Here is a 144,179-nt window from a genome sequence, read left to right as displayed (position 1 = left end):
ACCGACCTTTACCCACCTGATAAAGCAGTTTTCCTTGGCCCCTGGACTGCTACGTGTCGATTCCTGAAGTAGATCATGTGACCCCTCCTCAATATCACCTCCTCCACAAAAGCGGTGCAATGGCCTGGAAAGCCGCCTCCCCGATCAACCCGATAAACCGCCCACTATTCATTCATAAATTGCCCGACAAAAAATGACCATTTCTCCATAAAAAGGCCGAGAAGCCCTTTTTCGTCTTTTTTGCTCGTTTTCTTTGTAAACCTCTGCAAACAAATGTGACACCTGCCAACCTAAAAACTACCAATTAACCCCATTTCAGTCCTCAAAGAAGCTGCGGAGACCACCTTCAAAGATATCAGAGCCCTTTCAACCTTCTGCCATTGTCCAGAACACCAGTTTGAAGACAATTCACCTAAATTCCAGGTATTTGTGAAACGAATTACCAAAAACCCTTCAAATTTGAAAACGTTATGTATTTAAAAGTATTTTAATTAAGTAAAATTAATTGGAATTACGTTAAATTCAAATCACATACCCAAGCCCTTCTCAAAGTTTCCAAATTGCCTTCTAACCCTATGATACAACCCTTCCCTACCAAATTCAAATCCACAAGAACTGAATAATGACTGCCCCTATCTCCATGGACATTAGACCTATTACAACTCCCCATCTAGACCTAGACCACCTTCCCCTGGCAGATAGGGATTTCCAAATCTAAGATACACGTACATATGTGGTCCTACTCAAACTTCATTGTTTGAGTAGGGGCAAATATATGAACCATTCTAATGACATTGGTCTTTAGGAATCTAATCTGCCCGAATACCAATTTCCCCAGGTACATGTTTTTCCAAAAATTGTCCATATGTGCCATGCCCATTACATTCCCAGCCAAAGAGCAATAATGTCCCCTGACCAGAAAGTCTTGTTTACCATCACAACTGAATCAATCAATGAGATGTTACAAGTCCAACCAGTTCCAAACCTGACCCCAATCTCAATTGGAGATTTGTTAGACCAGTACAGCAAGTTAAGTCCATCAAAACTAGCCCAATTATTCCAAACATTCGTTGTTGAAGACAAACACATTCCTAAAGATGCCCCTCCATATGTTTCTGCCATTTTCTTTGAAAGAGGCAAGCATATTACACTATGATATCATGTGTTTTGGGCTACACCACTGATGAATTTGTTGATGAGCTTATCCTGGCCTTTGTTCATTTTCACCCCAGGAAAGCCTCCTGCTACTATATACAATTATGCCCAGTTCATAGCTGAGAGGATGTATGAATAGTTTACTAGAATCCATAATGAGAGAGTGTTCAAGTACTCATTTGTACTTTACCATATGTTTTTATATTATCAGTCAAACAGGTTCCCTTTCACCCTTCAAAAGCTTGATACTAGAGCCCAGGTATGTCATATTTTGGACTCCATTATGCCACATGTATTCATCACCATGCACTTATATAGACTTCATTGATTTGTTTGTCCATCCGGACATGACCATGCTGACAGGAATTCCTCCACCTAGAATAAGCCAAGATATCAAAAGGGTCCTCCAATTGTCTAAGCAAAGTAAAGTGGGAGATTGGTACCTTTACCAAAACCACACAGAAATAAGAATTTATGGGTGCCAGCTTGCCCCATACAAACTCCCCAAATACCTCCCCATGAGGTTATTTGATCTAGATTACTATAGGCAAATAATGAATTCTGATGAAGTCAATTTTGTATCAGCCAAGAAAAGAACACAGTTCAGAGTCAAAAACCAGTTAGGCCCTTTCATTTTCAACTCTAAAGTAGGGTAGGAGGCAGATTTGATTTTGCAACAGATGAAGTTTCAAAATAGTTTTATGTGGAGATATGACCCTTAAGGGTTTTTGACCAGACTTAAACCAAAGGTCAAATTAGGGCCTTACATTCATCATCCCATAACAGGGATTGAAAGATATGCAAATCAATCTAAGTGGTTGGAGAAAACTCTTGTAGACAGGGGTAGTGCAAAGGTAAATGTTGAGAATGCCTTCATTGATTTAGAAAGACAGCTTGATGAAAGCTCATTTTTGCAGGTACCTAAACAACAAGAGAGAACCATGAGCATCCTTCCTATTGTGTACACTCCTCATAATGAGGAAAGGAATCCCAAGAGGAACAGAGAGGGAGCCTCCAATTCAGCCATGGGTACCTCCAATGTGCAATGTGAAGGTAGCCAAAGAAAAAGGTCAAGGCTCAATCCTATTTCAGAACAGGAAGACACAGAAGGCTCAACAAAGGTAACTAATACTAAGTTTGACATGATCAAGCGTATAGCTACATCTGGAGAAACTCAAGAACCATCTGCATCACAGACTCAAATGTTGGAAAGGCAACTAAGTGTAGAAGTCTCCTCATTCAGTAGGCGTGATGATAAAGACAAAGACATTAAAGACAGGTATAAAGAAATCAAGATGAGAATTGAAAAACTAAAGGCCCAATCTTATGCACAATATTTAAAGAGTTTACCTACCAATCAAGCCAAGTTGATGTCAGATTTTGACATCAAGGAGGGAAAGATGAAAATTTCCTTTGTAAAACCAACTGTGCAACCACCAAGGACATCAGCAAATCATAAAAAGATTGATTTTGAGGTATTGGAGAGGGATATCCATCCCATATACCAAATTGAATTCCACAAATAGGCTGGAGAAATGATTTACTCCACCCTGACTGGAAAAGCCATAGTTGCCCATCAATTGTAGAATTCTTTAACCAATATCTTAGCTCAATATTAGTTGGAGATGGCCTCCTCGCAGGCCAAGGATACTAGAATTAAGTCTTTGGAAGACTTAGTGATTTAACTCGGACATGATCCCAAAGACATAAAAGCCATTGAGCAACTAATTAAGAAGAATAATGATGACATTGCAACACTTAAAAAACAATTGAAGATACCTCAATTGAAGCATCCCTAGACACAGGAATCCTTGGAGGCACAGGCTAACCATGAAGAATTGATGGACTTAGTTGTCAAACTCAATGATTAGTTAAGGGAACCAGAGAAGGAATTGGACACTTTAATCCAATTAAAATAGGCTGATATTGCCACTACCTCAGTGAATTCCATCCCAACAGTCTCAACAACTGTTCCTTCTACATTGGCAGCCTCATTGGCTCCCACAGCTCCTATGGCCACAGCAGAACATATTTCAACACAGTCTACATCAACAGCAGGTACATCAGATGAAGCAACAAAATTGGTTAGAGCTATGGAGGAAATGTCCATACAGGCTACAAAAATGAATAAGCTGAAAGAAAAGGTGTTAAGCTTGGAAACTTATTACAAGCTTGCCAAAATCATGCACAAGGAAGAAGTGCAAAAGGCTGCCAGAATGAATGAGAGAATAAAAGCCATAGAAAAGGACCTAACACTGAAATAACCTCTTGGGAAAGCTAAGGTACTATTATGGGCCAATATCATTGACTCTATCAATGATATTTGCCCATCTATTCAGGTAATTTTTGAGTAGATAGATCTGATAAATATGGCTACAAAAGCCATCCAAAAGGTGAAATAGGAATTGGGAGAAATGTCTGAAGATGCCACTAGAATCATCCAATTCTTTAACAATAAAAATAGATATGAGCTTCAAGAATTGGATATTGAGGACATAACTGAAACAATTTTGGAAGTGAGGAAGGTCCTTTCCAAGAGAAACTTAATGTTAAACTTGGAGGACAAATGTCAGAATATGGAGGTATCCGTTGATAGATTTATGACTAAGTTTCAAATTTTGAGAGAGAAAGGGTTACCCAGTCCCCTAGTCATAAATGACAAGCTCATGACACAATAGGATTACAACAGCAAACTCAGAGAGCTAGCAAAAGAATAGGTTGGTACATCTTCAGTGAAGGCATTGCCAACAGGCAAAGTACTATACCAGACCTTTGAAAGCTTATTTTACCTCTAGCATGAGGTAAAACACTTGTTTGTAAATAAGCCTACTTTTTCTAAGTACACTGAGGTAGAAGAGATATATAGAAGGATGTTAAAAATCCAATTGCCTAATGCTGAAATGTGGGAGAAATTGACTGATTTACTGTAAGAAAAATGCAGTAAAAATGTAAAAGTAAAACAACCGGGTGAAAAGAGTCAAAGAGTATCAGTGTCAAAGAGTATCAGATGAAAGCCAAAAATAAATGAAGCTTCAAGCGTGAAAGATCAAACAGCAAGGCAACACAAAGGGCTAAAATCAAACCATAAAAGGCCAGCAGTACCAAAATAAATGGGACAACATGAAGCAGTTCAATAGCTGTCTCTATCTTCTTGCAAGAAGATATTTTTATTTCCTAGATTAAATCTCAAGTTAGTTTGAGATATTTTGTAATAATTTTTGTATAAATACTTCTCAATTCGAAGTATGTAGTGTGGATTCTTAGACATTTCTATAGAATTTTGATCAAAACGACTGTAAAGCTATTGTATCATTGACTGAGCCAGCAAGCTGGATTGATGAATAAAGACAAGATATTTCACAGGATTCATGTGTTGAGCAAAGTGCAGACAAGTATTCTCTTCAAACAAGTATTCTCTTATGTTTTTGTTATCTTTCTTAAAGTTTTTCCACAATATTTAATGTATTTCTGAATCTGAATGCTATAAATAGAACAATATCTCAAAATTTGTTTAATTACACTCTGTTTTAACAGTTAAGCATATAAATGTTTTCTATTGATATCTAAGTTAAGGAATTCTTAATTGATCCTTAGTTTAGGTTGTTTTCTTGCTAATCCAAATCAAACGATTCTTAATTTCCCTTTGCTTTCGATTACGCTTTATTCCTTGTTTATATCCTAGTCTGAGAATTATTAATTGCTCTCTCACCCTGATTAAAACCATTTCACCCCCCCCCCCCTGTCCCAAAGACTTGCGCTTTACTCTGCTAGCTTGCCCTTTGAACATTTCCTTTAGTGATTTGATTCAGTTCTACTACCCTTCTATTGACTCCATAGCCCAATTGTCTAAAGACATCATTCTATCCATCTATTTCAAGGATTCCACCATCCAATCTTGAATACAAATAAAAAACACCCAGAACATTCATAACTAGCCTAAAAGCACAACAAACAAAGCTAAATCATATAGAGAGAGCCCTCTCTGAGCCTAGGTTGGCTAGAGCCTACACTCCAAAGTTGGTTTGTGGTTACCTTGGTCATTTTCTTTCTTCTAATAACTTCGAGAGAAAATTTAGAGTGATAACATAGTGGTGACCATACTGGGGACAACGAATCCTTAGTCCTAATAAATCTTTAAGAAAATTCTAAATCTACATTTTGAGCCTCTTAAAGTCATTTGTTAGAAGTTATTTTGAAAAAATCTCACAAAAACAATTAAAAAATTTGAAATTTTGGCTTCTAGGAAGACTCATTTTACTAGGGCTAATCCAGATCCAAACCCTGCCCCAGTAGTTGATAATCCCAACCTAATTTCAAGAAAATCTAAAAAAGAAGAAAGTTCTGTTAGCCAAATACCATTAGTTAAAGCTAATTCACGTCCTGATGTGTGGTTATTTCTAGAAGAACTTCCCTTTGATGTGCCATTTGATCTTTCATTATTTAGAAGAAAATCTCAAAATGCAATCGATGAAACTGTCCTAGATCCTAACTTTATTGCAGACCTTGAAATTCAATGGGCCAACAAATCAATTGATGAATACATTCTGAAATATCCACAATCATCCATTAATACTGCCACGACCCCTGAGATTTCTGAACAATTTTCCACTACCTTGAGTTCACCATTGTTCCCTTCAAATTCAACAATAATACCTACTAAAGTCCATTCTTCACCACCATTTATACCTACACTCCCTCACCAACCTATCATTACTCATTCATCATCTACTAATCCCGGTTCTTCATCCACTGCTGCATCATCTCCAAGTACCTCAACCCCACATCTCAGACACTCCCAACTTACAACAATGGCAAATAGATATGCTCCTCTTGTTTTACTTGCCTAACTACATGCTATGCCTACATATTATTAGAGTAATATTTTCCTGTTTGATGCTATTGGTCACTACATTGCCCAGCAGCATGTAAACAAGATGTCTGACTTTTTTGAATTACATGAAATAGATGAAGCAGATGTCCAAATGAGACTCTTTGCCCAAACTTTGACTGGTGATGTCAAGAAGTGGTTCAAAGCCTTTCCTGCCAACCACATTGCAGACCTAGAAAATTTTCAAAGATTATTTATTGATAGGTGGGAAAAGAAAAATAATCCCTTACAAATCCTTTCATAATATGAGAATATTAGAAGAGGACCTAATGAAATTGTTCAAGATTACTGCACTAGATTCAATAATATATATAATGCAATCCTAGTTAACCTTAGACCCCCACTTGACTTAGCATTAATAAAGTTCCCTGATGGTTTTGACACAGATATGGCATACCAACTTAGGGAAAGAAACCCCCCAACATTAGAAGAAATGCGAAGTGTAGTTGTTAGTTTAGAAGCTAATTTATTAGCTCAAAGGGCTAGAGTTAGAAATGAAAGGAGAGGAACTGCAAAGGATGAAACTTCACCATCTGACATTAAAATAGATATTTTAGCCAAAAGTATGGAAAGAATAATCGATAGAATAGAATACATGGAGAGGAAACCTCAATGGGATAACCAACAAGCACCTCCAGTTAGAAACCCAAAGTTTAGAAAAAAGAAAAACATTGGGAAAAATGGACCGGATCAGAACATTAGGCCTCCTTTTCAAGAAAATTATGCAGAGACATCCCATCCAGAAGATCCAGAACAAGATACACAAATTAACCTAATGGGAATAAATGATGAGGACACTATTTTTCTAACCCAAGATGAGAAGGAATTGTATATGCTGTAGCAATTACAAATACAGTCTAGGGAATCATTTGATTACAAACAGGGATATGATTATGCCATCTTTGAATTTCATAAATAGTATAATCTAAGAAGAAAAAAGAATGTTGATGTCCCTGACCAAAACAAGAAAATACTACAAATTCAACCCAAGAAAATAAAAGGAGCCCCTATTTCAAAATCCTCCAAATTTTGCCTAGGGAAAACACAAAACCTTCTAGCTCCACAATGGTAGACATAACCTTTGGTCAACCTTCTGTTGATCAACCATCCACTTCAATCCCACCTAAGGAACCAGTGGACAAAGCCCAAAACATCAGATTTGAAAATCCACATAAGGAGGTCCCCAATAAAGGAAAAGAAGACAAGCCTACTCAAATCCCTACTGCAAAAATTCAAAACCTTCAAATAGAAAAAGTCTCTTTGCCATTCAATTTCGGAGCAGAGATAGCAAAGCTAAAGATTTCAGTTGCTTTAACAAAACTAATCAAGAATGAAACTTATAAATCACAGATAACCCAAACCTTAAACATTGCTGAAAATGAGGATTCAGTCAACTTGTTTGATGACCAACCAGAACTCATATTTGCTCCAGATGTTAATGGCAAACCATTAGAAGGAGGAGTTCCTCCCTTTTACATTAGCCTTTGTATCCATGAAAAAATTCTACACAATGCAATGTTGGATTCTAGGGCCTCTCACAACTTAACACCCAAATCAGTGATGGAGAAATTAAACCTAGACATTACAAGGCCTTAGAAAGACTTATTCTCATTTGAATCCAGTCAGGTAAAGTGTCTAGGATTGATTAAAGACCTCTATGTCACTTTAGTCCAATATCCCGCCAAAAGCATCCTTATGGATATTGTAGTTGCTGACATCCCACTAAAGTATGGCATGCTATTATCAAGATCATGGGGAGCCAAACTTCATGGATCCTTACAACTAGATATGTCATATGCAACAATCTCTATTTTTCGACAACCTAAGAAACTATGCCGAGAAACCTTAATGAAATATATGGTAAATAGCCAGGATCGGCCTCAAAACTTTCCCATCTACTCCATACACTCAGATATTGATTCTTTTATCCTATATAATGCTGATCAAACACAGGAAGAAATTTCAGATAGTACTAATACAGAACCAAAATAAACTGCAGTTTCTACACAAAATGAAACAGATCAGACTACAGAACTATTCAATGAACAAGATGGTCAAATTGCTATAAATGATGAAAAGTTTGTTGCACCAGATAGTGTAAATATAGATCATGAGATATTGTGGCATTTAGAATTTGATGGATCAGTTAATAAGTTAGGAGTCAGAGCAGGAGTGTGAATATATAATTTGGAAAATAATTACTTAGAAGGCCATGCATATAGATTGAATTTTAAATGTACCAATAATATGGTCGAGTATGAAGTGTTAATTTTTGGTCTTAAGTTAGTTAGGAATCTAGGGGCTAAAAGAGTTTCTGTCATGGGAGACTCTGAACTAATTGTAAAATAGATTGATGGTGTATATATGCAAAGCACCCTAGATTGAGTTGTTATAGGGCAACTATCGTAGAAATACTTAACACCTTCCTAGAAACAAAGCTTACAGTAATTCCTAGAAAACATAACATGCAAGCCCATAGTTTAGCAATGTTTTCTAGCACCTGCAAATTACCCTTCCAGCCCAACCATCAATACACTAGTGAAGTTAGGCACAAACCTGCAATTCTAGATAATTTGAAGAATTGGCAAATATTTTCTGATGATAAACAGATAAATAACTTTTTAATTTTAGAAGAAGAGTTTACCAATAACAATATAGATACTGATACATCAATAGATCCTGACACTAAGGATGAGATAGAAATAAATGAGATAGAAGGTGATGAAATAGATAGACTCAACCCAACTAAATTTACCAAAGTAGATGTAGATAACTTAGAGAAAATTGATATTGATGAAATAATCAGTGAAGAAACCGAAGTAATTAATCTCAAGGATAACTTCTTACCAAAGGGATTAACTCCTCTGGAAGATTTATTTGATTCAAACGATGTTCGAGGGAAACCTAAAATGGAACCTTCAAGTTCAGATATAGAGGAATGTAATATAGGAACCGATGAAAATCCTAAACTGATTAAACTTGACCCCCAACTAAAAAAGTGAAATACATTGAGTTGTTGAAAGAATTTTAGTATGTCTTTGCTTGGAGTTATGAGGACCTCAAATCCTATGACACCAACATCATCCAGCACACAATTCCTATTAAAGAAAATCAAAAGCCATTCAAGCAAAAACTTAGAAGGATTAATCCCGTCTTATTACCTTCAATCGAAAAACTAATTCAGAGGACATATGATGCCAAAATAATTGCACCAATCAGATTTTCTGATTGGGTCTCAAACTTGGTGCCAACTAGAAAGAAAACTGGTGAGATCAGACTCTGTGAGGATCTCAGAAACCTCAACAAAGTGTCACCAAAAGACAATTATCCTCTCCCCAAAATGGACCACATTTTATAGAGAGTAGTTGGATCAACCAGAATCTCATTGCTGGATGGGTTTTCTGGTTACAATCAAATCTTGGTTCATCCAAATGACCAACCCAAAACTGCCTTTACTACTCCTTGGGCACATTTATGTATGTAAAAATGCCTTTTGGGCTAATGAATGTAGGAGCCACTTTCCAATGGGCTACGGATATAGATTTCGCAAAAGAAATTCATGATTTCCTTGTGATATATCTAGATGATATTACTGTATTTTCAAAATCTGACAATCAACATTTGGATCATATAAGGCAAGTTTTTATTAAATGCAGGAAATTTGGAATCTCCTTAAACCCCAAAAAGTCCTTGTTTGGGTTATAAGAAGGAAAGTTGTTAGGTCACCTAATTTCAAAAGATGGTATAAGAATAGACCTTGTTAGAATAGAAGCCATTCTGAAAATAAACACCCTAGGAACATTAAAGAGTTACAAGCTTTCTTAGGAAAAATTAATTTTCTTAGAAGATTTATATCTAACTTGGCAGAGTTAATTAGATCACTAAATGACATGTTGAAAAAGGACTCCACCATAAAATGGATTGTTGAGGCTAAAAAATCCTTTGATGACATTAAACTAGCCTTGACTAAAACACCTGTGTTAATCTGTCCTAAATTTGACAGAGATTTCATCTTGTTTTGCTTCGCTTCTGAGCATACAATTGTTGCAGTTCTATTGCAGAAAAATGACCAGGGCTATGAACAACCCATTGCTTTCTTGAGCAAAGCCTTGAGAGATTCCCCCTTGAAATATAATATAATGGAAATACAAGCCTTGGCTTTAGTCAAAGCCATTAAGGACTTTAGGGTATACATCTTATATTCTCATATAGTAGCCTACGTTCCTAATTCAGTAGTTAAAGACATCCTAACTTAGGATGGTCATGATGGAAACAGGGGAAAGTGGATTGCTACTATTTCAGAGTATGATATAGAAATCAAACCTACTAAGTTAATAAAGGGCCAAGGTTTAGCCAAACTCATGGCTAAATCAAACTCTCAGGCCTTGGATATAAAATTTATTGCAGCAATAGATAATGAAGAGGAGATGGAAGCTCCACTAATCATCCAGGCCTTTATTGAATCACCTTGGTATGCTAATATTATTTATGTTTTACTAAATTTACAAGCTCCTCCTGAATTATCTAGAACTAAAAGTATGTTTTTAAAGATGAAATCTATGAAATTTTGTATATTAGACAATGCTCTATTTTGGAGAGATCATGAAGGTATTCTTCTCATTTTCGTATTAAAAGATGAGGCTGAAAAGATCTTGGAATAATTTCATGCAGGTGACTGTGGAGGACACCTTTACTAGAAGACCACTGCAAACAAAATCATTAGAGCTGGTTTCTACTGGCCTACCTTGTTCGCTGATGTCAAAAAATATGTGACCTCCTGTCACAAATGCCAAATCTTTGAGGGGAAGAAAAAGCTCTTGCCTTTACCCCTCAAGCCAATCTCTGTAGAAATACATTTTCAACAATGGGGTTTAGACTTCATTGGTGAAATTCACCCACCCTCCTTTGCCCAGCACAAATGGATGCTCACAGCCACAAACTACTTCACAAAATGGATAGAGGCCATACCTTCAAGGCAAGCCACAGATACTGTTATAATAACCTTCCTTGAAACCAATATTCTATCAAGATTTGGATGTGCAACTAAGCTCATTATTGATAACGCAACAACCTTTAAATCCAAAAGAATGATAGATTTCTGCAATAAATACCATATCACCCTTGGATATTCCACAGCTTATTACCCTCAAGGTAATGGAATAGCAGAATCCTCATACAAAATCCTAGTAAACATCATCAAAAAGTTACTAGAGGACAATAAGAAAACTTGGAATAAAAAGCTAGTCAATGTCTTATGGGTAGACAGATTGACTACTAAGAAATCAATTGGTACTCCTCCCTATCAACTAGTTTATGGTATGGAAGTTGTATTTCCATCCTCTTTGGGAGTACCAGTAATGAAGATACTTCAATAATTGTAGGTTGAACCAAATAGTATCCAAAGAAGAATCAACCAAACTATTCATCTACAAGAAACTAGAGAAGAGGTCTATGTCAGGTCTCAAGTTGTGCAGGAAAAGATTAAAAAGATTTTTGATAAGAGAACCAAGGCTACAGATTTCTACATTGGTGACAAAGTGCTCAAGTGGGATTCAAGGAGGGAAGACAAAGGCAAACATGGGAAATTTGATCTCCTATGGAAAGGTCCCTATGTCATTTATGCTTACAGAGGAAATAATGCCTTCTTATTGAGAGAAATTAATGGTACTGATATAGAAGGTGGGCCAGTGAATGGTCGAATGCTAAAACATTACTTTGAACAAAGTTACTAATTTTCATTTCCCATTTGTACATACTTTATTTACAAAGTCTAGTTTGGATTGGATTGTGATATTTGAAGTTGAAACCTGAAGAGAAGGCCCTGAGCTTTAAAAGATTTACTATCATAAGTATCAATAATGCAGATTCACAGAAGGACACTTTGCAAGGTAATGTCAGCAACAATTCAAAGGTGACTGATCTTCATTAGTTCTTGACATTTCTCTAGAAAATTCCATCCCCAAGTGGAGCCACTGTTAGGCTCCTATACCAATAGGAGTTATAATTTTGAATGACTAAGGTTACGCCTTGTAATATTGTACATACCTTTGCTTTCTACAAATGTTTTCCATATTAAAAAATTAAAAAATGTAAAAGAGGGTATATCCTAAAAGAAATATCAGAGGACAAAAAGAATAAGAGAAGGTCAAAAAAGAAAATATATGAACCCCAAAAACAAAAGAGACCATGAAAGTGTGCAAGTATAAATGCCACTACTATTTACTTTTATGCAAAATAATGATTGTGTGCAGCTTGTTATTCATGCCACAATCCATGGTAATCAAACTGTTTAATCTTGGTTATTTCTTGCTTTGAATTTTATGTTTATAGTTAGAGAATAAAATCTGACAGAACAGTTTAATTTTGGTAGATCATTAGATAGGTAGAGAAAATGAAAGGAGCTCATCAGTTTAATCTGAGCCCTTGGATGATGTAAGGTTAGAATTATATAGATTACTTTCCAAAAGAAAAATGGATGATAAGGGTTTGCTAGCCTAAATGCACCCACATAAAATGAAGACAAAATGGTAGGGTAAGTAATGGGTAAGTAGAAGAAAGGTTGCTGAAGTATAAAGTTGATTGGATCAAAACACATGCATCATGCTTAAACACATATTTCTATATGTATGATCAATTATGGAAGAAAAAAACAAAGGTTTGCAAGTTAAATATGATTAACTCCCCCTCATTCATTTTTCCCCTTACTTACTAATTTCCTATCCACAAGTATATTCTAGCACTTTAAATCCTTCAAGTCAAAGAGGCTCGAGCATTTCTTTGACTTTGGTGGGAATGGACCCTCGACTCAATGACTTATGGACATCAAGTGTTAGAATCCCCTTCATGAAATTCATTTTCCCCTCATTATCCTAATGAACCCCCTTTTCCTAAGGATAAACTTCATTTTCCTAGGAAAAGTGAAAACCCCCATGTTAAACTCTATTTTACTCAAACAACCCACAAAAGTACTTTATCCTAAGTATGAAATGTATGTGAATAAAATGCGCAAATTTTACATTGTGCTAAGGGTATGCTCACTCCGCTCATTTGATATTAATTTTAGCTTTATTATATAAATCCCCATATATCTTTTCCCGTATATTAATTAAATCCCCTAAATAAATATCCCAACCCTTAGTTTTAAATATAAACTATAAATTACTCCATATCCCAAAAAAACCAATTAATCCCGTCATTAAACCCTGCTCGATCATTTTAACCCATCATTAATCTATAGTTAATCCCACACTGTTATAGACATTTTTGGGCACTGCAACCCCAATCATAAATGTCCATAAACCAAGGGCTCCTAAGTCCCTAAAAGTGTTGTTCCAACCCCTAAAAGAACAAGGTCAACTGATTACGGCATCTCCCAGAAGTTCTCCATGAAAAACTACTCAGAACTGGTCAAAACTGGACCATTTCACCTGCTCCATGGTCAAAGTGCGTTGCATCCCACCTAAATACACACAGTAGCTACGATGCATGTTGAAAAGCCCTTCTATGGGGTGCGATGGGTGAGAGTGGACAAATGGCAGGGTCAATCTACAAGGTGGAGGATCATGCAATCTTCCAAAAACTTCTCCTATGCCACTTGCCTCTCTGCATTCACCTAGGGATGAGTAAGAGATCATCAATCTCCAAGTGGAATCAAGAACTATCAAAGAGAGGACACTAATCAAATCTCAAAAACTGACTCATTCCCCTTGCAAACATCTATATATGGATCCCTCATCCCAGAGATCCAGAGGCTGGAATTTTGTATCTTGTAAGGAAGTGTTGTTGGTTTCTTGGTGCAATATCATAGTGTTGGGTGATCTAAGCTTTTCATGAGGTGAAGAAGGGCTTTCTTGCTGAGAGGATGATGCTGGGTCAGAACAATTGGCTGTAATCCTCTTTGCTCTTTCTTGATTATCAATAAAGCTATTCAAGTTTTCCTCCACATTCTTGTATTTATGCATTTGTGTGGTCAATATATATCTGGTCCTATATTGTTTATGATAATAGATCTATGTTCTTGGATAGTGTTATGCTGCTTTAATTCTACAGGTGCTCTTTGAAGCTGGGTAAACAAGGAAGCAAGTGGCGGAGACCTATCAAAAGGGAGAGGAATCAAGCAAGGAACCAAGCACAAGACAGAGGTTGGTCTCCTTATTCCTCTCTTATCTATTTCTCATAAAGGAAAACGAAAGTAGTTTTTAGTTTGTTTGTTTCTAAGGTAGCTACCAGCCTTAGTGGGATTAGCAGCTCTGCATAGACACTAGTTTTCCCGATAACAAAATGGCGACTCCACTGGGGAGCGAATAGATTGTTTGTTTATCTACATTTGTTTACTTTATAAACTTACAGACAGAGCCTGAAGTCAAGCCAGCTAGCCTTTGAACAACATTTTCTATGCAAGTGCAAAGTAGATCAATGCTGCTTCAGTCTATCTCCGAGTTTTGTTTATGAATTAAACGATATATTTACAAGCTCTCTAATTGCCCTTGTGGTGGCTCTAGTAACCTCATAAGATCTACCCCTGTGATTGATTTACTGATTACCACTTGCTCGGCCTAAATCCCTAAACTGAGCTGCAAACTGTGACTCGGAACCCAGCTAAAGTCTCGTCCCTGGTCCATCGCACTGTGTCTTCTTTGAAACCTGAATGCATCGCACTTCCCGAGTGTAGTAGGTGCGTTTCATTTCAGTTTCCCTGTGCTACAGGTGCGCTGATCAGACCTCTTCTGCTCTTAGATTTTGGCTTCTGTGTTCATACTTTTCAGCTCTATTCAGGAGCTTTGTTGCCTGTAGTCAGTACACCTCTGTTGAAACCCCCTTCCTTGCCATTATTCCACCTCCATTGTGGAAAGAACTGTAAATGTTTTTATGTATTTTGAGTCATTTTTATTTCTCTTTTACAAAGAAGTAGCGTAATCGTATTGTCGTTTCTTGATTTGAAAGTGTCGCAAGTGTCGTTTTCAGTCGTAGAAGAGAATCCAATTGTTCTTTATAGTTGATTACACTGTTACTCTTGTATTTGATTTGAATTAGTAGTTTTTCAAGTGTCGAAAGCAAGTTTTCAATTCTGAATAGCAAAGTGTCGTCGTTGTCCTCATTTTGTTTTGAAAAGAAGCTTGTTAGTAATTGTCGCTTTGAAAAATAATTCGGATTTGTGCTTAGCTTTCTTTTTATCATTCACACATTAAGAAGGCTGAAAACAAATACATGCATGTGCATTTACATTTAGACTGTTTGTTGGTTTGATTTAGGAAAGTGCATATAATGTGTGCTCTCTGCTCTTTGTTGAAAGAAAATCATCTCTCTTTCCTTAGTAGCTAGGATTTTCATTGCAAAAATAAGATTAAATGACTATTTATCATCTTAGATTGCATTTTAGGAATTTTACATCTACATCACGTGGTGAACCTGAAAGGCAAATTTCTTAAGCAAGATCAACTATAAAATAAATTTAATGAATCTAAAAACGCTTTGGAACCTAATGCACAACATCTAGAAGTCTAGGCTAGAGACGTATTCCGGCGTCGTAAAGCTTGGTAACTGTTGTTTTCACTGTTGGTTGGGTGATTCCTCTACTTTGAGACGATAAGTGCCAGTACAGACTTGTGCTCCCACGTGCCATCGAGTATATTTTGGGAGACCACAATAGGCTTTATCCTTTATCCATAGGAAGCCGTGTCTTCCGCCTATCGATCGCAATGCACTGAACACAGCATTCAGGAAGATTGACTACCGTACAGTAAAAAGTATTCTGCAGTTTTGCGATTGGTTTGGTAATCCCTCTATCTAGATTTCCAGAGCAATCCCTTTCGTTCCTTTTTAGACTCCTTAAAGGAAAAGGTCCATCTGATCACTTGTCACTTCAGGCTCATTAGAAATCAAAGGCGACTAGAGTCATCTTCTTGTTTTTTCTCGACTCTTAAAAATTGAAAAAAACAAGTTATGTCAAAGCGTCTAAAATTTATTTTAAATGGAATAAACATCACCTTTCCTATGTTGGTCTTAGGTTGAGAAAAATGGAGTCCACCAACCAAGGAGTTCCCCTTGGGGGAAATCCTAGTCCCTTCTCCTCTTGGGGAGATGTTGGTGCACCCCATATGGCCACATTGTCTCTTCCAAGATTGACAATCGGCTTGGCCGTATGGCTCTTCTCAACTTCTATCGTTCAGAATACCGTGATTCCTGAACAATCAAGTCAGCAACTAAACGATACCGGAGTTACCCCCCAACCCACTACTTCGTCCAATTCTTCCTCTCCTCCTTCCTCTTCACTTGATGAAGCTGGTAAAGCCCAAAATCAAGTAACTGAGAAGAAGAAGGAGAAGAAGAAGAAAGAGAAGAAGAAGAAGGATCCAAAGGTGAAAAGGGGAAACCAAGCATCGTCTAGTGAAAATCCACACACTGCATCAACCAGGCCGAAATCGTCATGTGTCATTTGCATAGGAGACCACTATCATCAAGATTGTCCTTGCATCCCTCGGATCTTAAGGGACTGGTCTCCTCGTTTGCACAATCCGGTGTCATCAACCTCTGACGATCATGTTGAGCATACACCGTCAACTAGTGAAAGTGAAGCCCCTGGACAAAAAGGAAAATATAAATTTCCTTGTAAATTGTGTGAAGGCGATCACGCCGTCCACCATTGTCCCTTCTTAGATGAAGCTAAAAGAGTTTTGGACGACCGTCTGGTTTCACCGTTACGGCTTCCTCCTGGATATAAGAAACTCTTGCCGAGTCCGTCACTAGTTGAAAATCCGGCTGACACGCCCTTGTGGTCGACCGAAGCATCTATCATTGAAGATAAACCATCTGAATCCACACCAGACGAAAGTCAAAAGGTCGAGGCGGCAGTTGACCCGGTCTTGCCTTCAGAGGATCAATCTTCAGATGATACAGTCACTGAAGAGAACAAGAACGACACCGTTCAAATTCTCTTCGTAAGCACAGACTCTGATGAACATGGGGGTAGTCTGCCCGTTCCTTTACCGCAGGAAGGAAGTTCGTCAGATTCATATCCGGCCATCTATTCGGTCCCACCTCCAAGCAACCTAGTTGTTTCCTTTGACTGGAATCTACTAGGCAGACCCCGTTTACCGGCTAGTGTACCATTTCGAGTCATTTCTCAAATATATAGAATGGTCATGGCCAGTACCATCATATATGAAGGGGCTTCTATGAGTATCCTTTCCTCAACTGCTTGGAAAGCACTTGGTTCGCCATCGCTTTTGCCTGAGATGAGAAATCTAACAGGCTTTGACAAAGGAACCAGTCGACCGTTAGGGATCCTTCCCGATGTGACGATAACGTTGAGAAGGAAAACCGTTCACATGAATGTCATGGTAGTCCAAGGACCCCTGGATTATAATCTACTCCTTGGACGGGACTATATTTATTGCATGGGAGCCGTCGTCTCCTCACTCTTTAGAGTAATGTGTTTTCCGCACGAAGGAAGAGTGGTCAAGCTCATAGACCAGCTTTCATTTCCTGGTTCACACATAGCAAATAGTCATATACCAACCCTGAATGGTCTTTTCACGTAAGGAATGTCTCATCAATCCCCAGTCCGTCCTCATGATGAGCGTGAGTGATTCGAAGGACATGACTGAAACCCAGGGGGCATGCACCCTGGCCTGTTTCAACAGGAAAACCTTGGGTATAGGGTAGGTTTCTGCGGACGATATATGACTAGTCTGACACACCCGTCCATTTAGGAAAATGGGATTAGGCTGGAATAAGATTCCCTCGTCAAAGTTATGTGAGTGGAGGCGTCTACGCCACTCACCTTTGTCTATTTTGGTAGACATCACCGAGGAAGTGTTTTTTCTGTGACACAGATGGAACAATCTTTGGTAACCTGGAAATTTTTCACTATACCTGGGGGCATGCAAACATTTTGGCATGCAAGCGAAGATCAATCATTTATTTTTTAAATTTATAGGTCCTCTAACCCTTTAAACTCGTAGGATTGGTCGTTTCCTAACTTGCATAAAGAAAGGATCTAGAGCAAAGCTTTGTAAGGTGCAAGCTCCATAAAAATGGCATCTTAGATGAGACATCCTTATTATATGACTGGATCGAGCAGTTTTAACGCGGAATTCAAGCTCGTTAAAAAATAAACATAAGCAATGAGCAAGTGTTCCCCCGACGTTTAAGCTCATTAAAAAATGAACCATTTTCCGGTAAATAACCATCGTGAATGTATTATCATCAGCCTTTGAAGCCTTGGTCATGTTCTCATCATCACCTCCACTCTGTATTGGCCGATCATTCACCTCCACTTGATTGTTTACCCCTTTTGAGGAACAGCTACGAAGAGTGATCCTGTTAGCCATCCTTGTGGCACTGCCATGATTGGAAAATTCCAAACCTTACCTGGAATCAGCTGCTACCCGAATCTATCACTTATTCCTCAAAAATGAGTCTCCTTTAAGCTCTTTTCAACTGACTCGTAAAATATGAAAAGATTGCCGAGCCATTGGCCTCTCCAGCTCGTTAAAGTGACCGGAAGTGCTATCCCTCCTTTAGATTTTAACCTTTTTGGACTTGATGGATTATTACACAAAAAGATCGAGCGCTTGTTTTCTTCGGCTTGTTAAAAGTACCGAAAATTCAACCCTTTTGTGTTGTTTTATACTTTTTCGGACTCAAGGGATTATGTGACAAAAAAGGATTTTTGGAGTTTCCTTTACGTCCCTTTTTAGACTCTCTAAAATTGAAAAGGACCGAGTTATCTTTGTCGTTAAACTCGTTAAACCTAATAGCGACAAACTTGTCCATAACAGACAAGAACGAGTTTCACTATCGCTAGGCTCGTTAAAACATAGCGATGGGTTTGCCAGAAGGGCAAATTATAGAACAAGCATATGTTATCCTCCTCAAGCTTGACAAAAATAAAGAGGTACTGGTCAGCAATGACTGGGGAAAAATTGGGAAGAAAACTTGAAGAAACTTTGTTGGTAGCAAGTCGCTCTTGAACATGACTCTTTCACTCCGCATCCGAGTTAGGTTGGGTTGTTCCATTCACTGGTCACATCACCATGGTTCCGTCACACCATCCATATTTGGGGTTAATGCTACCAATCCATCATGTCAGTGTCGCCGATATGTTCAAGAGAAGTCGTTCAGAGAATTCACCTGTGTCTCATCCACTGCAATACATTCACGCTCCATTCTTTCATGACCGCCACCCTGAACCTTATATCACTAGATCGTTTTCACCTCCATTAGAATCATTTGCTCCGTTCTGTGTCATTGATGTGGGATTCACTAAGGCCCTCCTGTGACGGATCACTTCTTGTCGACATCAGCTCATTATCGAAGAAGTCGATCTAGGAACAACCCCTTCAGTACTTTGAAGCTTGCATGCCTCAATGGCAAGTTTCTCACTTCCGGAGACAGGTTTACATCAATGGCCTTCAACTGAAAGATTTTGCGTGGTGTTTGAAGCCAAGTCCCTTATTCACACCACGTGAATTGTACTGTAGTACCTTGAGGGTCATCATCATTATTGGTGATTCCTCTCGCACCTATTAACAGCTTACATCATTGGCTGGTAATCAGGTGATGTCTTTCCATGTTCGACTCCAAAACATCTCTCACATGGATCGACTTGTACTTTGAGTGAAGATCGAATGAGATTGAAGACCGGGATCTAGTTTCATCCATCCGGGCTGTGATATATATTCAGGAAAATAAAGACATCCAATGTACATCATTGCTGCACAGATAATCATCCAATCTAAGGGATGATGACTCTACCAGAATCATCAGTCTACACTCAGACGATTGTCTGTCCTATGTACATGAAAATGAATTTATAAAGTTGAGCATGGGAAATTCCCGCCTCGGCTAGATCATGAAAATATTATGAAGATAATGTATTGTATTGTATCTTATTACAGGTCGCCTTCCAGCTTGAAAAAACTTCGGATCCTCATGATAAAGCATTTCACCCGACATCAAAAGATTAACGACCTCATGCTTTAGGGTGCAACTGTTATAGACATTTTTGGGCACTGCAACCCCAATCATAAATGTCCATAAACCAAGGGCTCCTAAGTCCCTAAAAGTGTTGTTCCAACCCCTAAAAGAACAAGGTCAACTGATTACGGCATCTCCCAGAAGTTCTCCATGAAAAACTACTCATAACTGGTCAAAACTGGACCATTTCACCTGCTCCATGGTCAAAGTGCGTTGCATCCCACCTAAATACACACAGTAGGTGTGATGTATGTTGAAAAGCCCTTCTATGGGGTGCGATGAGCGAGAGTGGACAAATGGCAGGGTCAATCTGCAAGGTGGAGGATCATGGAATCTTCCAGAAACTTCTCCTGGGACACTTGCTTCTCTGCATTCACCCAGGGATGAGTAAGAGATCATCAATCTCCAAGTGGAATCAAGAACTATCAGAGAGAGGACACTAATAAAATCTCAAAAGCTGACTCATTCCCCTTGCAAACATCTATATATGGATCCCTCATCCCAGAGATCCAGAGGCTGGAATTTTGTATCTTGTAAGGAAGTGTTGTTGGTTTCTTGGTGCAATATCATAGTGTTGGGTGATCTAAGATTTTCATGAGGTGAAGAAGGGCTTTCTTGCTGAGAGGATGATGTTGGGTCAGAACAACTGGTTGTAATCCTCTTTGCTCTTTCTTGATTATCAATAAAGCTATTCAAGTTTTCCTCCACATTCTTGTATTTATGCATTTGTGTGGTCAATATATATCTGGTCCTATATTGTTTATGATAATAGATCTATGTTCTTGGATAGTGTTATGCTGCTTTGATTCTACAGGTGCTCTTTGAAGCTGGGTAGACGAGGAAGCAAGTGGCGGAGACCTATCAGAAGGGAGAGGAATCAAGCAAGGAACCAAGCGCAAGACAGAGGTTGGTCTCCTTATTCCTCTCTTATCTATTTCTCATAAAGGAAAATGAAAGTAGTTTTTAGTTTGTTTGTTTCTAAGGTAGCTACCAACCTTAGTGGGACTAGCAGCTCTGCATAGACACTAGTTTTCCCGATAACACATACCTCCAAAGTTAAAAGCACTGGGCAATGTAGGAATTTACAGGGTAAGTTCCTCAAACAGAACACCAAAGGACACTGCTCACAAACATATCGCAGATCAATACTCCAGTACTTTTGACATGGTTAGAACCCTCAAAGAGGGAAACAGTCCACGGCCTGAGCCAACGCGGCCACTTCAGGCAATTTATTAATAAAAGAATGAAAATTTACATAAGCTTCTCTCATGAACGGTTAACCTACAAATGACCCTCCATGCTCTTTAAATAGAGATCATGGACCAATCGGGTGTTAAGCCATGGATCAAGTGTCGTTAATATCGAGGAGAGAATGAAACATCGAATCACTACATATCGTGACCGTCGGATTGTAAGTTACAAAATGTACATAGTAAAGAAACACACTTTACCTAACTCTATACCTAACTCTATACTAGACCAAGTTGTACTTAACTATTTCCTATGTGTCGGAATATCCTAACATCCCCCCTTAAGAACAACTTGGGATATGATTGAAGGATTTACAAATATGACACAATAGGAGAAGGAAGGAGGAACTAGAGCCTATCCCCCCTTAGTGACAACTTCCTGAACTCCAACCATAAATCGAAGTTTAGTGAACTTCGCCTCTGTGAGAGCCTTTGTAAAGATGTCTGCAACTTGATCATCTGTTGAACAATATTGCACTTCAAGAACATGGTCATGAATGAGCTTTCTGATGAAGTGCATGTGCAGTTCAATGTGTTTGTTGCGCTGATGTTGGACTGGATCTTTGCATAGTTGAATGGCACTTTGATTATCACACCAAAGTGTAGTCGGATGCTGCTGCTGAAAGCCAAACTCTGACAGGATCTGACGAAGCCACACGGCTTCCTTACTGGCTTCTACGGCACCACGATACTCTGCTTCTACTGAAGAAAGAGAAATGGCACCTTGTTTCTTGCAAGCCCATGTAATAGGTCCTGAACCAAGAGTGAACACATAACCTGCAGTAGACTTCCGATCATCAGGGTCACCAGCCCAATCGGAATCAGTGAAACCAACCAATAGAGGAGATGCTTCAGCACTGTAATGAATCCCAAACTGAACTATACCTCGAACATAACAAAGTATTCTTTTAGCTGCTTTCAATGACTTTCACATGGGTTTTGCATAAATCGAGCAACAAGGCCAACAACAAAGGAAAGGTCAGGACGAGTATGGGTTAGATACAAAAGTTTTCCTACAAGTTGACGGTATAAGGTAGCATCAACTCCATGGAGAAGTACAAGTGACTGAAAGTTTGACTCCAGACTGAAAGGGAGAAGGGGTTGGCTTACAGTCTTCCATGTGAAAATGGCGTAGAATATCACAGGCATACTTGGATTGGGAAAGGGAAATACCTTCCTTGGATTGCAAGACTTGAAGACCAAGAAAATAATGTAAGTGTCCTAAGTCTGTCATTTCAAACTTCCTTTTAAGGCTAGACTTCACATGGTTTATAAGGTTGGGATCACTACCAGTCAGGATAAGATCATCAACATAAAGAACAAGAATGATAAGAGACTTGCCCACTTTCTTGGTGTAGACAGTATTGTCAGAATGACACCTAGAAAAGCCATTTTCTAAAAGAAAGTTATCCATTTTGGCATACCAAGCTCGAGGAGCTTGCTTGAGACCATAAAGGGATTTCTTAAGCTGACATAAAAGGCTGGAGTCTGTTTGTATAAAGCCAATAGGTTGTTCCATATAGATTTCTTCATGCAAGTCCCCATGCAAGAAGGCGGATTTAACATCCATCTGATGGACTTCCCATTTGAAAGAGGCAGCAAGGGAAAGAACAAGGCGGATAGAGTTCATTTTGGCAACAGGGGAGAAGGTTTCAGTATAGTCAATGCCTTCAACTTGTGAAAAACCCTTAGCAACAAGACGAGCTTTATGTTTATCAACTTTCCCATCTGGTCCATACTTGGTTTTGTAAACCCATTTGCATCTAACAAGTTTTCGTCCCTTTGGTAGAGGAACAAGATCCCATGTATCATTTGCTAATAATGAATGATATTCTTCATTCATAGCTGCTTCCCAATCTGGATGGCCTGAAGCTTCTGCAAAGGCATCCGGATCATAATTCACTGAAGCTTGAGCTAGTAAAGAAGAGGCTCTCTCGAACTGAGAACGTGTACGTCGCTGATCTATAGGATCACCGGCAAGATCACCTGCTGCATCCCGAGTAGCATGGACCCATTTTGGAAGCTAAGGAGCTGAAGGAGGATCCTGAGAAGGTGGGGGAGGATTTTCATCCTCGCTTTCATCATCTGAAGAAGAAATATTTTCAAAAGTAGAAGAGATAGGGAGAGGTGGCACATCCGCCGAACTAGGCTCGCAGGCCGATATATTTTTAGCAAACTTTACATCTCTTCTAATGATAACATTTTTGGACTTAAGTGGAATAAGTCTATATCCTTTGACATCTTCATAATATCCAACAAAAATACATTTTTCACTCTTAGGTTCTAAAGCTTTATGTTTCTCATCTGGAATATGGGCCCATGCTTCACTTCCAAAAACACAAAAGTGACTTACATCTGGTTTGATTGAGCTCCATGCTTCTTCTGGAGTGATATTCTTTAAAACCTTAGTAGGAGTGTGATTTATTATGTAATTTGCACAGTTAATTGCTTCTGCCCAATAATTAAGACTAAGTCCTTTAGATTGAAGCATACAATTAGCCATTTCCTTTAAGGTGCGATTCTTCCTTTCACCTACACCATTTTGTTGTGGAGTATATGGAACAGTATGTTGCATTTGAATTCCATTCTCAGTGCAAAAGTTGATGAATGTGTTTTTAACATATTCTCCGCCATTATCAGATCTTAGCTTAAGAATTTGATGTCCAGATTGTTTTTCAACAAAGGCCTTAAAAGGCCAAGAACATGTTAAATACTTCACTCTTGAGTTTTAAGAAGTATACCCAAGTGCGTCTAGAGAAATCATCAATGAAAGTTAAGAAATACTTGTAGCCAGAGAATGAAGCAACTGGAAGTGGACCACATAAATCACTATGCACGAGCTGTAAAGGGGCTGAGGCGTGCCAAGAGGCATGTTTTTCAAAACTGTCCATATGATGTTTTCTGAGTACACATCCGGAACAAACACCATCTTTGCAGGATACCATTGGAAGACTTGTCACCATATTTTCTTTACATAGATTCTGAAGAGAGCGATAGTTTAAGTGACCAAATCACTCATGCCAAAGTTTGCTCACTTCATCATTATGAGCAACAAATACTGAGGGAAGATTTGATGACCCAAAGTTGTGAAACTTATACAACCTTGTAGAATCATCAGCAATGCCAGTAGCTAAAATCTGTCTAGGATCTCTTAGGTCCTTAATTACAACATCGTGAGGTGAAAATTCAATGATTTTACCTTCACCTGAATGGGTTATCTGATATACAAATAGAAGGTTGCAGGATAAGGTTGGAACACATAATACATCATTAAACTGACCATTGTCTAGATGAACAGTTCCAGTCCCTACAACACTAAGAGATCTATCATCACCAACATATATATTTTTGGTGTTACAATCATTTAAAGAAGAAAACATGGCTTTGTTTTTGGCCATGTGATAAGAAGCTCCAGAATCAATGAGCGACTCATGAGAATGAGAAGAAGAAGATACATTTAGTGCATAGCCAGACCGAGATGCTTGACAACCACATGCAGAAAGTGCCATTCCTGAAGATGAAGTTGAAGTTGAAGATTGCTCCAAATGGATGTTATGCTTCTTCATTGCTGCTTCCAAGGCTTCCATCTTCTTAAAGCATTTGGATTCTAAGTGGCCATCTCGATTACAAAAGTTGCAATGTCTATCAGTCTTCTTCCATTTGTTTTTATTTGTCTTATCATTTTGTTGAAATGATTTTTCATTTTGAGGTGGAAATTGCTTAGGACCCTTGTTTGGTTTAGAACCATTCCTTTTAGGATATGACTTCTTAGGATTCTTTGAATTTGGTTGCTGCTGGGCGGCTAACGCTTTCTTAGAAGAGTTTCCAAGATGAAGAAGACCAAGGTGTAAGAGTTTTTCTTGTTCTCTTATTAAAGAATCACAAAAGGAATCAAAGGAAGGGGACTTGTAGGCTTGTCCTTGAGAAATGAAGGCTTCTCTTGTAGAATGGAAGGTGGAAACAAACATAGAATAGGCTGGTCCCAACTTAGTAAGAATGGAGTAGATAAGGCTACTAGCTTCTTTCTTAACCTTAACACCTTCCAAGAGAAGTCTAAGGGTCTTGAAATTGGGCAAAAAATCTTCAATGCAAGAAAAACTATTGGGGTCCAATGTAAGCAATTCATTTTCAAGTTGATGGGCTTTAAGTTCATTTTTAATTCCAAAGACTTTAGTAATCTGTTTCATTACTTCATCAGGAGTATCAAGTTCTGCAATATGGAATCTAAGATCTGGAGAAATAGACATCCCTATCAACCCACGTGCTTGGTCTTGCCTATTTTCCCATTTAGCTGCCTTGTCTTCATCTTTCGGTTTGGACTCTTGGCCTGTGGCTATTCTGTAAAGACCTTTACTTCTAAGTAAATCCACAATGTAGGACCACCATTGGAAGTAGTTTGTGCTGTCAAGAATAACTTGGCATGGACTTTCCATTTAAAAAAAACTGAAGCTATAGATGCTGAAACTAAGTGTTTCAATGGAAAGATCTCGAAAAATTAGGCTGTTTCAAAAAAAACGGTTCTGAAAATGGCTTCTGGATAAAGAAGTTATGGCTTTTTGAAGAAAATTTGATGAAGTCACTGACGAAGTGCGGGAATGTGCGGAAATGAAAAATCCGCCCCCACAAAATGGAGACTTGAACCCAAGACCTCTACTCTCATAAATTAGCTTTTCACCAAGTGAGCTATACAAAAAGTTTGAGAGAGAGAGGGGGGGGGTTGATGCTTTGGGTTGCGTGCTTGCTTTGAGAAAGCTCTTTTTCCCTACAAAACAAAAAACAAAAAACCCAACACGGACATACAAAAAAAAAAAAATGAACCTTGTGGCTCGAAGTTAGCTTTAGCCAGAAACTAAATATTTTTAAAAACGAACGTTGCGGCTCGAAGTTAGCTTTAGCCGGAAACTAAATATTTTCCTCAATGTTTCTGATTTTCCGAGATCACACTAAGGCGCAACGGAAAATAGCATACACATGAGAAAAATCCTTCCTTTCTGTTTCTGATTTGCCCAGATCGCACAGAGTCACAGGGCAAAGAGCATATGCAGAAATGAAAGGTATAGATCCGGTAATAAAAAAAAGCTAAATAAACCGAAAATCGAAATAAACAGAGAGAAAATAACTGTACACTGCAAATAAGCACTGTATACCTCTAGATCTTAAAAATGACGCAGCTAGGGCTACCGGAAACCTTTTCGCGTGAAACGAAAGGGGTTCCTCACTGGCACAGATGCTCCCAACACAACAGAGTAGTCCTCTCGGCCCGAAAGCAATCAAAAACAGTAGATCTAGGAAACAGTAGTCGGATGCAGTTCTACCGCCTTCAGATTTGGATCACCAATGGACGCGGCCCTCAAATAGCTCTGATACCATGTAGGAATTTACAGGGTAAGTTCCTCAGACAGAACACCAAAGGACACCGCTCACAAACAGATCGCAGATCAATACACCAGTACTTTTGACGTGGTTAAAACCCTCAAAGAGGGAAATAGTCCACGACTTGAGCCAACGTGGCCACTTCAGGCAATTTATTAATAAAAGAATGAAAATTTACATAAGCTTCTCTCATGAACGGTTAACCTACAAATGACCCTCCATGCTCTTTAAATAGAGATCATGGACCAATCGGGTGTTAAGCCACGGATCAAGTGTCAGTAATACCGAGGAGAGAATGAACCGTCAGATCACTACATATCGTGACCGTCGGATTGTAAGTTACAAAATGTACATAGTAAAGAAACACACTTTACCTAACTCTATACCTAACTCTATACTAGACCAAGTTGTACTTAATTATTTCCTATGTGTCGGAATATCCTAACAGGCCCCCACCAAAACCCGTGCTCTTATCACCCGCGCACTTCCCTCGCCCGATTGCTATCTGATCACCATCACCCTCATCTGACAGTCCACAGCCATATCGGGTGCACCTGACGGACGACCTTTACCGGCTCGATAAAGTGGTTTTCCTGGCCCCCTGACTGCTATGTGTCAATCACTGAAGTAGATCGGGTGACCCCTACTCAATAACGCCTCCTCCACAAAAGCAGTGTGATGGCCTAGAAAACCGTCTCCACCCCAACCCGATAAACCACCCACTGTTCATTCATAAGTTACCCACAAAAAAATGAACATTTCTCCATAAAAAGGCAAAGAAGCCCATTTTTGTCTTTTTTGCTCATTTTCTTTGTAAATCTCTACAAACAAATGCGACACTTGCCAACCTAAAAACTACCAATTAACCCCATTTCAGTCCTCAAAGAAGCTGCGGAGAGCACTTTCAAAACTCTCAGAGCCCTTTCAACCTTCCGCCGTCGTCCAGAACACCAGTTTGAAGACAATTCACCTAAATTCTAGGTATTTGTGAAACGAATTACTAGCCACCCTTCGAATTTGAAAACGTTATGTATTTAAAAGTATTTTAATTAAGTAAAATTAATTGGAATTAATTTAAATTCAAATCACATATCCAAGGCCTTCTCAAAGTTTCCAAATTTCCTTCCAACCCTCTGATACAACCCTACCCTGCCAAATTCAAATCCACAAGAACTGAATTATTGGTACCCCTGTCTCCATGGACGTTAGACCTATTACAATTCCCCATCTAGACCTAGACCACCTTCCCCTGGCAGACAGGGATTTCCAAATCAGAGATACAAGTGCATATGAGGTCCTGCTCAAACTTAATTGTTTGAGTAGAGATAGATATATGAACCATTTTGATGACATTGGTCTTTGAGAATCTAATCTGCCCAAATACCAATTTCCCCAAGTACATTTTTTTCTAGAAATTGTCCATATGTGCCATGCCCATTACATTCCCAGCCAAAGAGCAATAATGTCCCCCGACCAGAAAGTCTTGTTTACCATCACAACTGAATCAATCAATGAGATGTTACAAGTCCAACCAGGTCCAAACCTGACCCCACTCTCAATTGGATATTTGTTAGACCAGTACACCAAGTTGAGTCCATTAAAGCTGGCCCAATTATTCCAAAATTTCATTGTTGAAGACAAAAACATTCCTAAAGATGCTCCTACATATGTTTCTACCATTTTCTTTGAAAGAGGCAAGCATATTATCACTATGATATCATGTGTTTTGGGATGCACAATTGATGAATTTGTTGATGAGCTTATCCTAGCCTTCATGTCCATTTTCACCCTAGGAAAGCCTTCTGCTACTATATACAATTATGCACAGTTCATAGCTGAGAGGATGCATGAATATTTTACTAGAATGCATAATGAGAGAGTGTTAAAGTACTCATCTGTACTTTACCATATGTTTTTATATTATCAGTCAGACAGGAAACCTTTCACCCTTGAGAAGCTTGATACTAGAGGTTAGCCCAAGTCTGTCATATTTTTGACTCCATTATGCCACAAGTATTCATCACCATACACTTATACAGACTTCATTGATTTGTTTGTCCATCCAGTCATGACCATGTTGACAAGAAGTCCTCCACCTAGAATAATCCAAGATATCAAAAGGGTCCTCCAATTTTCTAAGTAAAGTAAAGTGGGAGATTGGTACATTTACCAAAACCACACAAAAATAAGAATCTATGGATGCCAACTTGCCCCATACAAACTCCCCAAATACCTCCCCATGAGGTTATTTTCTCTAGAGTACTATAGGCAAATAATGAATTCTGATGAAGTCAAATTTGTGTTAGCCAAGAAAAGAACACATTTCAGAGTCAAAAACCAGTTAAGCCCTTTCATTTGCAACTCTAGAGAAGCAGGGCAGGAGGCAGATCTGATTCTATAACAGATGAAGTTTCAAAACAGTTTTATGTGGAGATATGACCCTCAAGGGTTTTTTACTAGACTTAGACAAAAGGTCAAATTAGGGCCTTACATTCATCATCCCATACCAGAGATTGAAAGATATGCAAATCAATCTGAGTGGTTGGAGAACACTCTTGTAGACAGGGATAGCACAAAGGTAAATTTTGAGAATGCATTCATTGATTTAGAAAGACATCTTGATGAAAGCTCGTTTCTGCAGGTACCTGAACAACAAGAGAGAACCATGACAACCCCTCCTATTATGTAGACTCCTCAGAATGAGGAAAGGAATCCCAAGAGGAACAGAGAGGGAGCCTCCACTTCAGCCATGGACACCTCCAATGTGTAATATGAAGGCAACCAATGCAGAAGGCCAAGGCTCAATCCTGTTTCAGAACAAGAAGATAAAGAAAGCTCAGCAGAGGTAACTAATACTCAGTTTGACATGAGCAAGTGCACAGCTCCATCTAGAGAAACTCAAGAACCATCCACATCACAGACTCAAATGTTGGAAAGGCAGCTCAATGTAGAAGTCTCCTCAGTCAGTAGGCCTGGTGATAAAGACAAAGACATTGAAAACAGGTATAAAAAAATCAAGACAAGAAATGAAAAACTGAGGGCCCAATCTTATGCACAGTATTTAAGGATTACACCTACCAATGAAACTAGGTTGATGTCAGTTTTTGACATCAAGGAGGGAAATATGCAAGTGTCCTTTGTAAAACCAATTGTGCAACCACCAAGGACATCAACAAATTATAAAAAGATTGATTTTGAGGTATTGGCGAGGGTATCTATCCCATAGACCAAATTGAATTCCACAAACAGGATGGAGAAATGATTTACTCCACCCTGACTCGAAAAGCCATAGCTGCCCATCAACTGCAAAATTATTTGACCAATATCTCAGCTCAATATCAGTTGGAGAAGGCCTCCTCATAGGCCAAGGATACTAGAATTAAGTCTTTGGAAGACTTAGTGATTGAATTGGAACATGATCCCAAAGACATCAAAGCCACCGAGCAAATAATTAAGAAGAAGAATTATGACATTGTAGCACTTAAAAAACAATTGAAGATACCTCAGTTGTAGCATCCCCAGACACAGGAAGTCTTGGAGAGCCAAGCTAAGCATCAAGAATTAATGGACTTAGTCATCAAACTCAATGATCAGTTCAAGGAAACAGAGAAGGAATTGGACACTTTAATCCAATTAAAACATACTGATATTGCCACTACCTTAGTGAATGCCATCCCAACAGTCTCAACAGCCATTCCATCTACATTGGCAGCCTCATTGGCTCCCACAGCTCCTATGGCCACAACAAAACAAATTTCAACACAGTCTACATCAACAGCAGGTACATCAGATGAAGCAGCAAAATTGGTTAGAGCTATGGAGGAAATGTCCATACAGGCTACAGAAATGAATAAGCTGAAAGAAAAGGTGTCAAGCTTGGAAACTGATTACAAGCTTGCCAAAATCATGCACAAGGAAGAAGTGCAAAAGGCTGCCAGAATGAATGAGAGAATAAAAGCCATGGAAAAGGACCTAACACTGAAAGAACCTCTTGGGCAAGCTAAGGAACTATTATGGGCCAATATCATTGACTCTGTCAATGATATTTGGCCATCTATTCAGGTAATTTTTGAGCATATAGATCTAATAAATATGGCTACAGAATCCATCTAAAAGGTAAAAGAGGAATTGGGAGAAATGCTCGAAGATGCTACTAGAATCATCCAATTCCTTAACAGTAAAAATAGATATGAGCTTCAAGAATTGGATATTGTGGACAAAACTGAAACAATTTTGGAAGTGAGGAAGGTCCTTTCCAAGAGAAACTTAATGTTAAACTTGGAGGACAAATATCAGAATATGCAGGTATACGTTTATAGATTTATGACTATGTTTCAAATTTTGAGAGAGAAAGGGTTACCCAGTCCCTTAGTCATAAGTGACAAGCTCATGACACAATAGGATTACAACAACAAGCTCAGAGAGCTATCAAAAGAATAGGTTAGTAAATCTTCAATGAAGGCATTGCCAATAGGAAAAGTACTATACCAGACCTTTGAAAACTTATTTTACCCCTATCATGAGGTAGAACACTTGTTTGTCAATAAGCCTACTTTTTCCAAGTACATCGAGGTAGATGAGATATACAGAAGGATGTTAAAAATCCAATTGTCTAATGTTGAAATGTGGGAGGAATTGACTGATTACTGTAAGAAAAATTCAGTAAATAGGTAAAAGTAAAATAGGCAGGTGAAAAGAGTCAAAGAGTATCAGTGTCAAAGAGTGTCAGATGAAAGCCAGAAGTAAATGAAGCTTCCAGTGTGAAATATCAAACAACAAGGCAGCACAAAGGGCTAAAATCAAACCATAAAAGGCAAGCAATACCAAAATAAATGGGACAACATGAAGCAGTTCAATAGCTGTCTCTATCTTCTTGCAAGAAGATATTTTTGTTTCCTAAATTAAATATCAAGTTAGTTTGAGATATTTTGTAATAATTTTTGTATAAATACTTCTCAATTCGAAGTATGTAGTGTGGATTCTTAGAAATTTCTATAGAATTTTGATCAAAAGGACTATAAAGCTATTGTATCATTCACTGAGCCAGCAAGATGGATTGATGAATAAAGACAAGATATTTCACAGGATTCATGTGATGATCGAAGTGCAAACAAGTATTCTCTTATGTTATCATTATCTTTCTTAAAGTTTTTCCACAATCTTTAATGTATTTTTGAATCTGAATGCTATAACTGGAACAATATCTTAGAATTTGTTTAATTACACTCTGTTTTAATAGCTAAGCATATAAATGCTTTCTACTGATATCTAAGTTTGGTAATTCTGAATTTCTCCTTAGTTTAGGTTGTTTTCTTACTAATCCAGATCAAAGAATTCTTAATTGCCCTTTCCTTTTGATTACCCTTTATTCCTCGTTTATATCCTGGTCTGAGAATTATTAATTTCTCTCTCACCCTGATTAAAACCATTTCACCCCCCCGTCCCAAAGACCTGCACTTTACTCTGCTAGCTTGCCCTTTGCACATTCCCTTTAGTGATTTGATCCATTTTTGTTGCCCTTCTGTTGACTCCATAGCCCAATGGTATATAGACATCATTTTATCCATCTGTTTCAAGGATTCCACCATCCAATCTTGAATACAAATAAAAAACACCTAGAACATTCATAACTAGCCAAAAGTCACAGCAAACAAAGCTAAATCATATAGAGAGAGCCCTCTCTGAGCCTAGGTTGGCTAAAGCGTACGCTCCAAAGTTGATTTGTGGTTACCTTGGTCATTTTCTTTCTTCTAATAACTTCTAGAGAAATTTTTAAGTGATAACAAAACCCTAAGCCTATGAAGAAGACTTGCACATACATGAAAAAAGCCCTAATCCTAATGAAGAATACCTTGCCCTAATGAAACCCCAACTAAATGATGTCCTTGATCTTGATGAAGAAGCACTAATCCATTATACCTTGACTCATGATGACAGAAGCCTAATCCTAAGAGGTCTATTAATGTCAAGCCTTGAAAGAGCTTTAACCTTAGATGCCATAATCCTAAAAATTTGAAGGCCTTATGTCTATGAAGAAGGAGCCCTAGACATAAAATATTAAGAGCTCCCATGAATATATAATTATGACAGTCCACAAAAACAATTTTTATGAATGAAAAATGACTTCATTCAAAAATAAAATTGGCATAGGCTTGTAGAGGATTTCTTCCTATTTCCAATGAGCCCTCACTCATCTTCTAACTCCTTCTAGATTGGGAGAAATTGAATTTTTAAGATGATATATCATATTATTTCCCCTAGTTGACCTAAGCCTACCTGTCTAAGTTGTCTTGACCACCATGAGATGTGTCCCTTCATTTCTAGTCGAAAATCACTATAAATACAAGTATTAACACTTCATTCTCATTATAATTCAGTGAAGAATATACACAAGAGTTCAAAAAAGAGGATAATAATAGCAAGGATGTCAAGGAAAAAAAATGTGGGAAGAATTCTTCTGTTAAGGGTCTTTCAAACTCAGTGTTTGTTTGATATTAAGAGATTAGAAATTCTCTTGTAGGATCTTAAGAAAGAGAGTAGTCTTTTAAGAGAAGTCGGATTACAAACTCTTGGAAAACCACCTGTGACAAGACATATACCTCACCTAAACTTAGATTGCAACATTGTCTATGATATTTCAAATTTGTGGTCAATAGACTAGTGTAGATCTCAGAATAGTTACTTCGTGGAGAAATGGTTGGACAACATTTTGTGAAGACTAGGATCTGAAAGTTCGTTTTAAGTGCTCAGAATGCAAGAACAATCTCTTAAAGGAGCTTGGTCCTCAATTGTAGAAGATTGTTACTAGTGCAACAAGTTGTGGGAGCCACCTGTGATTATTATCACCTTGGAACAACTTTTTGCATAACTAAAGAGAAAACCTTAACACCCTGAAGCCGTGTTTCTCAAACTTAAAAGTTAGTTTGGGACAGATATTTATAGTAGTTTATTGAAGGTATTTTTGAAGCATTTTTTAAGGGCGTTAGAATCCAATTTTGGACTAGCTTTAAAAATTTTCGTGTACCATCAACTTTTTCAAACAATCCTAAGATACCCTTTTGTAGCACAATGAAGACCTTTTGAAGGTGTAGTTATAGCAGGTTTGAAGAATTAGTTTGGGAAATTATTTGAATCATTTGAAGACCTAGAGAAACCTCCTTCGAGAAACTATTGAAGGGTCTTTGAAGAAGAATTTGATGATAGTATGAACAAATTTTGAAGGTTTTCTAGATCAGATCTTGGAGCTTGTGTGAAGCAAACTTGAGGCTTGATTAAAGGTTGATCCTATATTGAAGCATAATTGAAGGAAACTTCAAGTTCTGATAGCTTGTTAAATAACACTCTAAAAGTTGTGTGAAAGCATGTTGGAGAAGCCTTTGTAGATTTTTCTTGGAGTTGTTTGAAGACCCCTTGAAGGTTGGTGTGCAGATCTATTAAAGAAGATTTTTGAAGAAGGATTAGTGCAGCCATTTGAAGACATCTTGTTGAGATGATTTAGATGATATTGGAGAAATTATTGGAGACCATGATGCGTTGAAGCCATCATGAGGTGACCTTGAATAATTTTGTTTGGGTAACATGAAGAGTTTTGGAGACACCTTCATGAAACAAAGTTGTTATTGATGAATTAGTGCCTTGGAGATCATTTAAGGGCAGTGCTGAAGGTGAAGATATTGTCAAGGCTTGTTGCAGAAGCTATTGGGAGCCATGAAGAATCATTAAACTTATATTGATCAATTGAAGATGTGGGTTGGAGCCCTAGACGATAGGAGTCCTAAAAAAGGCCAGGTTGGAGTCTATACTAGAGATAGGGTTGAAGCCCTATTTGTTGGTGCCTCAAAATGACAAGGTTGGAGCTTTGGAAAGATAGGGTTGGAGCCCTAGACTTTGGAACTTCATGAATTCCAAGTCACTACTTGGGAAAATACAGGTTGGATCTTGGTGGATTGAAGATTGGTATCTTCATCTAGGGTTGTAACCCCAATTATTATTGTACTCGATTTATTGTAAAGAGGATTCAAGTCCTCGTCATTGATTAATAAAATTATTATTCCATCATTGTTCATTTTGTGTTCTAATTATAAGTGATATTAACTGGTAACAATAACAATTGAAAATAAAAAATGATTCACCCCCCTCTCAGTATTTCCAATAATGAATAGGTGTTTGTTAAGGAAACAATCATTAACAGGGGACCCTTGAGATTCCAAGGGGAGATCTACGATGAATTTTGCAAGGATCAGAGATTTTTTGCTTTTGGGAGAAGCAAATTAGAGATCAAATGATTGCAAACCAACAACCCATTAGGCATATTTGTGGCTCATCATATGTCCCATAAGTAAATGTTGCATAAGGTTGATACTTGTGATGACGATGGTGCCCCACAAGATAATGTAGTGTCAAAGCTTCTATATAGAGAGTATGAGGGCTAAGAAAGTTTTTTCTGTTGAATCATAATGTAAAGGAGGTATTCAGAGGTTTTTTCTAATATAATAGATGACATGCTCTCTATTATCAATACCTTCTTGGACTAAAACCCTTGTGATGGATACTTCTAATGATAGGAGGTAGAGGGTGTAGTCCCGATTGTGGTCAATCAGGATTATTAACAGTGCGTGTGACAATGTGTCTTTCAGAGACTCGAATAATAGTTAGGCCTGCTCATCCCATTGGAATTAGATGTCTTGGCGAAGAAGGTGAAAAAAAGCATGTGCGAAAGTGGAAAAATTGAGAACAAAGCATCATAAGAAGTTGGTCTTACCCTGTAAGATTTGTAATCGCTTCAAAGTATTAGGTGTTGGGATCTCACGAATGGCTTGGACTTTTAGTGCGTTGACTCAAATACCTTACTAGGACACTATGAATCCCAAAAACCTTCTTGCATTTACATAGAACACACACTTGAGAGGGTTCAAGCATGGGTTATACTGCTCACATCATCGAAAAACAAGGTGAAAATCCTCTAAATGATATGAATGCTTCTTGGACTGGACCGAGAGGTTGTCCAAATAGGCAAGGATAAGATGATCTAGATCATGAAAAATATATTTCATGGCCAACTGAAAAGTGGCTCCAGCGTTTTTAAGGCTAAAAGGAATAATGTGGGAGGAAAAAGTGCCCCATGGGGTGGTCAAAGTTGTTTTGTATTGATCCATATGGTGGATCTAAATCTAATTATAACCTGAGAATTCATCCATGAAAGACAAAGCTTCATGCCCCATGCAAGCATCAAGGACTTGATCAATGAATGGTGTGGTCTAGTTTTCCTTAGCTAGGTCTTTTTAAAATCCCATAAGTTAGTTCAAACTCCTATAATGCCTTGGTTTTTCACTATGGGTATAGGATTGGAAACCCACAATGTGTAGGTGATCGGATAGATGAAATTGACTTTATGTAGCTTGTTTATTTCCTGTCTAATTGCCTCTACCTTTGATGGGTGGAGTTGGTGCTACTTTTCCTAACTAGATAGGAATTAGGTCATGTGTCAATATGATGCTCCACAACTATAGGACTAATGCTAGGGATTTCTAAGTATGACCATGCAAAAATGCCCCTAAATTCCTGGAATAGGGCTTTATAGGATGCACCTTCTTTAGGAGAGCAAGTTTCCCCAAACAATTTTTCTTCAATGGTGCCTAACTTGATTGATATGTATACCTTGATTATGGGTGAAATGTTGGACATAATCCCTTCTCCAAATGCATCGAGTGCTGGAATAGGGTTTTTGAACCAATCTATGTGACCTATCAATAAAAAATCATAGGTTTCTACTATGAAAATGGTGTTACCAGGGGCATTAGTAGGTGAAAATTATTTTTCTAGTAGGAATAAAGAACAATGATGAATGGAATCCCACAGACATTTGGGTTCTGCAATGGCCTCCAAAATGTGCTCATTATAATGAAAGAGGTTTTCAAATGGCGATGGAGGTAATGATAGGTCATGAAGGTGGGGCTGGCAACTAGAAGTGTTGGTTGACAAGCATGAAAACAATTCCATTGTTGTTGCAGTATAACCAAGTGATGTTTACAATGGATAGACAAGATGGGTCCATAATAATTGTTGGTGTAACCTTCACAATGGGTGAAGTGATCTTGACACCATGGAATGATGAGCAGATGAGTTTAATCATTTTTCATAAAGAGGAAGAAATGAATTGAATGTGATGTTGTGTGTGAATAGCACCAGGGGGTGGGAGTATCTCTCTGATGGTTTCCTGATGGTGTTTGGGAGAGGGATCTCAAGAAGGTAATGGTCTCCTGGGCGCCAAAGAGTTTTCCTCTCTGGGAGGAATCTCTACTTGATTTTCATGCCAGCGGGTGTCATGCTATACTAAGTTGTCCAAATATGTGAAGACGTGGACATGTGGATGAGACGTGGGACTTGTTGGTATAGATATCACATGGATGGAAATTTGGTAATGCAACATCTGAGGATATGTAGTAGATACTCTACATGGCAGCGTCTCTCATAGCTCTCGATAATGAGTTGGGAGTAACATCTTGAGGTGGTGTGCTTGTAGTGGGTGTGAACCACCTATCAATCTTAGATTTAGTAGTAGTGGGAAGAAGTATCAAGTGGCTGATGTCAATTTTTCATAAGGGCGTCCATGCTTCTTGGAATCTAGGGAGATGTGGGTAATGTTGTGTGTGGTGCACTTGTGTGCAAATTCAATAATTGTTGCGATTGCGCCTTGAATTATTTTTGTGCTTAATTTGAGGAGTCATAACAAAAGCGAGAAAAAAACTCCTAAAGCCTTTCAAATGTGTACAACTGTTGATGAAATGTCCTTGCTCATTGCATATTGCACATGAAGGGGCTTGTCTTGGAGGATTTGCTTTCGTCTTCTTTTTCTCGATGGAGACTAAAGTAAGATGGGAGGAATTATTGTAGAAATCACATGGGTGAGATACTCATGGGGCTTCTTCCTTAAAGACACAGTAAATGGTTTGATGTGCATCATTCGTTGTTTGAGTAACAATAAGTAATGGTACAACAGTACTAGTTTAATTAAGGGCCACCAATTCATCCTGATACCTAGGGAGATCAGGGATATAGTGTTTATAATGACCATGTTGTGGACAAATAGCACATGAGTGGTTGGTGTGTAATCCCTTGTTGCACAATGAGGTGGCCTTTTCTCTTAGAGGGGAGGGTGTAGGCATGGGTTCCTTTAGGGAATGACTAAGGGATTTCAAGTCTTGCAATGTTGGGAATTGGTTGGTAGGGTGCCCCAATACAATACATAATGCACATGAGAGAGGTTACTACCCTATGAGAAGAGTTAGTTGGGATATCGTTCTTCTTGGATTTTCCTTTTATCTTATTTTGTGGCACTCTTTTTTGTGGATGTAGGTGTTATTATCAGGGGTAAGGTCTCCTGGGAGTTTGTGGTAACCAATCTCATAGAAATAATGCCCAAGCATGCCAACATGGATTTAGGGGAAAAATACCAAACATGTATCACTGGATCCATGTTTGGTAAAGTGAGGGTTGTCATGACTTGGTGTAAAACAAAACTAGGTGGACGATAGAGAAAAGTGGTCAGAGTAATCGCGTAAGGATATAGGGAGGTTTTTTTATCACAACGTTTGATGTTTCTAGATTTTTTGGTTGAATCCTATGTCTGATTACCATATGATTTTGTCATCATACATACAAGAGCTACATAAACTGTTGTGACAACTGGTCTGTCTCTTGAGTATGTGCCAAAGAGAGAGGAAGTTTTGAAAATTCGCCTGACCAAATTCAGTCAAGGAAGGGAACAATTCATCTTAGGACCCAACAAAGGTTAACACACCATCCATCAAGGAATACGTCATTGTATCATAGTATGTTAATTGGTTGATGGTGATGATTTTTTCATTATGGAGGAAATTCGTGGTGCAAAGAATTAATGATTCCAATGCCTTCATGGCGTACATTTAACTGTGTCTAAAGGAGATGTCGTAATGAAGGGGGGGCATTGAGGACTTCAATATCTATGAGAATTGTCTTTCCAACGAGTTCAATCAAGATGTTCTAAGAGATTCCTACTGGTGATGATGGGAATCTATCATACTTACTCAATGTGACAGAGGAAATAGTGAGTTTGGGGGATCCTAGTATTTTCCAAACTGTCTTTGACATAATATAGGTGGATTCCCCCTCATCAACAATGTAGCTATGAATAGTGACATTTCAATTGGTAACCATAATTTAAAAGGAAAATATAGATGGTAGTCGTGGTTCTCAATTGTCCAAATCAAAGGTGATTAATTGCAAATATGAATGATGAATTGCACTAAGTTTGGAAGACATGTTTGAAGGACCTCCAATTCCAAAATGGCTTATGGATATTGTGTAAGGTCATCAAAGATATTATAGCTATAAGCCACGTTTGAATTATGGTAAGTATGATGTAATGGTCCCTTGACCATCTTGGGAATGGGTTCAATGGGGGGTCATTGTATAGTCAAAGGTGGTGTAGCTATATTAGTGATGGGTGTTGTTGAAGGATTAGGTTCTAAAGGGGTTCAATAGTTGTGACTACAGGTTTTGATCGGGACATTTCTTCCTTGCATATAGATGCCAGAACTTTGAGTGTCATTAAAATTTCCCCCTACTTGGTTTTGATTTTGGGGATGGACAACCTCATGCTAAGTAGTTACAACTCCTTAATGGGGAGATGTATTTTTCATTACTACAGGATGTTGGTTCTCTCCCCCCTACCCCCTAGCCTCCCTCATGCATTTCAACCCTAGGAGTTGAGGGAAATGATGGATGTAGTGACCATCTTCTCTGTAAATAGTGCAAGAATGGTTAGTCTGAAGACCAGGATTCTTGTTTTGCTTTTGGGGGTTATTTTTACCTCAGCTTTGGTTTGGGTTTCGATTTGCGGGATTGCCCCGAGTTGGTTATTGCATTTGTTGCTATTGGCTTCTCCCCTATCCTTGGTCTCGTTTCAGTCTATTCTTCCCTTTCTTTTTTTTAGCATTTTTTGGGTTTGCAATGTTGAGTTTCTCAAACAACTATCGTTGATAAGGGAATGGAGGTTGAAAAGAATTAACCCTCACATTTTTTTGAGGTGGAGGGTTATTCTGTTGTGGTGTTGAGAAAGGAAGATAAGGATTACATTGAATATGGATTTCATAGGTAGGATATGAGGATGAAACTTCTTTCGAAGCACATGTTGGGTACTAATTCCCTTGCATGCAAGGGGTTTGAGTAGGCGCAGGTTGGTTGGGGTAGTATCCAACATTTGATGGTGCTGGTGTTACAGTTCACCCACCAAATGGTTGAAAATGTGGTTATCTACCATACATATTTATGGGATATTCGAAGGTATTCCCTATTCCCTAGTTAATTCTCGGTGATGTTCCTAATCAAACCATATGGAACATTTGATGGTCCAGGTTCATCTTAAACAAAAGACTGTAAGCAAGGAGAATTTAGGATTACAGAGTGAAGGTACCTTGATTGTGTGGAGATAAACTCAAATTGTTGAGATTTACTGATGTCCTCTTCATATAATTGTGGCAACGTATTTTTCAATTGTAGGTAAAAGAGATTTCAAGAATAAAACAAGAATAAGAGGTGTTGTTATGTCCACTTTGCATAGACTACAATTCTTTCTCCACTCATGAACATGGTTAGAAATGTGGTTGGAGGTAGTTTGCTAAAAGTGGGTAAACAATGCCAGTCCTGTGTCATGATGAAATGGGAGTTGGAAGAAGGTGAGGAAAGATCTTGGTAAAGAATCAAAGGTTCAATGGGAACCTACGGTCTCACTTACATACCTTTTCACAGCAGGACTAGTGAGGGTGCATTGAAACAACCTCATATGAATTAGTTACTCAATGATATTTTTGGAGGAATACCATAAATGGAAGGTCTGGCTAAATATTCCCCTTGTCTTCCTTTGGATTTAGGGATATTCAAGGGTAACTTAGTTGGCATAGGGGGCTATTGTTGATTATTGGCAATGGGATCATTTGTAATTTTCGTAAGACCTAGGATATTTAATGAATATACAAATGAGATTCTATTGGTATTTTCCATGTAAGGATGACCTTGAAATAGGGTGTCAAAATGGGACCCTTACGGATGAGTAGACCCCAACAAGGTTTCTCCAAGAATGAATGGACTAATCGAGGTATATGGATGTTGTCTTCTATGTCAAAATGGTGAGAGACTAGGCATACCTTCCGCTAATGGTGGGAGGTGTTGAAGGCATCTAGAGCGATGGGTAACCCTTTGGTCCTCTATGGGGCCCTAGTAAGTGTGTGGAAATATATGGTGGGGGGGAGGGGCATGGGGGGATTTTTCTAGCAAACCAAATGAATCACATACATAAGACAAATAAAAAAATAAATGGTTAATTTTACCTTCAACTGTCTAATGTGTGAAACATTCAACAAAGAGGTTTGTGACTTTTTGTGTATGATAAAAATCCCAAAACAATATAACATCCTTCCACTCAAATAGTAATTGGGCATTGAGGAGATTTTATAGTTGAGTATTGGGTCACTTTCCTGAATGTATTGGAGATGCTTCCAGTAGCCAAAAACCAACCAAGGTATGGAGAGTGTTATAGTGGGGTGTACTAGGGTTGTGTCCCGAAATATATGGACATTCTTCCAGTAGCCTAATGAAAATCAGCTTAGGTGGAGTTCTCCCAAACCTGCTACCTACAGGGAAAGATTCCCTAGGATGTGGCTACTAATTTACCTACGTCCAGTAGGAATAAGTGAATCTTAGCTTCTGGTTGTTAACTTTGAGCCCATAACCCCTACCAAGTGTTGAGAGACAAAAAGGAGGTTTGTGATCATTTATCGTCTAATATTTTCCCATTCATGGGTTTCAAATCATTACCTGTTTTTGAACTAGATGATGTAGGATTTTAATATCCATAAAATACAAATTATATGCTTCAAGATGAAAAGCTACCACGACAGCTTTTGTGTTGCCTACCCCCATGGTCATAACCTGAACTATAAATTATTTTGTGTCCCCTGTGTGGAATTTAGTGTGTTCAAGTTAAGGTTGTTTTTAGAAAGTATTTTCTTTGGTTAGGGTGTGCCAAAATGTAAATTCACAATAAACTAAGTACAAAGATTCCAAAATAGGATACCCTTTGAACAAAGTTTAAGTGAATTTAGTGTGTGGGGTGATCATGTGTGCAAGTGAAATGGTGACCATACAAAGTGTGAATTGCAATGATGTTGATATCTGATGATCCTTTACAGCCCCCGTAATTACACTATGTTGTGGTTGTTCCTTGCAATAAAAATAAAAAGACTTGTGTATAATGGGCCACTTAGTTTTCCTAATAATGATATCTGAACATATATGGAGATGGAAAAAACATTCTTTGAGAAACATTTGGGATCCCCCCACAAGTTGGCCACAAGGGTGCAAGGGAGGGAGGTCCTACCTCTATTTCTTTACTAACACCAACTCCTAGTCCCAAAAATTAAATGAATAAAGACTTTGGTTAGAAAAAAAAGTAAGAGGTATGTGTGGATTGCGGAAAATAGCAACAAGAAATGTTAAAAATAGAATCAAGAAAATCCTAATTTAGATTGTCCTTGAATAAATTAGGAATTAAATCGAAATTCTATACTCATAGCAATTTGTAGCAGTTAACTAAGTTAAGTTGTCTTAGTTGGCTCAGTAAATTCAAGTTGGGAATTTATCTAGAGTCATATAGAGTGATCCCTAAAGTTTAGGGGCCCAGGTTGAGTTCTTATTGAGTTGTAATTATTTAATTTAGTTTAACTAAGTGAAATCTAGTTAAACTAGTTCTAACTATTGGAGAAACTAGTGAGAGGTCAAGTGAATTAAATTGGATTTAATTCACATGGAGTGATGAATAATATAACTCATAATTTGATCAAAAGTAACTCATGCATGTCAATTGAGAGGAACACCCAGTTGAGATTAGAGTTCAGAGACAATGTACTATCAGTTGTATAATTTTCCGAGTTGTACGGATGCTGCATGAAATGAGTAGAATTCCTATGGATAGATTGCATAGTTATGGATGGGGAATTTCCCAATGAAATATGGGCTAATTTCCTTAGGTATTTTGCAAGGAAGTAGGGAATTGGCAGACATCAAAATTGACTAAGTGTTGGCTTGACTTGACTTATGTGGTAAAGAGTTAGATTGCACTAGTGCAGGAATTGTTCGGGTTGAACAAGAATTGTATTTTCTTCTGAGATATTCTGGTTAATGCAATATATATAGTAAGGGTTTTTAGTAGTTTCTTTCCCCGGAGAAATATTTCGTTATGTGTTATTGATATTCATCATTTTCTGCTTATTGTTTTCATTGATCAATTTTGGTTTCCACTGAAGAGTAGAGTAGATTCTTGTCTTATTTTTTAGCATATCACATAAGCTATAGAATCTAGAGTAAAAATTTACATGGTATCAGAGCCGAAGATAGTAGAGAAGGGGATAATTTGAGTTTGTTGTGTAGGTGAAATTGAATTTGCAAGTTCATACTTCAGAGTTAGCAATATGTCATTCTAGAGTTTGAGACTTGAGTATGTTGTATAGGGTAGCTCAGATTACATAGCTTGGAAGGACAGGATGGAGGCAGTGCTGGAAGATAATGGACTCAATAAATTCATAGATCATGGAATTCCTAAGCCTCCATCATCTGATGCTAAAGATCTGGGTGAATGGATAAAGTGTGTGGAAAAGGAGAGAAGGATTATCCTAGGAGTTTGAGATCACATTATCTCGAATCTCCATGGTAAGGACACTCCATTTGCAATGTAGAAGGAATTGATGAAACTGTTTCAAAATCGAAGTGACCATAGGAAGTTGGAACTGAAGGAAAAACTTAGAATGATCAAGATGGAGAAGGGCGACTCTATTCTGAAGTACTTAACCAAGTTCACCCATTGTCGAGATGAGCTTGGATGTGTTGGGATTACTATTTCCAAAGATGATCTAGTGACCCTAGCACTTCTCGGACTTCCCAAGCGCTGGCACAGTTACCAGGACTCTATTAATGGGAGGGCAAAGCTACCAGAGTGGCAGCGGTTGTGGTTTGACTTGGTATAAGAAGAGTTTTTGACGGAACACCGGAGATGGGACCTCTTCCAAAGAAGTGGAAGAGGACTTTACATTAGTCGGAAAATAAAAAAAATCCAAGGGAAACAAGTCCCAAGGTAAGGAGGGTGGCAAGAAGGAGGACTTGTCAAACATCAAGTGGTTTCACTATCACGAGTATGGGCATTATGCCATAGATTTCTCATAAAAGAAAGCAAGCAAGAAGGAGCCTGCATTAGCAGCAATAGGTAAAGCTCTAGCTTCACAATATAAACTTGATTTCACTCTCATTGCATGCATGCCTAACACTACAATGGGAAGAATGTGGTATCTTGACAGTGGTGCCTCGTTCCATATGACATGGAATAGGCATCTCTATAGTGACTTTGAGGAGAAAGAGCTCAAGAAGAACATAGAGTTTGGAGATGATGGGAGGTATAGCGCGAGCAACATCGGTATAGTTACCTTTCAGAGGGAGACTGGCTCCCCCCTCAGAATCATAGATGTGATGTATGTTCCAGGACTAAAGAAGAATCTTGTTTCCATTGTGGCATTGGAATACCGTGGCTATGATGTGATTTTTATCAAATTTAAGGTTTTCCTTTGACACATCACCACGGGACAAGTGAAATAGATCAGTGTGTGAGTCAAGAACCTGTATGCACTTTAGGTACAAGATACATGAAAAAAATTGAGGAGCAAGTAAAGGGTTAAAGAATTGGTGGTTGAGAGGGAGAGTGAATTACCTCTCAAAATGCAACCCCAGAAGAAGCCTCAAAAGTAGCATCAGAAAGTTGTGGAGTAGCAACAATTAGAGAATCAAAGAAGACATTGATTGGAGGCATCCACTCAAGCAGAGAACTCCAGTAGGGGGAAATTTCGAGCCAAGTGGGTAGTGGTAGCACATGCAACCATACCTCGAGGTGAGAGGTGGGGTGATGTGAACTAATAGTCCCAAGAGTGCAGAATTTGGGCAGGGTCCATTGAGATGTTTTGTCTCAAGGATCATTACCTTACTACGGGAGTAGATAATACATAGTAGCAAGATGGATCATTGGCGGTTAATGCAATCATATGTCAGAGTGACAAAGGCAGAGACTAGTAGTAATTAGATACTGGGAGTGTAGAGGAGAGTTGGCAACAGTGCATATGGCACAATGCAGAGTCAAAAACAAAGCAGAGTTTTCAGTAGACAGTGTAATAACTAGTAGTAGTTAGAGACTATAGTGACATATGCATCATATTGATTCAGTTTGGATGCCTTTTCAGTTTCAGAAGTTGCAGTAGCAACAAAACTAGAGAGAAGTGCTGCATGCAAAACATTCCAAAGGTACCGGATCAGGATAGAGTTGAATTCCTTTCCTGTTGAGAGGAAGTGTTGAAAATATCAAAAAGAAATGTTAAAAATAACATCAAGAAAATCCTAATTTAAATTTTCCTTGAATTAAATTAGGAATTAAATCAGAATTCTATTCTCATAGAAACTTGTAGTAGTTAACTAAGTTAAGCTGACTTAGTTGGCTCAGTAAATTCAAGCCGAGAGTCTATCTAGAGTCATGTAGAGTGATCCCTAAAGTTTAGGGGCCTAGGTTGAGTTCTTATTGAGTTGTAATTATTTAATTTAGTTTAACTGAGTTAAATTTTACTAAACTAGTTCTAACTATTGGAGGAACTAGTGAGAGGTCAAGTGAATTAAATTGGATTTAATTCACATGCAGTCATCAATCAGATAACTGATAATCACTAAAAAAGAACTCATGCATTGTAAGTTGAGAGGAAGACCTAGTTGATATTAGAGTTCAAGGATAGTGTACTATCAGTTGTATAATTTTTCGAGTTGTACATATGGTGCATGCAATCAGTAGACGCCCTATGGGTGGACTGCGCACTTATGGATGAGTAGTTTCCCAATTAAATATGGGATAATTCCCATGTGGATTGTGAAAGGAAGTAGGGGCTTGGAAGGCAGCAAAATTGGCTAAGCGTTGGCTTGAGCTGGTTTGTGAGGCAAAGATTTAGATTGTACTAGTGCAGGAATTGTTCGGGTTGAACAAGCATTGTATTTTATTCTCATATATTCTTGCTAATGCAATATAAATAGTCGGCTTTTTTCGCAATTTCTTTCCTTAGAGAAATATTTTGTTATGTGTGATTTATATTATTCCTTCTCTTCTTATTATTTTCATCGATCAGTTTTGGTTTCCACTAAAGAGTAGAGTAGATTGTTGTCTTATGTTTTAGCATATCACATAAGTTATTGAATCTACAGTAAAAATCTACATGGATTAGGGCCACTTCTCTCCTAGTTCAAACTATTTGATATGAGTTGATTTGAGAAAAACAAGTAAAAATGAAGTGTAGATAATGAGACACTTACTTCCTTCCTAGTTAAGCATGTGTGTAATGTTCCAATTACAAAGGGAGACAATAGGTAGTATTTTGGAGACGTCTTTGATCCCCCCACAAGTTCGGTAGAAGGGTGTAATGGAGATAGGGACTACTCTCATTCTCAATCACACTACACCTAGTCCTAACATACAAAAATTCAAAATAAAAGATTAAGCAATTACTCTACTCATAATGGCTAGTAAAGTAAATTTAAAGGCTTTCTTAACTCTAAAAATTTGCAAGAGCGTAGGTAGGTCATTAAAGGATTCCATAACACTCAAGAAAAGGAAATTACAATGAAATTTCGGTTCTGTGTGTGTCTCGCAAGTTATGCTCTACATAGTCATGAGACCTGTTTGACTGTCTCTCAAGCAGTTGTGATGCTAGCTTGAGAAAATAAAAATGGATAATTTCAAGTCACGAACAAGTCCAATGGAGACCTACAAAGGTTCTGAGAAATAATGTGATTTAAACCAAACGTAAACAGTGAGAAAAGACTTGCAAATCAACCAATTAGATAAGAAATGTAAAGCAAGTGGAGTTGACATTTTGTATGGTGTGTTTGGTTGCATATGAGTCCCAAATCCACTTTCCTTGTACTTGGTTGCTTCCTACAAGGAAATATAAAGACATTGAGTGGTGTTAGTGATTAAACATGGACTAACAAAGCATTGGATTGAATGGAAGCAATCCATAAAAAAAAACTAAACTAGAATAAGATTAAACAAGCTTGTGAATCTAAACAAATCAACAAAGGAGTAGGAATGTAACACCCTCATCCCACATTTACCCAAGTTATCGACCTCTTAGGGTAAACATGTGACAAAGAGTTACTATGATATGATTCAACCTCATATATCACCTTAAGGAAGTGGAATTGACAAGAAAAAAAACCTTAATGACTTCCCTCAAGTGCTACAGGACCCCCATGGGCTAAACCACCCTTCTAAGTACTTAAGCCCTGAGTAAAACGTTGTTTCAGTGCGCTGATCTCCTAGACATTGACATAACACTGTTTTAATTTTACCGTAACCCTCCAGTCGCACGTGCGATTCCTACAAGAGAGCAACTATAGTCTTTTTTGCCCAGTTCTGTGCATGTGACAATGACATTTAAGCTACTTTTCAAGCTAGTATCCAAACCTCTACCCATAACTTAATGAAACTTTCCAGAACCATGAATGACACAATGACAAAGCCTTCCACACAAATCTTAGACAAGAAATTGACCTAACCAGGCCTAATCATGTCATACATTTTTTCAACCACCTCATGAACATGTAATCTACAGGTCATAACAATAGAATTGAACATAGGGATCTCATACCTATCTGAAGATCATTAAGAAGGTCTAATTATCTCATATAATAGCCACATTATCATCTATTATGTAATAAATTCATTAACCATTCATTTACTAATAAAAACATGATGAGAGCCATAACTAAAGTCTTTCATAAAACCATGCTTATAACCAACATATAACCAAAATAATAACAATGATAGAATAACCATTAAAGCCACATAATGAAAAATATAAATACTCATGAAATACAAGAGGAAATTAGCTCTTATTAACATATGCAAATCCAACCAAGTTAGGGACTTCCATGTACCACCCAACCATAGATTGGGTTGAACCAAATATTTGTTTCACCCAGTCACCCCTATTCCATATTCCAAACATGAATGTAGCATTCATAAAAAACCCATATAAGGATTCCTCAGGCTTTACCATGTAACCCGTCATTACCAATTAAGGGATTACAGGCTCGGAACCCCCATCTGTACATCCTAGCTTTACTGTGTATCCTGCCATTACCAGTCAAGGGATTCTTAAGCCAAACAATAAATGTACCCAATAGGATTTACCAAAATCCCATCATATACTGGTTAAGGGAACACTAAACCCTAAATAAGAATGGATGCATATAGATTTATCCACCTAAACCATGAGGATGTTTCCTGTCTCCACCCTCAAGATTCACCATGTATCCCAGCATTTATTGATCAAGGGATTCCTAGGCCTTTGGGAATTTTCCTGAGACCACCCTACTCAGTTTTGAAACCATCCAACAATCCAACTCAACCAAGTAAAAGAACCCCATCACACCATAGTTATATGGAGATGGAAAGGCAATGTTGAAAACCATTGTCACACCTGGAAATATCCATGCCAATGATAACAAGATAACCAAATACACACATGCATATACCATTCATGCCGAAACTAGCAAGGAAATCATACATGCAACTCAAAACCTGCAAGTAATCCTGTTGTAGTCACTTGATACAACTCTTCCTTTCTTGATCTTTGCTTCCCTATGCTTTCTTTTCCTTCCTTTTCCTTCCTTTCTCGAATGCTAGAGTGCTCCAAGAATTCTCTAACTATGCAAGAGTAAGAGAGAGTAGAGAGAATAGAGAGAAAACTCCAAAAATGAACTATCCAAAGTTGTGTATTGATCCTCAAAAGTCTCTTTATCATTGAGGCCTCTATTTTCTTCAATTTTGCATTATTTTCCTTCATTCTCCTCACATGAAACATGTGACCTTCCACCTTCCTTTTCTCCTATTTTCCATATTATCATAAATAAATGCCAAATAATGCCACTTTTCCTTTTCAAAGCCTTTTTCATTGCCTTTGCCAATTTACCTTAGCCATAATAAACCAAATGAACACCCACTAGGATGTTTTACCCAATATTCATATTAGAATGTGTATCCCATGACCTTGGTCGTATTTTACCTTTATTAACTTTATTACATGAACTTTTAACCTGGGGCTGTTACAAACCCCTCCCCCTTAGGGAACATCACCCTTGGTCTTCAATGATAGCTACAACCAGCAAAACTACTGAAAATCAAAACATACTACCCATTGAGCTTTATAGATTATCTCAATTTAATATTTAAAATGAACATCATGTTGAAAAGAGACACCAACATGACAAACATAACAACATGACAACCCTACTGCTTATTGGAGCTTTATAACACAACTCATGGTGGTATTTACATAATATATATGCATAAATATATACATATACCAAAACTCATTTACCTTCACTGGTAATAATGAAGGATACATAGCCCACATTTTATCATCCATCTCCCATGTAGCTTCATCAGGCCCAAAGTTCTTCCACTGCACCTTAACCTGCTCGATTGCTCGGTTTTGGAGCATGAGAATCTTTCTCTCCAAAATTCGTTTAGGTTGTAGGTGGAGTTCTTCTTCTGGCTCCACTTGCAATACAAACCAATAAATCTCATGATCAACATCCTTTACATATATTTTAAGCGATGAAACATGGAAAACATCATGGACTTTCACTGTCAGAGATAGTGCAAGTCTGTAGGCCACTGGTCCAATCCTCTCAAGGATATCGAAATGCCTGAAATACCGAGATGCCAACTTCACACATGACCCAATCCTCAAGGAGCTCTTCTTGGGCTTGATGCGCAAGTACACATGCTCCCTAACATGAAACTCCTTAAATGCCCTGTGTTGATATGCATAACTTTTTTGTTTATCCTGTGCTACCTATAGATTCTTCTTTATGACTTACATTTCATGTTCCATTTCTGCCAACATGTCTGGTCCAATCAATGCCTTGTTCACTAGATCACTCTAGCTGATGGGAGTATTACAACCCTGCCGATAAAGTGCCTCAAATAGACTCATCCTTAGTGACTCCTGGTACCCATTATTTTAAGGAAAATCAACCAATGGAATATACTCTTCCACATTCTGCTACTGATGCATCACATACATTCTCAACTTGTCCTCCAAAATCTCATTCATCCTCTATGTCTTTCCATCTATCTACGGATGATAAGATGTGTTGAAGGCCAACCCTATACCCAAACCTACAAATAACTCTTTCCAGAACCTAGAAGTGAATTTATCATCTATTTCCAACACAATATTCTTCAGAACACCATGCAAAATCACTATCTCCTTGATGAATACTTGTGGTACCTCACTAGCCAAATTAGTAGACTTCACTAGAATGAAGTGCACTACCTTAGTCAACCTGTCAACCACAACCATTATAGAATCATGTTGCCTAAATTTCCTCGGGAAACCTATAATGAAATCCATGTAAATGACCTCCCATTTTCACTCTGGAATTGATATCGACTATAGTAAACCACTTGGATTCTTACACTTTGCCTTTACCTATTGACAATACAAACATCTAGCCACAAACTTTGCCACTTCCTTTTTCAGATTTGGCCAATAGTAGAACTTCTTCACTGTTATCAATGTTTTATGATATCCTGGATGACCTTAATACAACTTAACATGAAATTCCAACAAGATGAGCTACTTGAGAACATTACTATCCGGAAAATATACTCTGTCCCTAAATATCACCAAACCATTTGTCGTGAGATGATAGTCCACATCTTGTTCACCTATACTCTGCTGCTGTAACTTGTACCTAAGATCCCCATACCTATCATCCTATTTTCCTGCCTACCAGACCCAATCCCGTAGATCTTTCCCATAAGAACTCATAGATGCTCTGTGATTTACTTATACTCTTTATCTAAAAGAAACTGCATTTTATAAGTTTGGCATACAACTGATGCTCTCTTAGCAATCTCAATACTATTTCTAAGTGTTTAGCATGCTCTTCCTCATTCTTAGAATATATCAATATATCATCAATGAGCACAATAAAGAAATTTTCCAGATAGGGATGCAACACGCTATTCATCAAGCACATAAAAGTAGCTGGAGCATTAGTCAAATGTAATGGAACTACAACAAACTCATAATGCCCATACCTAGTCCAGAAAGAAGTCTTGTAAATATCCTCTTCTTTGATGTGTACTTGTAGTAACCTGATCTCAAATCAATCTTCGAGAACACAATCGCTCCCTTCAACTAGTCAAACAAATCATCAATACTTGTAAACGTATACATGTTCTCGATGGTTACCTTGTTCAACTACCTATAGTCAATACACAACCTGAGAGTATCATCCTTCTTCTTCACAAACAACAATGGTGCATCCAAAGGTGACACACTTGGCCGAATGTACCCTTTCTCAAGCATTTCCTTCAACTGTAACTTCAATTCCACTAACTCTCGACCGCTCATCCTGTAAGGTGCCTTTGATGTTGGTGCTGCCCTCGGTACCAACTCAATAGAAAATTCGACTTCCCTATGAGGCGAAAATTCTGAAATATCTGTTGGACATACATCCTGAAACTGTTGTAAAACCGGGTGCCTGTTCAAGACCTCCAGATCCTCAACATCTGTACCTTTATCACTAGAAATATGAACTGCGAATGACTCACAACCTTTCCTGCAACTGCACTTCACCTGCATAGTTGTAACAATTCGAATTGATGTCGCCTTGTTCTTACCCTGTAAGATTTTTTGTTCCCCATTGTCATCCAAGCACTCAATAACCTTGTCATGACAATCCACCTTAGTCATGTGAAGATATAACTAATCCATACACATAAGTATAATCTACAACCCCAATGGAAGCACATTCAGATGTGCTGATGTAGGCATACCATTCAACTCAAATGCACAAGCTCTTACCCAATGATGAACTTTTTTCTTTATACCTATAGCCAACTGCACTAGCCAAGATTTTGCATGCACTTGTTTTCTCAAACCACAGTTATCCACCAGGTCAGGGTTAACATAATTATAATTACATCTAGTATCAATAAAAATAGAAACAACTTGATCACAAAGCTTATCGTTGATCTTGATAATAGATGCCTCGTGATCCGCCTACCTATTATCCAATGATGTATAGATCTGAGGAATTCTTTCTCCAACATCCCCAACTATTTGCGCCTCCTGTGCAATGTAGATATGAGGAATACTTCCCTGATACAATGGACAATCCTTCTTTAGATGCTTGTTGCCACATATCAAACACTACAATTGTACTTTACCCTCACCTTTGTTATGCTTCCCTCCAGGTTGTGACCCATGTCCCTATCCAGCTACATTGAAATTCTTGTAAGGAACAATGTTTTCCTTCTCACTTGCATCCTAAGGTCTTGTTCGCTTTGACTTCCATTTACCTTTAGTCTTTTTTTCCCTTTCCAACCTTGTTGAGACTTTGTCTCATGCTTCGATTACTCATAACAATGTTTCAAATTTATGATCACTTCCTCCAATGATCTAGGGTCATCAAACTTGATCCTGTCTTTGAACACTACTAGAAATCCACTGATGGATCTCTGAATCTTTTCTTTCTCATCTTTAAGATAAGGCACATACCTCAATAGGTCCAAGAATCTACTAGTATACTCCTCATTGGTCATAAACCCCATCTTCAACTCATAGAATTCCTTTTCCATGTCATCATAGTATCTCTCCAATATATAATTCTTCTCCAAAAGTCTTGCAAACTCCCTCCAAGTCAAATCCTCTTCTCGAATTCCTCCAAAATTGTTCACATATTCCCACCAAATATCTGTTGTACCTTTAATACTAAAGGTATTTATTATGGCCTTCATGTTCTCTAAATAGTCATGCAATCTGAAAACTTATTCATCCCAAGAAACCAAGCCTCTGCATCTTGTGACTTCTTCATTTCTCCATCAAATGTAGGTGTATTTTCTTTCTTGAACTCATCTGAAAAATATCCCCCGCCACCCCTCTTGTAAGGATGATAACGATGATGACCATGATACCTTTCTGAACCAAAACTAGAATAATGTCCATGTCCGCTACCTATCGTATCACGAGTGTCGAAGAATCTACCATCCTTGATGGTATCATCCCTATCTGACCTATGTCGATCATGAGATTTGCCACCATAGGCTCCATTAGTCCTATCCTCCCGTCCATGACTGATCCTAAGTAGTTCTTGTCTCTAAAAGTCTGACAAGCTCTGAAGGATGAATGCATTAACCTCTACTTGTTTCTCATGTTCCCTAGAAATTCCTTCTTGTGATTGAATGATTATATCATTACCTACTTTACAAATTCTGATCTTTGTCTTCAAACTTCTCAATGTGTCTTTTATGTGAGGGGAGTACTCATCACCATACTACTCATCTGATCTGTAAGGAGTGTCTCGCGAACTGTAGTCTACCATACTTTTAGTCATCTTGCTCTTCTTCCTACAGGTATACCATATTAGCTAAACCAAAATATAAATATAACCAACATGCCTCATTATAGTTTATGGGAGGATATCTTGTGTGCAAGATCAACCAGATTATAACGATACATGTATAGTCATAATTAGAGCAATATATCAACATCATCTCAATCATTATCCAATTACCATGCAAGATAATACCAGCTGCATGCCATGACCTTATGCATGACAATCATGCATGAGTATAGTTTATGGGAGGATATCTTATATGCAATATCAACCAGATTATAAAAATACATGTATAGTCATAATAAGAACAATATATCAACATCGTCTCAACAATTATCTAGTTACCATGCATGATAATACCAATTGCATACTATGACCTTATGCATGGAAATCATGGCCATAATAATACATACACAACAACATATAGGGATTGACATACATAACAAGTACACATACAAATGACACGCATTCATGACAACCACATTCCAACAACAGCATCATAAACTTCCACATGGAAACACAATTGTAACAATGACAATCATTATGTATACATGACAAGAACATGTACAAGAAACATGCATGCCTGACAATCACATTCTTCCCATCCAGTCTAAGGGGTGAACCATGCTCTGATACCACTCCGTAACAGCCTCCTCACAGATTTACCCAGGTTACTAGTCTGACAGGATAAACATGTGACGAAGAGTTAATATGATATGATTCAACCTCTAGATCACCTTAAGGAAGTGGAATCGACAAGAAAAAAACCTTAATGGCTTCCCTAAAGTTCTAGAGGACCTCCAAGGGCTAAACCACCCTTCCACGTACCTAAGTCTGAGAGGAAAAATATATTTTAGTGCCCTGATCTCCCAGAAGCTAGCACAACATTGATGGAATTCGAATGTAACCCTCAAGTCACATGCATGATGCCTACAAGGGAGCGGTTGCAGTCTTTTTCACCTAGTTCTATGGCTACAACTGCGGGATTTAAGCTACTTTTCAGGCTAGGATCCATACATTTACCCAGAACTTAATGAAACTTTCCATAACCATGAATGACACAAGGACAAATCCTTCCACACAAATCCTAGACAAGAACTTGACCCAACCAGACCTAACCATGACATACATTTTGTCAAACACATCATGAACATGTAATCTACAAGTGATAATAATATATCTGAACATATGGATCTCATACTTATCTGAAGATCATTAAGAAGGTTTGATGTTCTCATATAATAGTTGCAATATCATCTATTAGGTCATACATTCATTAACCATTCATTTACTAATCAAAACATGATGAGATCCATAACTAAAGTCTGTCATAAAACCATGCTAATAACGAGCACATAACAAAAATAATAATAATGATCGAACAACCATTAAATTCACATAATGAAAAGTATAAATACTCGTGAAATATAAGAGGAAATGAACTCTTATTAACATATGCAAATCTAACCAAGTCAGGCGCTTCCATGTACCACCCGACCATAGATTAGGCTAAACCAAATCTTTCTTTCAGCCAATCATCCTCTTGCCATATTCTAAGCACGGATATGGGACAAAAATAATCTAATCATAATGTAACCAACTATGGCACATATTCTAAACACGAATTCAATAAATAAACATTAAACATTTTTCCAAATTAATATTAGCTTAATATTCAATATCTAAAAAAATCAAATACAAATATGCAAATATTTTGAGGATATTCCTTAAAATATTTTCCGCGATCAAATGGTAGATATACTTTTAAAGACATTTTATAAAATATTTTCCCAAATCCCAATTAACAAACATCCCTATTGTCCCTTGAAAGTCACACAAAATAATGTCCCCCAACTTGGATCACATTACATTCGAATTTGAGTTTCACGATCAAGGTTCCAGTATGCATAATTTCAATAAATTTTAATTGATATTGTTGATAATGTGGTGTCTTATCAAATCATTGTTTGATATTGTTAATGACGTGTTATATTGTCATTGTTTGATATTGTTAATGACGTGGTATATTGTCATATTGTTAATGACCTGATCTTTTACATAAGATTCATATCATATGCAATATTTTTAAAGAAGTTATAAAATTGTTTATTTAACTAATAAAAGTTGTATTATTTTAATAAAAATATTTATTTTGAAAAGTAAAGATTAATAAAATTATAATGAGCATAAATATATTTTAGTTTAATTATTAAGGGTAAAAAAATTATTTTTTAATAAAAAAATTAATTTAAATTCTTAATTTTAGTTTAATTATTAATGGTAAAAAAAATTATTTTTTTATAAAAAAATTAATTTAAATTCTAATTATTTATATATTATATATGAACTATTAAAAAAACTATATGTGTTATATAAACTAGTTGAAAATAATATTTTTTTATGGTTAAAATATTTTAATATTTTGTTATTTTACATTTTTGGTTATTTTTCGAGATTCAATAAAAAATTATTAGAAATGTAAATTTAGCATATACACAATTTAGATGTCAATAAGATTTTCAAGGCATTGATTTATTTATGCATTTAAATTTAAATAATAACAATTAGAATAGATATATAATGAACGTTTCAATTTCTATCCCGACTTAAATGCATAAATTCCTAAACTACATCATACTAGTTTATAGTTTTATTTTCACATAAAATGACCAGCACTTTTGCATGAATGATAAAATTAAAATTAATTCTTCATTCTAGTGAAGATGAATAAAAAAACTTTATTAAGAAAAATTCATTTTCATAATTGAACATTTAAATTTAATATTTTAGGACATGGGATTTATTATTTTAGTTGAAATTTTAACATTATTTCTCATTTCTCATTTTCCTTTAACTTTGACCCAACATTTAATAATGTAAAATATTGAAACACATTGCATATTGCCATATATTCAAAATATTTATTAAAGAAACAGATATATTTATAAACATTCAAAATAAACTATCTCTGAGAATTTTTCATCAAAATGTTATTCAAGATCTATTTTTAAACATATAGAAAATACAAGGTAATAAAATAAAAATGTAGATTAATTTATTTTACTAAAATGAGGCCATCAAAATCCTAACATGAAAATAATTTGCGTAATAAATCCTTGCACTAATTATGTATCAAGCTCTTAACAACACTAACAATAAACATGTGTGGTTTTTTTTCCAAAAACTTCTCTGTAATAATTCCTAGCTCTTGAAAGATATTATAGTTGTTTGAAGAAGTAGACAATATAAAGAATTTGTAAACTTGGCCACTCATTAAAAATGTTCAAAAATACATTATTTTTTGAGTTTGAAAAATAGACTATGAATAAAAAAAAAAAAATTCAAAATATATCGGTGAAATAAATAAATTATTTCAAAATTATAATAATTTTCAAATTTTTAATAATTTTAGGAGTAATATGTAAGTAATAGAGTTTAGGCTTCTGTGATCCATATCAAGTTAGAGAAAGATTTCGGCGAAAATCACATGGAATCTCATTTGTCGACGCGTTTCGAACCAACCAGTGTGGTTCATCGTCAGGACAAGTTGAAGAAACAGATCCAGCTTAGCATGTTATATAGACCAAGCAGAGCCTCCAACGGCTAGTTTGACCAACCGTTAATATTGACTAATGGACCGGGATCAAAATAATAGTTTATTAATAAATATTTAAAAATTAAAGGTCAATTATTTTTAAAAGGAAATTAGTTGCAACGGACCGCTTCTATGAATAAATTAAGTGTGAATAAGAGTTAAATGTGAATAAAAATAACTAAATGAATAAAAATAAAATAATAATAACAAATTAAATACAAAAAACACAAAATAAAAATAATAATAAAAATAAAATAAATAAACAAATAAATAAAAATAAAAATAAAAATAAATAATGAAATAAAATAATAATAATTAAAATAATAAATAAATAAAAATAAATAACTAAATGTGAATAAGAGTTAAATGTGAATAAAAATAACTAAATGAATAAAAATAATAATAATAATAAAAATAACAATAAAATAAATAAAAATAATAAAAATAAAATAAATAAAAATAAAAAAATAAAATAAAAATAAAAAAAAATAAAAATAATATAATAATAAATAAATAAATAAATAATAATAATAATAATAATATAAAATAATAATAAATAAATAAATAAATAATTAATAACTAAATAAAAATAAAAACAAAAGGAAAAATTAGATGTATAGAGTAATGTATAAAGTTAATTTTACTTTAAAAATATTATAAAAATTGTGTGTTAAATAATAAAGGTAATAAAGAAAAACAAAGGATGAAAGATTAGAAATATAAGCAGAAAGGAAATTAGATACACGGAGGCCCTTAAATAAAATAATTAATAAAAATAATAGGAAAGGCAGTACTGCTCATACGGAGCAGTATCTTCATGCCAGTTCCCACCATTTCCCAGCTCAAAAGATGGGGGTTCTTAGTACCCTTGCTACTCGGGCCCTGAGGATCTCGAACAAGAAGAGCTTTGAGAAGGAAAAATCCCATCTGTTGGATGTCTTTGTGGAGAATGGTTACAGTAGATACATGGGTCATAGGGCTTTCCTTAAAGCTTCCAAGAATTCTCTGGTGAAAAGAGAGCCTAAAGATCGTGTTCCTGGTGTCCATCTACCTTATGTTCAAGGGACCACTGATAGAATTGGTAGGATTCTCAGGAGACATAGTATCCCAGTGTCCTTCAGGCCCCTGAACACCATTCATTCGTCTCTCAGATCGGTGAAGGATCCCATCAACCCTAAAGATATGAAGGGTGTTTATATGATTCCTTGTTCTTGTGGGACCCCCTATATTGGGGAGACTGATCGTTCCATTAATCAGAGGATTAGTGAGCACGCAGCGGATCTGAAGCATAGGAGATTTAAGTCTTCCGCTTTGGCTGAACATGCTGAGAAAACCAATCATCATGTTTGTATCGAAGAAGCCAGTGTTATTGCTAAGGTTCCGCATTTCCATCATCGAAAATTCAGGGAAGCGCTTGAGATCGAAAAGAGACCAAGCAATCTCAATAGAGAGGATGGTTGGAAAGTCAGTAGGTGTTGGGTCCCAGCCCTCTCTTCCTAGTCGTTTTTTCGTCCTCTTTGGTTTTTGGTGTCTTTTATCGTTATTTTCACTTATTTATTTATTTTATTATTGTTATTATTATTTTATTTATTTGTTTATTTATTTATTTATATTGCCTTTCCTATTATTTTTATTGATTATTTTATTTAAGGGCCTCCGTGTAACTAATTTCCTTTCTGCTTATATTTCTAATCTATCATCCTTTGTTTTTCTTTATTACCTTTATTATTTAACACACAATTTTTATAATATTTTTTAACTTTATACATTACTCTATACATCTAATTTTTCCTTTTGTTTTTATTTTTATTTAGTTATTAATTTTTATTTTATTTTATTTATTATTATTATTATTTTTATTTTTATTATTTTATTTATTTATTATTATTATTATTTTATTTTTATTTTTATTTATTTATTTATTTTTATTTTTTTCTTATTTTTATTTTATTTTTATTATTTTTATTTATTTTATTCATTCATTTATTTATTTATTTTATTGTTATTTTTATTATTATTTTTATTTTTATTCATTTAGTTATTTTTATTCACATTTAACTCTTATTCACATTTAGTTATTTATTATATTTATTATTATTATTATTTTATTTCATTATTTATTTTTATTTATTTGTTTATTTATTTTATTTTTATTATTATTTTTATTTTGTGTTTTTTGTATTTATTTATTTATTTAATTTGTTATTATTATTTTATTTTTATTCATTTAGTTATTTTTATTCACATTTAACTCTTATTCACACTTAATTTATTCATAGAAGCGGTCCATTGCAACTAATTTCCTTTTAAAAACAATTGACCTTTAATTTTTAAATATTTATTAATAAACTATTATTTTGATCCCGGTCCATTAGTCAATATTAACGGTTGGTCAAACTAGTCGTTGGAGGCTCTGCTCGGTCTATATAACATGCTAAGTTGGATCTGTTTCTTCAACTTGTCCTGACGATGAACCACACTGGTTGGTTCGAAACGCGTCGACAAATGAGATTCCATGTGATTTTCGCCGAAATCTTTCTCTAACTTAATATGTAAGTAGTATATTATTAAAAATACTCCTCAATATATATTTAATAATATTTGGAAGGACACCATCAAGAATTAATTAGTTGCCCAAGTTACCATACATGAACTTAAATGAAATAGAGGTGCACAATCAATCATATTGCAAAGTGAAAATTAGTTCTTCACAAAATATTTTCCTTTTTCATCAACAACTAATTACTAACAAACAATTACTTATACATATAACACACGAACTGTAATATCCACAAACATTACCATCCAAATCAAGAGACAAACACAAAAAGCACTCAAACTATCCAAATGCAGACACCTAAACTATTCAGACCATCCAACACAAACTAGTTTAAAAAAGAGAATGACAAGTTTAGATTAGGAAAAGAAAACATAGTTTTTTAACAAGGGTCAAACACAAAAAGAAAACATGATTTAAAGCCATAGGCTCATTATGTACTTTTTTAACAACATCCTGAAAAAAACAACTAGATTCAAATTTATGAACTCACCAATGTCAATCCAAGTGCAATGAATACTATATTGATAAGTTTTTTTTTAAATCCTAAAATAGATAGATAAGAAGAAACATGTAAATTTCAAAGTATGAAGTTTATTTCAAACATCATAATAATAATAATAATAATAATAATAATAATAATGTGACATTGATGCCCTTAATTAGAATTAGCCTAGATCCTTCTAACTCTTGATCTATGCCTTGAGAGGAATCAAATGCTTCCATGTGCAAAAATTTCCTCAAGTTCTATACTCCAAAAATAAAATTTACACCTCATCCTAGATAGACTTCAAAAGAAAGATTTAGGCCTAATTCAAAGTTAATGGATCTAAGATGATTTGTATCACAAATAGAATCTAGAATCATTCATGTCAAATAATATTTTGGTTGGTTAAACATGTTTCATATGATATTGAAAAAATACTTGTTATTATTCAATTAGTATTATTTTAACTTGTATAGTATGAATTGGAGATTTAATATTATAGACATAAAAATTTTGGTTGTTTTTCTATCTTTAAATTGTTAAGAAAAGCTTTAATATCTCTAGTCCACACACTTTTAAATATATGGTGGCTCTTTTAAAAACCTAATATCCTCTTTATATTTGTTAAATTAAAGATTCTTTTTCTTTTGATCCATGGGGATTTGAACTTTGATTATATGGTTTAAATAATACTTCATAACATGGTCATCACCAATTGAGCTACCCTATGAGGATTGAAGAAATTTATATTTATAATTTAAATATTTAATTATGATTTTAATCATCCTCAAAATACATCCTCTTTTAATTAAAAGAACAAGGTAAAGAGAATTAAATTTTAATCTAAAATTATAGAGTTTGAAGTGTTTTTTAATCTACTTAATCTTATTTTAAATCTCAAAGAAAAAGTACAACCCAAAACTAGATAATTATAAAAAAATAACTATCATATTTTTATTTTCACATATTTTAGTAGTTGATCATTTTTATACTTATTTTCAAGTGCATGATAAGCTTTGTAACACTATGATTCTCTTTGTAACGCTATGATTCTAGTTTGAATAACAATGGTCACTGATATATAAGTACTAGTAAAACAACATCTTTGCAAGGGCACTATCATCATAGGTAATTGGAAGATAATTTTTTTTCATAAATCTAAGTATCATAATTTGGTTAGTTTAATGATAATAGTAGAAACAACTTCTAGCTTCTTTTGAAAACTTTCAATAATTTTTGTAAAAGAGATAATATAATCCATCATTTAAAAAATAAATAAATAATGAATTTGAAAAAAGAAGACAATAATGAATTCTATCATATTCATATCAACATATCTCTTTTTTTCTAAAACTTTCTTTATATAAATATTGGAAAATATGAGAAAAAAATAAAGCTCTTCCTAATACTAATATTACAATAAATATCTATTTTCTATATTTCACTAAACTTCTTCTTAACAATAACCTTTTTCCTAAAATCTAAAAAAGTTTTTTTTGTTTTTTTATCTCTAATATCGAACTTCAAATAATTTTTTTTCTTAAAATCTTTTTTTTGTTTTTGGTTTATCTCTAACATCTAACTTCCAAAACAATAACTTCCAATAACTGAGATGAAAAATTATAACAATATTCATTTAACAATTTTATTTAAGTGTTTCGAATCTTTAAATCATTTACAAGAATTTCAATCATTTTTACTAAAAAAATAATATCATTGATTAAAAAAAAAAATCAAAACTGAATCTCATGATATTTACATTAACAAATAATTTTCCTCTGAATATTATTATATTTTATTTATATATTAAAAGTTTGAAAAAAAATAAACACTCTTTTTCATATTAAAAAAACAAAGACACTCCTTTTAAGATTAAAGAAATTCAAAACCGAATCTCATGATATTTATATTAATGAATAATTTTTTCCTAAATATTATTATATTTTATCTATATATAAAAAGGTTGGAAAATTTTGAAACTCTTTCTAATATTAAAATGAGAATTAGTGTTCATTTATCTTATTATATTTCTTTTTAATAATAACTTTTGCTTAAAATAAAAATATTAATGAAGATTTCCCTTCAATATAAAGAATTCAATAGTTCTAAGCATGGAAAACGTGAAATTCAATAATCGAAAGCATTTTAAAAGGGAAAAAATATGATACGATAATTTAGGAATCAATCTTAATAATTTTATTGTTGTTTTTATTTTAAATTTAAATTATTAATACTGTTTCTTTCTTTTAATACTAGCGTGTAGGATTCAAACTCAGGAAATTTGAAGATGAAGATTAAACTCTTTAATATTATAATTTAATTCTTTTTAAATTTTATTTATTGGTTAACAATCCCAAACTCACAAGATTTCTATTTTATTAATTTTAGTAATCTAATTAGATTCATAAAAGATTAGTAAGTGATGCACGTTATTTTTTCTATAATAACGCTATTCATACGCGTGCAAATACATGGCAAATCATTGAGAACTGAGTATGCATGGCAGCTGATTAGGAATGTGGGTGAATTAACCAGACGAGCGAAGCCACATCGTGCGGTTGACGTTGCTACAGAAAAATATGTATCTCTCACCAAATATTTTTTGGGCAACTTATTTCGCTTTTACTAACCACTACTCATGCGAGACAGAAATATTTGTCTCGACTTGTGAAGTGATTACGGCCTCCGCCCACTAAAATTATATTATTAATGAAGCACCACTGTGAAACGCAAGTAAACATTCCATATATGACCTTGAGTTGAGCAATCCTTTATTGTTTGTCCAATCACAGCATTTAATTGTGTCATACTTGATTTTCCCAACGAGTTCAGTGGATAAAACGTTTTTTTCTCCATATGTTTGGTGAATGGGTTACATAGAAAATATGGGGTGGCCATTTTTCAGAGGAGAAAATTGACATCATATTATATTAAGGAGATATAATAGGCATAATACATTATCAGACCATATGATCTGACCAAAAGAACATGGCCAGAAATAGACAGATGCTAAGTAGATATGGGAAGATACATGCCAGATGAGCAGATTATATACAAGGAAGAGTCATAACAGACCATCATAACAGTCCCTCATAAGAGATCCATGGAAAATCATCAGAATCAAAACGAGCAGATTAAATATACTGAAGACCCATAAACGCCAAATCAAATAGAGAACCATGAAGGACGGCAGGCCATGACATAGACAGAATGGAAATTTCCAAAGGAAACGACAAAGGAATGGCTGGGTTGTGAAAGTGGAAGGTGAGGAGAGGAAGCGAGCTGACAAGGATAAATTCAAGTGATGATCAACCATTCAAGGCCGAGCAGGGGAAGGGTGAAGGGAATTCTAATTGAAATGCAGAAAGTTTTTGTGTTTCTGATTATTTCACAAAATAGATTTACATGTTTATTAGTTTATTTATTAGTTTTTTATCAATTTAGTGTTTGGCCGTAGTGATTTTAAAATTAGATAATAATAATAATAATTCACCTATCACAATTTTGATACACATATCATATTCACACACTTCCAACTCCATCTAACTCTCTTGAGATATCAATATTTCAGAAACTATAACTTTATTAATTTATTGCTCACTATATAAATTTTATACTTATATAGAAATAGCATATACTGCACCATGAACCCTGCATTGATATAGAACTATATGGTTCACGATTAGGGTTTTCCATTCCTACATTATCATATAACTTTGCTCCCCACCAAATCCAGTCTGTAAGTTTGCTTCGATAATGTGATTATTAGCTTAGCTTATTAGGAATGCGATTATTAGGAAATTGCTTCGATTGATTTTATGGTGCCATTTCGTTTCAAAAAACAGAAGATCTTGTCTTGCTCGCAGAAGTAGTCTCAAAATGTTGAGCTTTCTGGTCTGGTTAGGAAGATCAATACCCACGCCAACGTAAACGGAAGATGCCATGAAGTGTTAATTGTGAAGGTGTCAAATCTATATCTATATTTAAGTCACTTCTTTCTATTGTCGCAAAATATAATATTTTAAAAACCTCAGATGCCACGTTATTGATGATTGCATCTTACCTATCGGTGGCTTCGAAAACATATGGTATGGTTTTTAATATGCAGATCTTAGCATTGTCCACTCGCATGAATTAGACTGCATCAAACTCGTCGAATCGGTTACATGGCTTAGGAAAAGGTGATTCTCATTTTACTATGATATTTTAAAAGACAAGTTGCTATGGCAAGAACAAATATGTTAAGCATGGAGGGTGGGTAAGTTTAACGGGGAGGGAGCCAGGGCCATAAAAGTCATTATGCCTAGCTTGCGTGATAAATATATTATTCTAAGCAAGAAACATCTCTTGAGGGGTTCTCGTTTTTTTCTAGAAGAAGATTTAACTGTAAAACAACACGAGGAAAGAAGGGAGGAAATTTTAAAGGTTAGGGAAGCAAGAGATGAAGGAAAGAGAGCATGGATTTATAAAAGCATAGCTGTGATAGCGCAATTTGGACCTCCTTCTAGAACAGAGCAACAAGATGGTAATAAAGAAGAGGCAACAAACTCTTCAACAATGAATCTCAAAAAGCAAGGTTGGTATGGGAAAACAAGGACAAAAACTCAAGTGTGAGTCTTGCATGTCAAAATAAATAGCACTGAAGTCATACCTAGGTTTTCTTAATATTAGTTTGTTGGAACTGCAGAGGTTACCCATGGAGACGAGGACCTGGGTTAGGGCCTATTGCGGAAAATAGAGACATAATTTGCCTCATAGAAACACATGAGCATGAAGGGTGAAAGACACCTTTGTTTGAAGGATACTAGAAAATGGCAATGTGGAACAAGGCAGTAGGGAATGGCAAAGGGAACGGGGGTCATGGTTTTAGTAAGGGAGAAAGAAGGTTGTCTTATTCATTTAGAAAAAGAAGACTCAAATAAGCAATTCATTTGGTTTAAAATATCAAAAAATGGAAACTACATCAAAATTGCAGCATGTTATTTTGCGCCACAAGTTTCAAAATCTACAAAGGTAGCGGCCTTGACCACAAAGATCCATTTCTAGCTTTAAAAGCGGATATTGCAACATATTCGCAGCTAGGTGAAGTCCTTATAGTGGGTTATTTCAATGTTAGGACTGCAAGTGAGCATGCTAACATTCTTTGTTGTAAAGATGATTGTGACTCTATTTGGCTTATAGAAGAAAGTAATCTCAGTGGGAAAGAATTTCAGAGGACAAGGGCTGCAATCTCTTTGGTGAAAAATTGCTTACTCTATGTGGGGCCTTTGATTTAGTCATTTGTAATGGCTTGACTAGATGGGCAAAGTCCGGTAATTTCACTTGCAATACTTACAATGGAGCAAGTGTGGTAGATTATGTAATTTTCTCGCATGGTTTGTGTGAGAAAATGGAAGAATTTTTTGTTGGAGATCAGCTATGGGATTTTAAATCAGATCACAAGCCAATTTATTTATGTTTCTCTTAGATTGGAAAAAAACAATTAGAGTAAAAAATTCAGCATGTCCAACAAAATCTCCCACACGACAGAATTCTTTTAACCCCAGAAAATTGTAATACCTTCAAAATGACGCTAGAGAGGCTCTTTGAGAAGGAGAAAATTACAATTCACAGCGTTCATAGTCATGAATTAACACATTTAATTTAATGCACACTTGCAAAGTGCAAAAGAACAAAAATTAAGAAGTCTGAAACAAATTGCTTTCCGGTTAATGCTTGGTTTGACGAGGAATGCAAAAAGGCAAGGAGAATGTGGAAAGAGTCAAACAAGGATAACATAAAGCTCAATTCGTGCAAGTAGTTATTAAGCAAGAAAAATGTTGATTTCATGGTTTCAAGGAGGGAAGAACTAATCTTCCTTAGGAAAAATAATCCCAAATTATTTTGGAAGGAGCTCCAACCGAAAAAGATACAAATTGGAAATAATATTACAGCTTCTAAATGGTTTGACTATGCAAGACAACTCTATGAGCAGATTCCCAAGGTTGACCCTCCCCCCTTGGTCAACATTGATATTGAACTCTTCACGGTACAAGAGGTAGACATGGGCATCAAGAAGTTGAGTGTTGGAAAAGCAAAAGACTTAGCTAAACTCCAAGTAGAATATCTAAAGTGGGGCTCAAAAATTCTTGCACCTGACATTACAAAAATCTTCAACAACATCATACAACAAGGGCTCCCCATAGATTGGTCAACTAGTCTGGAAATACCTCTTTTCAAGAGCAGTGACGTCAATAATCCCTCCAATTATCAGACCATCATGATAAACCCTTTGTTTGCAAAGCTATTTGGAAGCATGCTAGAAAACAAAATTAGGAAGTGGGTAGAAGAAAGAGATAAGAGCGCTAAAGGGCAAGCAGGTTTTAGACCTAAACATTCCACAGTTGATCATTGCATAACTTTAAGGCACATCATTGAAAAAGTTTGGGAGAAAAAGGAAGAAGTCTTTTGTTTCTTTGTTGATTTCAGAAAAGCATTTGACTCGGTGCCTAGGGATAAACTTTGTTAGAGAATGGAGGAACTTAGGGTTCTTAAACATTTGAGAGCAGCTATGCATACGCTGTATGAAGATGTGAAAGTCAAAATTAGAACTTCAGAAGGCATTTTTGAAAGTTTTAGAAGTGATATCGGGGTCAAGCAAGGTTGCCCACTGTCTCCTACCCATTTTGGTTTATATATCGACAAGCTTGAGGAGTGGTTAAATTCGCAAGGGGGTGATGGTATCTATTTGTGAAAGTTTTCTATAAGGCTTCTTTTGTATGCAGATGACCTTATTCTGATTGCTAAATCGGCTCTTGGTTTGCAAGAGCACTTACTATCCCTTGAACATTTTTATCGAAGTGTGGGGATGCAAGTCAATATCAACAAAATGAAAGTAGTGGTCTTCTCTAACAAAAGAAAACATAACCAGCATAAGTTCTACTTTGAAGGCAACATTCTAGAAGAAGTTGCGGATTACAAATACCTCGGGATTGACTTCAAAAAAAATCTAAGCTGGAATGGTTGTAGAAAGAAAAGAACTTTGGGGGATTGGAAAGCATTTTATGCTTTTCAAAATAGGTGTTGAGAGGTAGAGTTATGGGACTAGAACACCACTCAGACTCTTTTTGGGCTTCTAGTGATTCTAGTGATTCTCTATGGTTGTGAACTATGGGCTAGTAGTACCTACGACATGCAATGGAGACAAATTGAGAAAATTCAGAAGTGTTTGATTACAAACAAATTTAAGATTAAAAGTGCAGTTCCTTATGATATCTTGTGATGTGAAATAGGGGCTACTCCTATTGAAGCAATTGCTATGGTGCGAGTCATAAGGTATTTAAAAAGAATTAAGCAAATGGAAGAGCATAGATGGCCTAAGGTTTTCTTTAATGATAGATTGTGCAAGAGCAAAAAAAGTTGGATGCAACAAAATAACAAATAGTTTAGTAAATGGGGTATTTGCTTGAACGCGTGTCCCATAAACAACAAAGAGATAAAAGCTTTTGTTATGGAAAGGTTCCACAAACGTACTTGGGATAAGGAGCTAGGAAGAAAGAAAAATTACTATATTGAAGTGTTTAATCGCACTCATAATCATCAACCAAAAGCATACATAGAGGCCAATATCTCTTGGAGAGCCAAAATCCTTATTGCTTAGTTAAGGACTAATTCTCATCAACTCTGTTGTGAAATAGGGTGCTGGAAAAGGCCAAAGGAAGTGTGAGAGGAAAGGGTTGCATTTTTTGTTCTTCCAAAAAAGTGGAAACAGGAAACATTTCATTTTAGAATGTGAGGCCTTCAAAGACAACAGGGAAAGTTACGCAGGTATGCTGGTAGCTAGCTCTTGGGATAATCTATTTAGCGAGGGGTTTGTCGAGAAGCTCAGAGCATTTATTGTGAATCTTCACAGAAAAAGGGCCGAATACATCAAGCAGATAAAGAAGCAATCTATCCGATAGGCTATCTTTAGCCTCGTGGATGTTAAAATAATTTCTTTCTTTCTCTTTCTTTCTTTCCTCGTTTAAAAAAACAATGATTAAATAATAAATAAAAGCTGCATTAAATGAACAATTTATCTATAAAATATAGTAGAAAGTTAAATAAATTTAAAATTGTATCATTAAAGAATATTTACATTAAAAAAATAATGTTTTGTATTTAATAAAAATAAAAGTATTTTTTATATGTATTTTTTTTCAATAGATTTTTATTAATAGCAAAATATATCATAGTGAAATCTTTTTATACATTCAAAAGAGTAGTTTGGGAGACCATATTTTTTATTAGGGATAATTATAACCATATCAGGACTAAAACTAAGCCTTGCAAAATGCCAAAAACTAACTACAAAAATACATATCCTTGGCACGATAATGAGATCCAAATTATACCTAATGTTCTTCAACATTCCCTTTATTTCCTCTTGTAAACAAATTGTAATTATCTACCTACTTATCCTCAATGACCATGCTTAGTAGAGTTATGACCATGCTTAATAGAGTTTCCTCCAAAATAATAGAATGGAGAAAGTGAAGCCTTCTCTAAAGAAACTTTTCTAGATTAGGAACCCACTTGAGGCTATTGCCTCCAATCTTTGAATCAGAGAAATATACACGATCACTGAACTCCTTAGCCTCTAAGTGAAGAATTTCCTTTCTCACTTTGAGAGGAGCAGACTCAAATAAACTAGACACGGACTCCCCTTCAAGCAATTGTCGGTGTCGCGAAGAGGATAATCTAGGTGCGCCACCGTGGCGACTAGGAAGTCTCTCCCATGGAGATATATAAGCATATAACTTACAGACATAACGAGAATAGACAACTCTTGAAAACTGAATGACGGGGATAGACAATGTGAAGAGATGGTAGCACCTCGACATAATGTTAAACATAAACCCTCAAGTAAAATGAAATATGTAATATTATGTGCAAAGGATGAAAATAAGGAGCGCATAACAATTTCCAACTGAGAAATTCTCCAACTTCCTGAAACTCCAAGATTTTTGTGGATCAAGAACTATATAAACTAGAAACTTTTGGACAATTAAAATTATAAATGAGGCATATCCATTATCAAAACCAAATGGAGAAGGTACAGGGATACCACACTCTGTAGACTAGCACTGGACAATTGAATGAAATCCCAGTAGAGTCGGAGTTTTGAGGTGACGCAAAGGGAAACACTGCCACTGGTTCAAATGAAGGACCAAACCCCAAGTTGTGTAGAAAGAGCACAAAGAACATTGACCCTTACAATGAAAAACAAAACAGCCTAGATATAACTAGATTACCTTGCAGTGTATTATGATACGACCAAGAAATAACCAAACCAATAAGGGAGTAATACGCGACCAAACAAATATATTCTAAGGATAATACCAAGAAAAAAGACCTCCCTCTAGTCCAAAAGAGACCACCCTTGTCCATCATGCACAAGTTGACCTCTGTGTATTATCACCAGCAACATGCAAAACAAAGTCTTGCCACCACCCTCTGACCTACACCATGCATATATATTAGGGCAAGGATGTGAGAGAAAAGACTTGTATCATAAGGTGAGAAGCAAGAGTGCTCATTATGACAAGCTAGGCATACAATCTAACACAGTACTTAACCATCCCAATAAACTTCATAATGATAAGTTAATGAATGAGCTTTCCTTGATTGTAAGGGAATTCTCTACCCACGTCCAATCCACCATGAGAGGGGCGAGTCATCTCAGACATGAAGGGAGAAATTTCGTTGCCAAAATGACTTTCATACTGGGAACTACATACTCCCACCTACTCGCATTTAAGTTGACCAGACCTAGGTAGGTGCAACATAGTTTGAAAACCGTGTGATTACTACGCAAGTGGCATGCAAAGCCAGGGATAGAGCATGGATCTTATGATGAGGGCCACCACTGCATATACCATACATATGATCTGCATGCCAATTATACCACATGTCGAGAAACAATTGGCGTGAAAGCGATCAATGATTATATTGCCTTGTCAAAAATGATCATCGTGAAATTACCCCGTCAATGATTCACATGTAATTGTTAAAATGGTGTACTTTTAAGACATTAAATTGTAAAAAATCATTAATTTGAAACCAAAAAACATAATATAATATTATTTCATAATTAAATATATTATAATAAAAAATAATTAAAATAAATTAATTTGTCAATTATATACACTTCGAGAATTATGAAAAAAAATTGTTATCTTTTCTACCTGCATTCAAATTTTAAACATGACAACTTTATATTTTAATATCAACTTTATTAATATATCAACAAAAATAAAAATAAAAGTTTAATAAAAAATCATAATCACTTTTTTTAACATCCAAATAAAATACAATAAACAAATTATATTTATAAAAAAAATAAGCTTTTTGGTAATCTATTTAATTATTTTTTTAATTATTTATAACTCTGTCTAATAAAATTTCTTATTTTATTTTATGTAGACAAAAAAAAACAATTCACGAAAAAAAATCGTCAACTATTAATAATAAATGATAAGAGATAAGTTTATCTAATCTGTAAAACCCAAAAAATAAAATGCAAGACAAAAGCTATAAACATAAGAAGATAACATAAGAAATTGTTATAGTTTTTTATAAGCTATGTGAAAGGATAGTTATATGTAATCTAAAAGCCCAAAAATAAGATAGATTAGAATACAAGGCCTAGTTTCATGAGACATCAATATTTATATATTTTCAATTAGTTTTTACGCATCAAAATTGTAATAATATTATATTAAAATGCATCTAATTCTTTGTTGTACATAAAATAAAATTAAGAACCAATTTTAATTTTTAATTAATGATGCTCTTGCACTTGACTTAGTTCTCAAAAGGTATCGTTATAACAAAATAAATAATAAATGCACTTTTAGTTCTTCTAAATGCAAGAAAGGAAGGAACATTAATTTCTTCCTAGGTGCATTGACTTTGCTAGTAGTGTGTTTTCATTCCTCATTGATTACCTTGTTTTAAGTGGAGTGTGTTTTTTCTTTTTCTTCTCTACTTCAGGAATAAAGAAGCAAAATTAATTTCTTCCGAAGTGCATTGACTTTGCTGGTAGCGTGTTTTCATTCCTTACCAATAACATTGGTTTAAGTGGAGTGTGTTTTTCTTTTTCTTCTACTTTAGGAATGGTGGTGCCAAGGTGAGGGAATAATGTTATAATATTCAATGAGATTATTACTTTTGTAAATGGTTATGGATATGCTATAGAGAAGAAACGTTAAAAGTTTGTGTTATCATTATCGGATAGAAGTAATGATAATCAAATGGAATATATTTAGAGTCTATAGGAAATGAAATACACCATCATTGAGGAAAGAATTAAAAACTTGATGTGAATGCTAGGAAATGAGAGATTTCATGTACTAGTATTTATCGAAGTGAAATATTATTAGATAAGAATATAATTACTTTTAGTAGAGTTTAAAAATAAATAATGTGTCTAAGGCTAAAAGAAGTGTAATGAAAAATGGTTAATAACTAATTTTATATTGTATGATTGGTGATGACTACAACGAAATGTTTTTTAATTGACACATTAGTAAAAATAATACAAGATTTTTTATTGGTAGTTTATATATTTTCAATCCAGTGTTATTAATGGTTAAATCACATAACTGTACTTGAAGTGTTATGAGTTGAAATACTCTCGATGGTCACATATTGTCGACTATAAAAGGGTCGATCCATGCAATTTACAATTTTATCGACTTTTATTTAATCCAACTGCCATATAGTAATGCAAGGTCTCATGTTTTTAAATTATTTGTTTTAATATCTTTGTCATGCCACAACCTTTTTTTCTTTTTATGTACTTGTTGATGATGAAGAGTGTGCATTATGTCTTCTTCCAATCTATGCAATTTGTGGAGGCATTCTTTCTCATCCTTTTTGATGTCAAATTTAAAATAATTGAAACTTTTAATGCGTTTATCGAGAAATGTACATGAATTATAGCTTCTTGACAGTACACTAACTTAAAAGAAATATATCTCATTGATCTTTAATAGGAAGTTCCATATGCCCATAATACAACCAATATTTTATCATCCTGGTCATCTTTGGTAACTCTGCATATTTTTAAGAGTCTTTTATGCAACATCTTATTAAAAGACTCGACTACAACATTTGCTAGTGGGTGATAAGTTGTCATCTAATGAAGATCAATCATAAATTTTTGCAACATCATTTTGATTGTAGAACTTACTAAACTGTATGCCCTAAATGATAATAAAAGTTAAGGGGAATGCAAATCTTGTCACAATATTTTGATAAATAAACTTGGTTGCTTCATATTTAGTACATAACTTGAGGGGTTCAACTTCTCCCCATTTTGTTATGTATTTGACTATAGTAATCTCATGTTTGGCCCAAGGCCTATTTTCTCGTTGGGAAAATTGGGCCCAATAAAGTCGATAGCTCATATCTCAAAGGGAAGAGTAGGTGTCATTAGTTCCAATGGAACTTCATTCTTCCAATTTGGTTGATCCGTTCTCTCGCATATGTGGCATCTCTAAACTTATGTTCAACGATGTGGTTATTTTTCTATCTTTTAATAGTTAAGAAAAACTTCAATATTTCTAGTCCACATACTTTTAAATATATGGTGGCTCTTTTAAAAAACTAATATCCACTTATATGTTGAATTAAAGATTTGTTTTTCCTTTTTGGTTTGATCCATGGAGATTTGAACTTTGATTATATGGTTTACATAATACTTCATAACATGATTATCACCAATTGAGCTACCTTAAAAGGATTAAAGAAATTTATAATTTATAATTTAAATATTTAATTATGATTTTACATCCACTTTTAATTAAAGGGATAAGATAAAGAGAATTAAATAATTTTAAAGTTATAAGGTTTGAAGTGTCTTTTAATCTACTTAATCTTATTTTAAATCTCACAAAAAATATTACATCCCCAAACTAGATAATTAGAAAAAAATAACTATCATAAATAATGTATTGATTATTTTTTGGGAGGAGGGGGGGCATATTTAGGTAGTTGATCATTTTTATACTTATTTTGCATAGCATGATAGGCTTTCTGGCTACCTACTATTCTCTTTGTAACACTATGATTCTAGTTTAAATAACAATTGAAACTGATAGGTAAGTAATGGTAAAACAACATCTTTACAAGGGCATTATCATCATAGCTAGTTGGAGGATATCATAGCTAGTTGGAGGATATTTTTTTCATAAATCTAACTATCATGATTTGGTTTTCTTAATAATAATAGTAACAACTTCTATCTTTTTTGAAAACCTTCAATAATTTTTGCAAAAAAATAATATAATCCACTATTTAAATAAAAAATAAAAACAACAATGAATTCTACGGTATTCATATCAACACAGGTCTTTTTTTCTAAAAATAATTAAAATTTCTTTTTATATATTAGAAAAGATGAGAAAAAAATAACACTCTTTCTAACACTAATATTACAATAAGTATCTATTTTCTATACTCCACTAAATGTCCTCTTAACAATAACCTTTTTCCCATAATCTAATTTTTTATTTTTATTTTTCTAACTTCCAAAATTATAACAATATTGATTCACAAAATTATGTAAGTGTTGAAATCTTTAAATCTTTTATAAAAATTTCAGTATTTTTTTGTTAAAAAAATATCATTCATTATAAAAAAGGGCGGGGAAAAAATGGACACTCTTTCTATTTAATATTAAAGAAGGTTGGAAAAAAATTGAAACTCTTTCTAATATTAAAGTGGAAAAAAATTGAAACTCTTTCTATTCCTCCCTGATCCTGGACATACAAGAGGACGAATGTCCTTGTATAAACAATCTTTACATGTATATTGGGGACTGAAGCGACTATTGGCTAAAGCTATGGAACAGATGGCTCTAGAAATGGTTGAACTGGTTCAGGGAATTCCAACCATGAAAAGGGAATTGAAAAATATTCAAGTGACTGTACTCATGCAAGAAAGAAGGATGGATGATATCCTGCAGATGCTTCAAGTGGGTGGACTGGGCGTCAAGGTCGATTTTTTTGGTAATATACATGATACTGTATCAGAAGGAAAACAATTTACCCATAGTAAGAATAGATGCATATTTAGCGTGGATAGATAGGTTGGTAACATACTTTTTTTGGATGGCTTTGAAAAACTTTAGATGGTTAAGTCACCCGGTTTCCCTTAAGGGCGGGTTGAGACCTGTCCAACTTTGTATTATCTTTTATTTGCAGTAATGGAAAACAGAGTATCACCTTAGGTTACAAAAAAAAAAGTTAGAATGAGTGTTCATTTATCATATTATATTTCTTTTTAATAATAAATTTTGCTAAAAAATAAAATCCTCAATATTTCTTACCATTGAAAACGTGAAATTCAATAATCAAAAGCATTTTAAAAGTGAAAGTGAACAAATATGATACGCTAATTCACGAATGTTGCTTAATATTTTTATTGTTGTTTCTATTTTGTAGGGTTCAACTCATGAAACTTGAAGATGAAGATTAAACTCATTAATATTATAATTTCATTCTTTTTAAATTTTATTGATCTACAATCCCAAATTCACAATCCCAAATTCACAAGATTTCCATTTTATTACTTTTTAATTCAATTAAATATGTAAAAGATTAGTATGTGATGCACGTTATTTTTTCTACCATTTATCATATAAATTATTTGTAAGTGATGTACGTTATTCATACGCGTGCAAATGCATGGCAACTCATTGAGTATGCAGTGAATGTGAGTGAATTAACGAAACGAGGGAAGGCACATGTTGTGGTTGACGTTGCTACAGGAAAATATGTCTCTCACCAAATATTTTTTGCGCAACTTATTTCGCTTTTACTAACCACTACTCATGCGACTCAGAAATATTTGTCTCGACTTCTGAAGTGATGACGGCCTCCGCCCACTAAAATTATATTATTAATGAAGCACCACTGTGAAACGCAAGTGAACATTCCATATATGACCTTGAGTTGAGCAATCCTTTATTGTTTGTCCAATCAGAGCATTTAATTGTGTCATATTTGATTTTCCCCATGAGCTCAGTGGATAAAACGTTTTTTTCTCCATATGTTGGGTGAATGAGTTACATAGAAAAATGGGGTGGCCATGACATAGACAGAATGAAAATTTCCAAAGGAAACGACAAAGTTGTGAAAGTTGAAGGTCGGAGAGGAAGTGAGGAGCTGACAAGGATAAATTCAAGTGATGACCAACCATTCCAGGCCGAGGAGTGGAAGGGAATTCTAATTGAAATGCAGAAAGGAACGTTTTTTTAATGTTTTTATTATTTGCGATTTTAGGTTTTCTATTAATTTATATGTTTATTAGTTTTTTATTAATTAGATATTTGATTTAGCAGTGATTTTAAAATTAAATAATAATAATATATTTATCACAATGTTAATACACATATCATACTAACACACATCCAACTCTCTTAAATTATCAATCAATTTTAATACAAACATCATACTAACACACATCTAACTCTCTTAAATTATCCATATTTCTGAAACTATAACTCACAAAACTTTTAATGTACATCTCACTGTATAAATTATATACAAATTGCCTATAATACACCATGCATTAATAAAACTATATGGTTCAGACTTAGGACTTTCCATTCTTACATTATCCTGTCTGTAAGTTTGCTTCGATAATGTGATTATTAGCTACAAGCTTATTAGGAATGTGATTATTAGGTAATTGCTTCGACTGACTTATCGTGCCATTCCGTTTCAAAAAACAGAAGATCTTGTCTTGCTGGCAGAAGCAGTTTCAAAATGTTGAGCTTTGTAGTCTGGTTAGGAAGATCAATACCCACGCCAACATAAACGTAAGATGTCATGAAATGTAATTTCTGAAGGTCTATATCTATATTTAAATCACTTCTTTCAGCTATGATGGCAAAACATAATACTTTGAGAACATCAGATGCCACGTTATTGATGATTGCATCTTACCTATCGGTGGCTTCGAAAACATATGGTATGGCTTGTAATATGCAGATCTCACCATTGTCCACTCGCATGAATTATACTATATCAAACTTGTCGAATTGGTTACGTGGGTTAGGAAAGATATTCGCATTTCACGATGATATTTTAAATGGTATTTGAACGTGTTAATTTTTTTAATAAAATGTTAAATAATAAATTGAAGTTTCATTAAAGGAACAGTGTATTTATAAATATAATAGTAAGTTTTTTTTCTCACGCTGCGGAAAAACCTATCAAATTCAGTTAGTCAAACTAACAATGAGGACAGTCATCTTTGGCTGCTATCTGCAATTGTTGTTGGTTGACTCATCACGATTATCAAGGAAAACCATGCCACCTTTTACATAACCCCGCAGGTGGTCCCCACATGGGAGTAGGCTCTCACTCTTGCCAGAGGCCTCTAGGTCATGGGCCGTTAACCTGGGAGTAGGCTCTCACTCTTGCCAGAGGCCTCTGGGTCATGGGCCGTTAACCTGTTTCCTTACGTACGAGGAAGAACAGCTCTTAGCCAAGCAGAAGCAGTTTTACGGCAAATATAATAGCAAGTTAAATAAGGGTATGGAACATAGTCTTTTTCTTTATGGTATTTAATTGATTTTCTTGCATAACTTTTTTGTTGGGAATGAAATGTTCATTTTCCAATAATAAAATAAAATAAATAGGTTTGTATAATGAGCTAAGTTCTACACAATAAGTTATGTGGGATGCAATATAGTTCTTTCTTTTATAATATTTAATTGATTTTTTTCATAGTTTTTTTTAGGAAATGAAGTGTTCATTTTCCAATAATAAAATAAAATAAATAGGTTTGCACAATGAGCTAAGTTTCACACAATAAGTTATAAGCTCTACACAATGAGCTAAGTTCCACACAATAAGTTATAAGCTCTACACAATGAGCTAAGTTCTACATAATAGACTATGTTTTCCAATAATAAAATAAAATAAATAGCTTTGTACAATGAGTTAAGTTATACACAATAGACTATAAGCTCTACAGAATCAGTTAAGTTATTCACAATAGACTATAAGCTCTACAGAATGAGTTAAGTTTATGAAAATAGGCTATAATCTCCCCATAATGAGCTAAGTTTCGCACAAAGTTATTAGTTGTTTTCTCGGTAATAATGTATTTGTTTTCCAATAATAAAGGTAATGATGTATTCATTTTCCAATAATAAAATAAAATAAATAGCTCTGCACAATGAGCTAAGTCCTACACAATAGGCTATAAGCTATGCACAATGAACTAAGTTTCCCACAATATGCTATAAACTTTGCACAATAGGCTATAATCTCAGCACAATGAGCTAAGTTCCACATAATAGGCTAAGTTCCACATAATAGGCTAAGTTTCTGCAAAATAGTCTAATTAGTTTCCCACACAAAAGTTATTAGTTATTTTCTTGGTAATAATGTATTCATTTTCCAATAATAAAGGTAACGACACATTCGTTTTCAATAATAAAATAAAGTAGATAGCTCTGCACAATGAGTTAAGTTCCACACAATAGACAAAGTTTCTCATTTGTTTTCCAATAATAAAATAAAATAAAAATAATTGATTTTTTTGAATAGATTTATCTCAGTAATGACGTATTTGTTTTCCAATAATAAAATAATATAAATAGCTCTGCACAATTTTTGATAATATTTCAATTGTAAATAATTATGAATATATGCAAAGTGCAGATAATCTTATTTTGCAGAGGAACGCCTCAATGTGTTTTGGAAAGCTTAATCCCCACAACTAGTTGTTTTCTTGTATATACATTAGTAAATCCTTATTCGAGAGTGTTTTTTGCACTTTCATTTTCTCTTATTACTACTTCTATTTTGTCGTATATATGTTATTAAATCCTTATTCGAAAGTGTTTTTCTTACTTGAATTCTCTCATTATTGCCGCCTCCATACAACTTGTTTAGTACAATTGGTAACCATTTTATTCTTTGTTCTTAATTATTATATGTTTTAGTTAAAATAAATTAAAACGAAACTATTTATTGGTAAAGGATAACAATGTGGAGCATATGCACTTGTCTGCACAATGAGCCTTACAAAAACAGTTCATTAACTAAGAAACTAGCAAATGCGAATCAAAAATTGACAAAGGAAAATTGACAAAGGTGAATTGTTAATGCAAGATTCACATTTCATTTTAATCATATCTAGTAGTGTAAGATATGTTGTCATATATAGCATATTTTGTTACATCATCTACCATTACTCAACACACCTGGATTAGTTATGAAAGTATAGTGAATCAATATTGTGAATACAACATGATCACTCTGTCATGGATCATGTGCTTAAGCTATTAGGTTAGTGCTTTGGTATGAAATCAAATGTGAGCACATTGGATTAACTTACCTTTATTGATTAGTATACGAGTTTCTTAGTGACACATAACGAAAACGACCTTGCAACATCTTATTTCGGGTCTCCAAAGCTTTGTCCACATAGCTAGTTGTTTTGTCGTTTTTCGTTTACCCCAATTGGCCAATTAGTTGGGTAGATGTGGGAGGGGGGTGTTACAACAACCTGATTGAGGAAACAACCCCAGTGGAGGCACTCACCTCCTTCTTCAACATCATGTGGACCTCTTTTCAAAATGTTTCAAAATAGATCCACTTGCTATTCAAACAATATAAATATTTAATTTGAATGAACTATTGTTGTCATACTACTACTAATGGAATTTCATACCCTGTCGAAACTCTACTTCAACCCGCTCATCAATTTGGTCACATAAAACCCTTTTTGGAAATTGTTATTGTCATTTACCCAAAACCAACTACAAACATCTCATAAGCTCCCAAAACACATAATAATGATTTTGATCATAAAAAATATGTTAGTAAGGCTTTTCATGCCTTGAGATATGCTCACCTCTAAGCCTTGATCATATTGCATCATCCAGTATCCAATTTGACTAAAAAATTAGCTCAAAAACTCCCAAAAACAATATAAAATCATTTATCTAACTAAATGTTCTACGAATTTTCCTTTTAAGAGTGTACACTACAAAATAGGCATAACCCATCAATGCTTCTACAAAAAATACAATTATGGCATTTTTATTGTTTAAAAAATTGTAATTTTGCGAAGACAATAAAATAATAATTTTCTAACCTTACATCCATTGAGGCTCGAACCAGGGTCTCAGTGAACACAATACATGCCCACAACCAAATTCGTTGTGTTATGTGACTCATAATGGAATCTTTGAGATATTACTATTATGAATGTTTAGATCAGGGTGGGAATGGTTCCCATGTCACTCCAACTTTGTGTTGACCGACCATACAATGAATAGTCACTAAGTAATGTTATAACAATTTATGTCCATGTGGCACAACTCACAATATAGCTAAAATGAACGTGTTAATATATGTGTATACAATATGGATTCAATTCCCTTGGTATATTCGCACAACACATGTATTCAAACTGTGATGTTCCACAACACATAGAATTTATATATGTTGAGACTCAACCATGGACCCTACACTATATTAATCCCTTGCCTCTGCTAAAGTAATGGAATTTGATGTATATAAGCTCTGAGGAATCCTCATTAATATTTGACTTGAACCTCCTCAAGGTAGTGGACTCTGAAAACCATTATGCTCAACAATGGTTATGCTTTTAATTCATTATCGACAACTGCTATGTATAAAGGCATTCTTCCATTGCTCTCTCGGTTAATTTGTTTCTATATCTAGCACTCAGACTTTGTTTATGGTCAAAATAGGGAACCAAATCTCTGCATATAACTAGACTTTTGTTATTATTGTCAATGTTAGCTACTTTCTTCACTCCATTATTGTAGCCATGGCCATGGCGAAAAACCAAAACAAAGAAACTCATCCTTCATCTGAGGAACTTTGACACTAAGACCAAACCAAAATAACAAATTAAACTTGTCAACCAACCAAAAAACTCAAATTTCTTACACAAACATTGAATTGAATTTTATCCATGATTGTGATTTTCCTTTCGAGCACATGATCGTATATATATATTGGTCCCTATGGTCCCTAGGCTTAAGCAAGCCGACCATGGGTCAATTTTCATGCCTTAAAAGTTGGGACTTTAACCATATTACCATCACCTTATTTCCTTGCCAAAACCCCATTTTCTCATACCATGCCATTAGACTTTGTGTTGAGGTCATATATGACCATGCCTTGTGACCGAGTCCCTAAGGGTCCCTAGTCATCTGCATGATGACATTATCATGATGTCATTATGCCATGTGGCATCCTGTGAGGGGTGCCACATCTCACCCATATTTTAACTTTTTGGGAATCAAAAGCTACCAAATCTACACACCACGTGAAAGCCTAGGTGGTGCCATGTCACCTTGCTAACATTATCAAGTGATGTGTCCTACCACATTGTACATGCAACCAAGTTATGTCATGCAATATATTTCTTTGTGTACAAGTTTCGATGTGTAGTCTATTCCATCATGTTCGGTGAATCATAATGCGCCAAATTGGGGCACCAATATGGTTATTAAACATCATGCAGGTTCACTTATATGTTGTCATTCAAATCTATAATCAAACACTGAATCCATATCATCAAAGGAAGTTGCAAAAACTTTCGTCATGTTAAAATTCATACATCTTTTCTTGGTATCCACTAGAGGTTTGACCCCCAAGCCATAGATATGCCTGAGAGTTGCACATTATTTAACGTATTGATATTTTAGGATTTTTCCCTATATTTTTGGGCATTCAACTAATTTTTATTTTCAAATGGTCATAAATTCTCATACAAGAGGATTTTTTCAAAGCGATATATATTGTCAGAAAGGTTGGAACGAGGAATGCATAAACATGTTGTTTGTAGGATCATTAGGGCATCATAATCTTGTGAAATAAAAACTACACACTTCTTTTGACTTCACCTAATGAGAGCTTGCAAGATTTCTAGTAGTCACATTGTTTTCTTTTATTCATGAACTATACTCCTATTGTCTTGGACATCCCATTTGGCATCCATGACAACACTATGTGAAAAAATCTCCACCTTTTTTGTTGATGGAAGCACCATTAGACATTGATGGTCATTGATGTTTGTAACCTAAGTCTTGACCTACATCAAACTCCTCTTGGCACAGGGCTGAGGACCCCCCTTGCTTGAATGTGAAGATTCCTCCTTTCTTTCCTTCCTTATATCAATGTTTGCATTGTATCATCCAATCTTCCTACTTTTTTCTCAAAGTAAATGTTTGTATCAATTTATGCATTCTCTCCCCCTTTTACATCAATGACAAAGGCACATGGTTTTCTACGAAAAACTTCCATGATCATCCATAAACCCAATCCTGTAGAGTCTTCCTAAGATTATCTACTTATGTTTTCCTTATGTGTCTAAGTTTGCAATATCTAAGCACCTAGCAAAACTCCACAAATTGTTCTTGGATTTGATAATGTCTCCCCCTATGCCGATGTTTCCAATGTTGCTCCAATTGTTTCTTCACTTTCTTGTAAACCTCCCAAAGTACCCTGTTGAGACCACAATGCTACTACTTCATCAATTGTGCCTAAGATCAATTCTTCCATCTAATAGTGCCCACCAAATGCTCCTAAAATTTCCTGTGGACCTAATAAAATATACCCCTGAGATCATCTTATTTTCCTATGGACCTAACAAAATTTCCCCCCTAAGGCCCTGCTTCTATTTTGACACTACTCATCAATTGTGCCTAAATTTTCTTGTGTACCTGATAGAATCTCCTCCTAAGGACGTGCTTCGTGTCTATTGGGGCTCACAAACTGTTCTAAATTTTCCTATGGACTTGATAAAATCTTCTCATGAGATCATGCTATCAATGTTGAACCTTTATGTGGACCTAGTAGAGTCTTCCTTTGAGGCTGTGGTTTTCATGGATTTATCAACCACTCTTTTTCGTTATATTTGATGTCGAACCTACATGAATTATTATTTGTACATGCCTGATATTATTTTCCAATATTTATACTCCATTACTTGTCATCTAGAATATCCTCCTGTCACTATCCATATACTAACCTCATATGAAAGTTCTCATTTTACCTACATAGAATTGCTTCTTTAAGTTTTGATTAAAAAAATAATAGTCTTGGAGAAGCCTTCACCAAGGGATTAGATATGAGTAGTCAGATATAACTGAGGTTCTTCCTATCTTCTTCTCCATCCTTTAGAGTTAATCCTTTGATTGAAAGGGAGTCCCTCCCTCTAGTTCCATCTCAAGTTGAGTCTGCAATCTGGTGTTGTATGACCTTCATTGTGACATATGTGACATTCAACATTAGGCTTCAACATTTGCAAAAATGGAAAAGAAATTATTATAATTTTGTCAACATGCCTCCATTTAGGACCCTCATCACAGCATAGGTCCTATAAGTTTTCACTTTATCTCCAAATTTTGTACATGGGAAAAAATCAACCAAAGAAATTATTTTGATACCTGGAGGTATAGGGTGTCCTTGACCTTCTAAAGTTGTTTCATGGAGGAGCCTCATTTATTTGCTAATTTCTAACACATATTTCATTTTTGTTTGTAGATCCTTTATGAACATTCCTTGTCATGGGAGATTCTTCTCCTTCATCTCGACACCTTTCTTTTTGTGAATTGTGCTGGTATTATGGCTAAGGTGTTGTCCTTAATGAAAACCTACTTGATAAAGATGTACTTGATGTCACCTAAAGTAGATAACAAAAATATTTGTACAGATGTAATAGATGATATGGACAGAGAAATGGCAGTTCAATCACAAATGGAGGACAAAAGTGAAGTTTGAGAAAGTATGTGTGGTTCCTGTGAAGAAGGGTCACATACATACCTAGGTCTCGTGAGAAAAAGTCGTGTACATAATCCAAACCATGGAAATCTGGATACCAAGAATCATTACCATGGTATTTTCCCATAGTAATTGGGGCAACAACATTTATTTTGATCTTGTTAACAAACACTAATGACATTACCAAAGGATTTGCCTAAGGTATTGGCTAAGGCAAAAGCTATAAAAGGAGATGGAGATCAAGGTGTTAAGTGTGTGCAGGTAATGGATTATTTATGTGTGATATGAACTGGAAGAAGAGTGCACTAGGAAGCAAGGATAAGACTCAGATACGATGATATGTTGATATATATGTTTGATTAATTTTCTTGTTGCAAATTTTTAAGTAGCTAACAATGATATATTTGTGGTTATAGTGATATTGTGATATGGATGTGTTTTCAAAAGTCTATAGTTTTGACACTGAATGTTGCCAAATGTGAGTTTTGTTTGCAGTGAAAGGTATGTTTCAATAATTTAAGATATATAGGTTGGTTTTCTTTTGGATAGTTGGGTACATACACGTATCTATTTATGTTGAGTTGTGTATATATTCTGGGATATGTTTTTCAGTATGTTGAGTTATGTATGCGGGTGTTGCACATGATAAGCGCTTATATACGAAGGTCTTATGAATAACAATCACATATATATTCTAAGTTAGATCCGGTCAACGTTTGCAGTGGTGCTTGATGATGACTATTGATGAGTTCTGTTGTATTTATTGTCATCTACCAATGATGTCTTGATCTGGATGGATTATATATGTTGTGGTTTGGTTGTGCATTGATATGATCTAGTTTCAGTGGTTGATTTAGTATTCTATGGGATGACATTACAATGATTTAGTTGGTTCATAGATTGTATTTCAGATTCAATATTCAGTTTGATATTGAGCATAATGTTGGGTGTGGGTCCAGTGTGAAAATATGATGAAAGGTAGCCTACAAGTTTTGATGTTTGTTTGAGACAGGTGGATCTAGTATGAAATATTATGAAACATGGTCCACAAGAGGTGCTGATGGTTGGAGCCTTTAGTAAGGGAGTTAGAGCTGCCTTCTAGAGGGAGCTGGTAATTTTTTACGGGGTAGGTGCTCTCATCCTGTAGGAGCCAGTAAAAGAGATCAGGGGCTTGTACCTCCCTTCCAATAGGTGCTTGAAAACAAGTGGAGGTTGTAGCCTCCTACAGGTGTGTTCTTGCATGTTGGTAAGAGTCTACGCTAGTACAAGATGTAATCAAGCTTTTATATATAATAAAAGAAGATGAAGATGACAACAGTGGTGGTTTTCTCCCACATTGGGTTTCCACGTAAAATCCGGTGTTCTATGTGTGTTACTTATGTGTTGTGATTTTTCTATTCTTTATTGCATACTAGATGGTTAATGAATTAATAATGCAATGGTTAATTTAACTCACTGATGGAAGTTATGAAGAATTAAGTTATCTAGATATACGTTGTTTGCATTTAGTAGCATTGCGTACATATGTTGGTTGCATAAAGAAAAATATCATACAAAATTTTTGAATAAGAAATTGAAAGTTAAAGTGAATTAAAAATACTAAATCACCCCCCCCCCCCCCCAGTATTTTTCCTAACAATTCGTATCAGAGTAGGTCACTCCAGTAGAAGCTTTTGCTCGAGAGTGGATCAGGGATAATGGGAAAGAAGCAAAAGAAGAAGACATCTCAAAGGAAGAAGTAAGATCAAGAAAATTGCTATATTGAAAGAAATATACCGGATGCAGTGACAGTTATAGATGTCAGCAAATATTCAGCTACAAGAACACCCTGCTTTCTGTTGATCAAGAATGAAGAGGATAATGAATATAGTGATAAGGAATTACCAGGCATTGATCCTTATCTTAATTATGGACATAATAACCATTGTTTAAATGATTGTACATTTTCCATCTCATGTAGTTATGATGATAATGAATCAATTGATATTTCTCTCTTAGGTGAAAGTGAAGGTAATCATTATGCAGAAAAATCAGATTAAAAAATGATGTCTCGAGAAGCAGAAATTAAAAGACTCATATATCAAAATACAAATCATCAAAAGTTACTACGACTATTTGATGAAAGGTATTGTACCCACAAAGAAGAGATTATCGTGTTAAAGAATCAATTGGAAGAAGGAAGCAAAATTGGAGAAGGAATGAGGAAGCAATATAAGGAAAATGAATATCAATTTGAAAGACTGAAGGATGAATTGACACCATTAAGAAATAAACTTGAAAATAAGGTAAATGAACAGGATACATAAACCAATGAGCTTAAAGAAAGAACTAGTTACTGTAAAGGACTTGAAGCAAAAGTCATCTCTCTCAAATATGATATTGAAAATTCAAACAAACAATATGAGGAGATTATTCAATATTTGAAGAACAAGAAAATGGGCTTAAGAAGGAGATCATTGAGTTGAGAACTCAATTGGAAAATACTAGAAGTCAAAAAGAGGTTGAGGTAAGTATTCTAGAAGGTAAGTTAGTAGAAAAGGATAAGCAATTGAGATTTCAAGATAGCTCAAAGATATTGGATAACCCTCTTAACAGTCAAAGGTATTTTCCTATTAAATATGGTCTTTGTTTTCATGAAAAAGTAGAATATAGCTCATGGGATTACGCAAAAAACTATGATATCAACAAAGAAGACTCTGAAAGATCTGGTAAAGCATTAAGAAGTTAACCAAAGAAACAAAATTTTCAAAGGAAATTATTTTCTCCTAACTATATAAGTGTCAATTGGTTCTCTCCTCTAGAAAATGGTATTGGATGTTTTTTCTATCATAACTTTGGACACTTTGCATCCAATTGTAGAAGTATACTTACAAGAAGACCATCAACTCCCAGGTACTCAGGTTTCTTTAAGGGATATTTTTTTTCTTGCAATGTGTTTGGTCACAAAGCCATTAATTGCAATAGGAGGAATATGAAACAATACTATTATGACTCCTCTGCTCCCTTTTCTTCTCAGGTAAGATGTTATATTTGTAACAAGTTTGGGCATGTAGACAAATAATGGAGGAACAATTTAATGGATATTCACAGACAACAAGGCAAGCAACCATATAATAATATTGTTACCAAAAGACCTGATAAAGATGGATCCACCAACACTTCTCATATTAAACAAAAGGAAGAATAAAAAGTTAAGTGTGGCCTTTCTCTATGCTCAATTGAAGATGAATATGAATGGTACATATACAAGGGATTCTCTCATCACATGTCTGGAGATAAGAAGAAGTTTGATTATCTCAAGAAAAAAAATATGGTAAAGTTATTCTTGGAAATAGTTCTCCAGCAAAGGTTCTAGGAAAATGTAGAGCTAAACTTGATAAGTATAAAAAAGCATTTGATGCATTATTAGTTCAAGGGCGAAAGAAAAATATTCTAAGTGTAGGTAAAATAGCTGATAAATCACATATAATTTTGTTTACATCAACTAAATGAAAAGTTATAGAAGAAGACACTAGAAATGTTATAGCAAGAGAATTTAGAAATTTATACAAATTATATGTTCTAGTAAAGAAGAATTCATGGAGAAATAAGAGGTACAATTCCTCTTCTTCATATTCAGAGTAAAGGAAGATGGTTCCCATTGCAATATATTTTTCTTAATGCATTCTTCTAACAGATATTGCAAAAGTAAATGAGAAGTATACAACCTCATGGAGAACTGGTGATGATTATCAGTTCCACGGGATCAGTGGTGAATGATCTTAGGGGGAGCTATGTGTTTGTATCTTGATGATAATTCCTTATGTTGTTTTGATGAGTGTATTACTTACATTGCATTGATGAAGTGAATGGGAATAGACAAGACATGCTTAGGGGGAGCTGGGCTATCAAATATCAACAACTTATGTTCTGTACATGTTTTGTATGAAAGATAGTCACGGGTATATGTGGTTTCTGATCTAGACCATCGTGAATGCCTCTCGGTAATGTAAAAGGAGTGGCATAGATTCAAGGGGATATTCTCATATGCTTCCATAAGTTATATTGGCATTTTGGTTTTGATATTGACTTATTTCATATTTTTAATGATGTGTATATGCTTCTTATGAACGATGATGATTCATGATAAGGTTATGAGTTCTTGCAAAATCATATATTGTTGCTAGTGAAATGTTCCTTTTGATGCATTTACTGACTGATGAGATGGATATGATTAGATTTAGAATTGGCACCGGTTTAGGGAGAGCATATGTTATGCTTCTAATAGTCCATTTTTGGGATTATGGTTTCTTGAGCACTCCTTGTTGCATGATGGTGCTTATGATGACTTCATGACTTACTCACTGTTTCCTAGCATTGATGAGAAGATATATATGCTATTGTCATTATGTATGGATGATGTCTATATGTTTCTTGAGTTGCATTGGAGAGATTAATGCTACATTGTCCTATCTTACATGTTGAGGATGTTCATGTTTTTTTCTATGTTGCTGCAATCTGATGATAATGTTGCAAATTCCTATACGGTGCATGCTGGTTACATATGACTATCATGATCTTGCTACCTCATTATCGAGGTCCCTATTTTTTGTTATAAGTGTCATATATGTCTCGTGATGTAAAGGTCATGAAAAAACCCATGTTGTAAATCATTATAACATTCAGTCATGTATGGGCTATTTGGATCAAGTCATGATATGTATGTAATCTCATTATTTTGGGATGTTCATGTAAAATTTGGGTCCAATATACCAAATACATTGGGTGGCTAATGTAATCATTGAAGCATAGAGTCATTGGTGATAAGAAAGGTCATATATTTCAAGTCTTGTGTTTTTATTGCATATGCCTAGGGGGAGCATGGTTAGTATGCACATTTCATGATTCATATTCACCATATCAAAATTACAAGGGAAGTACTTCATTCAACATATGTAACACCCTCCTCCCACATCCACCCAATTAACCATTCCAACCGGGGTAAACATGAGACAGGAGGCTACTATGATCAGATTTGACATCCTAGGTGATCTAAAGGAAGTGGAATCGATGGAACATCACACACAACCATCAAATACCATCAACAAAATGCTCAGGAGATAAGTCATCCACTCAGAGAGCATGTCCATTTGTCCCATTGATGTTCTAGACAATTTAAGGCACAATCCCTCTCATGCTATGGGCAAGGGAGCGACCAAAGGCCTAAATTCGCTCTCATAGGCCTCCATGCCAGCGACTGTGGATGAAACTTTCCAGTTCTGTGCCAGCAACATTGGGATTTGAGCCACTTTTTTAGGCTCAGAGCCGAAGCCATTGCTCAGAATGGAATGAAAGATTAGAATTAAGTAAATCGTAGGGAAAAAATGATGTGAAAGTAAATAGTTTATCAAGGCCTTAGCCATACCCCTACTAGCCATGATAATCATTTCATCAAACATGTCATGGACATCTAACCTACAGGTGTAAATAACAGAGTTAAGTGTAGGGATCTCTTACTTATTTGAGAGTCGCCATGAACCATTTTTTCCTCATGAAATTTGTTTATTTATCACTTATTAGGTCATAGATACAATATACATTCAAATACAAGTAAAAACATGTTGAGATCCAAACATAGATGCCTCCATAAAATGAACATATAACCAACATAATAACAATAGAATTATAATAAACATATTATCCATCAAAATACATATATACACCAGTGCATTTACACATTAAAATCAATGGAATGAATTTCTCATTAATCAATGCAATGAACCAACTAGAGATGGGACTACGACGTTATCCCTGATCGTAGATTGGTTGATCCAAGTCTCTATTCACCCAATCACCCTCGTGCCATATTCTAAGCATGAATGTGGTACTCATATAACACATCAAAAACACTAAACAATGTCGATTCCACCAGAGTTCTCCACCTACACCGTGAGGAATTTGAGTGCCTCCTAGTCTCTCAGGTTTTACCTTACATCCGTAATCCGATCCAGTGATCACTAGGCCCTGCACTAAGACATACTCTCCAGGCTTTACCGTGCATTCCATCCTAGAATGACTAGGCCCAACAGAGAGAAAATCCACCTCTTAGATTTACCATATATCCCACCATTCACTGGAAAGGATTCCTAGGCCCACTGAGGCACACAATCTCGCTTTACCACAACCCACAATTTGGTTGAGGGGTTTCTAGGCTAGTGGCTTTGTGCATCCTCGGTCTGGTTTAGGGGCCACCACCACCATGTTATTTTCAATTCAGAGATCCATCCCACTCAGCATCTATTCCAATCTTCCCATCTCACATAAACTACATTAGAGAACCCATCTCATCAAAGCTATCATGAAATGGGAAGGCTAGGCTAAAAATACTATCACACTTGGAAAAACCCATGTCATGGTAAAAAAGAAACACATGCAATCCCATGCAAAATCTAGCAAGGAAAATACACATGTAAGTTGATACTTGCAATGAAGCCTGTTGTAGCTGCTCGATCCTACCTTTCCCTACTTGATCTTTGCTTCCTCTCGCCTTCTTTACCTTTCTTGATCGAATGCCAAACTGCTCCAAGAAAACTCTAAGTGTCCAAGAGTATGAGAGAGAGAGAGATAATAATGAGAGAGCTACAAAACTAAACTAACAAAATATTACCAATTGATCCTCATAATCCTTTTTATGGATGAGGCCTCTATTTTCTTGATTTTCGATTATTTTCCTTCATTTTCCTCCTCACATGCAACTTGTGACCTTTCACCTCCTTTTCTCCTAATTCACATTATTTTCATAAACAAATGTGCCAAAAATACCATTTTACCTTTCCAAAGCCTTAGCCATTGCCTTTGCAAATTTTCATAGCCATAAACAACCAAATGAACACACACTAGGATGTATTGCCCAACATTCATCTTGGAATAAGTGTCCCATTCATCTGTGGTTATTGTTTTTAACTTTTATTACATGGAATTTTCACCAGGGTTGTTACAGAACCCTAACCCTTGGGGGACACCATCATCGGTGTTCAATCACTCATATACCTCAGCAACTTACTGAAAGAAGACATACTGGTTACGGAGCTTTATAACATAGCTTGATGTAGTATGTACAATGAACGATCTGCTCAAGAGAAGAACATCATGGCAACATGATAACATTACCACATGATAGCATAATAACATAACCATAATAACATGACACCCATACCGCATAGTGGAGCTTTATAACATAACTCGTTACAGTATTTACATCCATACACAAGCGTACATATAGCAACACCATCAAAATCATATATACCAAAACATATGCCAAATCATATACCAAACATATATCAAACATATACTAACATCATATAGCATATATCAAAGCATCATAAAGAATATATCAACACATGATATAGCATTTATCAACCATCATAAAAAATATATCGATTATTATAAAGAATATACTAAACCAACATAAATCAAATACTAAAGCACCATAAAGCAACTACTAAACCACCATAAGCAACTACCAAGCCACCATAAGCAATCATCAAACCACCATAAGCAATCACCAAACCACCATATCAAGGATGCTTTGCCTCAGTTAGAAAATAAGGAAGGTCACATATCCCGCATCTGATCTGCCATCTCCCATGTAGCTTCATCGAGCCCAAAGTGCTTCCATTGCACCTTTTTCTGCTATATAGACTGAGGCTTCGACTGGAATTCTCCATCTGGTTCCACCTACAATACATACCAGTCAATCACATGATCATCATCCTTAGCATACTTCTTAAGTAAAGATACATGGAAAACATCATGGACTTTCACTGTTAGAGGAAATGCAAGTCAATAGGCTATTGGCCCAATCCTCTCAATGATATTTAAGGGTCCACAAAACCATGGTGCCATCTTGGCACATGAGCCAATCTGCAAGGAGCTCTTCTTCAGTTTGATGCGCAAGTACACATGTTCCCAACCTGGAACTCCTTGAACAATTTTTTCATGTCTGCATAACTCTTCTACCTATCCAGTGTTGCCTTGAGATTCTTCTTGATCACTTGCATCTCCTCTTCCATGTTTGCCAACATATCTAGTCCAATAAATACTTTGCTAACTGGATCACTCCAACTAATGGGAGTGTTACAACTCCGCCCATATAATGCCTCAAAAGGACTCACCCTCTGTGACTCTTGATAACTATTGTTGTATGCAAACTCGACCAAAGGGAGATACACTTCCCACTTCCTCTTCTGATGCATCACATACATCCTCAACATGTCCTCCAATATCCTGTTGATCCTCTCTGCCTGTCCATCTTCCTACGGATGATAAGCTGTGCTGAAAGCCAACTTAGTGCCCAAACCTGCAAATAACTCCTTCCAACACTTGGAAGTGAACTTCGCATACCTGCATGACACATTATTATTTGAACACCATGTAGTTTAACCATGTCTCAGATGAATACCTGTGCCACATCACTAGCTGAGAATCTAGACTTTGCCAAAAAAACATGTGCAACCTTTGTTAACTTGTCCACAATGACCATGATGGAATCATGGTGCTTCACTATCTTTGGCAACCCTTCGATGAAATCCATGGAAATGACCCCCCATTTCCACTCAAGAATAATGATTAGTTGTAGCATTCCACCTGGATGTTTGAACTTTGCTTTCACTCATTGACAGTTGAGACATCTCGCCAAAAACTATGCTACATCCCTCTTCAGATTTGGCCAATAGTAATATCTCTTCACCATTTTGAGTGTCTTATGATAACCTCGCTGACCCAAATAAGGTTTCATAGGAAACTCCCTCAATATCACCTTCTTGAGCTTGCTACTATCCGTTACATATATCCTATCTTGGAACCTGGCCAATCCCTTTGTTGTAAGACAATTGTCCATGCCGTGTGTGTTGGAATTATGATATAGGTGTTGTCCTTGATGGCAACTCACTCAGATGACAGATCACAGTATAGCAGGATAACATCATAGAGTTACAAATCAGACTACTCAGAATGAAGAAAGAGAGGTATACGCAGGTTTACCTTGACCAAGCTGTGTATACACGGAGGTTCATAGAACAGAAAGAGCGTATAATGTACACAAGTACTTTCACAAGAGGGAAAGCACATACATGTTGGAAAACTATGTTTTTGGTTTGAGGTATTTGGTCCATGGTAATTGGTTTGAGGTATTGACCCTAGGTATTTAGTCCAAGGTATTGGTCCTAAGTGGTTTTGGTCCATGGTATTGAGAAAGGCCTAAAACTATATAAGGAGGAGAAGATCATTAGGCCAAGTGTGCAAGTATTGAATATCTAATGAAGTGTGAGATCCAGTATGCAGGTTATGGGTTTGTGATGCTTTGCTTGATCTGAACCAAGGATGCACCTATGTGGATGATGATGGATGATGGATCAGGATCTTAAGGCTTGGAATGTATTATCATTATGTGGTTTGATCATGGATAGACTAGATCTGAATTACTGGTGCATGTTTTATTCTATAAATGTTATGATCTAGGTACGAATGATATCTGGAATAGCTGTAAAGTTATGAGTTAATATTTGTAGATCTATACGCGGGTTCGCTTTGGCAAAAGCGCATATACACGCTGGTTCATCTCATCAAAGTAGCGTATACATTATGAAATGTGATATCTAAATTTACAGTTGGTTCTAGTGGTTGTTGTAGAGCTCTGGGTTTTGCTCTGTGTTCTGGTGATTGTGTTTTGATGACCGGCTTTCAGTGATTCAGTTATGGGTGATTCAGAGATTGATGATTGAGTATTCAATGGTTGGGTAATGCAATGGTTGTATTACAGTGGTGATTGATTTTTAGATTCAATGTTGTTGATGGGTCCAGTATGAAAATTGGATGGAACATGGCCTTCAGATTATGGTTGTGTTCCAGGAGTATCCAATATGAAAATTTATGAAACGTGGTCACTGGAGGAAGAGAGAAGGTTATAGCCTTCTGTAGGCTAGTGCCTACATACTGGTAAACATATCAGCCAGTACAAGAGCCAGGGGGTTGGATCTTCCTTCCAATAGTAGCTGGAAAAGAAGTGAAGGTTGGAGCCTTTAGTAGGTTGGCGCCTACGTACTAGTAAACAGATCGACTAGTACAAGAGCTATGCGGTTGTAGCTCCCTTCCAATAGTAGCTGGAGAACGAGAGAAGGCTGGAGCCTTCTGCAGGTGGGTGCCTACGTATTGGTATGAGTTTGCACCAGTACAAGATTGAAAACAGGTTTTATTATATTAAAAAGAAGACAACAGCAAGTGGTTTTTGTCCCGCATTGGGTTTCCACCTTATATCTTGGTGTTCATGTGTGTGATGATTTGTTCTGTTGTTACTGCACTTGGTTACTGTTTATATGGTTAATGAGGTTCTGATGCACTAATTAAATATCAACATATGCTGAATTAACTGAATTATAAGTTTGTTGGATACACGCTAGTTGCATTAAACACAGTTGCGTGTACACATGAGTTCCCTTAACTGAAGTAGTGTATATGAATCTGATTATAGAAATGAAAAGTTATTGATTTGCTAACACTGATTCACACCCCCCCCCCCACCTCTTAGTATTATTTTCCAACAATTGGTATTAGAGCAGGTCCTTTGGTAGAAGCTTGATCGCTTGAAGGAGATCCATAGAAATAATGGGACATAAGCTTAAGAAGAAAGCACCTCAGAAGAAGAACCCAACTCAAAGGAACAGTGACAATAGGAGATACAATTGGCCATTAGGTGGAAGCAAGGATTCAGATTTCGAATCACCTCAGATTGAAGATGAACAAGCAAATGAAGCATCATATGAAATCATAGATCAACAAGATCTATTTAACAAAAGGAAGTGTTCCCTCAAAGAAGAAGTTACCAGATTAAAAGCTCAGCTGGAGTGTGCCTTCAAAGTACGTCAAATGCTACAGGATGAAGTGATATCATTAAAAAATAAGCAGAATGAAGAACTACCTCAAGCAGATGAAGAACAAGAAAATGAGATTCTCAAACTAAGGCAACAAGTGGAAGAAGGAAGAAAGTCTGAAGAAATCTTGAAGAAGCAATATCTAGAAAAGGAAGAACAACATTAGGTTGAGGTAAATATCTTAAAAGTAAATTAGAAGAAAAAGATAAACTGTTACGATTTCAAGATAGTACTAAGATCTTGGATGATATTCTTAGTAGTCAAAGGTTTCCTGCCATCAAAACTAGTCTTGGTTTTCATCAATATTTGAAGGTGAATCTAGCTCACAAGGTGAGGCAAGAAACTCCAATGAAAAATCTGAGATGCTCAACAAGGAAATAAAAGGTCAACCCCAAAAACAACCAAGGAAAGAAATTCTTCAAAGAAAATCTTTTACTCCTAACTGTGGAAGTGATAGTTGGTTATTTCCTTCAAGGAATGATGTTGAATGTTTTATATGTCATAATTTTGGACATGTTGCAACCAAATGCAGAAGTAAAATGGTTCAGAACCATCACACAGAAAGATAATCACATTCCAGGTACTTTAAGGGATATTGTTTTGCTTGCAATATGTTTGGTCACAAAGCCATTGACTGCTACAGAAGGAATATGAAACATGTAAGATGTTATGCATGTAACAAGCTTGGACATATAGCAAAGGAATGCAGGAGAAGATTTTGGGCTCCATACCAAAAGCAGAAAACATCATCACATTCGAAGATATGGAAGAAGAAGGAAGTACAGTCAGAAAATGTGGCATGGCACAATGTACAGACATATCAGACTTAGGGGAAGCTAAAAGTGTGAAACCTCATTGTTCTAAATCTCATATGCAAGTTTCGTAAAGACAAGTCGCGTATATACAGAAGTTCGAAGCTTCATTGTCACGCATATGTTAGTATGAGGAAAAGCAATGGGACAGACTCAGGAAAAGGGGTCTGATATGGTTCAATCAATTATCTGCTCTGTTTGATGATGGTTACAATCTACTAATGATGTGTGGAAATGTGTTGGTATTCATAAGATGTCATTTAGAAGTGCTTTTGATCCTCACAAGTTAACTTTATGTATATTTGATTGATGATGATGCCTTGATACTTCTCGTTGATATATGCATGATCAGATCTGACAGTGAACAGATGGAGCAGGTTTAGGGGGAGCATATGCTTCGAATAATGCATTGTTGGCATTATGGTTAAAAGTATTTGGTGATGATGCTTATGTGGCTGAATGATACATCATGCTATGATACTTGGGGTCACATTGTTGGCATTCAGATCAGATTCATGGATGATCACTTAAAGTGGCATATCATTGTTGGTTGGCTAAGAGAATGGTATTGCAGGTTACAGGTCTGGATGCTGTTGACAGATGCTTATGGTGCAGATCATATATGGTGTATGATAGTTGCTAATGACTATCATGGTCTTGTTTAGATTATTGGTCTTTGTTATAAAATTCATGTATATCAATTGATGTAAAGTTCATGCAAAGACCTACTTTGTAACCCCACTTTGCATGGGAAGGATAATGTAATAATTTCTATTTCAGTCATGTATAAACATTTGGTATATTCCCACTTGGTTGGATGGATGAATCAAGAATGGTGTATCCCCACTTGGTTGGGAGATTGATGTATGTATGAGTCATTGGTGATTGGAAGGTCATACTCACTTAGTTGAGTTGTAGACACATGTTATTCTTTCGAAAAATATTTTTTTGCAAACTCTGCATGTGCTTAGGGGGAGCATGGACGGATTGGTACATCTTAACATGTACAAAGGGGGAGCTCAATCAGAGATTTTAACATGTACTCAGGGGGAGTATGGACATCATAATGTATATCAAAGGGAGAAAATATCTTTGTCTGCCCTTTTCCCTTGATGTCAAAGGGGGAGAGTGACTTGATGTTGTTGTTGCCATCAAGTCCAAAGGGGGAGATTGTTGGCATTGTGATACAGGTGTTGTACTTGATGGAAACTCACTCAGAGGACAGATCACAGTACAATAGGATAACAACACAGAGTTACAGATCAGACTACTCAGAATGAAGAAAGAGAGGTATATGCAGGTTCACCTTGACTAAGTTGCGTATGCACGCAAGTTCACAGAACAGAAAGAGCGTATAATGTACACACACACTTCCACAAGAGGGAAAGCGCGTACATGTTGGAAAACTAAGTTTTTGGTCCGAGGTATTTGGTCCATGGTATTTTGATCCATGGTATTGGTCCAAGGTATTTGGTCCGAGGTATTGACCCTAGGTATTTGGTCCAAGGTATTGGTCCTAAGTGGTTTTGGTCCATGGTATTGAGAAAGGCCTAAAACTATATAAGGAGGAGAAGATCATTAGGCCAAGTGTGCAAGTATTGAATATCTGATGAAGTGTGAGATCCAGTATACACGTTATGGGTTTGTGATGCTTTTCTTGATTTGAACCAAGGATGCACCTATGTGGATGATGATGGATGATGGACTGGGATCTTAAGGCTTGGAATGTATTATCATTATGTGTCTTGATCATGGATAGACTAGATCTGAATTACTAATGCATGTTTTATTCTATAAATGTTATGATCTGGGTATGACTAATGTTTAGAAGAGTTGCAAAGTTATGAGTTAATATTTGCAGATCTGTACGTGGGTTTGCTTTGGTAAAAGCGCGTATACATGCTGGTTCGTCTCATCAAAGTAGCGTATACATTATGAAATGTGATATCTGAATTTGCTGTTGGTTCTAGTGGTTGTTACAGAGTTCTAGGTTTTGCTCTGTGTTTTGGTGACTGTGGTTTGATGATAGGCTTTCAGTGACTTAGTTATGGGTGATTCAGAGATTGATGATTGAGTATTCAATGATTGGGTAATGTAATGGTTGTATTGTAGTGGTGATTGATTTTGAGCTTCAATGTTGTTGATGGGTCCAGTATGAAAATTGGATGAAACGTGGCCTTCAGATTATGGTGTTGTGTTCCAGGAGTATCTAGTCTGAAAATTTATGAAACGTGGTCCCTGGAGGAAGAGAGAAGTTCGTAGCCTTCTGTAGGCCGGCACCTACATACTGGTAAACATATCAGCTAGTACAAGAGCCAGGGGGTTGGAGCTCCCTTCCAGTAGTAGCTGGAAAACGAGTGAAGGTTGGAGCCTTCAGTAGGCCGGCGCCTACATACTAGTAAACAGATCGGCTAGTACAAGAGCTAGGGGGTTGTAGCTCCCTTCCAGTAGTAGCTGGAGAATGAGAGAAGGTTGTAGCCTTCTGCAGGTGGGTGCCTGCGTACTAGTATGAGTCTTTGCCAATACAAGATTGTAAACAGGTTTTCTTATATTAAAAAGAAGACAGCATTAGGTGGTTTTTGTCCCGCATTGGGTTTCCACCTTATATCTTGGTGTTCATGTGCATGATGATCTATTCTATTGGTACTACACCTGGTTACTGTTCATATGGTTAATGAAGCTCAGATACACTAATTAAAGATCAACATATGATGAATTAACTGAATCATAAGTTTGTTGGATATACGCTAGTTGCGTTAAACACAGTTGCGTGTACACGTGAGTTCCCTTAACTGAAGTAGCGTATATGAATCTGATTATGGAAATGAAAAGTTATTGATTTGCTAATACTAATTCAACCCCCCCCCCTTCTCAGTATTATTTTCCAACAGTGTGAACCTGCACCTACACCTCTACCTGTACCTATGCCTATACCTACACCTATACCTATACTTGTACCATGACCTGTATCTGTATCTGTATCTGTATCTGTACCTATACCTATACTATCACCCTGCTGCAACCTGTTGAGAATCTCCATATACCTGACATCCTACTGTCCTACCTACAAGATCTTATGCTTTAAGTTTGCCCCATATGAGCTCATATATGCCAAGTGATGTAGCTATACCCATCTGCTGAGATCATATACCACCCTTCTCTCATTACCCTTGATGTACCTGATCTCATAGTCAAACTCGTTGATCGTGGCCAACCATCTAGCTTTCCTAGCATTCAAATTTGTATGGTCGAACACATATCTCAACGTTACCCAATGTGATTACTCATAAGCATAAATTTCCTGCCAAGAATATAATGCCTCCACATCTTCAGTGCATGTATAATCACTGCTAACTCAAGATCAGGCGTGGGATAGCTCTTCTTGTGCTCATTTAGATTCTAAGACTCATAACATACCACCTATCCATCGTACATAAGAACTCCACCAAGTCCCCTCTTGAAAACATTTGTAAATACTATGAACTCTTTTTCTGGATCTGCAATCTGTAGCACTGGTGCATGTGTTAGCAAATGCTTAAGTTGCTCAAAGCTAGCATCACACTCTTCAGTCCATTTGAACTTCTTACCTTTCCTCTGGAATGATGTGATGGGATAAGAAATCTATGAGAAGTTCCTAATGAAACTCCTATAATAGCCTCCCAGACCCATGAAAGATCTCACCTCATCCACACTCTTAGGAGCTACCCACTCCATGATGGCCCTTATCTTCTCTGGATCTATTTGAATGCCCTCCTTGGAGACAACATGTCCCAAATAGCATGCCTCATTCTAAAGGAAGCTACATTTGTTGATCTTAGCATACAACTTATTCTCTCTCAATAACCTCAATACTGTTTTTAAGTGCTCTGCATGCTCTTCTTCATTTTTAGAATATACCAGTATATCATGAATGTACACACTAACAAACTTATCCAAATATGGATGCAACACACTATTCATCAAACACATGAATGTATCTGGAGCATTCATCGAGCCAAATGGAACAAAAAAAAAAAGTCATAATGCCTATACTTGGTCCTGAACAGAGTCTTGTATATGTCCTCCTCTTTGATGTGTACCTGATGGTATCCATATCTCAAGTCAATCTTCGAGAACATTACTTCTCCCTTCAGCTGATCGAACAAGTCATCAATCCTTGGAAAAGGATATATGTTCTTGATAGTCACTTTGTTCAACTGCCTGTAATCAATGCATAATCTAAGGGTACCATATTTCTTCCTCACAAACAAGACCGGTGCGCCCCAAGGTGATACACTTGGCCTAATGTATCCCTTGTCCAACATTTCCTTCAACTGTAATTTCAACTCAACTAACTCAAGTGTTCTCATCCTGTAAGGTGATTTCAATGTTCGAGCTTCCCCTGGAACTATATCAATACAAAAATTCTACCTCCCTGTGAGGTGGAAACTCTATAATGTCCTCAGGAAATACATCCTGAACTGTTGCAACATTGGGTACCTATTCAACACATCTGTATCCTCAACCTCCTTACCCTTATCACAAGAAATGTGTACTGCAAATAGCATGCACCCTTTCCTGCAACTACACTTTTCTTGCATAGTTGTCACCATCCTGACTGATGTGGCTTTATTCTTACCTTGCAAGACTCTTGGTTATCCATTGTTATCAACACATTCAATGAACTTGTCATAGCAGTCAATCTTGGTTCTATGTAGATACAACCAATCCATGCCCAAAAACATACTGTATGAACCCAATGGTAATAGATTCAAATGTGTTGTTGTAGACATACCATTCAAATCAAATGCGCAAGATCTTACCCAATGACGAACTCGCTTCTTCGTTCCTGTAGCCAACTGAACTAACTAAGACTCTAAATGCAACTCCTTATTCAACCCACACCTATCCACCAAGTTAGGACTAACATAGCTATAAATAGATCGAGGGTCAATCAAAATAGAAATAACTCAAGCACGAATCTTACCGTCCATCTCAATGATAGATGCCTGGTGTTCTACTTGTCCGTTGTCCACTTCTACGTCGATATGTGGAATACTTTGACCAAGATCCCCAATAGTTTGCGCCTTTTGTGCACTCTATATCTTAGGCCTTCCACCCTAATGATGCAGACAATCTATCATAATTTTTTCCTCACCACATGTCCAACACTCCATCCGACTAGTGCCCTCACTTATATGTTGTTGTTGTTGTTGTGGCCCATGTCCTTGTATAGCTGCATTAAATCTCTTTTGTGGTGCCACATTTTGTTTCACGTCTGCATGTTGAAGCCTTGTCCTCTTAGGATGCCATTAACTTCTACCTTCGTCTTTTCCTTTCCATCCATGTTGAGATTCATTCTTACACTTTGATTGCTCATAGGAATTCCTTAGTTTCCCAATGACTTCCTCAAGTGACTGAGGCTCATCATACTCAATCCGATCTTGGAAAACCGCTGACAAATCTCTGAACTTTAGCCTTCTCATCAGTAAGATATGGTACATACCTCAATAACTCAAGAAACTTGATCGTATACTCTTCGTTTTTCATTGGATCCATCTTTAACTCATAGAAATCTTTAGCCTTACTATCGTAGTACCTTTCTGACAAGTACTTCTTCCTAAAAATCCTCTTGAATGCCCACCAACTCAAGTTATCTGTCCTGATGTCTCTAACATGTGTAACATATTCCCACCAGATGTTTTCTTTACCTTTCAAGGTAAAGATAGTTATCCGAGCCTTCATGTTATCTGTGTACTCATGGAGCTCAAATAATTTGTTCATGCTAAGTATCCAAGCCTATGAATCTTCCGGATTCTTCACATCTCCATCAAAAGTAGGTGGTTTTTCTTTCTAGAATTTATTTGGAAAGTACCCCCTATCATTCATCATGTAAGGATGATAGTGATGGAAATTATGATGTCTATCCGAACCAGAACTAGAATAATACCTGTACTCATCGCCCATCCTTTCCGGAGTGTCCAACAACCTTCTATCTTTGACAGTGTAATATCTATCTGACATCTGTCTACCAGGAGATGTACTGCCATATGCTCCATTAGTCCCATCCTCATGTGCATGGCTGATCCGAAGGGGCCCTTGTCGCTGCAAGTTTGACAAACTTTGAAGAAGTATAGCATTAACCTTTGCTTTATTCTCTTGTGCCTGTATGATATGGTCATTATATACCTTAAATCCTTATCTCTTCCTTCAAGCTCCTCAGTGTATCATCCAAATCAAAAGTATGCCCCACACCGCGCTGCTCATTTGATGCATAGGGAAATTCTACGTAGTCTACCACCTTGCTAGCCATTTGATCTCTTTCTTCTTGTAATTCATAATATGTCAAATAACCAAATCACAATAAATTGACATAGGTTAGTATAGCTTGGGGAGGGTACCTTTTCTGCAAGATCACCAAATTATCGTGGTACATGTATAACACAATCATAACAGCCTATAGACATGCACAAATAAAGGAATCAACACATAAACATCACTCTAACTAGGATTCAGTCAATGCAAGGCCATATCAATAATGCATGCTATGACCTCATGCATGACAACAACCATTACCCCATTGTACACATTGCTACATGTAGCCGACAATATGCATAAGCAATTCCTAACCAACTACAAATATGCATAACCGCATCTAGTCAAACATAGTTGGTCAGTTCTTGTAATCAACCTACAAGACTTATGCATGTAATCAAAATATTTAAAATGTAACCTAACATACAAAGATGTAAGTAGGCGACATAAAATCAACATATAAGTGACAAATAACCATATACAATCAGTCACATACTCATGTCGAATACTATTCATGAAATCAACATCAAATTCTCCATGATAACCATACTACAACCCTAATCCATTATCAAGCAAAGGAAACAAGTATATAGGTGTAAGAGACACACATGCAACTGGCATGCATGCATGACCGACACACATTCAACCCATTCAGTCTGAGAGTTGAAACATGCTCTAATACCACTCTGTAACACCCTCCTCCCACATCCACCCAAGTAACCATCCCAACCAGGGCAAACATGAGACGAGAGGCTGCTATGATCAAATTCGACCTCCTAGGTGACCTTAAGGAAGTGGAATCAACGGAACATCATGCACAACCATCCAACACCATCAACATAACCCTCAGGAGATAAGTTAGCCACTCAGACAGCCTGTCCCTGGGTCCCACTGTTGTTCGAGACAATTTAAGGCTTAGTCGCTATCATGCTATGGCAAGGTAGCAACCAAAGATCTAAAGTTGCTCTCATAGGCCTGCATGCCAGTGACCAAGGACGAAAATTTCCAATTTTGTGCTAGCAACTCTAGGATTTGAGCCACTTTTTTAGGCCCATATCCTAGGCCATTACCCAAAATCAAATGAAAGCTCAGAATTAAGTAAAATATAGGGAAACAATGATGCAAAAGTAAATAGTTGATCAAGGCCTTATCCAAACCCCTACTAGCCATGACATGCATTTCATCAAGCATATCATCGACATGTAACCTACAAGTGTAAATATCAGAGTTAAGTGTAAGGATCTATTACTCATATGATAATCGCCATGAACCATTGTTTCCTCATGTCATTTGTTGCTTTCTCACTTATTAGGTCATAGATACAATATCTATTCAAATACGAGTAAAAACATGCTAAGAGCCAAACATAACTACTGCCATAAAATGAACATATAACCAACATAATATGAATATAATTACAATAAACATATCAGCCATCAAAATCCATATATAAACCAATACATTTACACATGAAAATCAATGGAATGAATTTCTCATTAATCAATGCAATGAATCGACCAGAGATGGGACTACCACTTTCCACCTAACCATAGATTGGTTGATCCAAGTCTCTCTTCACCCAATCACCTCGGTGCCATATTCCAAGCATGAATGTGAGACTCATAGAACACATCAAAAACACCAATCGATGTGGATGCCATCGGACTTCTCCGCCTACACTGTGAGGAATTTGAGTGCCTCCTAGTCTATCAAGCTTTAAGGTGCATCGACAATCCAATCTAGGGATCGCTTGGCCCTACACCAAGACATACTCTCCAGGCTTTACAGTGCATTCCATCCTAGAATCACTAGGCCCAAAGGAGAGAAAATCCACCTCTTGGATTTCCATATATCCCTCCATTCACTGACAAGCATTACGAGGCCCACCCAGGCACACAATGTGGCTTTACTAGAACCCACAATCTGGTTCAGGGGTTACTAGGCTAGTGGATTTGTGCATCCTCACTCTGGTTCAGAGACCACTACCACCATGTGTTTGTCAATTCAGAGATCCACCGCACTTAGTTTCGAATCCAATCCGACCATCCCACATAAACCCATCTCATGAAATATATCAAGAAATGGCAAGGCTAGGCTAAAAATACTGTCACACCTGCCAAAACCCATGCCATGGTAGGAAAGAAACACATGCAATCGCATGCATGTCAAATCTAGGAAGGAAAATACACATGCAAGTTGATACCTGCAATGAAGCCTGATGTAGTTGTTTGATCTTGCCTTCCCCTACTTGATCTTTGCTCCTCTTGCCTTCTTTTATTTTCTTACATCAATGCCAAAGTTCTCTAAGTGTCTAAGAGTATGAGAGAGAGAGAGAGAGAATAATCAGAGAGATCCAAACTTAAACTGACAAAAGGTTACCAACTGATCCTCATAAGCCTTTTTATGGATGAGGCCTCTATTTTCTTCATTTTCCATTATTTTCCTTCATTTTCCTCCTCACATGCAATGTGTGACCTTTCACCTCCTTTTCTCCTCATTTCCATTATTTTCACAAATAAATATTCCAAAAATACCATTTCTTCTTTCCAAAGAATTATTCATTTCCTTTGTCAATTTCCTTAGCCATAAACAACCAAATGAACACACATTATGATGTCCTTCCCAACATTCAACTTGGAATAAGTGTCCCATTCATCTGTGGTTATTATTTTTAATTTTTATTACATAGAATTTTCACTAAGGTTGTTACAGCCTAGTTCAACCCTTTTCCCTTGATGTCAAAGGGGGAGATAATAATTGCCGTTTAGAGAGAAAACCTGGTATTTGCAGGTGTGCTTACAGGTGGTGTCCAAACACCAAAGTGGTTGCCATAAATTCCAAAGGAGGAGATTGTTGGCATTATGGCTAATGTGTTGTCCTTGATGGCAACCTGCTTGATAAAGATGTACTTGATGTCAACTAAAGGGGATAACAAGAATATTGGTACAGTTGTGACACATGATATGGATTGAGAAATGGTAGTTCAGTCACATATGGATGAAAAAAATGAAGTTTGAGAAAGTATATGTGGTTCCTCTAAAGGAGGGTCATGTACATACGAAGATCCTTGACGAAAAGTCGCATACATAATCCAAAACCATAGAAATATGGATAACAAGGGTCTTTACTATGGTATTTTCCCATAGTAATTAGGGTGGCAATGATTACCTGATCCCGTCAAAAAATAATAATGACATCACCAAAGGATTTACCAAAGGTATTGGTTAAGGATAAAACTATATAATGGTATTGAGATCAAGGTGTTAAGTGTGTGTAAGTAATGGATTATTTATGTGTGATCTGATTCTGAATAGGAGTTGAACTAGGTGGCTCTAGAGACACACACAAGACAAAGAGGGCTTATGAAATCTCAAAAATCAAAGTGTTTAGATTATAATCGAACCAGGTTCATGTTAAAGATCTCGTCGTTGTGATAGCGGTGGTGCGAACAGTTCATCAATCTGAGTCTGGATGAGGAAGATAGAGGCACTCAAAGTTTTGGTTGACTTTTGCTGACTAGGCAGGTTAATGGAGACACAATTTGGACTTTTTCCAGCAGATGGAATCTGGCCAACTCTGGCCAGATTCCGGGCGAAATTTTTGCCTCGTTAAAATGACTCCTTCGGCCAAATTTCAAAATTTTCAAAATTGCCTTATTATATTAAAAATTAAAAAAAATATTAAAAAGGGGAGGTGGTGGGCCACCACCCCCACCACCCCACTCCTCTCCATAACACTATACACCAAATGTTGAAGGTGAGGCCGGTGGGGATTGAACCCACCTGGCCCACGTGGGTCGGTCCCCACCGGGCGGCCCCATATGAACCATGTAATATAACGGCCCCAAATATTAATGCGCCCATATCTACCCCTCTTAACACACAACGACACCAAAAAATTTAATGCACCATTCCAACAGCGCCCCAAATTAATACGAAGGCGCCCAAATAAAAAAAAAAATTACGCGGATTTTTGGGGAGGTAGGATTTGATCCCCAACCTCCCCATAACCAATTGCTTTTTTTACCAACGGGCCAGTGGGGCTTCATTGTAATGTTCGTCCGGGAAAATGTATATTAACCTCATTTGCACAGTGCGCCAAGGAGCATGGAGGAACTAGGAGCGGGCATGGAAATCGAGACGAATATTTTTTAATTAATTTTTAATGCAGGTGGAACCATGACTAAGCGAAATTTCCAAGAGGGTGAAACTTTTGCAGTGTCCAAATTGGACAAACTTTATGTCGAACTTACACCTCTTAGTGACACTAACCTGATGGCACAATTAGTTTCCTAATCTGAGCAGCCAATTTTCAGAGGACCTGGAGGAGGGAATCTTTAAGGAATCTAGGGGAATCTAAAAGATTCCTTGAGCCCCAAATTTTCATTTTCTCTAAATTCAGAAATTTGATAGTTGATTTTGCACTATTCGACGCCAAAAATCTGATGGTGTGTTCAGATTTTCCATTTTCTCATTTCATTTTTTGGCCACTTTTCAAAGTGGAGTGCAGGTGTCAGCATTCATGTGTGAGCAGCCATTCCATGCGATTCGATGCTGTGAGATCGATGGTTCGAACAACTTCAATAGCTTGGAATCCTATTTTCACATGGCCCCAGATGTGAGGTATATGCAGTGTGTTCATGTACTCCTTCTGCTATGCATTATGTTGCATAGATCCATGTTTGATGCTTGATGTGGGATCTTGTTTCTTACTCTATTTCATGATTCCTTCTTGATGTGATGCAGAATCATCTGTGTGATGTACTTGTTGTCATGATTTGTCATGTTGTGTTTTGAGATTCCTTTATTGTATGTTGATGGGATACTCATGTTGATGTCATGTATGTTTACATTGAGATCCCTTTTATGCCATGTTGGCGGGATGCTCATCATGCATGAGTTTATGTCATAGTGATAGGAGTCTTTTGTTCTTACTGAGAGTTCCTGTAGCAGAATATCTCTTGGAGCCACTCCTGCATGAGAGCATTTTCCTTGTATGATAGTGACATCACCTCTTATGTACATCATCACTATTGATAGCACTTAATGCAGTGGCCTATGCCATCTTGACACCAGGGTTCGGAGACGTAGTCCCTCCTGGACGAACTCCGTTATCAACGACTTATGTTTTCATGTGTTGATGATTGACATGTTCCTCTTCTTTACATCATGTACATGTATTCATTTATGTTCTTTTAAAAATGAAATTTAACACATCACAAAAGTAAAAGGTCTTGGAAGGGTCCTTTGTCACATCCGAACCTAGATCAAGTGGTATCAGAGCGGTCTTTGCGTGTATGTGAATTGCAAGCATGAGTAATGGAACATGCAGTGACAGAGGATGAAAAAGTGATGTATGAGACCATGCTCAAAATTTCACAAAGAGTGGAAATTATGTATGAAACTCTACAAAAAGAGACAGAGGAAAAGGAGTGATTGCAGCTTCAGTTGCGAGCCACGAAAGATGCCCCGGAAGAAATGAAGCACAAAAATCAAAGTTTTCAAACAGATAACACTAAATTGAAGATGCTTCTACATGAAGGGAAAGAGGAGAAACATAGTTTGCTACGATAGCTGCAAGCAAAGGACGAGGCCTTGGGAAAGCTGCAGCATGACCCATGTGAGGTAAAAAGTAGTTCTCTGAATTCATGTATATGTCCTAATGATGATTTCGCTATTTTTGAAAATCACACCACAGGAATTGGCTCCAAACTGTTGAAGAAAATGGGTTATGAAGGAAAGGGATTGGGCATTAATGTCCAAGGCATTGTCAACCCTATCAAAGTGGAGGAATTATCCCGTCATATAGGACTTGGGTATGTCAGAAAGGAAGTTGGGGAATGCGCTAAGACAGCTAATGAACCCCCAACAACAGATGATGAGAAGCCCTCATCAGTTCTTTCCAAATTGATAGAAGAGGTAAAAGATGTTGATTTCCTTTCAGTTTCTTCTTCACATAGTATGCTTTCCGTTGGAGATTTGGGGATCCCAATTACAGGGACAAACATGACGCTCCTTACAAGGACGAGGCACGAGGAGGAAGAAAAACTTGGTGTTAATAACCAAGACATGACTCAACCATTTTGGGTTATGCAGAGACCTCAAATTGCAGGCTCGAGATACACTAAAGGAGAATGCTCAAAGGTGTCAGATTCATCCGTGGCATTGTCAAAATCGTCGAGGAAAAAGAATGATGGAAAACATCCCCATCATCCCATGGCAGTTTCCATTGTAGGGAAAGAGTTAAGGCAAGCTCTCATTTCGATTATGATCATGTTGTTAATGATGAACATAAAACATGACATCAAAAAACATGTACCTTTTGTGGATTACATAACCATACATTTTCTAAGTGTTGGATAAGAATGAGAGCACACAAAAGGATGAGGCATGAAAGACCCTCTCAACAGCAAGTAAAGAAACATGTTAAGAAGATTTGGAGGAAGAAAACCTATTGTAGTCATTGCGACAGAAGTGGCCATCAAAAAGCAACATGTTGGAGGCTCCATCCATAGCAGTGCCTTAAAGACAAAGCGTCGATGCATGAAGTAGGTGAAGCAGTTGTTTGACAAGCAAAACCACCACAAGGAGGCAACCCATTCACATTGATAAGTGAAAAATGGTTTCTAGATATGTTAGCTTGTCACGGTTGTGCTTTTTTAAATCATTTGTTGCATTTTAAAATGTAAAGGTGATGATGTGTTTTCCATCACTTTTTCAGCAACAATGATGTCTGATCTTATTTTGAGTCGCATGATAAACTTTGGAAGTGATGTTATGTTTCCATCACTTGTCAGAGAAAAAATAGTGTTTGGCCTTGTTATCGTAGATCATGTGTTGCAGTGATGATGTGTTTTCCATCACTTGTTGAAGTAACAATGATATTTCGGCCTTGTTGTGATAGTTGGAGTATTATGTCCATCTAGATGTAAACTTGACCACCAAGTATGTGTTATAAACTCGTGGCAAGTGTGTGATGCTTGGGTCATTAGTTGGTCATGAAAGTCAATCATGTAATTTGCAAAACAATATACTATAAGTTGCAGAGGTTGCAGGTGTTGGCTCATCACTTAAGGCTCCGAAGAACAAAGGTGAAGGAGATGGAAGTGATTCCCTTCAGGATGCCTGTGATGCAGACAAGGTACATAAAAGTTGCAGATTGTTTTTCATGCTTTTGGAGGACCAAAAGCTCCTCAGTGGGGAGGATTGATCCAGGTGACTCTAAAGACACACAGATGACAAAGAGGGCTTATGAAAGTTCAAAAACCAAAGTGTTTGGATTATTCTTGAACCGGGTTCATGTTAAATATCTCACCCTTTGTGATCACGGTGGTGCGAACGGTTCGTTAATCTGAGTTCGGATGAGGAAGATAGAGGCAGTCAAAGTTTTGGTTGACTTTTGCTGACTAGGCATGTTAATGGAGACACAATTTGAACTTTTTCTGGCGAACAAAATCCGGACAACTCCGGCCAGATTCCAGGAAAAATTTTTGACTCATTAAAATGACTCCTTCGACCAAATTTCGAAATTTTCAAAATTGCCTTATTATATTAAAAATTTAAAAAATATATAAAAAAAGGGAGGTGGTGGGCCACCACCCCCACCACCCCATGCCTCTCCATAACACTATACACCAAACGTTGAAGGTGAGGCCAACGGGGATTGAACCCGCCCAGCCCACGTGGGTCGGCCCCCACCAGGTGACCCCATATGAACCATGTAATATAATGGCCCCAAATATTAATCAGCCCATATCTACCCCTCTTAACACGCAACAGCACCAAAAGCATTAATGCACCGTTCCAACAGTGACCCAAATTAATACGAAGGCACCCAAATAAAATAAATAAATAAATAATTACGCGGATTTTTGGGGAGCTGGGATTTGATCCCTAACCTCCCCATAACCAATTGCCTTTTTTAGCAACAGGCTAGTGGGGCTTCATTGTAATGTCCACTCGGGAAAATATATATTAACCTCATTTGCACAATGCGCCCAGGCAACATGGAGGAACTAGGAGTGGGCACGAAAATCGAGACAGATATTTTTTAATGAATTTTTAATGCAGGTGGAACCATGACTGAGCGAAATTTCCAGGACGGTGAAATTTTTACAGTGTCCAAATTGGAGAAATTTATGTCAATCTTACATTTCTCAGCGACACGAACCCGATGGTGCAGTCAATTTCCTAATCTGAGCAACCGATTTGAAGAGGACCCGAAGGAGGGAATCTTTAAGGAATCTAGGGGGAACCTAAAAGATTCCTTGATCCCTAGATTTTCATTTTCTCAGAATTCAGAAATTTGACAATTGATTTTGCACTATTCGATGCCACAAATTTGATGGTGTGTTCAGATTTTCCATTTTCTCATTTCATTTTTCGGCCACTTTTCAAAGTGGAGTGCAGGTGTCAGCATTCATGTGCGAGCAGCCATTCCATGCGTTTCGATGCCGTGAGATCAATGGTCCAAACAACTTCAATAGCTTGACATCGTATTTTTCAGATGGCCCCAGATGTGAGGTATATGCAGTGTGTTCATGTACTTCTTTTGCTATGCATTATGCTGCATAGATCCCTGTTTGATGCTTGATGTGGGATCTTGTTTCTTACTCGATTTCATGATTCTTGCTTGATGTGATGCAGAATCATCTGTGTGATGTACTTGTTGTCATGATTCGTCATGTTGTGTTTTGAGATCCCTTTGTTATATGTTGATGAGATACTCATGTTGTCATCATATATGTTTACATTGAGATCCCTTTTATGCCATGTTGGCGGGATGCTCATCATGCATGAGTTTATATCATACTGATAGGAGTCCTTTTTTTCACTGAGAGTTCCTGTAGCAGAACATCTCTGGGAGCCACTCCTGCGTGAGGGAATTTTCCTTGTATGATAGTGACATCACCTCTTATGTACGTCATCACTATTGACAACACTTAATGCAGTGACCTACACCATCTTGACACCGGGGCCCAGAGACGTAGTCCCTCCTAGACGAACTCTGTTATCAATGGCTTATGTTTTCATGTGTTGATGATTGACATGTTCCTCTTCTTTACATCATGTACATGTATTCATTTATGTTCTTTTAAAAATGCAATTTAACACATCCCGAAAGTAAAAGGTCTTGTAAGGGTCCTTTGTCACACCCGAACCTGGATCAAGAGTGCACCAGGAACCAGGGAGAAGACTCGAATATGAAAGATATGAAGATTTGTTGATATATATATATATGCTTGGTTGCTTTGTTTTTTGCAAATTTTTAAGTATCTAACAATGATAGATCTGCGGTTATAATGATGTTATGATCTAGATGTGTTTTCATAAGTCTCTAGTTTCGACAGTGAAGGTTGTGGGATGTGAGTTTTGTTTATAACAAAAGGTATGTTTAAGTAGTTTAAGATCTATGTGTCGGTTTGCTTCTGGATAGTCACGTACATATGCATATTTGTTTCTATTGAGTCACATATATTTTTTGATATATGTATTTCAGTATTTTTAGATCTGTATGCAAGTGTTGCACATGGTAAGAACATATATACATAGGTCTATTGAATAAAAATATTGTATATATTATGAGTTAGATCTGGATAGGGTTTTCATTATTTCTTGATGATGACTATTGATGAGTTTTGTTATATTTTCTGTTGTTTGTCAATGATGTCTTCATCTAGATGGTTTATATTTATCGTGTTTTTGTTGTGCATTGACTATTGATGGGTTTTGTTATATTTTTTGTTGTTTGTCAATGATGTCTTCATCTAGATGGTTTATATTTATCATGTTTTTGTTGTGCATTGATCTGATATAATACCAATTGTTGATTCATTATTCTATTGGATATTGTTATAGTAATTCAGTTGGTTCAGTGATTGTATTTCAGATTCAGTATTCATTTTGTTATTAAGCATAATGTTGGGTGTGGGTCCAATGTGAAAATAAGGTGAAAGGTTGCTTGTAGGTTTTGATATTGTTTGAGACAAGTGGATCCACTATGAAATATGGTCCACATTAGGTGTTGATGGTTAGAGCGTTCAGTAAGGAAGTCATAGCTTCCTTGCAGTGGTAGTTGGTAAACTTGTTCAGGGGGTAGGTGCTCCCTTCTAGTAAGATCTAGTAAACAAGGTCAGGGGGTTGTAGCTCCCTTCCAATGGGTGCTAGAGAATGAGTGGAGGTTGTAGCCTCTTGCAGGTGGGTACTTGCGTACTAGTAAGAGTTTTCTCCTGTACAATATGTAATGAAGTTTCTCTTTATAATAAAAAAAGAAGATAAAGATGACAACAATAGTGGTTTTCTCCCACATTGAGTTTCCACCTAAAATCCTGGTGTTCTGTGTGTGTTACTTATGTGATATGATTTTTCTATTCTTTATTGCATATTGGATGGTTAATGAACTATTAATGCAATGGTTAAGTTAACTCACTGATGGAAGTTATGATAAATTAAGTTATTTAGATATATGTTGTTTGCATTCACTAGAGTCGCATACGTACATTGGTTATATAAAGAACAATAGTGTATGAAATTCCAAATAATAAATTGAAAGTTAAAGTGAAATAAAAATATTTATTCACCACCCCCCGCCCCTCTTCCCTTATCAATACTTTTCCTAACAAATTTAATATATCTTACTACTTCCTTGCATCATTCGGAGAGTCATTGACATGGAAATTCTTGGGACGATTCATAATTTGATTAGGATTTTCAAAGGAGTCGTTTTTGGATGCAACAAATTCCTCATTGAGCATATTGGGATGATCTTCACTTGATGTGCTTCAGATACCTTTGTTCTTGGATAACTCGAAACTTCCCTAATAACCAATACCTATTTTAATAAATGGAAACCCTTGCATGTTGAGAATGTGATCTAGATATCGAGTCCCTTTATGAAGTTTTGACTTGACATACTCTAATCCTTCTTTCAAAATGACAACTTCTTCCTCTAGTCTTTCAGAAATTTGATCCTTCTCATTAATTGTCCTGAAAAAACTTGTTTACTCTTTTGGCTTCTTCTAGTTCGACTTTGAGAGCAAGAATGGTCTTTTCATTGAGATTTATGTCTTGAAGCGGTTGCATTTGTTGACCTTCCCTTTCTCAAAATATCTTTATTTCCTTTAATGCACTTTTAAGTTCTCCTTCATAACGTATTTTTTCTTCATGTTCTTCTACTTCAGTGATTAATAACATTTCAGCCCTATCATCATTAGTCACACTTTCATTTCTTCCATTGTCACTTTATTCTTCTTAGTATAAATTCCTCTTCTTGTTGGCTTGCTTCTCCTTTTGATTTTTAGAATTGAATTTTGAATCTTCGTCACTATCATTTATTTTAGTAAGAACAATTAGAAGCATAATGTCCTATCCTACCACATTCAATGCACTTAAAAGAGAGCTTACCTTTGAACTCGACAGTCCCCCATTTTAACTTTCAAACAAACTTGGCTTCTTTTTCATTAGAGTTAGAGTCAGCTTGATCTTCATTTTTTTCACTTCCTTGGTTGATTTGAATGTTGCTTCCTTGACTGTTGATTTTCCCTCCTTTATTCTTAGCTCCTATGCTAAGATTGTTCCACGAATCATATCCACAATCATTATGTCCACATTTGATAGTTCATTAAGCACTAATACTTTGTGATTGAATCATGATGGAAGAGATATCAATACCTTTTTCACAACAACGCCATCTTGCACTTTTTCACCAAGACCTACAATGGAGTTAAAAATATTTTCTACTCAAAGAAATACGAATGAAAATATTCATCTTCTTCCATATTTAAACTTTCAAATTAGCCCCTGAGAGATTGTAGATTTCCTTCTTTTTTTTTTTTTGCTAAAATAAGCGTCGGACCTTCTATTCAAAAAGATAATACAAACAAATTACAAGATGTACAAAAGAGATGCGGGCCACAAAAAGCCTAGGAAACCGAACCAAAGGCTCGCTAACTAGGCTCAGGGCCCACAAAACAAAACTTCGAAACCAAGACCATTTGATCTGTCATCGGAGATCTGACGGTCAAGAACCATATCGGAACACTAACCAGCTCACTCTTTATCTCTTGAATCGGACCCGATAAGCTTTCAAAGGTCACTCTATAAAAATTTTGGGTCCGATTTGGTTGATATCCTTCGCGCATGTAGTCCACCTAAAATCCACCAAATGCAAGCAAATCGCATCAATCAGAGTTACCTGCAAGATCTTTAACATTGCTTTTAGACCTGAAATCTAATGAGGCTACCATTAAACTAGATTTCGGGTCCATTTGGCTTGATAACCACCTTGCAACTTGCCAACCAGACTTGATAAAATTGTTGCTATTTCTCCTACCTGCTCGCTCCTTATCCAAGCTCCCTGCAAAGCCAAAGAAAAGGTGAACTGTAGTATAATTCAGGATTATGTAGATCCTTGTGCTGTCAGTCGACACCCACCCAAGAACCTTGGGTTTGTAGAGTTCTGGGCGCATATTCCGAAAAAAACACCGAGCATTATTTTCCTCTATATCACTGAACTGTTGCTTCATGTGGATTGTAAATCAACTGTTTCCAGAGTTTTGCAGCCTGCTAGTATCCCCTACTCTGATAGAGCTCCTGATCTGCATTCGCCTGTCTTAGACACTCATCCCTCAATCTACCCTGGGGGATCTCTATCCATTTATAAATATTGTTGCTTTTAGTACAGAGCACTCCTTCATTAGCTAAGATATCTGCTAATTTGTTGGTTGTTCGGCACACATGAGTGAAACTCAGGGTTCTCATATTCTGCAGGTGGGTTTGAATTCTTTGATAGATTTGCAGAAGCCTCCAATGTTTTGAAACTTTTTCCGGAGCTGAGCCATAGCATATTTTCTTGACTGAATTGATAATCAACTCAGAGTCCACTTCAATTATAATGTTATGAAGATTGGAGTCCCTCAGAATTTCTAAGCATTGTTCAAGGGCCATGAGCTCTACCATATTGTTTGTGGCCTTCCCCAAATTACTATGAAAAATGATTTCTATACATCCCTTTTCATCCCTAATCACTCCTCCATAACCAGCCATGCCCGGGTTTCCTTTTGAGGCCCCATCTATGTTGCATTTCATAAAACCTTGAGGGGGAGGTTGCCAGAAGTCCTTATCAGCAATAATATGATTTATATTATTGTTTTTGCCCTATGGGATAAACCCCTGTAGACCCAACTGTAGTAGTATCTGCACATCAGTATCTGAAGGGTGATTCTCAGGGGGTTTATTAATGAGGGTTCCAACCGTCTCCTTGAGCTGTCTTAAAATTTGTGCAATGATGCTCTGGGAAGAACCTTTTTTATTTTTGAATAATCTGTTGTTGCATTCTTTCCATACATCCCAGATTAGAAAGCTTGGAGCTAAAGCCCAAGCTTTGTTGACAGTTTCATAATCAGAGAAATTTTTCCTCCACTTCTTTAAGGTGCTGGTGATGCTACCCATGTCCCTGTCTGAATGTCTGAATATTGAGGCAATCCAATTCCACAATGTGGAAGTAAAGGGGCAGAGGTTAAGAAGGTGATCCATAGTTTCTTCTTGTGATTCACAAAGCTGGCATTTGGAAGGACCATAAACACCTCTTTTCCTGAGGTTTTCCCAGGTAAGAATTTTCTTATGATGCACTAGCCACATGAACAGTTTGATTTTCATCCAGCTTTGGTTCTGCCATAGGTCCTTCCAAACCCAATCAGGGTTTGTACCTTCATTTTTATTTCCCCATCTCAGCTGGTCTGAATCTACTGATATCAGAATTTTCCTCTGTTCCAGAATGGCTATCAGAGCTTCTGCCTGTGCCTTCAAGGGGGAGTTATCCCTATAAACTAGTTTCTTCCATATCCTCCATTTTCCTCCATTATTTTCCTGATCCCAGAATTCATTTACTCTGAGTAACCTTTTGTTGTCAGTATCTGTCTTGAGATTTGCAAATTATTCTCTTAACAATTTAGGTTCCTGTTGCCACTTATCCTCCCAAAACCATGCAAGGTTTCCATCCCTGACTTCCCAGAAACTGTGTTTTTGAACAATGGCTCTATTCTCCCAAGCTTTGTTCCAAATGTGGGAGCCTTTGATGATTCCAGACATTCTAATATGATCTCTTTCTTGCCAATTGTTTGCATATTTCTGTTTCCAAATTTGAGCCCAAGGGGAAGCTAAGTCTTTTAGCCATCTCCACCATAGTTTTGCCCCCAAAACTTTGTTTAGCACCTCAGGATCATCCAGTCCCAAACCTCCATGAGTCTTAGGTTTACAGATCTTTTCCCAGGCTACCAAGGCCCATTTTTTTTTCTCTTCCCCTTTACCCCAAAGAAAATCTCTTTGGATATTTCTGCATAGTTGCATGAACTGGAAGTGCAGAAAACATAAATATGGGGATAGTTTGAAGGACAAATTTTGTGAGCACGAGCCGTCCTGCTAAGTTTAAAGATCTACTTGTCCATTTTCGTATTTTGTCCTGTAGCTTATTAATCACCGGCTCCCAGACTGTCTTGCTCAGAGGTTTGTCTGTTAGCGGTACTCCCAAATATTTGGAAGGTAGCATGTCTCTTTGAAAGCCTAGAATTCTGGCTATATTTCTCTGAATAGCAATGTCAGTGTTAAAAAAGAAAATCTTTGATTTGGAGAGGCTTACCTCTATGCCCGCAGCCATTGCAAAGTCTTTCAGGATTTGTTTGTAGGCTAGAGCTTCCCTGACCGAAGGTATGCCCTGAAGCATAGTATCATCCACAAATTGTTGATGTGTCAAAGCATTTCTGTTCATGGTGATTTTGAGACCCTAGATTTTTCCTTCTGCTTTGGCAGACTTGATAGCTCAGCCTAGCCCTTCCATCATGAGAATAAAGAGGAAGGGAGAGAGAGGATCTCCTTGTCTGAGACCTCTTGTAGGTTTAAAGGGCTTGGATGGTGAACCATTTAACAAGATTGAAAAACTAGAAGTAGTTACAAGTGCCATTACCCATCTTACCCAGTTATGGTCAAAGCCATAAGCTAAAATAGCTTTCTGAATGTAAGCCCAACTTATCTTATCATAGGCCTTTTTTAGGTCGAGTTTCATAATCATTCCTGCCTACTTGTTGCTTATGAGAGAGTGAACCACCTCGTGAGCTTGAATGATATTGTTGAGAATTTGTCTGCCTTCCACATACCCAGTTTGCTCCTCAGATACAAGAGTTGGTAGAAGGGGTTTAAGTCTGTTTGCAATTATTTTGGAAATTATTTTATACACCACATTGCATAGTGCTATTGGTCTGAATCTATCTGGTGTCATAGCATTATCCTATTTTGGAATTAAGGATATGAACGATGTATTGAGCGCCTTCAAAACATTTCTATTTTTCCTAGAGTCCTCCACCACCTCGAGGATATCCTGCTTGACTATTCTCCAGCATGCTTTAAAGAAATCAACATTAAAACCATCCGGACCTGGCGCCTTCCCATTTTTCATTTCTTTGATGACTACGCTAACCTCCTCTTCATTCACAGGCTTGTTTAGATTATAATTGTCTTCTCTTGTCACCAGTTTAGGAATGTGCTTTGTGAATTCATTGATGAATTGTGACCTGTCTAAGAGAGGTTCCTCTGCTATGCCTTGGAAATGTTGAACCAGCGCCGCTTCTATATCTTTGTGGGTATTGAGTTGTTTTCCTTGAGAATCCTTGATTTTTGAGATCCTGTTATGAGACCTGTGATCCATGGTAGATTTGTGAAAAAACCTTGTGTTCCTTTCTCCTTCTTTTAACCATTGAACTCTTGATTTCTGTCTCCAGAATATTTCCTCTTGTTTGCATAATTCTTCCCATTCCTGTTGATGGTTGTTAGCTTGTTCCTTTCTTTCCTCGTTGAAGCCATCTGTGATGAGGATTTGATTAATTTCATGTAGCTTCCTTTCAACATCTTTTTTTGCTTCAAAAATGTTTCCAAACTCATTCTTATTCCAATCTTTAAGCCTGCTTTTGATATGTTTCAATCTTTTGTGTAGGAGGAACATTTTAGTGCCCTGAACTTGCATATCCTCTTTCCACCATTCTTCAATATTGCTGATAAAGTCTGGATGTGTGAGCCAGATGTTTTCAAACCTGAAAGGTTTGTTTCTTGGAGTTCCTATAAAGGATGCTTCAAGTTGAACAGGCCAATGATCCGAGCCACCAAAAGGGAGTATCATCACTGACATATCAAGGCCTGTAAGGATAAGGTCCTCCGAGATGATGAATCTATCAAGTTTTGAGGCCACCTGAGACTCTCCTCCCCTTTTGTTATTCCAGGTAAAGATGCCATTACTTATCTCTGGGTCTACCAGCCTCATATTGTTTATAAAATTCTAAAATGCTATGGAGTCTCTGCCAAGTGATCTAGTTCCACCTTTTTTTCCTGGCAGGGATCTGATCATGTTGAAGTCACCTCCCGAAATCCAAGGGATGCTCGAATATTTGTCCCTTAGATCCTCCAGTGAAGTAAGCAGCCTGAGTTTATCTTCAGGCTTCTGTGGACCATAAACATTTGTGATTAAATATACTTCCTTGTCCCCCAAAGGTTGAATAACCACTGATAAGTAGTTCCTAGATGCTTCCGCATCAAGGATTCCTAGTTTCTGAGGATTCCAAAGTGTGAGAATACCCCTTGCTGTATTGTCTGCTTTGACTTCTAGATATTCATATTTAGTCAGCCATTTGCTGTGTATTTCTCTTATTTTACCTACTGAACATTTTGTTTCCTGGATGAAAATCATATCTGGTTTTTCTTCTTTCATTCTATTGCTAAGATTTCTTTGTTTCCTTTTGCTCCCTAAACCCCTAATATTCCATGTTGTGAGCTTCATTAAGAAAGATTTGTAAATGAGTAACTAGTTAGGTCTTTCATCTTACCTGAATCGATCATTAGTTTACCACACTCTATCAGCAGTTCATTCTGTTTTTTCCTACCTCTTTTCCTGCCTGGGTTCTTAGGAGCTAGTCCTGAATTTGCCTTCATAGTTTTCACCCCTTCGTTGTCCTGATTATCATGGATTCTTTTTACTCCCAAACCTTTTTCTTGATTTCTCCATAGAAACAGTTGTTGCACTCTATTGAGATCCTCTTATGGTAGTGAATCCATTCCTTTGGTGGTTCCCTTCTCCAAGAACATTTTCAGATCTAGATGCTCCCTATCAAGAATATCCTGCAGCTCGTGATCCTCTGTTTCCACCACGCTCAGGGTCATTTCTTTGTCCCTATCAAGTTCCATAGTGTTCAGAAGACCCTCCTTTTGTTGGTTTTTATCATGTGTGTCCTCCATACTCCCTTCCTTTTCTTTTTCCCTAGGGTTGTCCTTTTGAGTCTGATCTTCTTTACCTAGCTCCTCTTCTTCTTCTAGTACCTTGTACATGTTATGACTTATCTAATTTTCCTCGTTTATTTTCTTCTGGTACCTTCTCCCTCCTCCGCCTCTATTTCTCACTTTGCTAAGGCTATTAGTTTCTTTCCCTGAGGTAGCTTTAGTTTTGCTTTCTATTTTGTTTAAGGGGAAATCTGTGAATAGGTGTCCATGTTCATGGCATTTGCGGCATCTGAAAGGAACATGCTCATAGTCCACCGCTTGTACCCACTCTTCATCAAAAACTTCCAAAATAACTTCATCTGGTAGAGCTCCAGAGAGGTCCATCTCTATGCATATACGGGCAAAGGATGTATACTTTCCCCACCTAGTGGCCTCTGATATTTTAACAAAATGCCCTAGTTTATTTCCTATTGCTTTTAAAGATTCTAGCTGTGAATAATCCAGTGGTAAGGAGTAGAGCCTTACCCAAACTAGGACTAAAGTGAAGGTCTTGCGCTCCGGGACAAAATTCATCACCCAAGGCCGCATATAGAGGCCTGCAGCAGCATAGAAGTAGGGCCCTCCTTCAAACACTCTATCTTTATCCTCAATGTTAGTGAAGACTACAGTGAAGAAACCCTTTGATCCAAGGTGTAGGTCTATATCCCCTTTAGGTTTCCAATGATTCTTTATCCATGCCTGTAAAGCCTTCTCCATTGGCCATAACCCCATGAATTTACAAATGACTGCATAAGTCGCCATGTGCTCCCTGTGCGCCTGTAGCACTGGATCACTTAACACCACTCTAGGTGTGATAGTTGTCCTAGGTTTACACGGTCCAGTTTGGTTTCTGGTGTCCACCCTCTGATTTTCTCCTTCTATTCCTTTTTCTCTTTTGACTTCTTCCCGCGTATTTTCCTGCTCCTGTGTGCCTCTGTTGTCTTGTTTCCCTCCTCCTAAAATTCCTTTTTTCGCCTCCAGAGGTTTCTTAAATCCATTGGAAACTGCCTGACTGTAGGAGGGAGTGGAACTCCCCCCCTCACGCCTCTCCATGGTGCCCAATGCTTAGCTTCTGCTGCAAACCCTATCTCTCTCCAGCTTCCTTCCTGTAACTCCGTAGATTTCCTTCTTTCACTCTAATATCCCCTTCAAAATAATTTTTTAGCTTATTCCATACCTCATGAGTGGACCTACACTGCATCACTTTAAAAAGCTATGAATTTTCCAAACCACTTAGAATAACATGCTCTACTTGTGCATTGGATGTATAGAATGCCTTATCAGCTACATTTGTGAGAATAGATTTCTAAACTTTATAATGAGTCTCCGCAATTGCCCAAAGATATGCTCCGAAGGAGACGAGGTAAGTCTCCAACCTTATCTTTTGGAAAGCATAGTTGAATCCATTAAACAATGTTGGCTTACCTATTGCTCTCATTGTGGCCATCTTCCCTTGAACTCAACCTTATAGTAGTTAATTGTTCTTGATGGAAATCTGCTATGTTACCACTTGTTGGAGAAAAGATCATATTGAGAATGAGGGGGTCAATCAATGTGGCAGTTATTTGACCATTTCAAAATTTATTCAATAAAAAATTATATAGAAATGAATCATAACCATAAGTGACATATTGATAAATAAAACAATGCATCATGAAGCTATCATCACATTGGCACAAGGAGACAAAACATTTCTACGTGGAAACCCATACAGGAAAAATTTACAAATTCTTCTTCATTTTCTTCAATTCATTACATAGATTTGTAGGAACCCATCCCCAAGATATGCAAGATGCTACGTGTACTAGGCTATAATCTAATTAAGGCACCAACCTCAAAAATGTGTAAGAAATGACTCATTGTAGGCTAAAACCTGATTGAGGCACCAAACTCCGAGATGAGAAAGCTCGTACTTCTTTAGGATTCAACATGAGTGAGTTACCAACCTCAATGGAGGAACCCAGCTCCCTCTTCAACTTCTTGTGGGCCTATTTTCAAAATATTGGAAACTATATTCACCTCCTCTTCAAACAATATAAATATTTAAGATGAACTAACTTCTGATGTCAAAATATTTTCAATGTCCTAACATATCCTGTAGAAACTCTACTTCAACCTACTCATCAATCTAGTCAGATAAAACCCTTTCTGGAACATTTTCTTTCTATATACATGTTGATGGGCATAGCTAACTACTCACCAACACGAGGGAACAACCTATTCTAGGGTTCTTTAATAACCCAATCCATTTGGGATAGTTACCCTAATGGGTTTTACGACTTTGTTATCCACTTAAAGATTGACTCCCCACTAAATGCAATTATGATCTAAAAAGGAAAGTTTAAACTAATTAAATGCATTTTCGAGATACTAAGACATCATTATCTCTCAGTGCAAAAACACTAATTAAATAGTTAGATTATTTTAATAACAACTATCTTAATAAATCCTATCCTATGGAAGCATAATGTACCTAAAATCAAATCAGATTACACCGGTAAATAAAACATAAAATGGTAAAAAAATATAGAAGAAATTATACATTAATACCATACAAGCCTTTTGCACATAATCAAATATCTATCTTGATGAAAGAAAACTACCTTTCGTAGTTATTCATAATCTGAATCAATTAACAGATAAATTTATCAAATTAATTTATGACAATAATCCTCAAAAACACATTTCAAAAGGCTATCATCAAAAGATATTAAATGAAGGACTGAAAACATAGTTCATGTTTCATTCAAGCTCACAGAAAACAATGATGAGAAAAAACAAATGTGATTGTTATTAGTTTGATGAAGACTTTCATAAAAAAAAATTCAAGACAACATTGGAGATCCAAACAACACTGCTTCAAAAAGGATTATCTATCAAATACCGTTGGCTTCCCCTCACGTATTCCCCTCTAAAAACTCATTTTAGAAATGCAAAATGATGCACAAAAGGAGTTGAAGGCATTCCATCCTTCATGGAGACCCTTCTCATTTGTTACAATTATATTCCTCCTTTTTATAATGATACAAAATTAATCGAATGAGTTATTTTTTCAACAATTTTTCTTCTAAAAGAAATCTCAATCCCATTCAAAATATGTTGGGTAGAATTAAGTAAGGTTCGCTTTCTTCTGTTAACTACTCCAAAGACCTAGTGTGGAGATGAATTTGTTAATTCCTCCAAATAAAGGTAGGTTTGCTAACTTAAGTTCTCAATTCTCCCCATGAGCTTAAGTTGATTGCTAATTCCCCGAATATTCGGGAATCAGACGGGCATGGGTGTGGTCAAAAAATTGATCGTGCCCATGTTCGTCCGATTCTCGAATATTCGGGGAATCAGTAATCGACATAAACATGCCCCAATTTTCCTGATCGAATCTATAATGAAAAGACCCTCAAACTCGGGATGCCAATCGCACCTGCAAACACCCAATACAACCATTAAACTATTGTATTGCTTACATAAAAATAAATAAATAAATAAATAAATAAATAAATATATATATATATATATATATGTGTGTGTGTGTGTGTGTGTGTGTGTGTGTGTGTGTGTGTGTGTGTGTGTGTGTGTGTGTGTGTATTGTTGAAGATAATGGAGAATATCCTAGAATAGGTAGAGTTGGTTCACGTAACCACAGGATAGGAATTAATTTCTATTTCTTAGGATGCTGTTCTAACTTCCCTAAAACCATGTTTTCTATTTAATGTGTAATGTGCGTGAACAATGTAGAGCATTCTACAGAGCCAGACTTTCCTGGTTCAAACTCTCTTTCGTAGAGCTGACCAGTGGATTTTATTTTATTAATACAAACATTTCCATTTTTATCATGGTACCAAAGCATCAAGGCTGAGGAACCTATACGCTGGCTGGTGGGTGGTTCTTTGAACCGGGATCATCGCAGTTGTGAGGAGGATAACTACGACGAATCCAAAATCATCATTGGTTGTGAGTGTACCTTTGTGACGAGTGCACTGTAGCTCCTTCGCGCATATTTTTAACTTTTTCGTCGCAGGTATTTGATGTACAGCTGTGATGACATCGCAGAAAAGATAGACATATCTGTGATGATCGTGTAAATCAGAGAAGCAGCGTGGGGAAGCCAAGAGCAAGGCTGTAGTTGTCAGAGAAGCTGCACGGGGAAGCCAAGAACAAGGTTGTAGCTGACAACAAAAGGTTGTCTGGAGGCTGAGAAGAAAGCCATGGTGATCAGTAGGTGTGCTGCAAGATCAAACAACATTGAAGAACAATGATCTGTCTCTATCACAGATCTGGGGTAAATTTAACATCTTTTACCTATTGATTTTTTTTTTTCTTTCTAAATCGCCAATATGAATAACAATATGTTTGAAGCATGCTTGAATGAGCATAACAAGCTCAATGGTTCCAATTATGCAAATTGGAAATTCAAGATGCAGACTTTGCTAGAAGTGCAGAGTGCTTGGATGATCGTGAATGGGGATGAGCCGAGGCCCACGGCTAGATCAACATCAATCCTAGATTGGGAGAAGCGAGAAGGTAGAGCAAGGACACTATTGAAGATGTTAGTGAAAGACTGCATCATACCTCACATTAGAGAATGTAAGACAACTAACGAGATCTGGGGAATTCTGAAGGAGTTGTATGAGATCAGGAATTCAAATCATCTTCTGTTCCTCAAGAGTAAGACCCTATCCCTGAAGATGGAGGAGAATGAAACAATTGCTTCATTTGTAGCAAGGATCAAGGATCTGAAGAACAAATTAGCAGACATTGGTCATACAGTTGACGATACAGATCTTGTAACCATTACAATGAATGGTGTCACTGATGATTACCAAATGTTCATCATTGGGATAAATGCCAGAGAGAAGATCCCAAAATTTGAAGAGCTGACAGGAATACCGAAGCAAGGAGAAGAAAGAAGATCGACTCTGAAGCCCCAGAGTGTCGATCTTGCATTGATGGCGAAGAAAAACTTCTTCAAAGGGAAAGGAAGTTCACAACAGCAAAACAGAGCAAGTTCACAGAAACGGCCAAATCAGACCCAAGGTATGCATCCCAATAAAAACTACTCTGAAACTAAATGTTTTTGTTGTGGAAAATTGGGTCATATTGCCATGGAATGCAGGAACAAGAAATATTATGAAGAATAATAGAAGCCGAAAAGACATGCAGGTCTCGCTAATGGTGATCAATTGCAGAATTTCAGATTGTTTATGGCAGATCGTGATGAAAATGTTGATGCAGACATCTGGTATGTAGATTTAGGAGCGTCAACACACATGACAGGGAATAAGAACTAGCTTGAAGATTTTAAAGAAATCAACGAAAGTGCACAAATTTACCTTAATTTATAATGTTATGTATGTGCCTAGTATAACAAAGACCTTGATTTCTGTATCTATGATTACAGATCAAGATTTGAAAGTTGAATTTTTAAAATCTAACTGTTACATTAAAGATATGCTAGATAGCATGAAGACAATTGCTACAGGAATCCGAACAGGAGGACTGTACAAGTTGGATGTGAGACCTGCACCAATTCGAGCATTGACAGCAGTGAGCCTAACTACAGAAGAGCTATGGCATCAGAGATTTGGCCACATCAACTATAATGATTTCTTGTTATTATAAAAGAAGGAAATTGTAAGAGATATTCCTATGCTAAAGCAAGTACATAATGATTGTGATGCCTGTACATTAGGAAAAATGCATAGAGAAGAATTCCATGTTCGAGTAGAAAAGAAACAGAGGGATATACTTGAATTAGTGCACACAGACCTTTGTGGACCCATGCAGACAAAATCATTAGGAGGTGCACTGTATTTCCTACTATTTATTGATGATTGTACGAAGTTTTCTTGGGTGTATTTCTTAAGTAAGAAGAGTCATGCGTTCGAATACTTTAAGCAGTTTAAAAATATGATTGAAAGACAAACAAGGAAACAGATAAAAATTCTTCATTCTGATCAAGGGGGAGAATACAGGAAGGATGAGCTTATCAGATATTGTAAAGATCATGGAATTTTGCAGTAGTTCACAGTACCCCATACTCCACAGCAGAATGGATTAATAGAAAGAAAGAATATAACACTAGTGGAATGTGCTAGAAGTATGCTAAAAGGTAAGAATCTTTCGAATGGTTTTTGGGCTGAAGCAGTGAATACTGCAGTTTATTTGAAAAATAGGAGTCCCACAAAAAGTCTTGAGTCTAAAACTCCTTTTGAAGCATTATATGGATATAAGCCTGCAGTAAAACACTTAAGAATATTTGGATCTAAAGCATTTGCCCACATTCCAAAGGAAGATAGAAGAAAATTATATTCAAAAGACATCAGATGTACTTTATAGGGTGTTGTTCGTCATATAAAGCATACAGATTATTTAATCCCTCTACTCACAGGATCTTTGTTAGTAGAGATGTTAAATTCCATGAGCAGGATCATGAAGAACTTGATGAGCACTATGAGGAATGGGACATTACGTACTTTGTGGAAGAAGAAGCAAAAAATAATCAGGGTCAGCATCAGAAAAAGGTAGAGGATGAATAGCAACAACAGCAACAACGACAGCAACGACAACAACGACAACAACATGAAGAAATAAATGATGATCAAATATGGTTTGGAACCACTACCCCACCACTTTAGGAGATCAGGTAGGAAAGCTCAAATGCCTGCAAGATATAGGGAAAATGCTTTAATAACTAGTGTGATGAATGTGGTTGAACCATCTAGTTATAAAGAAGCAAATGAATGTAGTGAATGGAAAACAACCATGGAACATGAATATGATTCAATAATCAGAAATAACACTTGGGAATTGGTTGAACTTCCTAGAGGAAAATAGACCATAGGCTGTAAACAGTTATATAAACCGAATATTAATGTAGATGGAATCATAGAAAAATTAAAAGCTAGGTTGGTAGCAAAGGGGTACTCACAAAAAGAAGGGATAGACTATGAAGAAAAATCTGCCCCTGTAGCTAAATTGAACACTATCATATTGTTAATCACTTTAACTACTAAGAAACATTGGATCATGCACCAACTAGATGTAAAGTCTGCATTTTTTAATGCAGAACTAAAAGAAGAGATTTATCTAGAGCAACTGGAAGGGTTTGTCCAGAAAGGAAAATAACATTTAGTCTGTAGGTTGAAGAAAGAACTTTATGGACTAAAACAAGCTCCCAGGTCGTGGTATGAAAAGATTGATTCATTTTTTCTGCAAGCTGGCTACAATAAAAGTAAGAATGACCCTAATCTTTACACCATGAAAGATGAACAAGGGTGTGTAGTGTTGATTTAATTATATGTAGATGGTTTGATAATTACAGGTGATGCTACATATCTAATCAATGAAATCAAGCAACAGATGTCACAGGTGTTTGAAATGAAGAACCTCGGTGAACTCAGATACTATTTAGGTCTTGAGATCTGGAGAGATTCAGGTCAAACATTTATGTCCCAAACAAAGTATGTTAAAAAACTGTTAGAAAAGTTTAGAATGGATCAGCGTAATCCTGCAGCGATAGTAGAACATCAAATTGCAGTGTGAGGATGGCTCAAAAGCAGCGAATGCAACACTTTACAGATAGATGGTTGGGAGTTTGATCTATCTAACCACCACTAGACCTGATTTGGCTTATGCAGTTAGTGTGCTAAGACAATTTATGTCTAAGACACTTGAAAGCCACTGGAATGCAACGAAGAGTGTTTTGAGGTATCTACAAGGTACTGTAGATTACAATATTATTTACACTGACTCTTCTGATGTTAGATTGGTAGGATTTGCAAATTCAGATTGCGCTGGAAATGTAGATGATCGCAAATCTATAACAGGTTGTGCATTTAGTCTTGGATCTGGGGTGATCACATGGAGCAGCAAGAAGCAGCACATAGTCTCGTTGTCCTCAGTGGAAGCAGAGTATCAAGCCATGTGTGCAGCAACATGTGAGGCAGTTTGGTTGTGAAGACTTCTCCATGATGTTGGGGAAGAACGAACGAACACAACAACAATCAGATGCGACAACCATAGTTCAATCAAACTGGCCAACAATCTGGTGTTTCACAAAAATACTAAACATATTGATACACAATTCCACTTTGTCAGGGAGAAAGTGCAATCTAAAGAAAGCCATTTGGAATATTGTAATACATGTGATAATGTCGCAAACATTTTCACTAAGCCCCTTGGAAATGTTAAGTTTCGAATGTTTAGGGAGATGTTAGGCATATTTGTGAACCTATTGTCCATTAAGGGGGAGTGTTCAAGATAATGGAGAATATCTTAGAATAGGTAGAGTTGGTTCATGTAACCTCAAGATAGGAATTAGTTTCTATTTCTTAGGATGTTGTTCTAACTTCCCTAAAACCATATTTTCTATTTAATGTGTAATGTGCATGAACAATGTAGAGCATTCTGCAGAGCCGGACTCTCCTGGTTTAGACTCTCTTTCGTAGAGCTGACAAGTGGATTTTATTTTATTAATACAAACATTGCCATTTTTATCACGTATATATTAGAACACAAAAATCGATATCCTTTAACCAATATGAATCGTGAAAAAGTAGATTTGATAACACTTAAAGTCTTGAAATATATTTAAATTTTCATTTTGAAAAGAATTCATATGTTAGATGTCCAACAATTTCTGTAGCATTGGGCGTTCATAGCAAGGACAACACTAACCGAAGAAAGCTAGATATGAAGTCAAATCTATGGTGTCTCCCACATTTCCTTAGCTAGATATGATGCAAAGATGCTTGGGATTTTGTCCTTTCAATCTTAAAAAAAAATGCAAAGGATATTTAAGGTCATAAAAAACGTAACTAATTTGGAAGAATTCACAGCTCCTTCACGATGGCATGGTAGTATAGTTACACCAAAAGAAATGAATGATAGTTCAACCATGAGATCCGATGAAATGAAATGGTGAGGTCTAACTCATTATCATAAGGATATTTAGCTTTTTCTATGGAACCAAAATTAACATATTTTGTTTATGTTTTGATTTGAAACAATTTTAGAGATATGCCTCGATTTTGATGGCATGCATGGAAGCACAAGTTAAAAATTGCTTTGAATTCACCTCATACATTTGTGTTAACTAATGAATGGTGCTAGCACTTGAATAGATTGAAATTTAATACGCTAACATATTTAGTTATGTATCAATCATCTTCCCACATGATAACAGTTCCCTTGACTGCAAAGATTGCAGTGGAATCATCTGCAAATATACAGATCCTCCACGTAGATCTTGGCAAAATTGTTGGGTAGTTAAAGTCGAGAGATTCTGTGAAACTTTGACTTCAAATGCCATGACATCGTGTCATGGATTATAGATGTGGACTTTGCATCTTTTTTCCACATACGCCATGATGGTTCTGGTTTTTTTTTACGTAAGGTCTGGCAGTACGTTTGGTGGTCGATGTGGACTCAACCTTGATTTCATAACGCCACTCGTTTGTGGCTTATACAAACTGTAATTTGATCACCTTCTCATAACTCTGTGAATATGAACTTCTTGGTCAAACAAAACATCACCGTGGTTACCCATCAATGATACATCGAAAACGCAAAATTATTCTGAGTCAAAAGACTCAGTTTGAAATTTATTTTGATGTGCCACGCATGATAAAAACCATGTAAAATAAAATAAAAACTTGCATGTTTAACACAAATAAAATAAAAACCATGTATAACATTTGCATTTAGGTTGTAGAATAAGTATATTTGTTCTTGTGAACGCCACCCTATCTTTCTATGTTTGCGTTGAACGTTAAATTTAACACTTCCTACGGTCGAAACAATATAAAATGAGAGGTATATTCGCTGCGATGTTGTATTACATATTTCACATTTGAAACAATTCCATGAAATATAGCATCTAGTCTACTTGGTTAATAAGATTCATTAGAGTATGAGGCTTGGCCCATGTGAGAGTTGGCTTAGCCATGGCGGATTGCAACAGCTGACTACAAGGAAATGAATGTTTAAATAAAATTCAATACGCTAGAAAGTAACATTGACCAGCCGTTGGCTGCCACATCCTTCGTTTCCTGACTTAATTTAAAGAGAATGTAACACACTCTGCGAATGGCATGTGATATAAATCGTTTCCATGGGAAAATGGGCTCGGCAAGGCAACCAATTTTTTGGCATTCAGTCTGACGGGAAAAATAACCCAAAGAGATTCACCCAAGCACCCAAGGTACTTCAATGAGTCTTAATTTTAGGTGGCAAGTTTTGTTTTTTCATAAAAAAAAAATGTGTGAATTTATAAGGGGTATACTAATTTGTTTATGTGCGGTTTAATCACCGCTAGGTTATAGATTCAAAATTCTATGTGGCACGTTTTGTTTTTTCATAAGAAAAAAATGTGTGAATTTATAAGGGTATACTAATTTGTTTATGTGCGGTTTAATTACCGTTAAGTTATAGGTTCAAAACACATGAGATTCCCAAGGAGTGTGTTGGTTAAATTTGTATTGTTTATCAGGTGTAGAGTAGACAATGATGGGGTGTACTATTAAATTATGTAAAAGTTACTGATTGGAAATTATGTGGGAAAAATTTCAACAATGTTAAAAGTTAGTATGGCCAAAACCTTTTACAATCCCTAAATGATTTTGACGTTTTAGATACCTCTAAATCACGATTTTTCAAACCACATATAAAACTTAAAATAATCTTTAAAAAACCCAAACAACTTAATAAACAATAAACAAAAAAAAATTAACAATTTCAAATACGTTTATTTTAAAGTTCAGTCATGAGTATTAAATATCAATACTATTTACAACCACGCACATATATATATAGTTTGAGTTTTTTTTGTCATTTGAGCTTCGTACATCATGGAACATATACATATCAAAAGTTTATAGGACTTAATGTTCATTATTTGCGGCCCCCATCTCGTGTTATATATATGACTTGTATTTTATGTTTTTTTTGGTCTTTACCTTTTTTTGTTTCTGTAATATTTAATGTTTTATATATATATATATGATAAAGTGAATATAAAGTATTTTATGTTTTTAATTTACATATAGTAAGTTCATCTATTACAAAGTTTATCAATAAAAGTTTATAATATTTGATATATACATTGTTATATACACAAACATTTATAACATATAAAATTTGTGATAATATACAATTTATTTACAAGTTGTTTGATCTGTTTTCACTGTTCAGGTTATGGGAATGCCATGTAAAGCTTAAATCAAGACCAACTAACTCAAAGAAGAGAACCATCGAAGCAAGGTGAAAAAATGATAAAAGAAGTCATAATTTAGCAGAATGTGTCAAAATTTCAAGCATTAGAAAACTATTGAAAGATTCTCACCAAATAAAATCGCCAAAATTGTACAAAGTCAAGCAAGATTTATGCAATCAAAAAGGCTATAGGAGATGGAAAGGCAATAGGAAAATTGAAATTAATGTGCGAAATGACCCAATATCCAAGAAACCAAAATAAAATGATTTCGCAAAGATTTGTATGGGGTGCCCTTTCGTTTTGGCCAAAATGTAAGGGAGTTCTTGGTGGGCCAACAAATGGTGACTCATTGGGTGAAGCAGTTATCTCTAGTTGAATGACTCGAAATCTATAGATATCATGGAATAAGGATTAGATGTCTCAAAATCCTAATCCTCAAATAACCTAAATGTTTTTTCCCTCTTGAGGAGGATACTTTTTAAGTTGTTGATCTATCTTTTTGTGAGCTCGTTGCATAACATTTGGTATTAGAGCTTTCAATTCTAGGGTTTCGCTTCTTCAAACAGGTCATCATGGAATTTTGACTATAATTTTTTTTCTATGAGTTTCAAAAGCTGAAATTGAAATCACAAGGAGCCGAAATATTTTTGAACCTAGTGTACAAATTTCAGATCTTGGTTCGCTATATTTTTGGAGATATGATCTGTGGAAGTTAGGGGTTTTGCATGCTCCAGAATTTCATCTCAAATAGGTGACCTTGGGAAAATTTTCATATCTTCCTCTACGAGCATCGGATTTGGATTCCATAAAAAGTGGTCGAAATTGCATGTATTGTAGTATCACGTGTATCATTTTTAGGGTCGAAGGTTGAAACAGTGACACGTGGAAATCCATACAAGTTTTCTCTACTGAAATGGGCTATAATCACGTCATTGTGGGATATTGGACATAACTTCATTTTGAAGAATCCAAATCTGGTGTGACTTGTGGCATTGGAAAGAAGACTCAAAGGAATACAACAGGACCGAATATGAGACCTTGGAGATTCGAATTTGCAGAGATACAACAATTTCAATGTTGAGCTCCTACAAAGCCATAAAAAGGTATCTGTTTTTTTTCTAAATTGGCATAAGTTTTGTTTGAAAAATTAGTTTGATGTGATTTAAGGAGGCATAGTGAAGCATAAATATATTGTTTGATTCCAAAATAACTCAAAGCAAGAAAATGGAAACACTTAGTAAGAAACCAGTAAACTTTACTACGATGCATGAAGAAATGCAACATTATATATCAAAATTACGAGACCTGGTGCAACAATTTTTTCTCTCGCAAAGAGTAAGCAAAAATTAAATGGAAGCTAAGATAGATGGTTTGAAGAATGGTATGGAAACTAAAATGGATGGTAGAGAAGAAAAAAAAATGAAAGGAAACATGGAATATTTGAAAAATGGTTTAAAAGCAAACATGCAAGGTTTGACAAAGTTTCTATAAGAAATGCTTCCTAATGGAGAAAAGGTATTAGATGAAACTCACGATGAGAATAATAGGAATGTTAGTCATGATTCCATAGACTCTAACTTTGGATTGAAGACCCACCATATTCCAAAGATTGATATGAGGAAGTTTGATGTCAAGGATCCTGTGACATTGATACTACAGATAGAGCAATATTTTTATCTTCGTAATGTGCAACACACACAAAATATACGAATTGTAACTTTATATTTAGAACCCAACCAGTTTGTATGGTATCGATGGCTTTGTTCTCCTAAATCACTTGTCACTTGGTCAATTTTTACAGAGGAAATGATAGCACATTATGAGGATACAATGAGTAACACCTTTTTAAGATAATTGATAAATCTCAAACAAAATGGTTCAATGGCAGAGCACATTGAGGACTTCCAACAATTGAATATCAAGGCAAATGATATTCCATAGGAGCATACAATTGATGTTTGCATAGGCACCTTAAGGGATAACATCCAACATGAGGTTCACCTTTGGGAACCTAATTCATTGGAGAAGGCATTTAGGGTGGCAAGAAAACTTGAAAGAAAAATTATGGCAACAAGGAAGTATAGCAATCAAAACTATAATGATGGAAATTTTGTTGCTGCTAGCCTTCCGCCACCTACAAGGTTGACACCACAATAATTGGAGGAAAAAATAGCAAAAGGGATTTGTTACAGTTGTGATAGAAAATACATTAAAGGTCATAAGTGTAGTGAGAAGAAATTATTCTACATAGATTGTGAAGAGGAGGAATAAAAGGAATAGAAAACATTAAAAGAGGAGGATATACACCAGGAACCAACCTCAGAGAAAGAAGAAATGAATCTAACGATATCTTGTAATGAATTGGCAGGAATTACCACTCCTCAAACTCTCAAGATAGAAGTATATATCAAGAAGAAAAAGTAATAGTGTTGATTGATTTGGGTAGTACCCATAATTTTATTCATTGTAAGATAGCCAAGGAATTGAATTGCTTCCTATATCTAGCACCATAGTGTCGAGTGATGATTGTAAATGGAGTAACTATAAATTTCTCTAGAAAGTTCCATAATATCAAGCTAACCATGGGAAAATATGTATTGAATAGTCCAATGCTTTCCATTCCAATGGGTGGTGTTGATGTTGTACTAAGAGTCCAATGGTTACAATCTTTAGGGACAATAGATTTCAATTTTCAAGAACTTTTATTGAATTTTTTTCGAAAGGAAAGGAAGTTGAATTAAGGGGTATCACAGGGAAAATAGGAAAGATAATCAGCTCTAGTGGCATGGAAAATCTTCTGAATAAAGAACAATGGGGTGTAATTGCATAATTGTGCTCACTAGGGGTTCAAACATCAAAATCATCTATTTCTCTATATCTCCAAAAAGTCTTACACAATCATTCCAAGGTGTTTGAGACTTCCAAAGTCATCCCACCTATTCGTGATCATGATCATGTGATTCACTTGATTCCAAGAATTTTTCCTCCAAATATCAAGCCTTACATATATCCTTATGCCCAAAAGAGTGAAATTGAATGTATGATTGTAGAAATGCTAGAGGTCGGAATAATTCAACCTAATTAAAGTTCTTTCTCTGCTCCCGTAGTATTGGTGCACAAGAACGATGGATCATGGCTTATGTGTCAAGATTATGGGGAGCTCAACAAGCTCACTATTAAGGATAAATTTCCCATTCCTGTCATTGATGAAGTCTATGGAGAAATTTACTTCACCAAGTCGGATCTTTGTTCACGATATCATAAAATTAGAATGAAGACTAAAGGCATTCCGAAAATAACATTCACAACTCATGAGGATCATTATGAATTTTTGGTCATGCCTTTTTTCCTTATTAATGCACCTTCCACATTTCAAGGTTTGATGAATTCCATTTTCAAACGCTTCCTTAGAAAATGTGTGTTAGTATTTTTTGATGATGTACTAATTTACAACAATTCTTGGAAGGATCATGTGCAACATGTTGATAGGGTGCTCAAACTATTAGAGGAGAAACAATTATATGCAAAAACCTCCAAATGTTTCTTTGGAGTACAAGAGGTGGAATATTTGGGTCATATTGTATCTCATGAGGGTGTTAAGGTAGACCCATAAAAAATTAAATCCATTAAGGAATGGAAAATCCCCACAAGCATAAAGAATCTTCAATGATTTCTCAGGTTTAAAGGGTATTATCGCAAGTTTGTTAAGAATTATGGGAGAATAGTGGCACCTCTAACATCATTACTAAATAAAGATGAATTTTCTTGGACTCTAGAAGCAACGAAGGCAATTGGACATCTTAAAGAGGCAATGTGCCAAGCACCAATATCAGCTATGCTAGACTTCACAAAAACTTTTATTGTGGAATGTGATGGTTCAATAAATGGAATTAGTGCTATTTTAATGCAAGAAGGAAGACTTATTTCTTTTGAAAGTTGTCCAATCAAAGGAAAATATTTACACAAACCTATTTATGAGAATGAAATATTGGAAATACTACATGCACTAAAGAAATGGAGACCTTACCTAATGGGAAGAGACTTAAAGGTAAAAACAAATCATGATAGTCTTAAATACTTTTTGGAACAAAGATTATCTTCAGAAGTGCAGAAAAAATGGGTCACAAAGATGTTGGATTATGACTCTGAAATCATCTACACAAAAGGGAAGCAAAATGTTGGTGTAGATGCACTCTCAAGAAAGGACGAGGATGTGGAGGAATTTCTCTGTGCCATTTCTATTATCCAACCTGAGTGGATAATGGAAGCAAGGGATGAATGGAAGAATGATGAAGAGGTTTGTTCACTCATTCAAAAGTTGTGGCAAGATTCGAGTACATATGATACATTAAGTTGGAAAATATATTCCTTATGGTACAAAGATCACTTGTATCTTTATAAGAATTCCCAACTCAAACAAAAGATTCTTTTGCAATTGCACACCTCTCCATTAGGAGGGAACTCAGGATTTTTAAAAACTTACAATAGGGTCAAGACGAGTTTTTTTGGGATGGCCTTAAATATGATATTCAGTAGTTTATGGCAAAATGTTTAGTTTACCGAAAAAGTAAAGTTGAGATAATTAAGACCTTAGGTATGTTACAACCTTTAGTCATTCCAAGTCAGCATTGGGAGGAGGTCTCAATCGATTTTATCACATGTTTACCCAAGTCTGAATGAAAGAGTGTCATCATGGTGGTAGTTGATAGACTCATCAATTATGCACACTTTTGTGCATTATCTCATCCTTTTAAAGTCGGTACAGTTACTACTGCATTTATGGAAACCATTCAAAAGCTTCATGGAAATCCAAATATTATAGTAAGTGATAGAGATCCCATTTTCACTAGAAAATTTTGGACATAATTATTTTCTTGCGTTGATACTCAATTAGCTCAAATCTCATCTTATCATCCTCAATCTGATGGGAAAACTGAGATAGTGAACAAAATTTTGGTAGGATATCTTCATTGTTTTGTATATGATAAACAAACACAATGGGTCAAGTGGTTACCTCTAACTGAATGGCGGTATAACATTTCCTTCCATACTGCAACGAAAATGACCCCATTTATGGCACTTTATGGACATTATCTACCACCCATCACATCATCTTTAAGAGAAAATTGTAAGGTTTAAGCAGTGGAAAACCCACAAGGGATTCACTTAGTGAAACTCTAACATATCACGTGCGTTCATGGCATATTAAACAATACCCTTAATTTGACTACATATTGGAAAATCCCTCTAAAAATCACATTATTTAACCCCCTACCAATATGAACCCAATACAACTTTCCAATTTAAAAACCCCTACTTTCAATAGATATTGTAGGTATCCATTTTTTCATTAACATTTTTTATACCCCTTTATATTTTTCATTAATTTTAAGCTCCATTTTTTATATTAGTCAATATAAAAGCCCTTTTCCACCTACATATCCCCCGACATACTATGTCATTTTTTCCTCAATATATATCCCCCAATATGAATTCACGTGGTATGATATTTCTCCCTAGTGAAGCCCCCATGGGAAAATCACATCAAGAATCAACAATAAGTTCTCCAACTCTTAAAGGATAACCTCATTCTACCACATAATCAAATGAAACAACATGAAAATAAACATCGCAGTGAAAGAAGTTTCAATGTAGGTGAATACATCTACAGCCATATAAACAAATGTCTCTCAAGGAACCTAAGAAGGATAATAAATTATCATCCAAGTACTACGGTCCTTACAAGGTGTTGTGAAAGATTGGTACCATGACATACAAATTGGAGTTATCTGCATCTTCTCGAGTACACATAGTTTTCCATGTTTCATGCTTAAAGAAAGTTATCGATGACAAGCTTCCAGTTCAAATAGTGTTTCAATAACTTGATGAAGAAAGAAAAATCATATTTGAGCCTGAAGCAGTCATAGAAACAAGAACTTGACAGCTACTGAATCAATTAATTTCAGAGTATCTCATTTAGTGGAAGAACTTACCCATTGAAGTTCTCAGATGGGAGGATGAGAATTTTATATAGAAACATCCAGAAATACTCAAGTGTTAATGACAACACTTTTTTGAAGGAAAGGGGCATGTTAGGTCCCTATAATACTAGTGTATCCCCCTTATTATTATTGTTGTGTCCATGTAACCCCCATATTGTTATTGTTGTGCCCCATAGAAGCCCATTGTTGTTATTGTTGTGCCCTTACATTATTATTTTTATGTAGGGTATGATTATATTGTGACCCCTTAGACTCCTATATATACAAATGAGGCCTTGTCATTTGTATCATCCAAGAATTTTTCATTTATGTAATGTAAATAAGGTTTCCCCCTCAAAGAGGATATTTTTAAGTCATTGATCTGTCTTTTTGTGCGTTGGTTGCATAACATGTTCATATTTGAATAGAATGATTTATGCGAATTAGAATCATATTTAGTGATTTAAGTGATTTGAATATCATTGACAGATCATGGCACAAATCGTGGTAGTCAAAGTTACAGGTGGAGTCGAGATATGTGAATGGGCCATGTGGGGTGGAAGGTAAAAGATGTGGCGTACCTTTTTTGTGGTGCCAACACTGTTCAATTTCAGGGGGTGGTGCGAGCACTGTTCAATTTCATGGGATTTTTTTAAATTGATTAAAATTTAATACGTCATCATATTTAATTATGTATCGGTCATCTTGACAGATGATAATAGTTCCCTTAACTGCAAATATTGCATTGGAATCACCTACAAATATACATATTTTCCACGTAGACCTTAGCAGATTTGTGGGGTGATTAAACTAGCAAGATTATGTGAAACTTTGACTTCAAATGGCACGCCATCATGGCATGGATTTCATATGTGGACTTTGCATCATATTTCCACATATGCCATGATGGTTCCTAGTATTTTTTATGTATGGGTTTGAAAGTACGTCTGGTAGTCAACATGGACTCGATGTTGATTTCATTACGCCACTCAGTTGCACCTTATACAAACTGTAATTTGATCTCCTTTTCATAACTCTATGAATATTAACTATAGTGGGATATTTTGTCAAATAAGTTTACATTGGAAACATGAGTAATAAATGATTGGAGTTAAACTTGACCTAAACTCAACTAACTCAAACCTAATTGGGACACTTGGAGGGACGGATTTGACACCTAACAGATGGTTGGAATTAGATTCTCCAACACTCCCCTTTAATGACAAACACATAAAATTACAAATTAAGATACCTATTGGTCTATGTCTCAGCTAGGCCTACAATTTAAAAACTTGAACTTTGCTTCTTCTCTTCTTCCAGGTTTTGTAGCCTCTAAATTGTTTCAACTTTTTCTTCTTGTTGTAGGCTTCAAATTTCAGATTCTTCATTTGTTGGTGCAATTCTTCTATTCTTCCAGGTTGTATAAGAATATTGTGTAATGCTTCAAATAACGATTTGTATGTGGGTTGTTGCCACATATTACCTTTTGTAGTGCTCTTTTCATCATCAATATGCTGCAATATAAGATTATAATAAAATAATTTTTCTTCAGGACTTCAATACTTGAAAATTTCATTGATGTTCTCATCATCCAAGATGTCTTCAACATGCATTTTTGCAGCTTCTATGCATGCTTTATCAAGGCATGGTGTTTCAAGCCGTGCTTCAAGGAAATTTAATTGTTCTTCAAAATCATTATTTGTACCTTCACATTGGAAACCAATGGTCAATATAAAAACATCTGTAAGACCAAATTGGTTATGTTCCTTTTTCTCTACAATCAAAGTCTCATGTTGCACTTCTAGCTCTGCTTCTACCTTTGTCTTTGTTTTCTCTTTGTGGGCTTCCTTCTCTGGCTTTGCTTATATCTCTATCTTTGTCTTTATCACTGTCTCTGTCTTTTCCACTTCTGTACTAACTTGTGTTGTTGCAGAAAAGTTGTCTTCCACTGACTCAAGTGGGATTTTCTCACTTAATAGCATCATGTCTATATGATGTATTTGTTGCATCACTAGCAACCATTCATCATTAGCCAACAATTCTTCATCACATTTTACATCAGCAATAGTAATTGTTGGATTCACCATAGCATTGACTCTTCCAATGGCAGCTTCACTGTCATTTGCAAGCTTTGTTGTTGGATTTACCAAACTTTCATCAGCAAGCTTTGTTGCTGGAATCACCAAATTTTCATCAGCAAGCTTTATTTCTAGATTCATCAAATTTTCATCAGTAAGCTCTGCAATGAGAGTCTCATGTTGCACTTCTAGCTCTGCTTCTCCCTCTGTCTTTGTTTTCTCTTTGTGGGCTTCCTTCTTTGGCTTTGCTTCTATCTTTATCTTTGTCTTTGTCATTGTCTCTATATTTTCCACTTCTGTACTAACCTGTGCTGCTGCAGACAGTTTGTCTTCCACTAACTCAAGTGGGATTTTCTCACTAAATAGCATCATGTCTATATAATGTTTTTGTTGCATAACCTACAACCATTCATCATTAGCCAACGATTCTTCATCAAAATTTACATTAGCAATATTAATTGTTGAATTCACCGTAGCATTGACTGCTCCAATCGCAGCTTCACTCTCATCAGCAAGCTCTATTACTGGATTTACCAAAATTTCATCAGCAACCTTTGTTGCTGGAATCACCAAATTTTCGTCATCAAGCTTTGTTGCAGATTCATCAAATTTTCATCAGCAAGCTTTGTTGCTGGATTCATGAAATTTTCATTAGCAAGCTCTATTGCTAGATTCACCAAATTTTCATCAGCAAGCTCTGTTACTGGATTTACCAAATCATCATCCACTTGTAGTTGTGCATACTGCAGTTTGTGAGAATCTACGTGCTCCTTCTCTCTTGCTTATGCAGCTTCTTCACATACATCATCCACTTGTGACTGAACACAGTGGGATTCAACAGACTCTTCATCTCATTGTAGATATGATGCTATAGATCCACCTTCATCTTCAACTTCTATGCCCCCCATTACACCAAAACTCCTCTCAAGGGTATCCCAGGCCTCCTTGGTTGTCTTGGATTATGAAATCAAGGGAAGAATGATGTCATCTATAGATTCTTTTATGCATTTCAATGCAAAAGTGTCCTTTTGTCTCTTCACTTATGAATCTAAAAAGATCTCAAACATATCCTGACTCAACATGAAAAACAAACTGTAGACATCACATCTAACTGGAATAAAAAGCCTTTGCTTCTTGGCTTCTACAAACAAATGATTCTACAAATTTCACACGAGCAGCGCTTTCACAAAATCTTTTAAAAAAAATCACAACCCCTCGAGTCGATTGGAACAATGCCCCTTTTTGTTTAAATCTCCTTTTTCAAAAAAAAGAAGAGATATGCAACGCCCTTTTTTATAACAGAATTGAATCAAATACCACTTCCTAACAAATTCAAGTTTTTATTTAAAAAACTTAAAAACAATTAAACAAATCCTTATTTTCTTTTAAATTACTCTTTTAAAAAATAACCTTTTTCTTCAACGAAGAAGTATTCATAATTTAAATCACTCTTTTCTTTTAAATAAAAAAGAGTCCCCTTTTCTCAAATATGAAACTTACGATGATGAGTTTTCGTGGATCGTATTGCTTTTAGAGCTATAACGCAGCCGCCATTACCTCAATCCTGCGTCAATTGGATATCGGTGTAAAGAAACTCGACTAACGCGATCTGTTGAATTGGAGTCGGGTGTTAGTAACGCTTAACACAACACTTAATCCATTTCAACTGCGTTAATAATGCAGTGTATCCAAATAATACAGAGCGTTATCACAACATATTTTTTTTTTTTTTTAATTCGATTTTGAGATGAACTTTCCGCCATCGCCTTTTCTGGCTGCGCTATATCTGGCTTCTTCTTTTCTTCGCAGGCTTCTCCAAATTTTTGCTGCCCTGTCAAAGAGTCTTATGCTCTCCCTCTTCGCTCACGTTGATGTTCTCTCAGTTGAAAACTAGTTTATCTTCTTTTCTGCTGCTCTTTTCTATTTCTCTTCAGAAGTGTCGCACAGGGTTAGTTTTGATACCATGACAAAAACGTTAGAGTAGAGGATTTTCTCGTTTCAGTGTTATGAATCAGTTAAATAAAATTACATTGGAAACATCAATAATAAATTATTGAAGTTAAATTCAACTAACTCAAACTGAATTCGAACACTTGGAGGGATGAATTTGACACCTAACCAATATCTAAAAGCCATGCTGGTGTGTCTGTCCATGAATTCAAAAAAATTATTCAGATACGATTTTTTTTCTCTAAAACCCTCATTTGTCTGAGGTATTGGTTAGAATTAGATTCTTCAACAACAACAACCTGGCACGAATGTTTAATTAAAGTTCGATATGCTAGACGGTAACATTGACCAGCAGTTGGCATTCACAACCTTCGTTTCCTGACTTAACTTAAAGAGCATGTAGCACACTCTGTGAATGACATGTGATATAAATCGTGATTCAAATATGTTTAGTTTGAAGTTCAATAACGAGTACTAAATGTGTATATATAGTTTTGATTTTTTTTTGTTATTTGAGTTTCGTAAATCATGGAGCATATACATATCAAAAGTTTATAGGGCTTAATGTTCATTCTTTGTGTACCATCACGTGGTTATATATATATATATTTTTTTTTTGTAATATTTAATGTTTTTTCTAAGGAAAAAATCATAATTTTATTAATGAAAACAAAATTACATGTTTCATTTACTAAGAAACATAGCATCATTAATTTAATGACATAATTAGAAACATACAAAAAGCAAACTAATGTCCATATGAAGAGAAAATCTAGGCTTTTCTCCCTTTCTTTTTCTCGACCTTGCGTCACTCCCCTTGAGACGGCACAAAAGAGACAAGTGTGAGTTGATTCCCAACTTCAAGTCTTGCATTTTCCTTGTCTGAACCTGAATTGTCTGATGAGTGTATATGCTTGTTTCCACGGGTATCCCTTTCTTTTGGTATCTTTTATGGTTACACCAGATGGTTCTGAGGTTCAGCTAGATCTTGTGAGGTTTCCCCTTGTGTTCCTGGTTCATTTGGTGTCTGGTTGTTCCCATTGGGTGAGTGTTCTTCCTCAGCTTCGTCCTCCTCCTCTTCAGATTCAGGTGGGGGGAATTGCCAACCTTTGGGTTGTTTCCAAGTCTTCTTCTTCCTTCGAGTGTCTTTCTTGGCTTCAGGACACATACTATGAAGGTGCCATGTTTTCCTACAATTTCTACACCTGAAAGTTGTGTTCTTGTAATCTAAAATTTGTGTCTAATTCCGTTGACTATGGATCAGCTATATGCGATCCGATAAACCTTTGTTGAGATCTACTTCCACACATATTCATGAAAGTGTGAAGACCCTTTCATCCACTCTTTGAATATTTGTCTTGATGTACTTCCCATTGATGTTCTCTATGCCTGCTAGGGCACAATTGTCTCAGAAATGAAGGGGGAGATTGTGCAACCAAACCCAAACCAACATTTTGGATATGACCATGGTATTCACATCAAACTATGGAAACCATGGTGTGATGAAAAGGCCTGTCGATCCCGAGAACGATGGTCCTTCCTGTAGGATAATATCTCTTGCATCTAATGTTGGGAATTTTACAATGAAGAACCCCTTGGAGCAAAGGTGTATTTCACAATGTACTGTCCAATTAGTGAAAATCTGATGAGAAAGCTCTACTGGTTTTGGTCAGAAATAGTTGAATCAAAAAATAATGGCTTGTGATTCAAATGTAGCACAATGGTCATATGTTTCTGGAGTGTCTATATTTATTTCTGGAGTGAAGTTCAGTTGCTCCACTATGTATGGAATGGGTGAAGCAACAACTTGTTTGTTGGTTCTGTAGTTACATTTTTTTCCCTGTAAAATGTTCTTGAAGGAAATTCCTCCATTTATATGCTTTTGTTTTGATTCTGTGCTTTTCAATGTGCTTCCCCCAATACCTCCTCCTGCACTTTTTATTTTACTAGAGGCCACAACACCTCCTTTAAGTCTCAGGTTAAGGGTTATGGAGGATGTTGATAGGATGTCATAATCCATCAGGAGCCGGTTATTCTGCATTATTCTTCCCCCATATATCAAGTTTTGCATATGAGTAGGGTATCCAGTTTTTTGCGTGATGTAATACTTCAGTTGCATCACTCTGTCTGATATATTCACCCAAATTAATAAAGTACACATGACTGGGGTTTTTAGAAAGATTTGAAATTAGATTGAATTTACCAAATGTCGGGAGTCGATATCCATCTTGTTGCCGAGAGCCCATTCTGCTTTAGATGTCCCATATGGTGCTATGCTCTGTATGGCCTGATTGATGAAACAAATCGAAACAGGGGTCACCCCTTTTGAGCCAAAATGCAGTGCTTGTTCCGGATTTTTCTTAGGAGAGTGAAAAAATCTATGGAAATCCTATATCCGAGGGCATTTGTCCCCTTTGACTTCAGAAACTATTGGTATTGTGCCCTAGGATCCCAACTTTGTTATTTTCCCATCCAGCACAGAGGCAATGAGAAAGTGTGGTTGTTGTGAATGCCCAGCCGCCACAACAATATCGATAAGCAGGTATCTCTGCATAATTGGGCAAAGTGAATATTGTCCACACAGGTTCACGATAACAAAAGTGATGTTGTGGCCGCCAAGGAGTCTCATAGAGAAGAACCGATGTATCGCACAGTCTAATGCCACTGTAAAATCTGTTTCCACCTTCATCAACAGATTCTCCAATCCTTGCCACATGAGATTTGTCCAGATAACCCTATTCAACCAATCCAATAAGGATGTGCCAACTCCAACACTCTTGAGTGGGATTGTGAGATGCTTGTGACAGAGCGGTATCGTGGTTGTTGCCCCGGGTGTGTAAACCACTACTTGGCCATGATTTCCTTCTTCTGTAAGTTCTGGGTCCTCTGCAAACCAACATCAAGGATTACCTCACCTCTTAGGAGGTACTGCAAACACCCACCCAGAGCTGAGAGCCCACCACAGCCTTGTTGCCTGGGTTCCGTGATTTCCATTCACACCCACTAAGGGGCTGGTATTGGTTTCCAATCCGATTCTCGCATACTCACACAGTGAAACCCTAATGTAGACGAGCATCAATTTTTCAAAAAAGTTCAAAAAAAAATTGTGCACACTAAAAAACTTTGTTGTTTCCCTCACACTAACTTGTTCTCTCTTTGTCTTGATTTTTCTAAAGTTCTTTTCCTTCTTCTTTTTCTCCCTCATTGAACTATAGACAATTTCTATCACCTTATCCAACATTGACTGAGTAAAATTTTATACCAACTAAAATAAAAAAAATTGCAAGAATCAATTGACTCTATGATACTTAATGTTATTATATATGTGTGGGGGTACGATAAATATAAACCTTTTTATGCCTTTTATTTACATTAGTAAGTAAATATATTACATGGATAAATATAAACTTTTTAATGTCTTTTATTTACATATAGTAAGTAAATATATTATATGGTTTATTAATAAAAGTTTACAATATTTGATATATACATGGTTAGATACATAAACATGTATAATTTATAAATTTTAAATATGTGATAGTACAACATCTATTTACATGTTATTTTATATGTTTTTAGGTTATCGCAGTGTCACTTAAAGTTTAAAGCAAGACTAACCAACTCAAAGAGGCAAACCAACCAAACAAGATGCCATAATGATTCAAGTAGTTAGGCTTCCAAATCATTAGCAGACTGTGTTAAAGTCCCATGCATTAGAAAACTATCGAAATATGCCCACTAAATAAAATTTTCATGTGTCGGGGCTCGAACCAGGACCTTGTCGAACACCATTCATTCCCACAACAAACTTCGGTGTGTTACGCAAACTATAATGGAATCCTTGAGATTTATTATTATTGTGAATGTTCTAATCAGGGCGGGAATGGTTACCATATCACTCCAATGTTTCGTTGACCAACCACACAATGACTAATCACTGGAAAGTGTTATTATAGTGTATGCCCACATGCCATAGCTCATGGTATAGCTAGAATTAATGTGTCAATCAATGTGTATACAATACGGATTCACTGCCTTCGGTCTCTCAAAACAACATATGGAATCAAACTGTAATGTTCCGCAATACATAGACTTTGTCTATCCCAAGACTCGGCCACGAATCCTACGCTAAAATAGTGGACTCTAATATATATAAGCTCTGTCAGATACTCATTAAAACTTGACTTGAACCTTCGCCAACGTAGCATAATTCAATAACAATTCCTTTCGGTAATGGTTACGCTTTTCCTTTTATTATTAATCTTTGCTATATATATAGGCATTACGCCATTGCTCTCATGGTTATTCTATCTCTGTATTTGGCACTCAGACTTAGTTTATGGTCAAACCAAGGAATCAAACCTCCACATATAACTGAAGTATAATTGGACTTCTGTTAGGATTGTCAACATTAGCTATTTCCTTTGCTTCTCTATCGTAAACATTTCCACGACCAACGAAAATAAAAACTTATCCTTCGCGTGAGGAGCTTTGACACTGAGACTAAACCATAACAATGAACTAAAATTGTCAACCAACCACAAAACTCAAATTGCTTACACAAACATAGAATTGAATTTTATTCACGAGTGCATTTGTTCTTTTGAGCATCTAATCGTATATGTATACTAATCCCCATGGTCTTGGGGCTTTAACAAGTCGAACATGGGTTGATGTTCATGCCTTAAAAGCGGAGACTTGAACCATATGAGCGTCACAATATGACCTTGCCAAAAACCCAATCGCTCATGCCATGCCATTAAACATTGTGTCGAGGTCCCATATGACCATGCCTTGTCACCAGGTCTATAGGGGTCTTTGGTCATCAACATGATGATATTATCATGCCATGTAATAGCATGTGATGGGTGCCAGATTTCACCCATATTTGAACTTTTCACCCATCAAAAGCTACCAATCTACCTGCCATGTGGTAGCCCCTAGTGGCACCACGTCACCTTGTTGGTGTCATAAGATAATGTGCCATGCCATGTTGTACAAGTAACCATGTTATGTCCTATAATCTGTTTCC

The sequence above is a fragment of the Pinus tabuliformis genome, chromosome 1_2 (assembly GCF_031772625.1).
Source record: "Pinus tabuliformis cultivar Carrire ecotype Pingquan chromosome 1_2, CPIR1, whole genome shotgun sequence".
In the NCBI taxonomy this organism is placed as follows: domain Eukaryota; kingdom Viridiplantae; phylum Streptophyta; class Pinopsida; order Pinales; family Pinaceae; genus Pinus; species Pinus tabuliformis.
Note: the sequence above shows the minus strand (reverse complement) of the source record.